Raw genomic sequence first — 144,179 nt, 5'->3', positions numbered from 1 at the left:
AGCGTAGAGGCTGTTCTTCTTCGCGCCCAGACCGGCCAGCTTCTGTCAGCAGCAAGGCTACACCTCATAAACCGCACTCATACCCAAGCTCTAAGTGCCCGGCATGCCCGGCCAGAGGTACGGCCGAACATCTTCTGTGGAGCTGCTCTGCCTTTGCCACGATCCGAGAAAGGACACTTCACTCCCTGGGCAGGAACAGACCTGGCCCCCTGCAGGAGTGGCTCGACCCGCCATCGCACACCGGGCCCAAGGACTCACTCCAACTTTGGCGTGCTTTTCTGGACTTTTTCGGGGAAAAGGAAGGGCCTGGCCGCCACTTTGCAGAGCCGATCTCGGGACCACTCCACCTCGAAGGAGAAAAGAGTCTCCCTCCCCCACCCACCTCTTTTCTGCTGCAAGGTTTCACCTAGTAAATGCAGAAATAAAGACGTTAAAAAAAATAATCTCGTTGGCATACGCTCTTTACTTGCCACGCGCACCTTCGTTCCGCAGAAGCTACGACGACACCGAATACGATCAGCCGCGGTAGTTGAGTGACTATATGCCGCTGGACATTAGGGTTAGGGTTCGATTCCTTACCGGTGGCGGCCGCATTTTGATGGTAACGGAAAGCAAAATGATTATGCATTGAGACTAGGCACACTTTAGCGAATACCAGGTAACCAAATTAATTCGAAGCCCTCTACTATATGGTTGCTTTCAAAAGCAGTATCATTTTGAACCGTTTAAGTCAATAAATCAATTAACAAATCAATCAGTCTTTGAACACCAGGATCATCCGACGATATGCGTGAAAATGTCGTTGCATTTTCTGCGGCTAGTGCGAGACCTAAGCACGAAACTCGTGGGCGTTCACCGCGGCCCCAGTCACTACCTTTAAATGACGTCGACATCAAGCGCAAGAGCAAACAAAACCCGTAAACGCTTTCTCAGCATGCCTTTTGCAGATCAGCGGTTGGCGGCCCACGCTCTGCGTGCTTCCCCTGGGGACGTATTATTTATTCGAAGGTATTATGTGCCCCATGAAGCGGAAAATCCGGCGTTAACATCCGATGATACCTAAACCCACGTAACCAAGTGACGACCTCACATTTAAATGTGAAAGAAAATCGACCTGGCCCACAGCCAAAACATTGACTTCGCCCAATTCGAAAATTGAGTTGACCCACGTTCGAAACCGACCTGGCTCACTCACAAAATTGACTTGGCCCACCCCGCAAATTTGGGTGGCCCTCCTCTAAGACTGACTTTGTATAATTCGAAAATTAAGTTGACCGACGTTCAAAACCAACCTGGCCCACCCCCAGAATTTGGGTGGCCCTCCCCCAAAATTAACTTTGCACAATTCGAAAATAAGGTTGACCCACGTTCTAAACCAACCTGGCCTGCCCCCAAAATTGACTTGGCCCACACCCAGAATTTGGGCAACCCTCCCCCAAAATGGACTTTGCCCAATTCGAAAATTAAGTTGACCCACGTGCAAAACCAACCTGTCCCACTCCCAAAATTGGCTTGGCCTATGCCCAAAATTTGGGTGGCTCACCCCCAAAATTGACTTCGCCCAATTCGAAAATTGAGCTGACCCACGGTCAAAACCGACCTGGCCCTCTCCCGAAATTCGGGTGGCCCACCCTCAAAATTGACTTTGCCCCGTTCGAGCACATGACCAAGTGATAACGTCATGTGACATAGTCACGTGACCAAGAACCTTAGGTTGCAAGGTCACATGAATAAAGTGATGACGTTATATGACAATGTCACGCGATATGGACGTCGATATAGTCGACACGTCCAAAATGCTTTCGCATTCAATGCATGTAAGGATACTTAAGTGCCTCTAACTTTTCTAGTACACCCTAGGCGAAACTAGCGAAAATGTAAAAGTTGCCAGTTGCCCAACGCCCTTCTTCTCGAAAAATCTGTACCGAAAATTCTTGTCAATTAAGCAGTAAAGCACCTTTTTCGTTCACTATATTCAAGAGTTTAAAATAAGGTTCTGTGCTTACATAACAAAGTAGTCTAACCACTTCATATTACAAGGAAATGTTTGTAGTTAAGATGAGTTGTTTTGGAAAAGTAATAGAAGCACCTTGTGTTACTGTTTTAGCTGAAACGAAAGACTACTCTATTGGTGCACGTAAACAATTCGCTCCGACAACTGTGTTTCCAGATCGTTGTCCGTCTGGTGTTGTGACTTAACATGTTCGTATCTGTCTGAATCATATGATTGTGTTGTACCGGTGGTACAAGACAAATGTCAAAGGAGAAGAGTTTCTATGTAGGCTTTCTTGAACGATTTGGTGATGATGGAATAGAAGCCATCTCTAGGAGCACGTAAAAAGCAGACTTGAAGCCCAGTAGACATCAGGAAAATTCCGGTCTTACCAAAGTTTAACGTCAAATACGCCACATCCCCGATGCGTTTCGGTGGTCGTGGGATACGCCTTCCCTTGGGGCGTTCCTTCGCCCACCGAAGTGCCACCCATCTCTGAGGGCTAGTGCGCTTCGCGTCGCGCAACACAGACTGATAAGCAGTCAATGAGTTGATAAGGAGTAGGGAGGGGTTATATGTGTCTCATCACGGTTGATAATGGTTTGACGCGGATGCATAAAGTGCTAAAGAGTGATAAGGGCTTATAACGGTCGTAACAATTCTGATAAGGTTGACAAGGACCGTTAAGGCTTGATAGGGGTCGGATTATGTCAGATAAAGTTGATAAGGATCGGATCGATTGCGATAAAGTTGATAACGACCGATAAGGGTTGATGAGGGTTTATATTAGTCGGATCAAGTTTTATAAGATTGATAATGACACCGGGCTGGTTGGAGATGAGCAAGTGGCACAATGCTTACGCACACTTAGACAACTAGAGTGGAGTTTCTGCGTAACTTTTTATTGCGATAGCAATTATATGGACACTCAAAAGATGATTTCTGCCGTCGGCGTCGCCGTCGCCGTGAGGTTCCGTATGACGTCAACGGCGATGAAATCGTCGCCGGACGCTGTATGTGCGAGTAAAAGGGCGCGAGTGACGCGCGCTTTCACGGGGAGCGAACGCACGGCGGAGAACAAAAGCGCGTTCTCCGCCGTGCTTCGTGAAGGGCTGCAGAATTAAGCGTCTCTTTCCTCCTTTACAATCACCATTATATATATATATATATATATATATTATATATATATATATATATATAGAGAGAGAGAGAGAGAGAGAGAGAGCAAACGCGACTTATTCCGTCGCGCGAAAGGCCGTGGGGGGACGGGAGGGAGGGGAGGCGACGTTTAGCTGCGGCAGTAAATGCGTATTTATATAAAAAAATGTGGTTGATCCCTCTTATATAGGAATCGGTATAGAACACGAAAGTGAAACGTGTCTTCACAGAAGTAGTGTAATGTTTATTGCACATTGATATATAATGTCTATTGGTGTTTTGTGGCTAAAGCGCCCTTAGGCGTTGATGCACCCACGCTGACGCCTGGTGGCACGTCTCCTCCATCACGACTACCAACGTCGATGACCATGAGCAACCGTCGTGCATATGGAAGCTGCACTACGCTGCACACGCTAGCACAACGCGAAAGACGAAGCACGTAACTGACACACTAATACAACGCGCAAGACAAAGCACGTAACTGAATCGTCACCGAGTCAAATCAGCGCGTACAGCGCGTCGTAATTGCAGCCTCCGCGATCAACTTCAGAAACATTTTCAGAGCTAATTGCGGAGGCCACGCTCCGCTGTGCTGAGTACGGTGAACGCCACCTAGGTGGCGTTGGTAGTGCTTCTTGATGCCAGCGTCCCTTCGACTGCTGGCATCGAGGCGTCGTAGTGCTGAGACCACCGAAGCGTTCACTGTCGGTGCGCGTTAGTGTCATAATGCAGTACTTCTCTTTTCTGCTCGTAGGCGGCGGCACCGCCCCGAGCAAGAGCGTGGGTACACGGAGGAGTGTTAGATATATAAGGCGCGTCTGTGTAGCTCTCTGCAAATGCGTTTGTGGTGCAATGGGTTAAACGCTCGGCGATCTATCGTCGCGGACCGAGAGGTCGTGGGTTCGATTTCCAAATTTTGCATGTTTGTGGAACTTTTTCTTCTGGTTTCTTTCTTTGTATTATGTTCTATGACGTATTTCCGTGACGTATTTCCGTGACGGAAATACGTCAGTGAAGTCTTGGTGGACCCCGGCATAAAACACTTTCGTGTTAAAACGTTGCGAGGCGAGAAGGTGATAAAGACTGCCGACGTTGCTCGACGAGTTTCCCGTTATGATCTCGTCGAAAACCTCCGAGCCGCCCCCAGAGGCCCTGGCAACAGTCACCAACGCCGCGCGCGTTCGGTGCGAACGCGGGCAAAACGGCGACGGCGTCGACAACAGTTCTGCACGTTGCTGGTGCTGCTGCATGTCCAAGTTTATACGGCTGATAAAACTACTATCCTTACTCCGTATAGCTCTCTACTAAGTTGCTATCGCGATTGATGCTTCGCCTTTCTGGGGAAACTTGCGACATTTTTTAGCTTAACGGTGAGGGGGCGCGGGAAGTGCGTGCCTTGCTCGTTTCACCTCGCTTCGGCTTTATCAGCTCCTGCTGTGCTCCTGTTTCTGGCTGTTCCTGCTGCAGACGATGTTTCCGAGGGCAACGATGGTCACCAAGTATTCCGAATCGTTGTCGGTTAAACTTCATTGAGAGGTCTGAAAGGTTTCGAGCAGAGCGTTGATTGTACTTCCATCTTCGCATTTTATGACGCGCAGGTGCGTTCTGCATGGCAACCTCTAACGAGTCCAAGTGGACGTTTTATCGTATAGAGATAGTCGTACCCCGCTTATGTGAGGCATCACCAACTCTTTCCACAGCCTTTAACTGGGCGAGGTGCACCCACCTCATACCCTGCCTTACACTATAGTGCCTGGAATATACTTACGTAAGTATATTCCAGGCACTATACTTACACTCGCAAATCGTGCTCTAGCTTCGTCTAATGTCCCGCATCTCCGGCTTCAAGGTGGCTAGCTCGCATTCCCTGCCACCGGAATCTTTATTACCACCGCCACTACGAAAGGCGTACACAAGACAAAGTGCGATAAAAAAGAAATTCCTTCACTCACCGAAAGTGCCCCAAGTCCTCGTTTGCTTGCTGAGCGAACCATATCGTTCAACGATGTGCCTAACTGCTATCGCGCCTCGAAATGTCGAAATCTCCTATTTGTGCCTAATCTCCAGCGTCTGCTGTTGGCTAAAGACTTGCAACGGCTTGTGAACAGGAGTGGCCGGGAATGGAGCAGGGCATAGGCTCGGGCTTACCCGAAAGCCCGGGCCCGGCCCGGCCCACGGGCCGGGCCGGGTTGGGCAGTTCTTTCACAGGCTCGGGCCGGGCTCGGGCACGGCATGTGCTTTTTGACCCGGGCCCGGGCCAGGCTCGGGTTTTTTGACGCGGGCCTGGGCCGGGCTCGGACTTTCTGGGGGTGTGCATGTAACGTGCAGCGAGTTATCCTCGCGCGTCTCGACTCTGAAAAGCATGTCTTTTTGGTCTCGGGCCGGGTTCGGGCCGGTTTCGAGCCGGGCTCGGGCCGGGCCGGGCCGGGCCGGGCGGGTAACCTAGATTATTGGCCCGTGCAGTGCTCTAGCTTAGGGCACCCAGCGGAAAGGCAACAGTACAGACTCCCGTGGAAATGCTGGCCACATTGAGTGGTGGCTCGTCGAACCAGCTAGATGAGATAGTGGGAAACGTTAAAATGTGCCGGAAACGGAACCGGAAACGGGGTGTAAGCAAGCCGCATGCTTGCGCAGCAAAACATAGTTACATATGTAACGCCCTTGTAATTGGCAGGATTGAGACATCCGCGCTTTTTTGGCACGTGTCACATCACAAAGATAGTTAATGCATTTATTCCACTTCGCATGCGCGTCGTATACCTTTAATCGTTGTATCGGTAAACGCCAGCAACTCTGGTTACAAATCAACATGGCAGCACCCACGCAGAACCGACCGCCCGCTTCGACCCGAACTTGCGATTGCTACTCGTGCACTGCGCCAACAGCAATAAATAAATGGTGAAATCAATCATGGGCCGTATTCTGAAACGTTCCACTTGGCGAAATTTCTTTTTCGCTTTCCAGGCGCGCGATGATTGGCTGTTTTAGCAAAATTGGATGAGTTGATTGGCTGGTTGAGCCCGACGTCATTCAATTCAACCAGCCAATCAGCGCGCGCCTGAAAGCGAAAAAAGAAATTTCGCCGAAGTGGAACGTTTCAGAATACGGCCCTGTTTCAGAATACGGCATCTGTTTGTTTCATCTCTCGCTGAGAACAAAGCATCAGGTACGTTTTGTCGTTATTTGCGAGATCAGGTATTTCTTTTGCCCCGCCCTGCTAAGCCCAACGCGCCTAAAATTAGGTAATGGTTCTTAGAAATAGCGAAATATAGGGTGTGTTCCAATTCTGACCAGCATCGGAGACTGTCTACGTAGACAGCTAAGGAGACAGCCCAGACAGCTTCGAGGCCATGTAATGAAACGCGTTTCGAACCTTCTGGATGACGTATGGATGACGCGTCTGCGAGGAGACGCCACCTTGCGGCGACAAGAAAAAGTTGAGAAAAGCACGCGTTATTTCTGTATTTCAAGTCCTTGCGCCTGCGAAACTATGAAAAGCACGGTGTAACTTACATTAAGGGCGTAGGAAAGCACGTCTACATTTTCTTGTGCGCAGACGACCTTCCTGCCGGCTTTCCAAGCATCCTGCTCAACCGCCATCTTGTTTGAACAGGAAAGTAGCCTGCATCGTTTCTAACTTCAATGTTGTCTTCGCGAAGCTGTCTACTTTGACGCCTTCGCGAGAATTGGAACGAGACTTAAGATGGCCGCTGTCCACTTAGCCGTCTGCTTTGCCATCTTAGGCGCGTATTGGAACACAGCCATAGTTATGAAACCATTGCTGTTGAAGCGTCAGACCACAAATCTGAAGCAAATACAAGCGTCGGTTTGGAACTTACGGGCCACACAACGCACGACGACTACTTCATAGGTTCGAGGCGGAAAGCATTTGCTTCGGGCGGTACCGCTATGCATTCGACTCCGGCGCTGTCGTTTGCTCGAATGTGCGCTCTTCGTTCGTGGTCATAATTAGTAACGTTAAAGTTGCCACACAGCACGGCGAATAGACGCCGTGGAGACGCTGAGCAGACGACGCAGCGCGGAGGAATACATATGTAGGGGCTATTCGCCCTTACTATAGTGCCTAGAATATACTTATATTCTAGGCACTATACCCTTACTATTGGGTGAGGACCCGGTAGCCTCCACAGTGCTGAAGGGAACTTCTGAGATGGAGTATAGGCACGTCATTTTGCAATCAGAGAATAGCCACAGCAATCGTATACTCCGTGCGCCCCGAACTCACGAAGGGTCTACTGGTTCTAATTCATGCTGGAAGGCGTTCGACCATGACACCTCTGATGCACTTCTGTCTGCTTGAAGCGGAAAGATTCACCTGTTTTTCACTTCGGATAAAGTCTGGCACGGATGTCACATATCCAATTCTCAGGTGGAGCTTATGTTTCTTTGAGCCTAGCTCGCAAGTGCCTGGCGAACAAATTCTCGAATTTCGGTGCTTTCGTAAGTTCGCCCTTATCTTTCTTTCTTTCTTTCTTTCTTTCTTTCTTTCTTTCTTTCTTTCTTTCTTTCTTTCTTTCTTTCTTTCTTTCTTTCTTTCTTTCTTTCTTTCTTTCTTTCTTTCTTTCTTTCTTTCTTTCTTTCTTTCTTTCATCTAGACGGTAGTTTCAGGCCAGTGTGTACATAAGCACTGAACGCTTGGGCCTGTACGGGAACGCAGACGTGCAATGTACAAGGTACTCCTCAGCTGTGTATACTAGCACTGTGGTCTTCGTTACTTCTATTTGTCCTGAGTGGCGTCCTTGCACTTTACTACACAGAGTGTGCGCAGTAACTTCATTTACGTGGACTCGAATGAGAGTGGGTCGTGCAAGAAGTCCTGCTGACCCAGTCCCTCCAGACCACACTTAAATGATTCATTTCAACCGGATTGGGTGAGTAACCTCACCCCCATGTAGGCTGGTTGAACGAAATCGCCTAAACGCCCGCTCGACCAGGAGGAGGAGGAGGAGAGAAAAACAGAAGGCAGGGATGTTAACCAGAAATGCGTCTGCTTGACCAGACCTGATAGCATTCACATGAACCCGAAAACCGGTTTTCATGCCCGAAAAGCCGACTCGATCCTCCTTTGTCGGATTCATGCAATAACAGCTAGAACGTAGTCAAGCGGGCTGCGCTGGCAATTTTAACACTCGGAGGACACTCGAAATAAAGGAATCTGGAGTCACGCAAATGAAGCGATGTAATGTCGGTGATTTTTCAAACTATCATACGCCCTTTCCCAGAACATTAATGGTTCCACGAACCCTTGTGAAAGGCCTTCCGGCCGTGCATCTAGCGACCCGTCGCAGGGTTGTGTGGATGCCAGCAGTCGGTTGGAATGAAATGGGAGATGTCGCAGCGCGACCCTCGTCACAGCCGCTGAAAACAGACGCGACGGCGAGGACGGCTTCGCTCTTCCCCGAAGGCGATAAATAGAGCGCGGATCGCTCCGATAAGGCCGTACGCGCGCGTCTATATCGTGCCCAGCGTGCAGCGCCTGAGATAGCAACGAGAAACACGCATCGGTCCGTTGCGAGACGCATTCATATTGCCGCGTAAAGTTGTTTGGGCTCAAAAAGTGATTGAAACGTACACACGGGTTTGTGCGCGCTACCGCACACGGGTCATGGAGTGCGAGCGCTCTTCGCTTCAAAACGTCCTGTCAAAGGGGGGCGGTCGCGGCAACAACGGCGAGCAACGCGCGGTACAGCTCTCCGCCATGAGTTAAGCTATCATCGGGCTGTTCAGCCGGTCTCTATTGCTTCGTTTGTGTGCTCAGGCCACGCTTCTTACTTTATATGGGTGTCTACTCTCTGAAAAGGCACTTCCGTTCGCTGACAGTACGCTGTTTCTCATTTCGTCTAGAGTGCGATCCGTGTCATCGCTTAACCATGCAAAAAGCTTAACCATGAAGAAATGCAGTTGAGTCTACGGCTGACGGTTTTTTTTTTTTGTAAAGACAAGAATTTACAGGAATTTAGGGATTTTTCGTTGGTGAAGCGACACGGGTAAATTAAAGGAAAGCATATAGAGCGGTAGAAACTGCACACGTGGCTGAGAGGACAAACGAAACAAAACTGACTGACGTGGCACAGACAAAGAGTTAAAGTTTGAAGTTAGGGAAATGTACACAAAAAGGGTTTTTCAAAGATTTTCTGTCACATCATACGTTGCTCTTAAACAAATGATTGACAAACAAATGAAACAATTGCGGCCGCATCGTTCTCTCTATGAGCAAAATTCCTGCGCGTGAACGCAAAAGCTAGGGACACACAGTCACTCGGTTAACCGATGGCCACTGCCGGGAAATGTGAATTTCCCGCATAAAAATGTTTGTGTCCAGCAGTCCAGTAGAAGCTAACGTCGACAGGCACTCCGTCACTGAACCGCGGTCAAACTACGTCTGCGACTTCTCGTGCAGTGTATACGCATTCGGCACAGCACTTCGTTTCCTTCTCGACGAAAATCGATGCTACAAAGCCTCCCATGCATGAAATTCTCCAGAATTTCTGCCGCAGCGCAGCTCAGACGAGCAGACGCCTTTCATTCACCAGCAGGGCCTCGCGTTTTGTACTGTACCCGAAACTTGTAAATGAGGCATGGAAGGACGCTGTTGACCGGCGTTTCCGTATCACACCTCCTGGGCAGCGCATCTCGCTCATACTATAACATCGAAAGCTGCTATATTTTCCGTTCGCTCGCCACTCACTTCAATCATTCACACTGCTACAGTTCCGAATACTTCGCCCAAACGAAAACTTCGTCTACAATGTAACAAATTTATGTTCTGCGCTTGTTTGCATGCATTGACTAAAGCTTTGACTAACGCTGTTACGTGCAAAACAGCGCTGCAAACCAATGATTCAGTGCGTCAGCGCATAGGGAGAGATACCGTGAGCGAACCATTTTTGATATATATATATATATATATATATATATATATATATATATCCAACTGCTTCAATAACAGGTTTAATATAGCGGGCGTTGCTCCTTCCAGAAAATAAGGCGCGCTGGTTGCTCCTGTATAATGGAGTATTGTGCTAGGTGAAAAAGACACGAACAAGTGAGGACAGGACAACACGATACACGCTCAACCACAATGCCTGCCCTGTCGACCTCTCTCCGCTTGACGGGCGCCCTCTTCCTGTAAAACTTGCTTAAAAAGCAACGTCTTTCGCGCCGAGCTTACGTATAACCAAAAGACGGCTTGGGGTCTTTCGTGCGCAATGCCCATGACGTGCGCTACGCCAACTTTTTGAGTCCGTTCTTTCTACAGCTCCTAATGTATGCACGACTTTTTGCCGAGACACCTCGACAAGCCTGCATTGACATTCGCGCCCGTCTTGTCGAAGCACGCATAAGATACGCTTCTTGCGAAACTCGGCACCCGACCCCTGCCTTCCTCCTTTCACTCTGATTTTGCCCCGCCTGCAACGCGACCCCGGGAGCCTCGTTAGCGCGCGTTCCTTCTTCCCCGGGGACTCGAGATACCCGTCGTCGACGTTCAACTATCCTCTGCCGCGGATATAGAGGTCGGACAGTAGTCGGCCGCCGGGGTGCGGGGGGTCGAACCCATCACCAGTTCCACAGCTGGTGTTCGCCAGGTCTCAAAACTTGGCTGCGTGTGCGTCCCGCCGGAGTGCGCGACGGTATGGGCCCGCGTGGGGAGGAGAGGGGGTGAGCCGCTGCGGCGGCGTCGAGCAAACAACCCGCGTTGTGTCGGCAGAAGGCCCGCGTTCGTCGTCGTGGTGGTGCGGCCGGCAGCGGGCGGCCAGGCGCACCCGTGCGTATCAGAAGCCCGCGCCGTGTGCGGCCATGTGGAGCGCCGGTCTCGTCTCCGTCTTCTGGGCCCTGGCCAACGGCCTCGGTGAGCATGTACTACACCCCTCTCGCTTCCTCGACACCGGCCGGAAGCGCCGGCCGGCGCGCGCTCTCCGCTGCATGCGACCGCCGGCGTGCTGTACCGTGCGCGCGCGCTGTCCCTCGGACCGCGCGCTTCTCGTTCCGACGTCGCCGCGCTCCGGTGGCAGTGGCTTCCTTCCTTCCTGCGATTCGGCTGCCCGGGAACGCGTCGCATTGCAGAGCTGCGCCAGTGTGACGCCGTGAGAGCGCTTGCAGCCGCGAAGCAGTTTACCCCGCCGTGGGTTAAAGTTACCACGCACAGGGGCTACGGGCGAAAACGATTCTAAGAAGCCCTGCCAAGCTATGAACGGATCAAACCAACAGTTATACGCGTTGGCGCGCGGACGATAGTTTGCGACGAAATGGCAACTTGAGCGAGTTGGTGTGGATTGATGGTTAGAAAAGCGCCAAATAACACAGGCGACTAAAGATCTCGAGGACGAGCGCCTATACTACCCAGCTTTTCAGTCGTCTATGTTATTACTTTGCGCTTTCCTAAACCCACGAACAATATGTACTATAAGCCGCTGCTCCAATTCTTGCAGGCAGGAGGAAGGCACTGCGCGCTTTCATTTAAATTCCCTTCTATGCTGCAGGGCAAACAGCTGAATAAAAGAAACGTTTCGGGCAAGTGACATGTAACTTCCCGCACATGAAGTTGTCGTTTGACAGAGGAGTGACATTTGCGCGAACCTTTTCTTTTCTTTCTCTATCTCTTCTTGCTTTTTTTTTAAATTTTGTTAATCGAGAGCTTACTGTGCAGCGACATACTGTCACTTGAGCGAAGCACGTAGGTGTAACTTTTACCCGCCGGTAAAGTTCTTAATGCCAGCGGCCGCCGAGACTTTCTCTCGCTCGATGCAAGACGTTGAGACACTTCCAACTGCTTTCTTTGCACGGATGAACGAGCTTGCGCAAGACATCGGAGGAACAAGCTGTGGGTGTGTTCGCTGTTAAGGAGAAGCGTGCTCTAGCTCTGTGTCTCGTCCACCCGTCTGCCGGTGACGTTCACCTAATTTAGCGATCGACGTTGAGAAAACAGGAGCACTTCCAAATCCAAGAAGGGTGGTCTTGGAGGTGCCGTCAAGACTAGCTCAAGCCCTTATTTTAGGGCACCTTTTGAGCGAGCGAGTCAGTGAGCGAGCGAGTGAGTGAGTGAGTGAGTGAGGGAGGGAGTGACATTTATTCCCCCCCCCCCCTCCCCACGAAACAGCTGAGGTTGAATCCTCAGACTGCGTTGTGATGTGCTGATACAAGATGCTGATAAGACACTCCGTGCATAAGCACCTAAAGGTGATCTTGTTTGTCCTCAAATTGGCCATGAGTTCAACTGCACAAGAGACGAATTGTGCCTAGACGCATCCCTGGGTCGCTTGTATAGTTCATAGCAAAGGTTGCGGTCTATGCAACTGTCGAATGGCAGCCTTCAGAGACGATTGTTCTAAGGTCCTGGCTCGCTGATTGCTGTAATAGATGTCCACACCAATCAGAACCGAGGATGATTAAATAGAAAGTGCTAGGGACTTGAAGAAAAGTACTCTTTTAGAAACGTTGGCGGCGGACTGAGGTTGCTCCTCTCGTGCTCCATCTTCCGCCTTCTGTCGGCTAACCTTGCGATGATCGTGCGAAAGCATTCGCGATGCCTCATCCTCTTGTTTCTGTATTCTTCAATGCACAATATGACAGAACCAGTCATAGCGGACCAGAGAGAACATGCTTATGTAGAACGGAACAAAGGCGGGACTCGAGGACAGAAGAGCAGTCCCATGTTTTCTCTGTTTTACCTCTGGACATCGTCTCACACCAACCAGCCAAACTTGAAACCATTCTCAAGGACTAATGGTGCAAGCAAGAGTTGATTGCTGGGCTAGGTGGTCTTGCATTGGTGATTAGAAAAATTACTGCAACAAAAAGACAATGCACACAGGCAGGGAATACAAAGGCAAGGAAGCACTTGTCTTTGTCTCTTCCCTTCCTGTGTGTGTTGTCTTGCTGTTGGGCAAATTTTCCTCATCAGCTAATGGTGCAGGGCTATAAACGTTATCAAAAGCATTATCACACGCTGACTCACTCTCACACTTATGGGGCCTAATCCCATACAAACGTTTAGGCCATCAACTATCGGTGGGAGCGTCGCAACTGGCAGAAAATTCACTCCGCGGCTATATATAGGCGCCGAAATACCTTGCAAACATTAGCTGCTGTCGGTAACTGCACTAACTTTTCCGCAGACAAGTGCCCTCACATGTTTTGACACGTCTGTAACAAACGTCAAGATGTTGAGTACAAACAAGAGGCTGTAAGTTTGGGCACGTTGGTATTTCATTTTAGCATTTTAGCGCACAGAAGGCACGGGGACAGTGTCTACGTCTGCCGCGCTGTCCCTATGTCTTCTGTGCGCTAGAAGTTTAAAATAAAAAGGCATTACGGCCGCTTATTGCTCGCCAAAGTCAGCAGTTCTTTCCATGTAGGTCTTGTAGGATATATGTGTTTGCAAAGTCGAGTCGTAACCCAAAAAAGAAAACGGGTACTTTGCTTACAGGTGACCATAAGCGAAGCCCAAACAAGCGTGATGCGCACGTTAGAAACAGCTGAACTTGCGTTTAAGACGGAAGACTGCAGTCGTGGCTGGAGATAGAACGCACACGCAGCAAACTGAGCTCACCACAAGCTGGACGTTGGCAAAGTTTATTTCAACGGTCCAGGTGTTTATATCTTAACGTTTAGGGCGCATGGTTAGCTCGTTTTTAACTCCGCGCAAGTACGTACGCACAGACACACACGCGCACGCAGACATATAGACTGCAGCCGCAACCTGAACAGCGTCTTTCGTGCACAATATTTCATGTCCCGGAGCGCCTCTTCTCCAGCCCCTCAGGCTGTGCTTTACTCCGCCGAGAGGCGAAAACTTGATGGTCTTTTAGCGAAGAGCGAAAATACTTCCTTCAGAAAGCAGGGCCCCAGTCATCGCCCTCAACGCGTTGCCTAAAATTGCCGGTGCTGCGTCTCGCCCCACGGCTATAGGGGAACAGCTGGCGCTTCTCACCTATCTCGCTCAGCCCCCCCTCCTCCCCCCGTTCAACAACACGCCACGTGCTGGTTCGGCGAGCGTACATATTTTAACGCGCAGTAAAGCGCGGTGAAATCAAATTTAGGCGAGCCATTGTTCGGGGCAACGGCGCGTGACGCACTTGGGGTGGACAGCGCGGTGAGAAATGTGGGCCGTTTCCGTCTTGAAGGAGGATAATCGTGCGGCAGAGAGCGAGAAGAAACAAGGCGATAAAAACTCCGAAATAATAATAAAAATAGTGACCGTGGCTCGTCGTCCGTACGCCGATCTTCTCGGACGTAAAATCAAGGCTTCCTCTCTCTCGTTCGTTCTTTCTTTTAATTGATTCCTACTCGGTGAAGGCCAGTAAAAAGCTCGATAGGCTTTCGTGTTCTTCACTGGTCATCGCTGCGGAAAGGCATATTATAGGTTATTCTGTCTTTTGTAAACACTCAATGCGCAGATGCCAATCACTTATTCACTGAAAGCATAGTTTTATATATATTACCTTTCTAATTGAAATTTTATTGTAACCAAGACCATCTATACTTGGTGTACTGTGAAGACTGCCGCGCGTATTGAAGAAACAACACAAATGAAAGAAGTGAATGCTGACACCACAGGGCATGTACTCACACGAATTGAGCATGCTTTATGTATTCATTTGTTTGTTTCTTTCCTTCTTTCTTTCTTCCTTTCTTTCTCTCTTGCTTTCTCTCTTTCTTTCTTTCTTTCTGTCGTTGTCGCACGCAAGCGAACGCCGACAAGAAATGCGTGCACGACGTGCACTCGTTGAAATAAACATGGCCGCGATCCTTCAGCAACGTTTTACTAGTTTTACGGAAAGCGATGTGCGCGTAAAAAGAAGCAACCAAATAAACACGAATCCGCCTACGCCTCTTCTCTTGCCACTAAGATGTTACCAGATAAGACGGAAAAAAAAAAAAAAAACTGTCTTGGGAGCGGAATTCGCATCCTGCATTCCGCGCGACAGAATCCACATCGACGGGAATAAACAGCCGCGCATGCGCACTCGCGAGACGCTCGTGAGAGGGAAAGGAGAACGGAATACGCGAGGGAAGAGGAAGGTCGAACCGTTTCCTGTGCGCGGTGGAAGTGTTTACGCCGCGCCGGTCGTCTATGCGCGATGGGTATTTGCGGCTACGGGCGATGGAACGTCGGAGAATGATTCGAAGCAGGCATTGTGGCTCCCGACTATTCCAGGCACCACTTGACCCGACTTTGCGAGCTTGGCTTCGTGTATACGAGTATAGGAAGTGTGTCGGTGCAGCCAGACTGTCGAGATGGGGACTCGGGAGCGATCATCTCTCTTCTATATGGGCGTGGTGGCGTCGTATAACTCCACTACGAGGTCCTCAGAATATAACTTGGTGTCTTCGAGCTCACCTTACAGTGTACGAAGTTTACAGTGGAAAGCAAAAAAAAAAAAAAAAATGACGCTTGAGGGGGTTTTCTATATTATACGTCTTCCTTTCTTTTGCTGCTGTAAAGTGCGCCTTCGCCTTGAGTTCTCGACTGCGCGCCATGTTTTATTACGCAGCTTTAGAACTGAGGATGCTCGAACACTGAAATCATCCCCCCTTTTCACTCTCTTCGCTCTCTCTTGTGTTACTGGACAAATGACTTTCTGCAGGAAGCATTCAGCGAGGGGCAGGAATAAAGGACTCGTCGAGTGAATTGAGATACACGGCGGTTTCAGTGACTGTGCGCGGGATGCGCACAGTGATCTACCGACTGTCTTGGAAGCAGTGACGCTCTTTTAACACAGACTGCAAAATTTCTGGCACATAGTGCACCGCGACTACAGTCGCGGAGGCCATGTCATTGTTTTCGAATATCGTGCCCGAGAAAGTCGTGGTTAGGATGGCAAAATAAATTAAATAAATATTCACCGCGTTATACCTAAGCTGGATTGCAACGTGCGCTACGCAGTTACGGTATGTCTTTGGCGAACCCACTTTAACTTGTAAATAGCAGGCATTATGCCTCTAGACAGCGAACAATTTAATTTTTTTTTTCTCGGCTGCCATGGGGTTCAGCGAACCTGCGTGGACAACGGTCGATGCAATACCCTTCTTGCGGTCTCGCGTCAAGGATTCGATTTCCAATCGTCACGTTCACGTACTTAATCGATAATGCAGGCCGGTAGCCAGGCCCCAGGATTCGGGTCCAGAGGTCCGGGTGCAGCGTAGTTCACTCTTAAAAAGGTACACTTGTTTAGAGTTCAAGCACTGACTACAGCTCAGCTACGATGCGAAGACTGATCAATAGGTGTCTGTTTAACGTGTCATATCGACCAAATCTTTCGGTAACGTTGAACAAACGTGACAATGGCTTCATTGTTAATTGGCTGTCGTCCTTAAACGAGGAATGTACAACCGCGAGCAAAATTTCTGGAGACCAAAGATGCCGCGACTTTTTTTCGTTTCTGCGCGGGGCCGCACTCAACACTCACCAACTGTGGTCCTTTGAATGAAAACACGTCCTTGGCTCATAGACTAGGCCTGCCTTTGCATCTATAAAATCAGGTGGTGCGCCTGCTTACGCGTGCGCCTGTCTGACCAATATAATGCAATGAGACATGCCACTTTTCACTGCTGTGCTAGATTTCTAAAATTTTTAGTTTAATTTTTTTTTTACTGATGCCATGGTCTCTAGACTTCGCTCCTGACAACCCTGTAAAGGTTCCCAGCATACTTGCTTAGAGCCTGATGGCGTTCTTTGCAGCGTCTAGTGGAAGTCGCTAGGTTGAGACAGTTCTTTCTTATCTTTCAGCCGTGGGTGCATTATTAGTTTGCCGCGAGCCATGTTGCTCTCTGTGCAGCGAAGACAGCCGTTGCAGAGAACCGATAAGCCTCGCGAGGTGATAAGGCACGTCATCGCTTTGCATTTCGGCAACTGTCGAGACCTGCCTAGCGTAGGGCGCTATCGTTAATATTTTTTTTTAAATGAGCAGTAGGAGCCAATTGCTTATAGCGAGTAGCACAAATAGCAACAATCAGCTCATCTGGCAAAACATGCTTAAAGCACTTTGTATGGAACCGGCGGCCTAGTACTAACAGACGTCGCAAACGCAGTTCTGAGCGCACTGCACCTGCGCTCTATATAAGATACGTGCACTGAGGGCTGTCTGCACATGTTGGTTATAAATGCTGACTAATAAAGAGCTGGAGATGTTCTCGTGGCTGAAGGCCCGGCATAAGCTATTCCAAGTTTTGGGGAAGAACTAAATATATACAATGATTACATTAAAAAAAGCAAGAAAAAAAAAGAAGAGCCTTTACAGATGTAAGACAACTCCGAGAAACTCATACGTGAAAGACAGATATACACTACAAAGAACGGCCATTATCCGCACTCAACACTCACCAACTGTGATCCTTTGAATGAAAACACGTCCTTGGCTCATGGACTAGGCCTGCCTTTGCATCTAGTGTAACAAAGGCACTTTTGTGTTCTCTTAGAGACACTGGTCTCAGTGAGACGCCATATGGATGAGTGTTAAGTGCTGTGTGTGTTGTGTATCTTTGTTCTGAACTGTGCACATCTTTTCATTTTTCATCTTTCACCCTATCCACCTGGCTAGGCAGGCTAGGCATGCCGCCAGGCAAGCATCTCTTGGAATCATTAAACAGCTCGCTCTCTGTCGATTGACCTAGTGACCGTTCAGCTGAACGGCAGCTGAAAGTTGGATTTCTCACACCTTTCGGAAGTCGTAAATATTCAACTACCGACACCCAGTTCAGTATTTGAAAACGCTTCCCTATGTTTGATGCAGATAATTCGCTTTATCCTAGTTATGTTCATGCGCTTTATACTATATCGGAGCTTAGTACCTGCATACTCTCCGCTGTATACGCAAAGCTAAATGTTACACAGTATCCGGCGCCACTTTTCGCTATACTCGAGGTGTGTTGATACGTCTCGTATATCCAGTGTACTTCTTTTCTATAGTCGAAGTCTTGTGCCCACTTTAAGAAACAGCTCTGTAATCAACCCGAGACAGAAAACGCCTCACCAATATCGACGCAATTTCTTCGCTACATACGAGTATTTTCAAACGTTTCACTTTATCCGAGATTAGCACTTCTATACCATCCGCTATATCCGATGTATGTTCCTAAATGCTACGCCTGCGTTATTGCACCGGCTCCGCTTTCTAATATGTACTGTACATGTTCCTCTTCGATACGGACCGCGCCGCCATACGTTGCCGCCGCCGCAAGACCGTTATGGGACTTCGCTATACAGCCTGGCTGTAAAGACACACACACACGGCACCATACAATCCAGATATATGCATTCACACGCTAAAGCCATTCGCAAAGTTTAATCACGCGCTGTTTCGTTACGCGTAGAAAAGCGCAGGCGGTGCTTCTCCAGAGGCCAAGGATGTCACGCAGTTTCAAGCCCGAGTCGGAGTGCAAGTGCAGAGCGGCCTTCAGAGATTGTGTGTTCGACTAGTAACGTCCGCAGTCGCACGAATAAAACGCATTGCAAGTTCTGGAAACACTGTGCACTGCAGGTGCTTGAAGCCACCCACTAAGTGCACGAGTTTCTTACGCCGAATTTGCAGCGCTTGCCCAGCGGCGCCGATCACCATGTACACACTAGATTTGACTTCATTGTCGAGAGTTCTTATATGCTTTCTAGTGGAGCACATTAGGCTTGAGTTTAACCTGCTGGGCATCTTGAGCCTAATATGCGGAGTTTACATGTTCAGGCCACAGCCACAGAACATGATGAATGTTCGCCCTAGACGCAGGGAGCCGGCGCTTAGGACTCGTTCGTGTCAGCTTTAGACACGCCTGCAGGCGCAGGTGACAGCAGGCGTCGAGGCCACCGAAGCCCGAGGCCTCCGAAAACAAGGTTTCTTCACCCTGGAAAGATCGCGGCAAAGCTAGAAGTCGAACTTGGGTTCAAGGACACGTGTGTCCCGTCGGGAGAATGGACTTCGTGGGAGTCGCACGGGAGGAATGCTGGTGATGCTCGGAGTAATTGTTTCTCCCCAAATTTAGCTCCGCTATCGAGAGTCTTTTACGTTCTCCGACGCAGCACGTCCGCTGTGTTGCGAGGTGTGTGACAATTCTCGATGACGGAGCTAAACATCTGACAGGCACTTACTCCCATAAAACGAGTTGCAAGCAAGCGCTCACTCCGTTCTGATAGTAATACTCCGGACGCGGTTTCTCGCACACGTGAATATAGTCTGTTACACGACACGCATACACTCTCTCTCTTTCTCTCTGTATAGCCGAGTGTTCGCTAGCTATTGAATTCGTATTGACGCACGTCAGAGGAACTGCAGAACGCGTTCTATGTTAAGCTGCACAGAAGGGCTGCACAAAAGGGTGGAGCGTCTCCCGTAGCAGCAGCAGCAGCAGCCCAGAAGCCGGGTTCCCCCGTTTCGGAGCGCGATTCTCCTCCTCGCTCGCTCTTTAATCGCCCGCTCCTGCGCCTCAACATGCTCGGCTGCTTCGTTTCCGCTCTGCCTGTCGCGATGAGGGCTCCTCCGGCCGCCACGGTTGCGCCGAGAATAGCCTGCACCCGGTTGCGGAGTCAGCGCGTTCCGTCTCTCCGCCTTTAACGCCGAACGCTTCACGTGCTCGCACACGCAAACGAAGAACCCTCCGGTAAACGGGGCGGGCGCATGTGCCAGGACGAAACAATTTAAAAGGGGGACCCCGCCTGCCGCGGTCGACGACGCACCAGTGCCTGTGCTGCGCTGTACACGCGTATAGCTATAGCCAATGCGGCGTGCACTTTAGCAAGAGTCTTTCGAGCTTAAACTACGTGTAAGCTGTTACTTAGCTAAGGCATCTTACTTGCAAGCTGCGCGTTTTACTCGGAGCTAACTTCTCGGAAACTATGCCTTAAACACTAAAGCAGCAACCTAACCTATCACTCTCGTATTAGCCTTTATTATCGCAGGCAAACATCATTCCTCTCTTCTTTTTACACTTCGCAGCCTCCCCCACCCTCCATTTTCTCAAAGTAAGGTGCAGAAGATGTGACGTTCATCTGGTTTACCATTAGGCCTCTTTCTTTTCTTAGCTCTCTGCTCCCATCAAAAAAATTAAGCTTGATATCCGAATTAATATTCCGGAACACACCTGCGCTTGCTCCGAAGAAAAAAAAAGATAATATTCGTGAACAAAATAAAAGCCAGACTTGCATTCAAGAACAGCGCAACCGAGCATGCGGTGCCGATTACATCGTTGTTCTGTACTTTGCGTTTATCATGCAATTTTCGCGTTTTAGACTCACGCGCTGTGAGTCTGTGTTTTTGCCTGTGTTGAAAATCTCTGCGAAAACTCGCGAGGCGTATCTTCGTTTACTTTCGCGAGCGGCGTAGTTACTGTCTAGTATACGTTAGCGTCGGTCTGGCGCTGTCGCGTGTCTCACGAGTCCTTGCGCTGACGTACTGAAACTTCAAGCAAGTGTCACCACCAGGCTTTCGACTTACCGTTTTTTTCTCGTCTTTCGAAGCACTTGAACTCAGTTTAAGTCACCTATTGGCTGTTCCAAAAGTTTGATCTTCCAGTTTAACTTGATTCAAAATTTTTGCTTTGGTAGACGTTTTTGAGGGTGCTGTTAAATGAATTAATGAATGAATGTTGAGTCAGTCGGTCGGTCGGTCGGTCGGTCGGTCGGTCGGTCGGTCGGTCGGTCGGTCGGTCGGTCGGTCGGTCGGTCGGTCGGTCGGTCGGTCGGTCGGTCGGTCGGTCGGTCGGTCGGTCGGTCGGTCGGTCGGTCGGTCGGTCGGTCGGTCGGTCGGTCAATTGAAATTACTTGCTTTACGCCGATAAAAAGTCTAATTTACAGAGCATTTAGTTCGGAAGGACGGTTCATCACGTGTAGTTAACATGATTCCTCAATGACAATTCGTTTAGAAAGGATTCTTACGTAGTACCAACGGGTTTGTCAATTCCGTCACAGCTGCCTCTCTGGGACCGTATGTACTCGATGGATTGTTTTACTGGCATACTTCTTTCTGTGCCCGTTGAATGGATTAACCGTCGACAGGATTCCGTTTCTTCATAGAGGCGTCGCGCTGGTCATAATGTCACGGATGGGCGGAAGTATCCCTGAAAGTGATCGCACTGAGAATGCGCGCCATGAAGCCGTATTCCGTAAGGATTATTTTCCTTCGATTCCATACATTTACGATCATCCTTCCCGTTTAGTGGCCGATGCCGGAGGTAGAGGGTGTGCGACTTTTTGAGCTAATGACGAAGGTAAAAAAGGAATGTAAAGAAATCGTTCCAGAATGCGGCCTCTGGTGTCGCTTTTGCGAAAATCATGCCTCACGTTCACGTGAGAAGTATAATCCCGCGGAATGTTACTACAGATCCGAAGTAACATGCGACAGTTCATTTTGGAATCTTCACGCTCTGACAGCATACAGCGATGGTCCTCACGAGCTCTATATATAAACTGTCCCTATGAGGTTGGGAAGAAATGTTAGCTCAAGCGACACTAATAGCACATTCAATTAGTCGTTTTGGAGAACCTTTGCGAAGTTTCAAAGGTCGGTTAACAAACTACCTAAGATTTATCGTGGCAGTAAGCACTCTCCACGGTGTTGCCAAAGACGCAAAAGCGCTAAAATCCTTCGTCTGGGTAATTCGGCGTCATTGTAGTACTGCGCGTCCATCGAATCACTCCGACAGAGCTCTCAAACAACCAGTTCATGTGTGCCATGTGACTCACTCTCTACTAGTGGTATCCATGACACATGTTCGCCGGCGCGCAGTCATTTACAGCACCTCACTGGAACAAACCAACGAACATTATTTTAGGAGGGAGCTACCTTTTACCCTCAGGATATCGTGGTATATTAGCTACGGAATGTCCACAGCCTATACAGCTTAAATATCATATAAATGACATGGAGCAATCAAACTTGGTCCGCCGTCAGGGCTGCAAAGCGATAGGCTACGAGAACTGATCCCTTCCTCCAATCCTGCAGGTCGTGCGGCCTAAAGATGTCTTTATTCCAAGCCCGTGATGCAAATGAGAACCAACGCCGGTCCCACATGCAGTGGGCGCATACATGTATAGATCGCACAAGCGATGGAGACCTCATTTTGTCGTACTTTCTTGCCCGACACGCAGGGGCACCTGCGGTTGCTTCTTACAACGCCTACAGCACCAAATTCTATGTGTTAACGGTTTACTACCCCCCCTCCCCCCCCGGAGGAAAAAAATAAGCAAATATATACAGCTAGCCTTCACAAGATTTAGTTCATATAGCGTTCTCAATGAGCCTGGTGATCCGCGTCGATTGAGGGGGCTTTACAAATTCGAAACTGGGGCAAAAGCATTCACAGGGAACAGCTAAAGTAATACTAACGATTCCCGAGTCGTCTGTCTGGGCGTACGTGCGTCTGTGTGCGCTTTTGTGTGTGTGCATGCGAGCGAGTCTAAGTGCACGTATACGCTGCAGTTTCTCCCGCACGCCTTCTCAGCTAACGGCCCCCCGGCTTCGCTCCCCCCACGCTTCTCATATTCATCTCGATCATCCTCGAGTGATCATTGCACGGTTTTCCGCGCCATAGCGAGCAGAGCTCTCTTGACAGTCTTTATAAGCCTGTCGAGTGCGCTGGCAGTGGCGCGGAAAACGTGCCCCGATTGCTCGCGAATGAGCGAGAGCTGTTGAGTGCGCCGAAACCGTGTTACGATCGCATCGCGCGAACGAGCGGCATGAATGTAGCATCTATACGCAAAGGAGCTTAGTAAGAGCAGTCAATGGGGAGGGACTACGGAAAGGGCTTATGAGTAAGCAATTCGAGAACGATGACTCGTAGTTACTACTTTCGTCGTTTCCGATGCGCTTTTGCTTCCGCATGCGAGAAAAAAAAAAGGACGCTTTCGTCTGTCTCAACTTAACAGAACGTACCGTAAAACTAGACCGACGCTGCGTGCCATTCAACGATCCGTACACGCTCCTTATACGCCTAGTCCGAGCCATCGAAACTCTGCACACGAGGAAAGCGTTTGCTTTTTGGTAACATTTGACGTTTTCGTAAGCAGAACGTCAGTAAGCCGTTCATCGTTTCAAAATGTGACTTCTATCTTTTGTTAACACATTGATTCCACTGGGGAAACAGCAAGGATTGCAAGTTGATTGCTGTCGGCAAGAAAAGGACGAAAAATAGTAAGATATCAATGCATTAGAAAGCATCTTATACTGCTCAGACGCGGCAATCTTGCGTGCATTCGCGGGCTTCTTTCACGCTCGGGAAAACAATTTTATCTAGCATGTATTGAGCAACAAAAAGTTGTGTCGGAAGTTTTTCTTGTTGCTCTACAATTTTCTCCTTGAAAGTTTTCATGTAATCATAATATTTGAGAAGTTGATTAATTGATTAAGACTAATTATGGAATTGCGCGGAATGTAAAAAATAATCTGGGTATCTCCCAGCGACGGCAAACAACATCACCTTGTTTCTGTCCAGCTGTGTGGCATTTGCATATTTTTAGATTTTGGTGCATGATAGTTGGGACACCCTGTACATTCCGGAACGCACGCGAGCACCAACGATTACGCTGGAATTTATGATGAGCCACGTACAAACAGACGACGCACTTGACCCGTAATTCAGATTGTGACGACCGATGACTATAGTTACTGCTATCGGTGTGCTCTGATGGTGGCGCAAGTTCGCCCAATTAAGAGTTGAATTTGCGACTATGAGTTCTGGCTCTGCCTTGTTTTCCACCGTCGCCACAACGTGACGATATACCGCTTCTTGGTGACACCCTAGTCAGTGAGATGTCTGCTGTCCACTATATGCAACGTGCGTGATGATACAAATAATGTCCCTTGCTTGACTTCGCGTAAAGATTTCGTGATAGGTGACAACAACCTACCGCAGTACTTGCTTAGTTTGCCGTCATTGACGAGACACTTGAGTTAACTACCATTGTGTGTGTGTGTGTGTGTGTGTGTGTGTGTGTGTGTGTGTGTGGTGTGCGTGTGTGTGTGTGTGTGTGTGTGTGTGTGTGTGTGTGTGTGTGTGTGTGTGTGTGTGTGTGTGTGTGTGTGTGTGTGTGTGTGTGTGTGTGTTTGCGTCAGACAAACGTCGTCAGTTACTATGCCTCTCTCGACGCCTGACGCAGAGCTGGAGCTCGCCGAGCGCTGGTACGGGAGGCCCTGCTGCCAGCGAGCCCGACTGGAGGGATGCCGCCGGGCATGCTTGCAGGTAGGAGACCTGCACTCCACACGGAATCTGGAGCTAGCTGTCTTACAGTTTCGATGCATGGCACGCTATGAGCAGGAACTGATCATTCTAGTGCTGCTGCAGTAGCAGTTGATTTCTCTAACAGATCCATTTGTTATTGTTCGATGTGAAGAACATAACCTATATAAAATAAATGTAGAAAAAAATACAGCCAGTTCCACGAAGTGAAATCTGTCGAAACAGCGGAGCTGTGGTCGTTCCGTTTCTGCGATTGTCGCGTATGCTTCTTTTTTTTTCGCTGTGGTAGTCTTCGTTTTAAACCGAAGGAACGACCACATTTCCGCTGTTTCTACACATTTCATTTCGTGGAACTGGCTGCATTTTATTAGTGAGACATGAACGTCCAATTCACTGTTTTCGACCCATCCCCCGCAAAGCGCTAGGAACGCCTTCGCCTGTGGACGCCGACGCGTCCCATCCCCCGCAACGCGCTAAGATTTTTTATACCCCGGCGCCTCTCCTCTTCCTCCCCGGCGCGCGCTCCGATTGGTCGGCTCCTCTCCTCCCGATGAGCGGGTCACGTGACCTCTCCGGCACTGCTCCTGCGTGACGGCGCCGTCATCGACAGCGCACGCTCGACTAAGAACAGCTCCGCTGTTAAAAGAAACTAGCCTACACCACACGGTGTTTACTTCAGAGCCGTCGACGTGACAGTAAAGAAATAATTCGAAGGCTACACTTTGTAACGATTATTTTATTGCGGTAGCAATTTACAGGCACTTTACTCGCCTGCCGGGCGAGTCAACCAAAAGTGGCGAGGATGACCGCGCGACAGGCGACGTGAACTGTTGTGTTGTGCTGGAAGGGTGGCCCTCTTGACAGTGCATGTTTATTTTCTCGTCGACTTCGCAATTAGCTGAGTGGTCGTTTAATTTTTGCCATAGACACCTCGAGGTCAGACATGATCGCGGGGAACGTCAATATTTCTTTTTTATATTTTTGATCTTTTTCTCGATCAAGTTTACTTATTTTTTTAACTTTTTGTCAAAAGCTCGACAGCATGGAGTTTAAATATTTATATTTTTTTACTCTTTCGAGCACTTGAATAAACTCCTCCGCTTTGCTTGCGTGCAGGCGCGTTCAGCTGACGACCTGGAACCGTGGTGCCGACGAAGCGACGAGCTTGACCTGCAGGTCTGCCTCGAGGGCCGTAGCGGTGAGTTCTTTTAACAAATGCGCCTTTTTTATGATGTGTTGTGTTGTGTTGTGTTGTGGTGAGTGAGTGAGTGAGTGAGTGAGTGAGTGAGTGAGTGAGTGAGTGAGTGAGTGAGTGAGTGAGTGAGTGAGTGAGTGAGTGAGTGAGTGAGTGAGTGAGTGAGTGAGTGAGTGAGTGAGTGAGTAGCTAGCTCACTAGACCAAATTTACACGTCAGCTCTGCAGCTCTAGCAGCTCAGACAAATTTACACGTCAGCCCATGAAATATCGCTATAAAAAAAGGAAACTGACGGCGAATGGCACCGCACAAAATGGCCGCGCTTCCAATGTATGAAGACAGAGAGGAGCTAATACAGTAATGAAAAGATGCTTGCCTAGTAGATGGCCTCGTATGCTATTCCAGGTGTTGCATGGGAAATATACATAGTGGTCATGCCTATGTACTGTCTTTAGCGCTAAAGTCTAGAGACCATGACATCAGCGAAAAATTAAAATTTCTTCTAAAACAACCGTGAAACCTGGAATAATTTCACTGCATTGCGACGGAGTCAACCAGGCGCACGTAGGTTGTACCACTTATGTCCAGGCTTTTAAGAAAAAAAAATTGAAATTCACAGCATCTGTGGTCTTGAGAGCTTTGCTCACAACTTTACATGCTTACATGCGTATACATGCCCACATGTAGACATGTATGCCTTAAATACGAAATAAATACATCAATGTCAAATGTGCACGGAAGATTAGTGGTGAACTTAAGTCTTTTGGTTGTTCCGCTACACGTTGTGCTATACCTGCTTGATTGATGTGTGGATTCCATTCATTGTAAGTTCAGCTTTCTCCCCGTTTATCAGTATTTTCTATGCCATTGTATACGTGTTTGTAACTTGTTTTGTTGTCACTTTCCTCGTACTTATGTGTAATTTCTGCACTTCAGTTCATTTGTTTTAATGATCTGTAACCCCACCCCTACACCAGGGAATGCCCAGGAGGACCCTTAGGGTAATCAAAACTATAGAACCATTTATCCGCTCCGTGGCATCAGTGTGTTCAGGACCCTAAAAAAAACTTCCTGTCCAGCATTTTTGACATTCAAATTAACCAAGAAAAATGGAAAATTTTTGTCGCATAGTATACCGTAGACAGTTGGTCTTGATGAGTTCAGATATAAAGAACGTACGCCATGCGTCTAGCTCATGTGTATGGGCTTTTTTGTACTTAATAACATTCACTTGTCAGATACTCCAACTCCGCAGCAGAACTGGTACCAGCTAGAGAGTCCTATATACTTATAGACTAAAGTAACTCGTGTTGTTCCAGAGGGCTTAACCGGAAGTCCTCCAGGAACTATGTAAGCAAAGAAAGGGTCTAGGCTGCCACTGAACGCGTGATCAGAGCTCGCACTTTGCCGGAACCTACACTACGTAATGAAATGAACTTCGCTACGAATGAAATAAAATGCACGATAAAGAGCTGCGTGGCGCGCGGCACAGGATTGGGCGCCCTGCAGCGGCCAGGCCGGCGCGGTCTCGAGAGCTGCTGCGCCCTGGCCAGCACGGCCGCCTGCCGTCGCCGGCGTGCAACAGAGCGCAGAGCGAAGAGCAGCAGCTGAAACGCGAGAACGACAACGGGAACAGGGAGCTGAGGCGGCTGCAGCAGCACAGGCAAGAAGAGGGTCAGCCGTGCGCCGAGCCCCAAGTGGTACGCTGCCTGCGGAACGTCACGTCCACCAAGCAGCCTCATAGTAAGCGCTCTCACTGTGTAGGGTCTAAACACTTCTTTGGACTTCCGCGAAGGCCTTTTCCATCTGTCGCTATTGTCCTCCTCTGCATATTGAGGAGCCGTTAGCCAACCATCAACAGAAAAAGAAAGATGAAAGAGGGAGTGGGATAGCAACCAGAAGAGGCGTCCGATTACTGACCTACGGCGGAGAAAGGATGAGAATAGCGCAATAGAAAGATGAGAGAGAGAGAGAGAGAAGGGAAGACGCAGTCATCTTTTTCAGGCGACGGAGCGGCGTCACGCAGTCAAAGGCGCTCGCACAGGTCAGTCGTCCCTAAGAAAGGCAGCCTTTATTTCATTGTAAGTCGACGAAGGAAGTTCGGTTGCATCTTCTGAACGGCGTGAGAATCGCTGTTGAGTCGTCCTAGCGCATTTAAAAAATCAAAATTTCCTCTGTAAATCAAATAAGAATCAGAAAACCCTCTTTTGCGCTATTCAGCAGGCTTTAATATCCCACGAAAGTGCTTTGTGTGTTATTTTTAATGAATGAATAAATAAAAACTTTGATAAAATTCTCGTTTGTGCAGACTTACAGGTGCTTAAAATCGAGCCGGTGTCCTCCACTATACACGGCGTAATTTCGAACATCCTATGAGACGTTAAACCTCGGAGTGATTTAATGATTTTCTTTTTAAACAAGTCTTCCTGAGCAATGTTACCTCTGTGCAGCCAGTTCATCGAAAAACATGAACGGACGAACAATTCCGCTCTCGGCACGGATACCAAGTGCGTGATAACCGTAACGTCGTTGTTGCGCGTTTGCGCAGAGCTGCACTGCTGCGCCCAAGCTCCCAGCGGACAATGTCGCGACGCTTGCCTGCGAGTGCTACGTCCGCAGGAGGTGGCAGGCGATGACGTGCACTGCTGATGAAGATGCTGTGGACGCCCTTCTGGCCGGGGGATGCGCCGCGCCAGGCCTGCACGTGAGTGATGTCAAGTCCCAAACTAACTGTGGCATCCTCTGTTGGTGCCACAAGACAATTAAAAACGTCGCAGGAAGACCTAATCTTTGTCTTTGAGGATGGTTGGTGCGGCATGGCCCCAATATGCGTTCCACTAACGACAAATGTGCTTTAGTAAGCTTCACCGTAATACAGATATGTATTGCGGTGATATAATTTAGCCATGCGAAAATAAACGTAATACCGACAAACTAATAGGCCTCAGGAGAGCACTTGATATTATACAATAAATCGGGTGGAGCAGGATATTCAGGGTACACAAGGGGCAGCGAGGGGATCAAAGCAGTAACCAGTCCGGGCTCCAGTTATTGTCTCCGTTGTCCTTTGATGTCCTGGAGGCGCGGACAAAGTAAGATAAATAATAACACGTTGTTTGCACTTTGTACTTGCGCAAATTCTCACTTTCCTCCGCCGCATTTCGTTGTGTATAATTTACCGCATTACACGACTGTACTGCGGTGAAGCCTAAATTACCACATTACACAATTGTACTGCAGTGAAGCCCATATGAAGTCTCCGTACGTATGATCCTTGTCTGTGTTGCATACCAGTATGCCCTTAATGCTGTTCATGTCAGTTTTTGACAGGAAGGAAAAAGCGGAGCTGAACAGGTCATCCAGTGCGTAGGACAGATGACGTGTTATCTATTAAAATATCATGATTAATTAGTGATTCCGAGGGAATTTAAAATCAGTCGAGGGCGGCAGAGAATTAGAGCGTTCTCTCTGCCTTTCCTCACCTTGCTTTTTCCTCGTTGAGATTTGTTGGCGTAGGATGGATTAGAGCTTTATGCAGCACAGGTGTAAACTGGACTTACAGGGAGGCTTTCGCGCTGCATTGGACTTAAAGTGCGGCTTCGGTGGCGGCTGCTGCTGCTATAGTGTCTTATAGGCCCATTGAAAATGTTTTACATTTCACGCGGAAAGCCAGTAAACGTTGCGTCTCCTTTATTTTTGTATTGGAATTGCTTGCCACGGCTATTGAAGCACACGTTCTGGCGTGATCTTTAATGTGAACAGCCGTATCACTCACTCGACATCTTCACAGCAAGTCATTCAAAACAGGTCAAAATAGGAGCGATGCTCACAAATGTAATATCCGTTAAACTTTTTCTTGCGATGATAATAGCACTGCAAAGATCAGTAAAATTTTTTGGAAGGACCAAAGTATACAGGAGCTGTCACGGCACGTGCGTGCAGGTATGTTTCACAGAATAGTGAAACATCAGAGTATACCGCATTCATGCACAAACAAGCCCTGCGACATACACTCATAAGAACCATTTGTAAGGAAAAGAAAATATATTGGTATCAAGGTCTTCAATAGGCTTTGTGTGTTGGGCCTATAGGCTGAACAAGCATGTTGGAGCGTAACAGGTGGCCACAGAGTCGGTGCCGGCCACATGTGTTAGAGCGAATAGCAAAGCTATAGGAATAGTGACAACAGTTTATTTCAGAGTACAAGATTTATAGATTCGGCGCTCAAACCCCTACTCACTTACTGATCACTAACAGAGCGCTGCCTTCAACTGGCTGCTGGTTGTTCAGCGTGGAGCACGGCGGAGACGTGAAACGCTCCGGATTCACTGGAACAGTATCGGCCACATGAGAAAAGCGTATTTCCTACTGCAGCTAGAACCACTCGCAAGCCCCTCGGACACAGGCAGCTTGAACTTCTCCTGTCCCCAACTCAAAGCTGTGAACCTAAACGCTGGCAGATATGACGACGTTACTATTCACCTATGTTACGCGCACTTGTCCGCTATACAATATCCGCTCTGCCCGTTTGCTCTCTGATCCACGCCGCTCTCTTCGTGTCTCTTAACGATGCACACTGTGCCGCACATATCGTGTATGACTTAGGCTATATAGCCCGAGCTGTTTCAAAACGCCTGTGTTACTCAGAGATGTCGCAAGCGTGTTAACTGATGCCCGGTTCTGGTGCAGGAGCGCCTGTGGCAGTGTCTGCTAGGCTGGCGCAGCGGGCCGTCTTCGCAGCTTCTGCCGGCCGACGGAGCCAAGCTCCAGTGCTGCCCTAGGGCCGCCACCATCGAGTGCCAGAGGATGTGCCTGCGGGTGAGCGCTGCACCGTGTTTTCCGGTACCGCGCTTGCCTTTGTTTAACGCGATAGCATGATCGGTCCCATGAAGCAGAAAAGCTGGCGTTGTGGGCGACGAGTGGTACCAAAAGTCATTATCATCAGTGACCTCATCAGCGTCTTTTAGGACGTCAGCAGTAATACAGAATTAAAGTTCGAACAAGGTAGAGTAAGGTGACTTAACGTGGAGTAAAGTGAATAAAGGTGAAGTAAATTGGAATACGTAGGATGTATAACCGGTGGACCATTAGGGTTACAGAATGGATACCAAGAGAAGGGAAGCGCAGTCGAGGTCGGCAGAAAACCAGATGGGATGATGAAGTTAGGAAATTTGCAGGCGCAAGTTTGAATACGCTAGCGCAAGACAGGGGTAACTGGAGATCACAGGGAGAGGCCTTCGTCCTGCACTGGACATAAAATATAGGCTGTTGATGATGATAAAATTGGAATCAAGTGAATTAAGGTAGATTAAGTTTGGTACAATTTAGAGATAGGTGGAGTAAAGTGGATTAAGGTGGATTAAGATTGGTACAATTTAGAACACGGTGAATTAAGGTGGATTAAAGTGGATTAAGGTTGGTACAAATTAGAGTAAGGTGGATTAAAGAAGATTAAGGTAGAATTGTGAAGGACTCGTGATAATGTATGACGTCACGTATCATGGACATAACCAATTAATTAGACAAGCCATAATGCTTTCGCATTGAAATCACCTAAGAATACTTAAGTGATTGTCAATTTTTGAAAGCCCTGAAACAAAGCAACTGTGTAACTTTGCGCGCATTGTTTATCTAGTACTTTTGAAACGGTCATCATATATATATATATATATATATATATATATATATATATATATAGTAGTTTTTATGTATATAGTATATATATAGAGTAGTTTTTTTCATCCACTTTCATTTTCAGTTATCTATCATTTCTTTAATTCAGTCAGGAACTTCGATAATTTCCCCTATGCTGTCTTTGGTGTGATTGTTGGCTTATTATTATACATACATACATACATACATACATACATACATACATACATACATACATACATACATACATACATACCGTACATACCGTACATACCGTACATACCGTACATACCGTACATACCGTACATACATATACTACGTGACCGGCTTTCCACACTTCACACACAAACGCACTTTTTTTCCACTTTGACACTTCTAATGCATTAAAAATAATTGAGTTCCTAAGCTTTCTATAGTCAATTCATAGACTTCAAAAAAAAACGTCTATAGATTTTATAATAGACTGCCTAAATAAACTTTCATGGCGAGAAGCCAACGGCGAGCTAACATTCACGGGCCCCGAAAATAGTTACGCTGAAAGAAACAAACAGCTCGTTGGGATATCGCAGGCGCTCGGCATAACCGTGAGTACTAGCTCCTTCCTTGCCTGCAGAGTGCATTGGAATTAACGGCATCAGTTCGAAAGGCGGCAAAGGTCAAGCCACGGAGGCAACCGCGCCGCTCTCTACAAGTTACGCAGCGTTTAGTCTGTGCCTGCGTAGCTTTCACCTGACGTTGCTGGCGCGCTCGCGTGATTGCGCAGGCATACGGCTCCGAGTGGGAGACTTCGTGGGAGACGTTCCACGGCCGCTGCCGCTACCAGCCAGCCGAAGCGGCTCTGAGACAGTGCCTCGATGATGGTGCGTATTCACCTTCTGCATTATCCGCTATGGTGTCTCAGTGCGTACTCCTGCTGAGCACGACGTTGCAGGTTCGATGCTCGGTGGCCGCACTCCGATGGGTTGCGAATGAAAAAAAAAAGAAAGACAGAACGCTCGTTCACGTACGTTCACGTAACTATAGACGTACAGTCGCGAGCGAAAGTTTGGAGACCACGGCATCAGCCAAAAATTTAAATATATTCAAGCACAGCTCCGCGGCCTCGAATTGGCTTAATACGTTGTATTGGTCAAACACGTGCACGTAGGCGCGCCGCGCTCTTGATTTCAGCCGGAATGCCCAGGCTGCGAAGAAAAAAAAAAATAAAATCGTGGCACCTTTGGTCCACAAACTTTTGCTCACGACTGTACGTTAAAGAACCCCATGTGGTCGAAATCAATCCGGAGGCTATTTGTAGCTCTAACGTTAAACCCTATACGATGAGGTGCGGACTCATCCTCTTCTGTTTTCCACCCACATGTGTGCGGTCGCAGTTAAGCCCAGTTAACAATTAACTGTAACAGAAAGGTGGGGGTATAAGCGCGCTTGAATCGCCAAACTTGACTAAGGAAGTTCAGCAGTGTAGCACGAATCACAGTAAACCGTCAATACTAAGAGAAAGAAGCTCAGTGTAGACGATCCGTTCTGTGCTTTAAGAAACCCGTATATACAAGCTACACTTTAGCGGTTGTGATGTTCACCACGAGATGCGAGTTGGATGACGCAGCTGTGAATCTTCAACGAGCTCTAATGATAATAGGGGCAACCGGAAGCATAGAGATTGCTCGAAACAGGGCATTTTTAATTTATATTCGACGTTGTAATGCTTTCGTTCCAAACGAGAAACGAGTGTTCGCAACTATATACTTGACCTGTGATCGGCGTTGTTCTGCGCTTACCTTTGTGGCCAAGCGTTTAGAGATACGTCACTGCCAGCACTCACGGAAGCTGTTCACTTTGACCCGCGCATGAAACATTCGACAATAGTGTAGGCACCGGGACGAAAACTACACATGAGCATGTTGTCAGCCAACCGGTCAGAGCTACGTCTGCATATTCCCAATCACTGGCTTGAGCACCAGAGCACGCCTCATACATAGCTTTTACTTTAGCACCATATAATAAATAATAAGTTATACGCTATGGTGATTCGACTCGCGTTTAAGAAAGAAGGAACATCCATGAGCAGGGTCCACAGAGAAATCTGCATGGCAGGCGCTCTCCTAATCCCAAACCCGGCTGGTAATGACTCAAGGCTAATAGGACCTGCGCGCAATATTTTCTTGGCTATGGAGATGTACATCTGTAATTTGTTTTTGGGCGTGGTTTTACCCGTGAGTAAGTGTAGCGTGGCTTTCCTAAGCTAGGGTCATAAGAATATGCCATAAAGAAGAAGAAAAAGGGCTAATGGAACATGGCAGACACCTAAACAGATGACTCAAAAAAAGAAAGAAGCAGCACGTGAGGACCTCACAGCAATTTGCTATATTACGTGCGATATTTAGCGCCATGGGAACATCGGGGCGCCATCGCCTTTTGTATTACAACCAATGTAGCACGAACCCGTTGGGACCACTCAGAGGACACGTTTCGTTAAAGAAAGTGGCACTGACGGAAGGGCACCCGAAACTATTATCGGTGCAACCTTCTCAACATTTTTTGTTATGTCATAAAATTATCTAAGCGTGCATACATGCGGTAAGCACCGTGTCAGCTAACTACGAGGCTCAAGACGTTAACCGTAGAGAGCGGTGGACTTCAGGCGCACACGGATAGCCCAGGAGACCCATTGCAAGTGCGCTTGAAGATTGGGTTGACGAAATGGTGCGATGCATAGCCAGACAGTTGCAACACTCCAAATTAGTGCCACGTAGCAGACTGCATAATGATTCACTTACCGAATTTTAATGTCCTAAAGCAGAACCATGGCTACGAGAGATGACGCGGTGTGGGGCTGTGGGTTATTTTCAATCACCTCAGGGTTATTTAACGTACACCTAAATCGAAGTACAGGGGCTCATTTTTTCCTGTGTATTACGGCCAGCGGAACAGGGCCACCGCAGTTGCGATTGCGGCCTGGTGCTGCTTGTGTTAGTAGATAAGCGAGATATTCTCCGTGTCATCGTGGTAAGTGCATCTTATACGAAGAACGATATATATATAAAAAATCGCACCGCGTAAAACGACATGGCCAAATTACGCGTGGTTTTCCGTTGTCGTGCCATTTGGCTATATAATAGCCTTCTAATTTTTTTTCAAGCAATGTAAGTGTTTACCATACTCGGCTAGGTAGTCTACTTTGGTTTCGGTCCACAATGTCCAAAAGGCACAGTGGAGTTAAAAGGGTTAAAGACAGGGTGTAGCACTACAATGTGTAGATACTGCGTCAGGGCCTTATAACATCGTACTCCCGATAACGTCGACAGGATTCATAATCATATCGGAAGGTCGTGAAAGCATTACTGCGCTTTTTGCAGTCCACCGCCATGTGTGAACGCCTACAACGGGAACGTCGTCCTGGTCCTCAATTTTTGTTTCTCCCTCCCTCTCTAAAGCCCTTTTCCCAACTTTTGTGCACAGTTGCAAACCGGAAACTCTCATCTAGTAAATTTCCCGGTCTTTTCTCGAGGGATGCCGGAAAGAGTAATGCCGCGCATTTTTCTCAGTCCCAAACAAAGCTAGCAGTAGAAGGCTCTATTGTTCGCATCAGTAATGCCTTCTGCGTATTTTGTCTGTGATAGCACCGTCAGTGGACCATAGGGGGCTGCTACAACGCTTGTGACTTACCCATTTTGCTTCAGCAAGACAATAGCCGTTGTCAGTCTGAGTAAAAGGAAACAACTGCTAAATATGGTTGGACGTACGGTGCTTTCGAAAATGCCATTCATAATACTGATTTAGTGTCTTCAGGCCTACATCTCATAACGCCGCTCAAGAATGCACAGCACGGAGCAAGATTTGCAGATGAGAACGTGAATCTCACAGAAAGATCATGGCGCCATGCACAGAAGGCGATCTCGTACGGAGAACGCATGTGCGACTAATTTTCACGCTGCATTAAAGGACACTATATAGATCGAGAAATAACCCGCGTGGAGAAGGAATGCTGGCTTTATTGAGAAACTGCACACTCTCCGTCGACGAGGTTCTTCACGGCAGAAGATGAAACTTCGTGGTATTGCGGCGAAATGGATCTGCTGGCCGGAATCCGGCGCTTTGCTTCCAGGCCACGGCTGATGATGGCATCCTCTTTGAAATGGGCTGACATCCCCTAATGGCGTCCCCTTCGAAACGGGGTGGCGACAAATAGTCACTTAGCCTGGCTTGAGCTACTCAGGTTTTTCTATATCTATTGCAGCCTAGAATATTGCCTATCTTTTTTTTATATTTTGAAGTTACCTATGCCTGTAACGACCCCGGCTGTACCAGTGACGACGAAGCCCTCGCACGATGCATCGCAACGTACAAGGGCAGAGCCATTTGCGGCGTGTTCCTCGCGGCGCGATGTTTCGTAAGGCTAGGGGGAGAGCAGATAGCGAGGAGAGTTTCTCAGCTTTCTTTTGGGCAACGTGAGCGTGACAAGCAGGATTGTCGTCGAATGCAACATTAATAGCTGTTCTTTGTACAAAAAAAAAAAAAAAAAGAGTAGGTTTACTCTTATTGGTAAGCCCTCCTAAATGATCATCCTTATAATCCTTATCATCCCATTTATGTCCATTGAATGCAGCACGAAAGCCTCTCCTATCGACCTCCATTTACCCCTGTCCTGCGCCAGCTGGCCTCCATTTTGTGCCTGCAAATTTCATAATTTCGTCACGTCACCTGGTTCTCTGCCTTACTCCACTGCGCTTCCATTTTTTATAGGCAGCCATTCTGTAACTATAATATAACGCAGATTATGCGCCCTACGCATTATTTGTCTTGCACAACTCAATTTCTTTCTCTTAATGTCAACTAATATAGCGGTTACCTCTAATGGCTCTTTAAACCCTACCTCTGTCTTCCTAGCGTCCCTTAACGTTACGCCTAACGTTTTACGTTCCATTTCTCGTTGCGCTGTTATTAACTCCTTCTCAAGCTTCCTTGTTAACCTTCAAGTTTCTGCTACGTATGTTAGTATCGGTTGAATGCAATGCTTGTATAATTTCCTTTAAAAAGAAGAGAGAGAGAGATAGAGAGAGAGCGAGAGAAAGAAAAAAGGATAAATGAAATGCAGGGAGGTTAACCAGGACTGAGTCCGCTTGGCTTCCTGCAGTGGGGGAAGGGAAAAGGGGAGGGAAATATTAAGAGAAGAAGAGAAAATCCGCTGTGGATATCTCCAACGTAGTAACAGTTTTCTGCTCTATATCACAGAGGGTCCTCAGTCCAGATCACAGACGGTCACTCAGTCCGGTAGCCTTCAGAAATCGCAGCAGCGCTTTCGTGGTCTTTTGTAGCTGCGACATGCGAGGCTATGGTCACAATATCTTGTTCAAGGTGATTGGTTTTCTATCTAACTGATTTAGAGTTGTGCAGAGGTCATGTCTTTCATTTTCAACAGATGGGCAATAGCACACTAGGGGTTCTATAGTCTCCTCTACACCATAGGCATTGCACTCGACGCTATCGGCCATTGCAATCAAACATGTATATGCATTGGTGAATGCAACGCCCAGGCATAAGCGGCACAGCATTGTTTCTCTTTTTCGTGGAAGCCCAGGTAACAGCCGCAGTTGCATAGACGGGTCGAGAGAATACAATCGTTGGCGAGTGAATTCAGGTATGTGCCACTTCTCCAGTGTCATGCGGTGCGCTAGCTTATTGAAGTTTTCTTTTGAAGGATATCGGTAAGCTGTCGGTCAGGAATTGGTAATGCCTGCCTTACGCGCTCAACCCCATGTTTTCTGCCCTCCTAAATACACCTACAGTGTGAAACATTTCTGCCACTCCCACTGATCGCAGTGGACGAGCCGTGCGAGCTGGGTTGTGCAGGACCTTTGAGCTTCTGCTCGCACCTGGGAGGCAGGCCTTGGTCGCTGTACCGGCGATGTGACGCCAGCGCCGACCGCGTGGCACAGGAGAACGCTCGCCTCTGGATGCGGAGCGGACCGCCGACGGCTGCGCCGGTGGGAAGCGGCGGGGGCGCCAGGCGGGAGGCAACGACGTCGGTGCTGGGCGACTGTCCCGCGGACGCGTGGAGGACGCTCGCCTGCACGCTCAACCTCAGACCCTGCCACGCCACACACCACTCGAGCACTCTCTGCAGGTACGTGCACGGTGCTGCGAACTCACGCAGGGCATGGACGGCGCGACGAAGAGTTAAACGAAGTGGCTCGTGCGCGGTGCATCGTCTGTCCGCCACTTATTGGTGCTCCCGTATGTATTTTGGAACGTGGCAGTGCCAGCTAGTTACGAGTTTATCCACACTCCAGAGAGCACATCCGTGCTCGGGGAGTAGGAAACGGTGTAATATATTCAAATGTTCGCCACAGCCAGACGAGAGCACGTGCCGAGTTGAAACTTTGTGGTAATAGAGTTGGCTTTGTGTTGATGTTGGCTAAAGCAGCAAGAGAGAGAGAGAGAGAGAGAGCGAAATGTAGGGAAGATAACCTAGGACGTGCCCAGTTGGCTGTCCTACACTTGGGGAGGGGGAAAGGGGAAGAATAGATAAAAGGAAAGAGAAGAAAAATAATGAAGGAGTCAGTCATTCACAGAGTCAGTCACACAAGGATGTCCGCTGTCACAAGCGTTCGTGCAGTCCAGTAGCCTTCAAGAACTGCAGCAGGGCGTTTGTGGCCTTTCGCATGCAAGAATGCATAGGCCATGGTCCCAGGATCTTTTCCTCCGGGAGCACTTTATTATCTAACAGGCTGAGTTCAGCTTATAGAGTACGTCGTTGAGCGTCAAAGTATGGGCGGTGACACCGAAGGTGCTCTAGGGCTTCATCGCACCCGCACAAATTGCACGCCGCACTGCTGGCCATCCCTATGACTGGAGAGTCCACGTGGCAGGCGAAGTCGCAAGTTAGGGTCGAGAGAGCTAGTGCAAGCGTGAGTTGGTGAAACCGGGTGGATTCCGCCGTAGACGTGTGCTGTGGCGAGCAAGTGATTGAAGTTGCCGCGCAGCATCCGTTCTTGAGAGTGGCATAGGCACCCGCTGATGTTTTTGATGAGCCGATCGCGCATCTTCATCTGTGCTGTCGTTGCCGACAATTCTGCAGTCGCTCGGTAACCCCTGAAATACATTGTCGTGTCCTTTCTCAAGTGCGTGGTGATGAGCGTGCATTATTTCATGCATTAGCTGATCGTGTGACCCATGAGGCAAGGCAAACTTCAGAGTTCATAGGGCTGCTATCGAATCGCAGAAAATATCCCAAAGCAGCAAGAGTGTGCGGCAAAAGATAAAGCTCGTAATTAGGTGGAAAAGTTGAAACGAGCCTTGGCAGAGCGGGCAGGTGGCTCGGCAAAAGGCCTTTCATGACTTACTATAACAGACTTCATGTAAACTACTGAAGGCTTGAGTGATCTGTGTAAAGACTTCAACATCAGCTAACGATTGCATTTACGAATCCATTCGGGCCTTTGAGATATCGCTCTCAGATGACACTGCCCGTGATTTATGCGCACATACAGTTTGAACTTGGTATTTTCTGAAGTTTTTTCAATTTATTTTTACTTGCAAGTTATAAGTCTCCGCACTTGTGCGTGAAACATCTTGCGCGTCATATGTGCCTCCGAGATGAGTGACCTGTTTGCGTTTTGTTTACGATATCAAGGTTTACTTAGTATTTGCGCTGATTCGTGTCGTCATGTCTGAAACCTCTTGTGTGCCATTTATCTAAGAATGCAAAAAAAAGAAAAATGTGTTAATAAATGTAAAGTCTGCACCGAAATCACGTAGGAAACTTCCTTCATTTGCCGAGTGCACTCGTGCTGTTGCGAGCGTTTACCGCCTGATCGAACGTCGCTTGGGTACTGAATGAAGCACTTGCTTCGCAGGGCGGACTGCCTGGCCCTGGCGGCTCGGTGCAAGGACGGACGGCAACTGGCGCCTCTCTGCGACTCCCTGGCGCCTCCTGGAGCACCATGTTTTTCGGTCCTCGGGCTCGACAAGAGTACGTTTTTTTTTTTTTGTCATTCAGCATCCTTTTTTTTTTTCAAATTATTATTCGCCTGGGGTTGTCACGGGGATAATGTGGCAAGGAAATTACACGTAAGCACGGAGTACAATTTCATGCAGATACTGCAACAGCGACGAAATGTATTGTCCACGAGTTATCGCATCAAAGCCTTCAGCCTGGTCAGTTCTTAACTTCGCATCTGTAAATACAGTTTCGAGGGCTGTCTTCGTCCCAGGACACGTCCAATGTAGATGGCGGGCATACGCTGCAGAAGCAGGGGAGAAGCACTTCGGGCATTGGGCATTGTCTTCGCGTGAATGAGTCCAAATTTACAAGTTATGGCTGGTGTAAAGCTAGTCCCGGCCCGAAGCCTCCGGAGAAAGACTTTCTTCACCCGAAAAAGATTGTGGGGAAGAAAGCAGACACGTGGAACGACGAGGACACGCGTGTCCCGCCGAAGGGTAGACTTTCGGGCAATGAAAACAGAGCGGGTTTCAAAGGGAAGCGAAAGACGAGGAGTTACAGGTGACGAGAAAGAGTGAGCCGCTCACCAGTGCAGGGGAGGGGGGGCTCGTACCGCAACCCGGAAGCGGCAACAACGTGCACTACGAGTGCCGATCTGCACGTGCTTGCACACGCCTCTGCAATGCAGTGCCAAGCTATAAACGCAGACAATCGAAAAAGAAAAAAAAATGAAAAAAGAAAAAAAAACAAGTTGCGGAATTTCGAACGACACCAAAAAAAAAAAAAAAAAAACTGTGGCATACTTGCAACGCATTAAAAAAATGTAAATCGATAGGGAAAGAAAAGTATATTTATTCCCACGCATCTCCGTGCAAAAGCTCGCAAAAGCTGGCTTCTCCGCAATAGCGCTTCTTGAAAGAAAAAGCGCGTTTCCGTAATTCCCAGGTAACCGAGGGCATTAGCGTTGAAACGATAGGCACAATTAGAAACTAGTAAACAAGCAACTATAAATAAATAAATAAATAAATAAATAAATAAATAAATAAATAAATAAATAAATAAATAAATAAATAAATAAATAAATAAATAAATAAATAAATAAATAAATAAATAAATAAATTGCGGTGAAGACGAATGACGTGCGTTGCATCCACGAAGTCATCCCTCCACTGGGAGCGAATTTAAGCTCGCGGTTCTGAAGCCTGTAGACCGGTTTTGTGATAACGCTGCCGCCGCTGCTATTCCCAGTTATTCGCTTGCCTTACAACTTAAATAAATGAAATGCCATCCTGGGCTTCTGTAGACGTTCGCTAATGCAACAATCTATCATAAGCAAGAACCTGAGGACATCGCTCGCTAGTTTGTGTAGTGTATTATAAGACACCGCGGTCAATGATCCGTCCAAATTGTGCGACATCAAATTGAAATTGGATACGCTATACTCAACTCGTGTCGTGAATCGTTTTAAAAATTCAAATAAGCGGAGCTTTGTTCGCACGCTATACTCTACAGATCAATAAAAGCGCATCTCACGGAGACAACATATTCAACCCGCCACGGAGTACGGCTCAGCGTTGCGCTGCCGAGCATGTGGTTCCATTCCCAGACGTGGCGGTAGCCATTCCCGTGACGACAGAATACAAGAACTCTCGCGTGCCCTGCTTTTAGCGACCGTTAAAGAAGAACTCCGGGCAAGTCAAGACTCATCCGGACTTCGGCGTTCCTCATAGCCCACGCACAGCGAAGTTTCGGGACGTTAACCTCCACAATATAATTATCAATGACGTTCACGGAGTTGCACTTATTCGCTATAGGTTATCATTCGCAGTGTCCTGGTTCGCTCTCATTTGTTTCCTCGGTTATGGATTCTACATATTGCAACCCTGCCTCGACTGAAGTGCGCTGCGCCTGCGCAGTCATTCACGCACGCGGACGTTAGGCGGAGACCGTGTATGGTTTCGCAAACGTGCGTGCCTTCGCATGCAAATCAGTGTAGACTGGCATTCTGGCTGCAGTGGCGGATGATATTCAGAGCCGCGAGCGAGGGCGTGTGTTTCGTGTTTGACAAATATTCGCGCGTTTTTTTTTTTTTTTTCTCCGCTTGTCGAGGGACGGCAGACTATGCCCAGAACAAATGAAGCGGCGCATGGGGGGAAAAATAGTAAAGCTCTTTCGCCCCCGCCCTTTTTTTTTTTCATTTCTCATTTCTGCAATGAAAAAAGAAGAAAAGTTGGTAATGCGAACTCGAGACTGGACTACCAGAGTCCGTTAACGGCAAACCCTCTTCTAAACCGCCTCATCGCGTATCTTTGAATGCCTACAGCTTACTCTAGGATCTGTTTCTGTTCTGCCTCGTGGATTGGAGCACAGATAAGATTCACCAAGAATACAGGGTGGCTCGCTTTTGAGTTGACATGCTTTGTTCTTGCAAACCAGGCCGCCCACTGGGGCTCGATTAAGTCTTTCAGCCGGACGTTGGGTGTAAATCACCGGATCTTGTAATAATGACACATCGAGCGTGCACGCTTTTAGGGCGGGCCTAAGTTGTTTGTCGCGCACTCTAAAGCTCATCCTTCGGGAGTTATCTGCTCCTTTAGCGCCAGCAGTCAAAACCTGCAAACCTTTAGTAGTAACTCAGGCGCAACCGAGTACGTCCTTACTGAACGTACTGCATGGCACACATTGGTGGTCCTGATGACATCTTCTACCTATATATTACTTCCGAGATAATTCCTTATAATAAACGAAAACGAACAACCACATCAGAGCAAAATAATTTGCTCTCTGCAAGAACATCTCAGGGGAACTAATCTGCCTACCGTGTCAGTGTCCTCCTGGTCCGGTATTACGCATTTCTCTCTTTCATCTCTCCTCGTCTCCCTGTCCCACTGCTAGCTACCAAGAGAAGATGCGTTACTCGTATCTTATATACCGACTAAATAACTTTCGTCCGCACTCTCGCCACCTTGCTTTCCAGAGCCAACAACAATGCCACCGGCAGCCGAGCCGGCGACGCAGCCATGCCGATCGCGGCCCTGTGGGAGCTCGTCCATCTGCGTCGTGAATCGGCATTGTGCCCCGGGACAGTCCTGCAGCATGTACCGGTGTTTGAAAAGTAAGCGTACCAATCACCACTCACAGCTCCGTCTCATCGGACGCCCGGCCCCGAGCAATGTCAAGCGTAACGTGTCAAGGCAGCAGTCCAAAAGGACTATAACTGTCGTGCTAGTGGATCTTCGACTCCAACTTAATATATACGGAAGCTTAGCGTGATGTGGCGGACGTTATTTTTTGAAACATATATATGCAATCGAAAGAGAGAAAAAAAAAGTAAGAAGCAGGCAGGCAATTGCCACTGGAAGGGACACAACACCTACCAACTCGTCAGGAAGGAAGGTAACAAGCACAGAAACGGACGATAGGAAGAAGGAAAGGAAAGAGGATGGAATGGAACCAGATGACAGCTACAGTAAACCAATGACAAAGAATTACAGATAGAAACACAAAACATATGTGGGTGAGTGCAAATCCAGAATGCTGACGTTTTGAATTGTTATCGAAATAACATTAGTTGAAGCATTATACTATAAGTAAGTCTCAAGAAACCGCCAGGAACGCACACAATATGAATCGAGCAAAATCCGATCAACTTTATTCGTGAACGAGGACAGGATACCTTTTTGAGTTTCTCCATTCACCTCATTTATGTTTCGATTATTCACTTTGACGAAATTGGAAACAATGACAACTATAAATATTGCCGCCGGCTTCTCGCTGTGAAACTTGCGCGTTGAGTAAGCATGATTTTAAATCGATGACTCAAAGGGGACACGAGCAATGACCCGTCCGCCGCCCGCCACTTACGTCGCGCATACAGCGTTAAAATATCCTTGCTCAACGTCTAATCACCGACAATTACTTTATATGCCAAGCACCGCGACGTTCCATCTTTTTTCTTTGCCTTTTACAGCGAAGCTGTTATAACCTCTATAGTTTTTTGTGACCGCGCGCGCGCTCACTCAAAAATGTGGGCCGATCCCGGAGACAGTGAAAAGAATCGGGAAGCGCACAGTGTGCTGCTCGTCCAAGAGGCATGACCTGACGTCATCACATGGCATCATCACTTGACGATGACGTCATCGCGTGAAGTCCCGCTTGACATGATAACGCCACGTTTGACGTCATCAGGCGTTATCGTATCGTGACGTGACGACACCGTTATCACGTAACGTTACGTTTGACGTGATGATGTCATCACGCGACCTTTGGTGTGATGACGTGATCACGCTTGGTCACCATGTAAAATGTGACGTCACCACCTGGTCGCATGGTTTTAGTACCATCGGATGTTAGCGGCGGATTTTCGCTTCATGGGCCATATAATGATTTCGTATTTATAAAGAATACCCCCCTAAGCAGTTGTAGTGGCGGTTTTCCACAGCTTCGCTGGACGTTGTCAGGATCGGGATGGCGAACCATGTTTTTTATTACTTTTAATGCAAAATGAGCTATTCTAACGACCAGCGGGACAATAGTATACACAGTGTGCGATGATGGATGTATACTGCGGTTCCTCGCATGCAGGTTGTCCCGTGGGCTCCGCGTCGGGGACATTGGTGCCTCAAGGCTCTCCAGCACGACTGCCACGCGTCGAAGGTGGCCGGCTCTGCTGGGCTCGTTGCCGGTGCTCGGAGACCGGTGCCCTGACCGAGTGCGTGCCCACCGGCTGCGATGACGCAACGCCAAGGAAGTGTTGGCTGGCCGGACGGTCTCGCTGTGAGCGAATTAGCCGATAATTTGTTAATTAAATTCTGGGGTATTACGTGCCAAAACCAGGATGTAATCATGAGGCACGTCGTATAGCGGGGGACTCCGGAATAATTTTGACCAATTGTAGTACTTTAACATGTACCCGCAAATGTACGGTACACGAATGTTTTTTGCATTCTGCCGCCATCGGAATGCGGCCGCCGCAGCCGCGATCAAACCCGCGACATCGAGCTCATCAGAGCAACGTCATAACCCGTGAGATGCCACTGTGGGTCTGTTTGATTGGTTTTACAATGTCATGTAAGCAAAAAAAGAAAGTCCATGCGTAATCGCTGTTGAACAAACTAGCCTGCCAGCACATCTTCGAAAAGCTATTTCAGAGCAGAATTCAACAAGGTGCTCTCACGTGAAAATACTTTCCGATTGGCCGGTGAAGCCGATTGGTTGACGCAGCTGATTGGTTGGCGGTCGGGCTTAACCGTCGTCCCTCAAGGCAGGGGCTCAATCCATTGACTGCTTATGATAAGGTGTTTAAGTTCACGCCGCATCACTTCATTAATCCCTCGTAGACCGGCAAGCACCAGACAGTGAACATGTACTCCCTTACATTTCTTAAACTACGTTCGACATTCATTCCGGTGTTGCGACTCTCTTGATTTTTATCCCCCTCCCTTTCCTGGATCACCCAGTCTACAAGGCAGGCGACGGAATTCAGTTAACACTCCCTCGATAACAGTACGCTTGACCACTCTGACAGTGACGTCATCTAGTCAGGCTGACGTGACTGTTAAGAACACTGCGTTGGAAAAGAACTATATGATCGCGTAGTAGTCACGGCCAGCCTTCCTCATTGAAAGGAGTCATCTCTCGGCCTTGTGCGACGTCAGATCTCAGAATATTCAAGCTAGAAGTTACCTAGGGGATATGAGGCCTTGGTGCAGTAATAGTTTTCGCCCGTGCTTTCTCTTTATTCTGGCGCTCTCTTATATATTTCTATTTTATTCTTATTAGACTCTCAGCATTAGGCCTAAGTATCGTCCTTGCAAATAAAGTATTCACTAACTCAATACTTCTGTAAGGACCACGACACGCTGCCATAACATTTCCAGACTTAGCGGGATCCTTGTTATTCTGCATGGGCGGCCGACCGCGAACATGCATTTGCTGCCTATCAGGACGTTGCCGTAGTGTCGTCGTTGCACAACACTGCACGAAAAGCAGGCAACGGCTCAAAATAGACAGAATTTTGATGCGGCATCGTTTTTCTCTTGCAGCGCCGGGAAGCCGCTTTCTGGTGCACGGCTGCCTACGCTGTCGTTGCGACAGCACCGGCCACATCAGCTGCACTAGGGCAGCGCATGACTGCCTTGTCCAGGACGGTAAGGCGTCTGTACAGTGTCGCAAGCACGCACTTGCCAACGGCGTACGGAACGCCTTTTTTTGCTTTGTAGAAGCTGTTTTGCATACTCACTTCATCAAACTGTTTGATGCGTCAGTGAGACCTCTTGTTACATGAAGTACCGCGTAAGCTTCGATAGAAGTCTAAGCTACAGACAATCACACATACACACACACACACGCACGCACGCACACGCACGCACGCACGCACACGCACACACGCACGCACACACACACACACACACACACACACACACACACACACGCGCGCGCGCGCGCGCTGCGTTTAAATGTGCACTGCGTGATTACGACCTTAGAAAAAAAGTGCGTCTGCATTTGTTCGACCACGGCCGCTGGATGTTTTTATCGAGCGGCCGTGGTATGAAACACAACGCGTCTCCAGCCATGGCGTGTACGCCGTGAAATCTTGCAGTGACCTGCGGCTGCAGTCCTGAAGGTGACGAGGAGGGCGAGGTTTGTGGTGCCGACGGACGCACTCACCGCAGCGCGTGCCTGGCCCGCTGCGCCGGCCTCGCCCAGGGCCAGTGGGAACCGGGTCCCTGCCACCAGACGGACCCGTGCGCCGGACGACCCTGCCCTGCTAGAGCTCCTCTGTGAGTTCTGCGCGTCAGAGAACTTCCCTAGCCTTCCTTGACTTCTGTTCGTTATCCCCTAAGTATAGGCAGCTGGCTGGAGTGCGTTATTCAAGCTTATATTGTTAGTGTGTTCCTTGTTTTATTGTGATAGCAATTATATGGACACTCCAAGCGGATTTCTGCCGTCGCCGTCGCCGTGAAGTTCCGTATGAAGTCCAAGGGCGATGAAATTGTCGCCACGCGCCATATGCTGTATGTGCGAGTGAAAGCGCGCGAGGGACGCGCGCTTTCACTGAGAGCGAACGCACGGCGGAGAGCAAACGCGCCGTCTTCCATCGTGCAAAAGGCACCGTGCGAAAGCCGCGCACCATATCTTGAAAGTGCTCTCCACACGGCTCTTACCTTTGTATGCGCTGTGCTTTCGCCGCTCAGTTTCTGTTGAAGCGATAGACTGCGCGAACCTTAGCTCGCTGCTGCTGCGCGCTTGCTCACCCCAGCGTTCTGACAGTGCTTGTCTGCGGTCATCGAGTGTGATCTATTCATGTTTGCTTGTGCGCGCTGACACCATGCTTGTTAATTCAGTTAGTAAGCATGGTAGTAGTAATGAGTAGTTAGTAAGTTAGTAAGCGAATGTGTCCAAGTTTATGCAGCCGTTAAAACTACTATCCTTACTCCGTATAGCTCTCTACGAATTTGCTATCGCAATTGATGCTTCGCCTTTCGGGAGAAACTGCGACTTTTTTGAAGCCAAACGTTATTTCCCTTGGCGCAAGTATACGCAAGCGCTTTTCATCGAATATATAGTTTACATAGTCCTGAATGTTGACCGACAATGTAGCGCCATTGAGCGCACCAGCAGTGTGTTCTGCGTCCAGTAATGGTATATAGCACTGTGACTCAAGGAGTATGGAAGCCTTAAATATACTTAGATATGTGTAGACCTTCTCTGTGCATTTCTCTCTCATCAGTATTCTTCCCTCGACAAACATCACACATCGTCCTTGTCCTAGTGCAGCGAAAACCTACCGGCGATGGCCGGGCCGTGAGCGTGTCATCTGCTACTGCTACATACCTCGATAAGTGTTCTTTTTTGTTCATTATACCCGAAGAAAGGAAGAGGCTGTGGTGCCTTACTCAAGCTTACTTTCAGTATGTTCGCGCTTTTTGCCTCTCCATGCATAACAAAGAACTAACTAACCTTGTTTGGTGAGCAAATAAAATCTGTTGTAGAGGTCCGCCCACAGTCAAGCCTGTTGAGCAATCCACAACAGTGGTAGCTGGCCCAACCACAATGACGACGACAACGACGGCACAACGTCGACAACAGCCGAAGTCGACAAGACGATAACGACAACTCCGTAGACGGCGCTATATGTATACAACGGCGACAGCCGCAGACGGCAAGCCGTTAGCAACTCCGAAGACGGCACTATACGACGTCACGACTCCGAAAACGTCACGATGGTCCACATTTCGCCCACTTAGGATCAATTCCAATGGCTCTGCCCTCGATCGATCCCTTTTCGTGGATATCCGTTTCAAATGGCGCCCACTGAAAAAGCCAGCAGACCCGTCGCTCCAACGAGGCGCCGCGCTGGACGTTACGTCACGAAAAAAAAAAATGAAAGTATCCCCGAAAGTGACAGTCAGAGAATACTACCCTCGGTCAACGACAGCTAGTATTTCCGTCTTGGCCTTTTCTTTTGCAGCGAAGCTGTATATGCCTAGGCTGAAACACTCGTGGTCCGACCACAGAAACACTCCGGCGGAAATAAACCTATCGAAAACCTATCGAAACCTCGCGTCTCGTTCACTTGGTATATGCCAAAATTGGCATGGAAGAGTACGAATGTATGACTAACATGACCGAGAGGTCATGACATCAATAATATCACAGGCTCGTCAGTTACGTCACGATTAACGATAATAAAATCACGTGTGGCGCATACCCGCATTGGATATGCAGGTATGAGCCAGGGACAAGAAGAAAGAAAGAAAGAAAGAAAGAAAGAAAGAAAGAAAGAAAGAAAGAAAGAAAGAAAGAAAGAAAGAAAGAAATCACGTGTGGCTCATACCGGGGCCGCATGCACATCTCAGCTTCGCTGGTTTACCATATGTACGGAGTGCATGGGCGGTGAATTTTTTCTCCAAAGAAAGAATTCACCGCCCAGCGTACGGTAGCAAACCGGATCCTCCCATCTGGTTAACCTACCTGCCTTTCCCCTTTCTTCTGTCTCTCTCTCCAAAGAAACATGTTGACAATACCTGCGAGACGATGACGTAGGTTGACTGAAATACTCCTTAATAGCTGTTTCTGTAAATCTTTTAAAAGTCGCAGTTTCGCCCGAAAGGTGAAGCGTCGATTGCGATAGCAAATTAGTATAGACAGCTATACTAAGTAAGGATAGTAGTTATATCGGCCGAATAAACTTGTAAACCGGGTGTATCACGGAATGTGATCGAAATTTCTTAAAAACTGTGAAGATGCGATAATCAAGATAATTCCTCCAGATTGCTTTTGCCACAAAGACGTACAATATAATACGACTAGAGGTAGAGGTAGTAATTGAAAATAAATAAATAATAAATAAATAGACAGATAAAAAATCACAGTTTCGTGCGACAGGCGAAGCATTGATTGCGATAGCAAACTATTAGACAACTATACGAAGTAAGGTTAGTCGTTTTATCGGCCATATAAACTTGTAAACATATAGGCACACTAACTAAATTACCAAGCATGGTGTCACGCGCGCACAAGCAAACATGAACACATCTCACTCGATGACCGCGCAAACTCACTGACAAAATGCTGGAGTGAGAAAGCGCGGCTGCAGCAGCATCGCGCGGATTGACCTTCGTGTTACCTCTCGTTTCAACGCTAACTAAGCAGCGGGAACACAGCGCACACTAAGCTATCAGCACTTCAACGCACTCTGCCCCATCGCAGATCACTTTCAAGATAGGGCCCACGCGGCCGCCGCTGGAGTAGAGTGCCCCTCCCTCCTCCCCCCCCCCCCCCCCTCCCCGTGCCTTGCGCGCGACGGAAGACGGCGCGCTCCCTGCGTTCTTCCCTTGCGCGCGCGAGACTGAGTCACCATCGTCGGCTCACCCTCGCACGCTTTCACTCGCACATACAGCATACGGTGCGCTCGGCGACAATGTTATCGCACTTGGACTTTATACAGAACATCATGGCGACGCCAATGGCAGAAATGCGCCTGTAGTGTCCATATAATTGCCATCGCAATAAAAATACCTTCGCCATCAAGCTAAGCACACGGCGAACCCCGTATCTCTCTCGCTGAAGAAGACCGACAGCAAGAATTACTGCTAAGTGCCGAAAGAATAATGCTACACAGAAGAGAAAAGAACAACACGCGTAGGAAGCGTACAGCGGTAGTGTGGGCTAAAAGAAGTATTGTATTGTGAGGTATACACTGCGGCGTTACAAAGAGCCTCAAGTTACGTTCGTCTGGAAGAAGCAAAGAAGGGTCCAGCGACAGACCTACACCAACCTCAATTCGCGAGCCTAGGCTGAGGGAGTGAGGGGGGGGGGGGGGGCTATCACCTTCCACGAGAGGCAGTTTCTTCCCGAATCCAGGTGAGACAGGCGGATGAGTCAAAAGAAAAGAAATGTGATGGACGACCAAGGAAGCGGAGTTACGGAACGCGCGACGCCCGCAGCCCGAGCCTCATCCGTTTCGGGAATGTCCTGCGCGGAGCGAACCGCATGGTTTTAGTGCGATCCCTTCGAGCGGCCTTTAGCTGCCGCGCGATGTCTCTCCCCAGCAGTAATGCAATCACGCCACACGGGATCTTTCCTACGTTCTTGAATGTAGTGCCTTGATTTCCCGCTCTTCCTTGGCTGCCGTGCTTCTTTCTGTACTGCTACATTGACCGAATCACAGCCTTCGTTAACAAGCTTCCTGCGGCATCTCGTCCGCATTTACATCACTCCTGACCGAGTCGGTTGATTAGAGGGGGAAAAAAAAAAGAACAGCACTGCTGGCAAATGTGGAACGGCCGGAAGTTCCGGGCGTTGATTGGTGCTTGGTTTATTCATGACAACTCCGGCTGCCCCTGTGCAAAAGTACCTTGCCGCATCACGCACTAGATAGAACATGAAGGCGATTCGTATAATCGTATTTTCTCTTATTCTTCTTTGGCGTGAGTTCATCTGCATAACTTTCGCGTTCTGTCCTTTACAAACCTACAAGGAAGTCAAGCGTTTCTGGTATAAATAAGCCGTAAGTTGTTCCTCGGTGTCACTATTTCCTTCTCCTTGGCCGTGAAATGTCGCGAGAAGCGACCGCCTCCTCTGATGATGTAAAGCCTTGAACGACTTCTCTTCTGCAATAATTGTTTCGCAGCGAAGCCCCCTTTTTTGTGACTTTACGCAACAGCTTGTAAGCAGGCTCCCACACACAGCTAGATTGTCGCTATTGATTGACTAGGCGATTCTCAACCTCTAAGCATGCGCATTGCAAGAATCGCTTGGGCACGTACTCGCGTATTATTCTGAATCGTAGATCGTGAGCTCCAGCGTGATCTAATTATCAGTCGTAGGTTTGCCTTATTACGGTAGCGGTGCTGTAGCTGCGTGGATAAGCTTGAATGTGGTATACTTCGAACAAGATTATGTCTTTATTAAGAAGCAGAAGCATTAAGGAAAACGTTGGAAAACATAAGAATTATAGCCTAATGTTAAAGCGTCGAGGTAAAGGTTAACGATATACTAGAAACTTATCCAGAAAGAAAACAAAGAAAACAAAACAAGAACACGAAATGATAGACACACACGCGTACTTTGCGTGCGTCTCTCTTTTTGTGGTAGGTAATTTTGGGGTGGCGACAGCTGACATCGTGGACATAAAGGCACGGGGCATTAACATTATCTGAAGCAGAAGGAGCTTGATGTGGGCAAGTTGGTGTAACATACTTCAAGAAAAAAAAACAGCGCAAAAGAGACGAGGACGAAAAAAAAGACAGGTAAAACAGACAGACAGACAGCGCCTGTCTGTTGTACCTGTCTTCTTTCCGTCCTCGTCTCTTTTGCGCTGTTTTTTTCTTGAGGTACGTTAACATTATATCCGCATGCTCAATTTTTTTTTTTACTCTTCGCATCTAGGTTGCAAAGAGAGAGAGAAAGAGAGAAAGCAAGGTTGCGCCTATGTTTTGAAAGTCTGAACTAGGAACACGTTCGGTGCATTACCACGCTAACACACTGACTGACAGGTTCTTTCCCCTTTCCAAAAAATGGACTGACAGTGCACTAACTATACCGTCTCGTCTCACAAGTTGTGTGCGAAAACCTGGCCTAACTACCTGTCTGCATGATCGGGGGTCCTGCGCAGATGCGTGTCAAGGAGGCGTGTCTGTCTGGGCCCGTGCAGACAGTTCATCTGCATCGGCAATGCCACAGACCGCGCCAGCGGCGGAAACTGCCGCGGCAGTGGTCCGGTCTGCGACACGGAGGGTCGAGAACATCCGAACCTCTGCGCACTGCTGTCCAGCCACGACGGTGACCCGAGCTCGTGGCTGGCGCACCACGGACCCTGCGAGCAGGGGTGCCGTGCGCGGGGCCCCGTGTGCGGTCTGGACGGCGAGATGTACGCCAGCGAATGCGCTGCCTGGGCGCAGCGGGTGCTGGTCGACTACCGCGGACCTTGCCTACGCCGATCGGGCACAGAGAGCTGCGACCAAGTGCGCTGCCCGCAACTGCCACCAGGTGGATGTCAAGCGCAGCTGACGCGGCTTCCAGGCACCTGCTGTCCTTTGTGTGGTGAGCGCCATGCAGCTTACTGCTGGTGTGTGCGTGAGCGTTGTTCCTCTTCGTGAAAGGCCGTCAGAAAGAAGTTGGCAACTTATAGCACGGTCTTGTCGGTATGCGCGCTCGAGTGCGAGTATTTTTGCGGGTGTATGCGCGAGTGGCTTGCCTGCGCATGTTCCGTTTTCCTATTCGGCTGTGCGCCAGAGCAATCCACCAAAAATCCCCGCTTTATTTAGGCAGTACATCCGAATACTGCGGACACTGCTAATGTATGCGGGAGAGGGCAATGCAGTGCATTTAGCCGATGCTTGTTACACGCTGCATACAAGATGTTTTAACGAATGAGCCCACTTAGGGAAGCCCTCAATAGAAACATAAACATAAAAAATTGCGTTTTAGATGTGCGGGGCTCTCCAAAGAGACACGTATGTGTAAACACTAATGAAAGGTACATTCACCCTGTCGCAAGAGGTGAAGGCCTTTTCTGACCATAACAGACTGGTCTTCGTTGTGATAGGCATGTATACTTACTCTTCATATATGTACTTGATGACTAATAACACAACGCGGTGACCCTGCTATAGGTTGGGGCCTGCGGTTGGTCATGGGGCGGCCCTGGCGTGACGGCGACAGCGACCAGAAAGAAGAGCGTGCGTTGTCCGAGCTGCTGTGGTGGTTACGCACGCAGCTGTCCAGCACCCAGTGCGACCTGTTCGGCCACCTGGACCCCGCGCTGCCAGACTTCCTCGTGGTGCTCGTGGTGCCGACGTCGCGGCCCGCCTCCTGGAATCTCTGTCGCGCCGAAGCGCAGCGTCTGGACGCTCTGGTGCGGGTGCGAAACCCGGCGCTCTTCAGCCTCCTGCCCATGGAAGCAGTGGCCGGTTCCGCGGGACTGCTAGACGAAATGCCGGAACCCACATCGTCGGCGCCTGGTGCCGGAAGGCTCGCCGCGCATGCGCCGCTCTTAACGCTCTTGCTGCTGCCTTTGCTGTTAGTGGCTGCTGTGTGCCCGGCACCACTGTTTGGACCACCGCTCGCAGCAGCAGCAACGGCTGCCTTTCATCGGCAGCCGTCGGTGTCTGCGCTGCGTGCCACCCCGCTTGAGGGAATTGCGGGCTACCGACGGACATTAATTGACAGAGTGCGGTAGCATGACTGATCGCTGGACGAAATGTTTGGCTGTCGAGCAACGTAACTTGTCTAAAACGTATCTTCGACAACGCGCGCGGCCGAGAGAACGCTTCCCACAGATCTCACGCCAGAGGTGCAGACTCTCGGGTCTTGTCTTCACTACGGGCTGTTCAAGTTCTCAACTGTCCAGCTCTTGCGTAAGCTTCATAAAAACCAAAGTGGTACACCAAAGATAACTTTCCGCTGAGCGAATCGCCATGGAGTTATACCCCGGCTTGTGAAGATATCTCGCACGCGGTCTCTGCCATTGTGCTGTATAGGAGATGCTGATACATCTCCCCAAGTTGTCATGGCATGTTTTACGTTCGCTGCGATGTCCCTGCTCATTAACTGCCTTGAGAGTAACAAAAGCTGACCGAAGATTTCTGTAAAATTCTGCCAGCGTGCTGGCCTGAAATGCACTGCGCACGTGCACCGCAATACACCACATCTACTGCTAGAACCTTATGAGGCACTTCATTTGGAAATGGCGCTCGGTGAAGCGCGGAAACTGCTCTCGTGTGACCATCGACTCGAGCGAGACGACAGTTTTTAATCATCTCATTGTGTTAGCATTTGAGTACCGCCGCACACTTTTTAATTCGTCTCAACTTCTAAATAAGGTACCAAGAAGGCGCGATAGAACACCGAAGGTAATTTTGATTGCATGATCTCTTGACTTCTAGTTTCTATGACAACAAGATACTCCTGTTTTGACAAAAGACATGCAACTCTGTTGCTTATTATGACGTTACCACCAGTTTTCTTGCCCGTCATAATCTTTCTCGTGATTTCACCATCATCCAGCGAATGTGCCCTGGCTGTAGTAGTAGTAGTAGTAGTAGTATGCTTTATTTCCACAAAATAAAATACAGTATTGCGGAGGGAAAGTGGGGAAAAAAAGCTGCTCATGGCAGCTTGACCAGCCCCAAATACCTATGTAGATTCGTTTTATTAAGCCACCTTGCGGCCTTTTTTTTTTCTGAAAAAGAATGTTGTTTTTTTTCTTCTTTTTTGGGGAGGCGACTTCACATGATTACTGCTACCGAAGCGTAGCACGCTGCGTACACTGCTTAGCCTTTTTTTTTTTTTTTTTTGCAGGACACAGCGACAGCTCGACATCCTGGATGTTTGAAGCTGCCGTTTTTCATGGTTAGAACTCGCCTTGCCAAATGATAATTGCGCGACATGTGAGAGCTGATACACTTGCAGCCTGTGCACATCTTCTGGCTTAGATGACTCTGAGCCCATCAGAAGGAAGAGCAAAATGCGCGTTAAACGCAATCGAGGTGACGAAACTGATTGAGACAGATAGATGATGGATGGGCTCACTGACCAGTGTCATCATAATGTTTATAAGGAGCAGTGTGCTATAGGCGTGCAAACGAACAAAGCTCTCCAGGTGTTATAGAAATTCCAAAGCAGTGGCACCAATACTCAAATGGGGCACATCGGAATGAATCCACGCAAAGAACGCATGACGCAACGTTTTTGAGGTTCCCAAAACAATATTCCGGAAGACCAAAAAGGTGACGTATATGGTATACGGTGCGTTTATAAATCGTGCGACGTGGCGTAAGCTTGGAGGCTGTTTTAGTAAAAAAAAATAAATAAATAAAATAAAATAAACAAGGCGTTGTTTCACCATGCTTGTCAGATGGGCTTGCATTGCCACACATAAACGCTGCTGCAGCTAGCCTGGCACTACAGAAACTGAAGGAAACAAATGTACAGAAGAAAAATAAAGGAAGGTAAATCTCGCTTGACCTGGGAATATCCTTCAAAGGCGCACATGCGCAGTGGCGAATGCTCTCCTACAAATGACCACTAGCCGGATAGAGGAGTGAATTCGCGCTTCCTAGAGGGACATTAATTCTTTTTTCTAAACAATGTGAGCAGCTTGCTGGAATTTCTGAAGATGCGAAGCACCTTGCATAAGTTCCGATGCGTCCGAAGCACAACGCAGGAACCTTCTACGAATGAATTTCAGCTGCCTGACGACACGGAGCGGCCATCGTTGTTGCCACGCCCTAATTAAGTTTTACCCTGGCAAACGTTATGTCATTTGCTTCTTCGATCAAATTTTTCGTTCAAAGCACCCAATAGCACGTAGTGTATTTTGGCGTAGTACGGAGGTTGTACACCGAAATACATAAGGGGGTATCCGGGCAGAGCGGTGCTCTACGCGGATACGTGGTCAGCTACAATACGTTGAGGAGGTGTGGCATGGCTCTTCTCTTGAAAAAGGGGGGAATAAAGAAAGGTACAATACCTTAGCTATTATTCGGTATTATCGACGCGGTTTCACCATGTACGATCTTCGACTGGACGTTCCCGAGGTGTAGCTTCACCACTAAAATACCATATGTGTGGAGAAGCCCACTTTCATGGTGACTTTCATATTAAAGCTCGTATCTTGCTTTTCATATACCACGCATTTAGTCAAGAACATGACAGTAGCAACAATAAGCATCACTGTAGACAGCCATGGAAGGAGCTAAGAAACTATTACAGACAAAGCAGCCGGGATCAAAATTCAGACTGCCTTGATTTCGAGATTGGCACTGCCTGTACTGATTGCGTCATCAGTCTTCTGAGTGACTTGTGCCGAGAGGGCGTAAAGCCATTATCACCACGTGCTCACTACGAAGTATGCGATACGTGCCCCGACAATGAAACGCTTATGATGCAGCGTCCTCTAACGAGCTAGTGCAGTGAGAAATGGGGACTGCTAGAGACGGGACAGGTAGAGAGAACACATGCGTGGTAATACGGAGGTTTAGGTTTTGCGCACCCGAAGTTAGGCAACGCAAACCACACGGCCTCCAAAAGAACGCAAGCAGAGCGTGGGGTTTCGGGTACGCAAAGAATTTAGGCGCACTATTTCTAAATTCCCCTCTTGCTACCTGGCGGCGGATGTGGAACATCCTTTCTGCCGCAGGCGTCACGAGTACGTGATCTTTTTGGGAGAAGGCGACTGGTCAATAAACCCACATATGTTACCTGAAGGCATCAATGTTTCCTGATTCGAGCCCTTGGCACGCCTTATGGCACACACAGAAAAATTGCCAGCTGCCTGACTGCAGCTCAGTGATACAAAGGGGAGCATTTTCGCATCGTCGAAATGGCTCCTTGGATCATGCCGCTGGTGTCAGGAAACTTCCTTCTAATTGCGGATTTCCGCAGAATTTATTTGAGTAATACCCGTCTTAGCAGTTAATGTAGATGCTTTGGGTTTAAAAAAAATTAAAGCTTAATTTTGAGCGACCTGTATAGCCCTGGAACACCCGCCGTGGTTGTTTAGCGGCTATTGTGTTGCGCTGTTAAGTACGAGGTCGCGGGATCAAATCCCGGCCGCGGCGGCCGCATTTCGATGGGGGCGAAATACAAAAGCAACCGTGTCCCGTGCATTGGGGGCACGTTAAAGATCACCTGACGGTCACGATTAATCCGGAATTCTCCACTACGGCGTTCCTCATAATCAGATCGTGGTTCTGGCACGTAAAACCACAAAAGTTATTTATCTATTTTATTATAGCCCTGGACACCTCATTTTTCTTTAACCTTTGGATTTCGAGCAATTAGTTTGATGTCTGCCAGCGGCTTTAGTGTCGAGACGCAAGTGATGTGCGCAGTCCTTGATTGCATGGACACTCATCCGGATTATCAGAAGAAGAGGCTCTAGGTCATTGCTCTCAAAGGTTATATCTGCGTTACTGAGGTTCCTGTGGTCTACGGGCCTGCATAATAGACTTTGAGAACGTTGCCTGCTACCGTTGCTACCACTGGATTGTGTAATCGGTATACTTCGCTTGAGCTACTCCCTCTTCCCCTTCATATCCCTTCCACTCGAGCAGAGTTACCAACCAGAAAAACCTCTGGTTAATTTCCTTACTTTTCTACGGCGTTCCTCATAATCAGATCGTGGTTTTGGCACGTAAAACCCCATAATTTAATTTTTTTTGCTTTTCTACACATTTTCTCTTCATCTTGGCCTTCGTTGAGTTCTGTTTTGTGTGCGAATTTGGCGACACCTGTTGCTGCGGCTGATAGCAACATTAAGGGTATGTACTACATGTCGATAATGTCGTTCAAGAAGGCCACTGTGAAGCAGCATGCCAGAATCATGCTCTTCCAGATTACATGATCACCTTTACTGTCTATAAAACTTTTCTCTAGATCTCTCTCTGTCTCTCCCCTACATGCACTTTTGGATTGCATTACCAGATTGGTGTGAGGGCAGCCTCGTCCGCTTTCGGTTACCGTGTTTACCAGCCATGAAAAAAACAAAGAAAGAAGCCGTCATTTCGCAAGCAGAAAGGATTAATTACACTAGTATCAAAGCAGACGTCAGTATCAGAAGCGAAGCTTCAATCGTGCGATTAAAGTTTGTTTCTTTTTCGCGCAGTCGATTAAAGTTCGACTGGGAAATAACCCACAAGACTCAGATTACTACAACTGCACTAAACAATCGCTTACGAACTAAACGAGCGAGGTTTGATTGATACAAAGAAACACATGCAAGGAGTTCACTAAATGACCTCGATGTCTCGTGGTCACAATACTGGTGCGATGATTAGCGCCGGTGGTGGGGAGTGTGCATGCTTGTCCCAAAGCGAACGTTTTATGCTGCCGCCCCTTTCATTATTTCAACTGTGCCGTGCCTCTAAAACTGAGCAGATCACGTGACATAGACGCTGGTCGAGCGGGAAGACAACGCGTATCAATCGTCGCCTACTGTTTCTGCTCGCCCCCCGCCCTGGCACCCGCAACAGATCCCGTGACCTCCAACACATGGCGTATGGGTCGAGTGGGCCCCATGGGCTGCGCACTCGGGACAGCACATCGGCGGCGCTGACGGCGGAAACGCGCCTCCAGTGTTCGCATAATTGCTATCGAAATTAACATGGGCTCGGCTAAACTAAGGTGAACGTTTGGCCTGGTTGGTGGGTCACCCTGAATGTAGTACTTACAGCGCAAGGCGAAACATGAACGGGCAAGATAGAACACGGACGGCTTCCAACTGATTATTTTAACGCAGTAAGCGGGTAAGTGGTAGTCACAAGGAGGGACCTTCGTTTTGCAGTGGGCTTAAATGAAAACTGGTGATAACCTGGGAATCTGGCACGAAGAGGACTCACACTCTCTATCATTCGCAACATGCACAACACCAACTTTGATGCACACATCCTTGAGGGCGCAACTTTTCACGGTTTGTCCTCAACACCAATCGCCTTCTCGCTGTCCAAGTTAGCGTCTATAATTGTGCAAGCTTTTTGCTATCTGCCTTTATTTTCGCGCGAATACGGGAGATCAGCCATGAGTATACATGCATTCTGCAATTTTAACCTATCATTGCCATCTCATTTTTCCCTGTTTTACTTTAGCAGAAGCAGTGATAGCGACAGGACGCAGGCTGCGCATGGACACAGGTTTCTGCACTTTTACAACATTTGGGGTCTTCTCAAGCCATTTGTAAGATCTGCGTTGTGAAGTACTTTGACTCTTTATTTGCTTTGTGTGTGCGTACCCTGATCTTCGATGTAGGAAACTTAATTGAGAATTGTTTTGAAAAGCTGATCTGGTCTTTCCAAGATGTACAAGACGTCCAATGGCAACAATCCAAATCATCTGCGTATGTAGGTTGTTCGAGCCGTCTGAGAGAACAACGGGGAGATTACGTAACAAAGAGGTTAAAAAGTAGCACCCTGAGTATATATGCTTCGTTGAGAAACTCGTCAGGTTACACTGTGGCTCTCTACTGCGGACACGCTGGAGTTAGTGCGATGCAGAATTAATTTATAAAAAGGATTGAACTATAAATAGCACATTGTTAATTTGCATTCCCCATTCCTCCTCAGCACAACGTTTCCTCTCAGCTGAACCGGCGCCGAGTGCCATGCCTATTATATTTTTTTTTAATGTTTTGTTCTTTCCGCGGCAGTTTGGCGTGTGACAAAGGAGCCGGAGATCGACCAAATAACGGTGACAGAACAGGCATTCCCTGCTTGTAGGTATGACAAATGCGTGAATTTTCGTTATGGAGTATCTGATGGTAATGAACGATTACCCAATGGCTGCGTTTATCGGCTGTCGCACTGGTCTATAACGACATAGGCAAGACATGATAGAGGGCATCGAAGGCCGCAGGAGAGCGCAAGTGGCCTTTTGTGCGAGATAGTGGGCTCCTTGCTGCATGCAGCAAAATATTGATCGGCTCGCATGTTCATAGCAGCATTGTCTACAGACCGCGAACTATTTATTACCATGTTCAATAAGTGTTGCAGTGTCCCTTTGAAACATTCTTATTCACTATAGGCTTTACGATTCGCACAGCAGCATATGCAGTACTTTAGTATGTGAGGTGATCATAAGGGAGCCAGATTAGAAGCATATTTGAATACCAGAGACAATCACAATCCACTAGATGCAAACACGAGGTACCATAGCAAACGAATTATCTGGGCATTGTCATCCATCTCAACTTCTTGGGCTATACATATGTCTAACGGCTCATTACGGGGCATGTTGTTGGGCCATCAGAAGTATATAGGATCAACAGTTACTCGCTTGCCACTATCCACAGTGTTGGGAGGGTGATGAAGCGGAGAGCAGAATTACATAATAAATAAATTAAGAAAAAGAAACCGTAGCAGAACTTTGAGTTGGGCGAGTTGGTTCATGGTCGAACGGTTGGGAAAACAGTGCTAAAAAACATTACATATACAGGGACAGCGCCCGTAATGTGCCCTATGTGTCTCTGTCCCTGTGTTTTTACTGCTGCTTTAACAACAATAGGCTGTTCTGCATGGGGCCACAACATTCGAGATACACGAACACTCTGAAACCGCAAGCGCATCTCGTGCGATGACATATATATGCAGGTCTGACAAAACATACATGGTAGTATCGTTTTGCTAAAATCATGGTGTCGTATGCAAAATTGACAACGCCTTGTTTCTCCTCCCCTGTATTGCGCGAACCCATGCATATGCGCGTACGTGTTTCACGCGGCACGTAAGTTTCCTCCGTCTGAATTTTGCGGTATTTCGATGTGGATGTTGAGTCAACTAGCAACGCTAGGTAGATATGAGATTTTATGAATTTACTAAATTGGCCACTTTCCCCCAACATTTTGCATTTAAAAGCACTTCAAAAGAGTTCATTTTTGAAAACACGCGCCAGAGTCCCCGATAAGCGGGTGGGAAGAGATACGGAAGAGAAAGAAAGAAAAAAGAATACCGCTCATGGGCAGCATATTAGAGATTGACAGAAAAATGTAAAGACTTGCAAACAAAATAAGGTGTTGCCCTGGCACATCTGCTTTCTTTTACTTGCTGGGACAGCCCCGTGGCTACCGTGAGGGTGCGACTGTTTTCACAACAAATCCGTGCAGGGGCGGGGCCTCGCCTCGATGACGTATGACTTTTTTTTTTTTTTTTTTTTTTTTTTTTTGCTGCGTCTCTGTTTTCTGTTTGGCAGCGTTGGAACGAAGAACACGCTGGGCTGGTGGTGACTAGGCACAACTGTGGCTGCTGTTCAGGGCTCGATGGTATTCCTAAATAAACGCATCACTGTTTTGATGATCCAAATATAATCTCACTATCAGGGAGGGAGCAGTCTACCTGACTGGAGCAGCATTTTTTTTTTTTTAATGCGAAGCGTTTCTTTGAGAACATTTGCTCCTTTGACCATATACTATCTATCTAGCCGCCTACGCTTTTGTGCTCTCATGGTCGTTTCGTTAACTTGGTATGTACCAAAATTGACATACTATGACAAGAGTATATGACGAACATAAATGATATGTCATAACATGATTATCATGACATGCGTGTCTTGTAGGTCATGAAACAGCCGATTACGTCTTGGTGCTCTCATGGTCGTTTCGCTAACTTGGTAGGTACCAAAATTGATATAATTACAGGAGTGTATGACGAACATAAGTGATAGGTCATGACAAAATGTCATGACATGCGTGTCATGTAGGTCATGACAATGACCCAGCGAAAAAATATTAACACTCAAAAGTCACTGAAATAGGTTCGGACGTGGGTACTAAGTGAAGGAAACACTACAGGATGCTGGTAGAAGTAAAAGTCATGAGCATGACTCAGCAAAATGACAATGACTCAGTGAAAAAAGTATAGCACTCAAAAAACCACTTAAATGGGTTCGGACGTGGGCACTAAGGGAAGCAAACACTAAATGATGCTGGTAGAAGTCATAGTCATGAGCATGACTCAGCAAAATGACAATGACTCAGCGAAAAAAGCATAGCACTCAAAAACCACTGAAATGGGTTCGGACGTGGTTACTAAGTGAAGGAAACACTACAGAATGCTGGTAGAAGTAATAGTCATGAGCATGACTTAGCAAAAATGGCAATGACTCAGCGAAAAAAGATTAACACTCAAAAACCACTGGAACGGGTTCGGACGTCGGTACAGATGAAGGAAACACTAAAGCCGGGTGGTGGTAGAAGTCATAGTCATGAGGATGACTCAGAAAAAAACGTCAATGACTCAGCGAAAAAATAATATAACACTCAAAAACACTGAAATGGGTTCGGACGTGGGTAATAAGTGAAGGAAACACTAAAGGATGTTGGTAGAAGTCATAGTCACGAGTATGACTAAGGCTTTCGCCCTAAGGCCTCTTGTGTAGCTAAAGAGACTCCTGAGGACTCATGACATGAATGTCGTGGCATGCGTGCCATGTAGGTCATGAAAGAGCCGCCTACGTCTTGGTGCTCTCATGGTCGTTTTGTTAACTTGTTAGGCACACTGCTTCGCATAACATCGATTCCCACAGGGCGTGGAATCTGCCGGGTTTTTTATTTGGGGTGTTGCTACGCTGCACTCCGCAACACCCCAACGATCGCCACTACGAGTCGGCGCCCGGCAACGCGGCTTCTGCCACGGCACCGGGGCACAACCAACCGCGCCGCCAAACAGAGGGGAAAAATCAAATGGTGATACCAAGAAAGAAAATAAAATAAACTTCTTGCCCAGGCGGGACTCGAACCCGCGTATCCATAGAGAAAGAAATTCAACAAGAGGGGACACTCGGCAAAAACTGGCAACAGGAAACACGTCACCATACGTCACGCTATAGTACTGATGCCGAACGTTAGCTGCCGCGAGCATCGAAAGAAGAAAGAAAGTGAAATTAAGTTAACAGACCTTGATACATTTTTTTAATTCTTTGCCGCGAAAACTAAAACGCTTTGCGTATAAATGAACTTAAACTTTGCGACTTATTTTTCTTGCCTTGCCTAGCGACAGGCCAATGACGCGCGAAATGCTTGCGTCATCCGCCAGACACTCCCCCGAAGCGACCGAGGGTGGCTGAGCGTGCGTTTGAGCGCTCTCCCGCGGCGACCTGTCTGTCTCCTTTATTATTATTTTTTTTTAATGTAGCCTGGTTTCTTGGGCTCCCGGCGTATCCTTGCGTTCCTTCTGCACTGGAACAAGACACCACTGCACTATTGGACTACGGCAAGGTGAGAAATTTTGTTTCACAATTAGGCTTACGGCACGGGACCGAGACTTTAGACGCAGTTAGCGAAAAACAGCTCGGCCGTCCTGGCGCAGCTAATTTGAGTCAATGAATCGTACTGGGGCATGTTCCCGACGCTTCCTAGGGGATTATTTCGGTTCTATTGAGGCACACTGGCCGCACCGGGCGCTGTGACGCAGTTAGCGAGAACCAACTCGGCCGTGGTGCGTAGTCTAGTGCATCTCGCTGGGAGAAGTTTGTGCCGCTTTCTCTGACGCTAGACATATACTGAAAAGTAATTTCGTTCCTTTTTGGGGTACTTTTGAGGCACGCTGGCCGCAAAGCGCGCTCTGACCCAGCAATAAGCAGCTCGGCTGTGGTGACAAAGTTTGGCGTCTAATGAATCTTAGAGGGACAAGTTTGACGTTTTTTGTGGCCCTGCAACAACATATACCTTCTTTCAGTACTCACGCCTGTCGAAAACGCGATGGGCGATTGCCAAGAGTGATAACTAGAGGTCGGATCTTTGGGCATTAAAAAAGTGCGTTTTAGGCGCCAAATATAGGCAGGCAAAAGAACGTGTTAGGCCTCCAAAGTCGTAAATATAGGCACAATAATTTCTTTACATATATGCAAATAATTTCAAACGAAGACGTGTGCGGCCTATATCTACGATAGGAAAACAAGAAATGTTATTGTCTATGATTGTACAAAGGCGCGAACAGTTGAACATAGCCGTGCAATTGTCTTATAAAACTGCTGGACTAATGACGATCAATTGGCTTCATTCAATAAGCACACTGCTCATATTTCAATGGCCACTGTACTCGAGCGTCGCATATAGTGAAACAGGCATGAAAAAGAATACTTGAAAGCTGGGAATACTGATTAAAACAACCGATACTTTGTCTGCCTGACGCAATTAAGACACAAGAAAAACAGACAAATAACAAATGCAAGAGAGACTACGATTTATTAAGAAATTAGCATGTTCTTACATGAGGACCGTTATATAGGTACAACTCTTCGCAATTTTATCATATACAGTGACATTATCCGAATTGTACAGGCCAGACGTCCCAACACTGCCAAATACACTTCCGCCCATTTGAAGTGCACATGTTTGAAGAAATCTGTTTGGAGAGCACGCGGAACGTAGTCTAAAGAATCAATGTGAATATTGTGGAAGCAAGAATCACTGTGAATATTGTGGAAACAATAGGAAACTACCAACATCTCCAGATTATTGGATTCAAAATTGTGCCTCTTGTTACTGAGAATGATCTCGTACGCTGAGAAGGACCGCCCGACGGCGGTGAACACCTTAAAAAGTAAATTACAAACAAAACAAAAGCCGCGTGCACATCACATTTTTCTTTCTTCTTTTGCCCTTCACTCTCCTTTCCCCTGACGGCTCTCCGCGGTTTCGCATTCGCCAACCGCTCGCGCAATGTCAGCGCGGTGCCGTATGCTGGCCGGCGCGTCCCATTTCAATGCTGCTAGCAGTTGTTTTCCGGGAGTTTGTTGAACTAAAGGACTAGGTTGAACCACATAGAGTTCCGAACAGTCAATGTTGCCGGGTAACATGAATAACGGTCTCTAACTGCACTCGAAAGCGAAACTTGAGGCTAAATAGTGTTCATATAGGCGCTGATATTGAAAATAGGCATTTATAGGCCTTTGTAAGCACTATAAAAGCCCTTCTTAACCTCTAATTCATGCTCATATATCAAAGTGGGGCGATAGGAGCGCAAGAAAAAAAAGGCATTTGCCTAAAATCCGGTCTCTAGTGATAACATGGGAGTGTGTTGCTGGCGCCGGCAGAACACGCAAAAGATAACGCCGAGGAACATATCAGAAACTTGTAAATCGAAAATTCCGTCTTCTAAAGGACTGAAAACAGGCTTTGCACCCACGTATTTGTCTTGAGTGCGAGTAGAAGGCATTCTGCGAACGTCTAGCATGGTCCGGCTGGGAGCCGCTGTTGCGTCCGTCTGTGTATGTAACAGCGTACCGTCACGTCGCCCGAGGCCAAGTTTTCGAAACGCGAAGTCGCCCGTGTATGTGCTGCTAGAGTGCAGGAAATAATGCCCGGAAATGGGGGAATGCTTGGAAATGAAATGTTTTCATATTTTATGATATTGTTTGGGATGAGTCGGGTATTTTCTATGCCATGTATGTAAAAGCGAATTGCTTTTGTTCGTAATGCCTCCCATTCACCGCTTTCGCTCGTTTCGCCTCTACACGCAGTATTCCTATGTCTAAATACCAAAATGACACATGCTTGTAACATGCTGTTAATATGCTTGTAAATGTAACATGCTTCTAATTTACTTTTTTTTTTTTCAGCTGATGCCGTCCGGTGGAGCTTCATACGGGAACTACTGCTTACCTGGGGTCACAACGTTGGATGAACGCACAAAAAGCGCGGAAAGAGCTTTTATATAGAGCAAAATAAATATTTCCTCATTTCACAAGGGGCGTCTACTTTGTGAAATTGCACGTGGCACAGATTCGATGGGACTTGACAAGATCGTTCGCAATCATTTTTACCAAATAATAAACCGATTCCGCACGAAGACCGTGCGCGGTCGAGCAAAAAAAGAAAGGGCGCAGCCGGCGTGCTAGCTAGCCTTCAAAATGTGCGCGCCCAAAACCGAAAACGGAAGTGATTGTTGCCGACCGCTTGCCGACCGAATTGACTGCACTGGCGCTGGGAGTGTCCGCTCTTGTTGAATTCCTTTCTCTATGGCGTATCCCCGAGCCCCAAAGCGAGCGTTGTAAACACTATAAACACTATGTATCTGGAGCATGCATTCATGCGAACCACACGATTGCGTTCGAGCGTTGTCATCTACGTCGAAAAACAAAGAAAGGCCCAGCCCCTGCACGGATTTGTTGTGAAAACAGTCGCACCCTACCGTGAATGTGAGTTGTGGCCATCCATGCTGTTTCTATGCGCGCACGCGCACATGATTGTCGAAAGTACAACTGGTGACCCTTTTGGGCTTTCTGCGTACGAATCTCCACTACAGCTTTGACCACTTTGGCACTGCTGACAAGCGCTGTTCTGACGCCGTACGCCGAAAACGCCGCGCCACTTGGGGACGTCTTGAACAGAGGTTGGCAACGCTGCTCGGAGGCTGCTTGCGGTTTACGGAGAAAAATGATCAGGTGGTAAATAGCGATATGCCCAGCCTTCGGCGAAAAGACCGGCGTACAGACAGATATCTTTCTTGGTAAGCTCCAAACAGTGTCTGATCTGGTTCTTGCAATAATAGTATTGCTTATATCTGACGGATACAGTTCTGATTGCGCCCAATCAACGGAATTGGAAGTTAGCTATCGATACCGACTCCGCGGTTTATCAATGAAGTTGTTTCGGTTTTGAGATTCCTCTGCTTGTAGGACAACGACCTCTCACAGTTCCCAGGTGAGCTTTCTTGCCAAAGTTTCAGGCAACAGGAAATAATATCGGCATGCCTGCGCGCAACAGGAAAATGCCGCAGACCCGGCTTTTCTAGTTTGCGGAAGCACGCAATTGTATTAGCATAAACACGCGCTTTCGTGACGCGCGCAAGGTGTATCCGTGTTTTTTTCCTTCATCGTCTGACAGTACGCAGTCTACGTGCAAGCTAAATTGAGCTGATACGTGCTTCTTAACTTGGCTTTTAAGTAGCCGGCACCAGCAGATTTCCATTGGTTATATGCTTCTCAGGAGGATACACAAGCTGGTGCCTCTTTGGCGTGGTTTGACGTTTGATTATTTGTACTCGGAGCTTCCGTTAGTACGCACCACGACCTCCTCTAATACACACTAAGTGATGTAACTGGGGCTTTACGAAGTTTGTGGTGCGACGCTGTCTTTCCGCATTTTGAAAATTTTAACTGCATTTGCTTTAACGTGTTTGCTGACTGCTGTTCTTTCCCTTCAGATGGGCTGAAATAAGGACTACCAAAACCTTCTGACTGCGAAGCTAGGTCGGTCAGTGGCCAAGGCAGATTTCAGCCATGGTTTCTGCAAACGAAGCTGTGCGCATCCATTTCTACACACCTCGTGAACCCGTGGTTATTCCAAACAACAGTGGAGTGCATATTGCTGAAGACTTGTGTGTCCTAGCGGCCAAAGCATGCGGCATCAGTCCCGTAACGTGCCAGCTTTTTGGTCTTTACTGCCCCGACCTGGACATTTGGTTTGCACCGTCAGCTGCTGTGAAGGACAGGGACAAAACAGTGAATGTTAATTTCCGACTGCGTTTCAAGCCTCCCAACATGGATAGGATCAAGGCAAGATATATCGTTCATTCAATACCGTATAACTATAACACGGGGATGTTTTCCAGCCTGGAACAAAAGTTAGAAAAGGGCAACATAGCTATGTTTGCACTTAGCTGCGTAACTTTTCAGAGTAGCTGAAAATTACAAGTTGTAATTTTTTTATGGAAGGAAAAATTTTGCTGGGGCTCGTGATGAATGATCTTCATGATTATATAAGAAAAGGAAGGCACTTGGTTCACCAGAGATTGACAAATGTTTCGGAAGTATTCTGTTTGTGTTCAAAATCTTGGATATCTTGTTGAACTTTGTTGGCTGTGATAGAAACAATGTAAAAAATTCCCAGTAATGTATGCACAAAATTTGCACTCTCTTCACATGCAAAGAGCATCATAAGTAAATGTTTCTTATAGTATGACAAGCACTTGCCTTGTTCTCTGAGTGGTGTAGGAAAATACTGATCTTTAGGACAGTTATCACATGCTTGGAAGAACTTGTCAGATGTCAAAGTGTTGTTCTTTGTCGCAACTTTCAGGAGGACGAAGCGGTGCTCAACTACCTGTACCATCAGATGCGACAAGACTTTGTGTGTGGTCGTGTACCTGAGCTGCACCAGAGCAAAGTGCAGAGCCGAACTTTGGGCCTGGTAATCACAGATGTGGTGCGCCACCTGATTGAGCTGGGACAGACCCCTCAGCAGGGCAGTTACAGTTTCAGGTTTGTGTGTTGTCATGTGGTTGAATTAGTTTTCATTTCTTTATCTATCACTTACTGTCAACTGCAGCATGGTCTCAGATGACACCAGCAGTACACAGGACGAGGGTGTAAAAAGCAAGGAAATCGTAAGGTGGGAAATGCGCCCTCCCCGAAAACTACTGCTAGATAGTTAACCTGTTTGGAGAAAATTCCTTGACTGTAGATCATGCCATGTCTTCGGGTCAAAAAAAAAAAAAAAAGTACAGTCTTGGGATGTTCTAGCACATGTTTGCTTTCTGCAAACGCCTGCCTCATACTGGAAAATGCATTACTGGCAAGACACTGCCCAGCAAGCATGTTGTAGGGTGTAGTATATGTGCATCTGCTTTGTGCTAGAAGGAGCAAGGGCTGCATCTACTGTTTGCCTGAACCCCAGGCTGACCCACCATGGTGAAGGATATTTATTTGCGCAGGGCACTTGGCTTGAAGCTTATGCAAAGGGTTCATAACTAAGTGCTTTTTAGTGTATGTAAGTTAGCACTCAGTAATGACTAATTTTCTCTTTAGAGGATGTGCATGTAATGAAAAGAAGCACAGTGTTTAGTCTTGGGGGAAAAAGTGTGATGCTATGTTTGGAAGCACTCTGTGCATTGAAAGGACTCGCAATAATTTGTTTATGGTGCAGGGAAAGATATGGGAGCAATGTTTTTTCCACAGTTCTGAAATTCCAGAGCTTAAAATTTTTTCCCCACAGGTGTTAAGAACAAGCACAAGTTCAGAGAGTCTGATTTCTGAAGTTTGGTATTGTTATATGGGTTATGGTGCAAAAGACACAAAACGGTCTGAAGGAATGTCAGCAGGGGAAAGAGCTTCACTTGAAACGTGTTTGTCACTTATTTACATAATTTTGTGTCTTTTACACCATAATATAGCGTGAACCAACTAGCCCAGCAACAAGTAGTGATTGTTGTCTATCACAAGCTGTGAATTACAAACGGTTTAAACTTACACCTAATGATTAGAGCTTCTTCCAAGGTGTGGGTTGGGAGCTCGATTACTTGTATTTTAGGAATATTCAGATGTTTTAAGTGCTTGTTGGGGTATTGTGATGGGGAAGCCATGCCTGCAGGAATGGTGGCAATTTGACCGCTGTTATTGTTACAGAAGCTAAAATTAATGCCGAATTCATATGCAAGAAAAGCTTCTGTTGCTGTGAGCTCTTACTTGGCAGAGTTCTTGCAATATATTGTAAAGTATGCACGACATGGTTCAGTTCGATCCCCTTTGTTTTCTAGCAACCCAGCTAATAATTCCTGAGCAAAATGCTGTGACGCACTAAATTCCTGCCTTTGGCGATAGTAGGATACCACAATCGATGTTGCATTGTGCATATGTGAAAATATTGCTTGCACAGATTGCTTCAGACTGTGGCCCTTAATTTCTTGAAGTGACGCATCTTTCATCCCGGTTTAAAGTGGTGTTTGGTGATCTGATCTTAGTTTTCTGTCTGGGGCAGTGACTTTATGCCTTCGGTTCTTGTCGGACCGTGGAAGATGCGTGTGCTCAAGACCCGAATGACCACTGCCCTCAACGAATGTTGGCAGAACAGCCGACAAAATGCTCAACGTGTCAAGGCAAGTGTCAATATTTTTCTGCTTTCTTGTCACTATCTATTCCACATCAGCGAAATGTCGTAATAGCTAATTATTTTCTCTAAATGGGGGTAACATATCACCAAAATATTCCTGGGGCATGAAAGAATGGTAGCGAATTTGATAACATCATGATTTTGATCGCTACAATCTTACATTCTTATTAAAATGAATATATATCTGAAATTCTTCTGTGCACTTTACAGAAAGCTTGAAAATTGAGAAGTCTGCTGCTGTGTTTCGTAATGCTTTTTTCTCTATGATTCTGTTTTCTTATTGTCCATCATGTATCGTGGCCTATACGGGCAACAGTGACGCTGCAGTAACATGGCAATCAGTGATAAAGAACAAAAAGAATAGATAAAGGAATAATACAGTCGAACCCACTTATAACAGTATTCAAGTGCCAAGAAAATTTCATTGTTATAACTGATAATTGTTATAACTGGTTTGCACAAATAAACAGAGGGGATTGATATTCAAACAATTTACTTTGACAGGAAGTAGTATAGTCCACCGTTTATAACGCCAGCTTCTACAATACTTGGATGTAGCAATAACCAGCAGCCACAGCAACCTAAACTTCTGTATGCATTCTATAGTAAAATAAACTGCTTACTACAATGTTCTCATGCTGCGTTATTGGTCATAACAATTAAGTATTGCTACTGAGTGTCTGCACCGAAAGGAAAAAGTACATGAAATCATGGAAAAGAAAGAAAAAAAAAAAAAAAAGAATGCAAGCTGCAGCCCTCACCACGTTGCTAGCCTCGTGCGTCTCTCTCCCGTCTCCCTTTTGAAACATGACTCGACAGCGCCGATGATGGGTGTCAGCGAGGACTGCAAATGTTTGGGCACGGTGAAAAGGCGTTAAGGGCCGTCGGGGTGCATATTGTGGCTGATTGAGGTGCCGTCGTGAAGTCGGAACAAGTGGAGCAATGGGTTGGGTTTTGCAGATCTCAGACTGTCGATGACAGAACGTAGAGCCGGTTGCTGCATTGTTCATCCCCTATATTAAAGATGTCTGAGATAGACAAGTTGCAGGTGTCATTGTCTTGCTTGACTACATCAGGGGGATCCACGAAATGCTGTGACAGGCAATCGGCATCCTGATGGAGTTGACTGAACTTGTGCACGACCGAAAACGAGTATCCTTGGTGGCAGAGAACCTAACGCCCGAGGCGGCCTGTAGGACCTTTGAGCAAAGAAAGCCAGCAGAGGGAATGATGATCAGTTACGATGGTAAAGGCGTGGAAAAATAGGTAAGGACGAAATTTAGCGACAGCCCAGACAAGGGCAAGGCATTCTCGTTTTGTGATTAAGTAATTCTTCTCCGGTGTGAACAGCAGGCAACTAGAGTAAGCAATAACACAGTTGTTTCCACACTGACGCTGAGAAAGGACAGCACCGATCCCATGGCCACTCACATCTGTGCGAACTTCTGTCAGTGTAGTCATATCAGACTGCGCCAAAATTGGAGAAGTCATGAGGGCATCAATAATTGCTGAAAAGGCAGCAGTTTGGCGGTAGCTTCATTTAAAGGCCAACTCTTTTTTGAGAAGTGCAGTGAGAGGACGCGCAATATCGGCGAAATTACAGCTGAAATGGTGGAACTGGAGCACAACCCGATTAAGTTTTCGACTTCTTCATTCGAACAGGGTATGGGTTAGAAGGATAGCATATGCAGTGTGTCCATAAAGTCATGGTGCTCTTTTGACCGGTCACAGGAAATCAACGAAACAAGATAGAAATGTGAAATCTTCACCAAATAAATGGAAAACTCTCCAAGTTTGCGTAGTATGAAGTGCAAGGGTGTGCACACACAGGTGATGATGTAGCAGCACAAACTGCACAGCAGCAGATCGGCCCACGCCCACGCTAAACCCACGTGCAAGGGTGTGTTCACACCCTTGCGCTTCATAGTACCTAAATTTGGAGAGTTTACCCTTTATTTGGTGAAGATTTCACATTTCTATCTTGTTTTGTCGCTTTCCTGTGACCGGTCAAAAGTGCACCATGACTTTACGGACACACCCTATTTAAAATTATCTATAAGGTTGCAAAAAGTACAAACAGCTGCGACGGATGCAAGACTCTCGCGTGCCTCTGGCCACTTCGTCGCTGTTGTTGTCGTTCGCCTGACAGAACCAGTCCCTGTACTGTCTTGCGACAATACATTACAATGCTGTGAATGCCACTGTCTCTGTGGTGGCGTCAGTGTGCAGATGTCATTGCTGTGCTTCCTTGCTTGCAGGAAATCTACGTAAATGAGTTCAGAAGCATAGTACCTGAGTACGTGTGTGAGCAGTTTGCTTCCCAAGTAGACACTGATGGTCGGGTATGGGAGGTGATCCTGCAGGTCAACCCATACCATTCGCAGCTACCAGGTCTGCGAATGCGCCCAAGGGCACCCAAGGAAGTAGGTCTTTATTTCATGCTGCTCATTGTAATGAATTGCTTTGCCTCTTGCTTGTTCGGTTTTAATTGATTCTCTGTGATTGGCTAACGAGGAGCCCACAAAGTTCAGCTTAAGTAAATATTGGACCCGCCGTGGTTGCTCAGTGGCTATGGTGTTGGGCTGCTGAGCACGAGGTCGCGCGATCGAATCCCGGCCACGGCGGCCGCGTTTCGATGGGGGCGAAATGCGAAAAACACCCGTGTACTTAGATTTAGGTGTACGTTAAAGAACCCCAGGTGGTTCAAATTTCCGGAAATCCCCCACTACAGCGTGCCTCATAATCAGAACTGGTTTTGGCACGTAAAACCCCATAATTTAATTTTTTTTTAAAGCAAATATTGTTTAGTTCAGTGACTTGCAGGGCTTTCTCAAGATCATTGTGAATGTATAACCAATAGTTATATTATTAGGCAAACTTTAAGAGCTACAAGCAAAAGCTCAGTGTGGTCACTTCATGGGTGGCACTGGCCTGAAGAAGGAAAGGTCTTTGCAAGCTGACTTGGGGGTTCTGTGCACACAGCCACATATGGTACCAGATGCATGAGTTTAGACCAGTGGATCCTAAATTTTTAGGTGTTGCAGAACGACATCAGTTCATCACTACTAAAGTTTTAGTATTTATGTCTCCCAGGTATACTCTATAAGCATTTTCAGGGTTTCTTTATGGGACTCTATGTCTATGATAAATCGTAAAGCTGATCTTATGTTCTGGAAGCAAAGGTGTTCATGTTGAAATGTGCTGTAAATGGTTGAGGTCTGAAGTCTTATTTGGTACTACTAGTTCTATTGATTTTTTTTTTATTGGATCTGTATAAGTTTATTCGATGTTTTTCACACAGATAGCCCATTGCAAAAGCCTCCTTAGACAATGCTTTTATGATTAAGGATAGTTACCAACAGCATGTGTCTAGAGTGCCTTGCCACATCCCTTCAATACTCTCAAGAATTCCAAGGGTCCGGCGCAACAAAGCTTGAAAAACTCTAGTTTAGACATTGTCACTGATGAAACAATTCTTGGACTTCAATGGTGCATAAAACAGCACACTGCATAATGCTACTGGATATCTGCATTTTTTTTCCATGTGCTGCCACAGCCGTATCTGTGTTGTGTTTTGCCCTTGGCACACGCATGGCTAGCCTTTCAGTTCTTAAACTTCAAGCCAAGTTGTTCAGAAATCTATACTTAATGCATGGTGACAAATTGTAGAAAGTCATTTCCTCAGAATAAGTTGCTCTTATGAAAGCAAATTGGTTTTAGGTTGCAGGGTGGTATAAACGGCTATCTTTTTTTGCATGGCAGAGTGATCGTACAGGTTTCCCTATTTTGCCAGGACACATTGTAATGAAGCTCAGGTATCTTGCTTGCTTATTACAGAAGATATCTGATATTCTTACCCTCTCTAGTTAAGTTTGTAGGAGGGTGCCACTCGCAAAAAAAAATGCCAACTCTACTGTTGCTAGGCCATGCTAGACTATGCACAATTATGGTAAGGTTGTAGCTAGGTTCCCACAAATGATGCAGTTCTTAAGAGGCCAGGGTTCTGTAAAGTTTCTTGTATTTGCCACATGCACGTTTATGTTCTTTACTGCTTTCCATGCAGTATGCAGACTTGTCCAATGCCAGGTCTGGTGTTATGCACAGTCGTAGCATAAGCATAGTCATACACTATGACTGTGCTTATAATACGACTATCTATACCTAGTCGTGGCATAAAATGCTAGAATGCAGTAGTTTGTGCTCATTTGTAAACTGCGTAGCCTTGTATCCTCTTGTTGATATCTACCGTGACTAGGTTTTAACCATCATTTACCTATCTGCAACCTGAAAAAAAAAATTTTTTTTCTTTATTTTAGAACATAACATGGACACAAATCTGCTCCATCAGTGATCTCTGCTTCGTGAACATGGTTCCATCCAATTGCACTGTTGAAATCAGCCGTCGGAATGGCATACCTCAGGTAAGAATGGCACATCAGGCTGTTAGCTAAAGCTTACAGAACTTCTAAATTTGTAAATTGGGGTAGGGGGGTGGGCTGCTAGCGTTATGTGAATGCGAGCATTATGTGAGTAAATGTGGCAGTTTATCAATATACAGTTATCACAGATTACACTGTGCTCTGAAGGAACCAAAAAGTCAACTTAGGTAGTTTTGAGGACTTTTTCTGGACATAAACGATCCACACATGCAAAAACTTGAATGAAGTATGTGACGTCATACTAATGTACTAACGCTGCGGTACAAGCATGAAGCTCAAAAAGGAAAAACATGGTCTCTTATTTTCTCCACTAATAAATATTATTTTTCTGCCAAATGTCATAATGCCATGTTTTGCTGCTCTTTATTGTCTCTTTTATAATTGATCCATTATGAGTGCTCTTTATTTCTGTGAATGTGGACTGTGAAACAAATGTTTAACACACACTGTGGGAAAGTAGGGCCACTTGAGACAATAGAATGACTGCATTTATGTATTTCTTATCTGAGTAGCTGAGTAACTTGCTGTGGGGGACAATAAAGATTACTCTTGTGAGGAAATATTAATTTACACATGTAATCACTTGACAACTACTTCAGAAATCGATTTATGATTGGTCATCGGGGTATATTGTATTAGTTTATTTTTACATGGCAAGGCATGTGGATGAGAGTGTATATAGCTAAACAGATTTGGCCAGCTGCCATAGTATGCAGTTTTCATCTGACATCTGAAGTTGTGTCGTTTTCTACACAGAACCTCAGGTTTGACAGCATCAGCCAGATGCACTCTTTTGTGTCCCTCCTCGATGGATATTATCGGCTAACGGAGAAGTGGACAGTGAATTTGTGTATCAACCTGCCAACACCATCACTGACCATGCTTCGAGCAATGAGGTGCCATGGGCCAGTGGGGTGAGTTGTTCCTTTTTTCTTTAATTATTTAGATTGAAAAGCAAATTTCATAGTTTTGTCTGAAGCACGAATAAGTGACAACAATGACTTGCACAACTACAGAGACCGACCGCTAGCAATCTTCCTTTCCCTTGGTTTTATTTTGTACATTAACATTGTTTAGAGGAGTTGGATTGTGAAGACTGTGCTTTGTAGGGCAGATAACTTATTGGCCCTTTAACCCTTTGCAGTCATTAGCATTTACCTATCTGTGGCTTTTCAGCTCAGAAACTATTTCGTGCAATTTGAACTCTGTGCAGGAAGTGCACTTGTGTGAGTGAAGTAAGTGGTTAATTTCAGAAAACGTTCTTTATTCCTACGGCTGTTCTGCAATGCACAGTCTGCAGCCAGCATCACGTTGTGGGTGATCACCACAGGAACCGTCTTCTGTATGGTCCTTATCGTCGTTCTTTTACAGTGCTCAGTGCTTTGAGGATGTTTGTCAGTCATCTGAAGGCAGAATATATTTCTCCTCAGCATTACAATAATTTTCAGATTCACCTACTACAACTCCAGGCTGTCCAGAAGGCCCACGACGCGGCGGTGAGGCTAGGCCTCCCCGTCACTACGTGGGAGCAGCCCGCGATCCTCCCCCTATAAAACGGGGGCGGATTCCTTCAGGACCTCAATAAAGTTCTTTATTTATCTATCTATCTATCTATCTAACTAAGCTCATACAATTGCTCTCAGTAAAATGCACGCAAAGAAACATTGCCATGCTTCCAGTGCTTTGTGCCATGAAAAGTGAGTATGAAAGTTATCTGTAGCTTAAAACGTTCCAGAACGGTAATTCAACAAACACCAAGAAAAAAAACCAGCTGAACGTGTGCACATCAAGTACTTCCCAACATCTGGCTGGCATGAATGTTTTCGCATGTAGGAGGAGCCTCACCCATGACTACAGCGGGTTAAGCATATACCATATTTTCCTGTGCATCAGTCACATTCTTTTTCTGAATTTTTCGACAGTGTGTCTTATAGAACGGTGCAACTTATATACATTACTTTTTTTTTTTCTTTTGAAAACTGCCATCAAAATTGAATTGGATGCTATGGCCACGCGGGAAGCGTGTTGGGTTGACCTCCTCAGGCTTTTGATACGGGTTGTGTGCGCGCTATGACGGTACTGGGTTCTTCTCGTGATCAAGTTGCCGAGCACCGTGCGAAAAGGACGGAGCAGCAACGCAAGCGGCAGCAGGCCAACCGCGAGTCGACTGACCCCGAAGTCGTCGCATCTGCAGATCGCTTTCAAGATACGGCGTGTGCCGCTGTGCAAACTACGCAGTTGCTACCAGAGTAAAAGTCACCCCCCCCCCCCCCTCCCTCCCGTACTGCCTTCCTCTTGTGCGCGATTCGGCTCACCGTAGCACGCTTTCGCTCGCACATACAGCATACGGTTTGCGGGGACAATGTTATCGCCCTTGGACTTCATACTGAACATCGTGGTGACCACGATGGCAGAAATGTGCCTGGAGGGTCCATATCTTTGCTATCGCAATTATATAGGAATGGCACCCATACGCTTGCACGTGATCCGTGTTGACGGAAATGTCAATGTAATTTTTTGAAATTGCTTACCGCATGAACAGGTGCGACTTATATACATTTTTTTTCTGGAAAAACTGACGTCTATAAGTCACGTACAAAGGTGTGACTTATAGACCGTAAGATATAGTACATGTTTTCCCTCTAAGTTCTCTTTACTAGGTGCTTCTGTGTAGTGTAGTATACTTGAAATCGGGGAAAAAAATGTCATCGGCTTCTGAAGCTTCACCAAAGGCGAATTTCATTGCTTCTTAACTGTACGGGTTTCCTCTACAATCACTGCCATGTACGTTAATTTCAGGCCACTCGCTGTGTTTGCTTAGTGGCGATGGTGTTGGGCTGCTAAGCACTAGGTCGCGGGATCAAATACCAGCCACAGCGGCCGCATTTCGATGGGGCCGAAATGCAAAAACACCCGTGTGCTTAGATTTAGGGGCACGTTAAAGAACCCCAGGTGGTCCAAATTATTCCGGAGTCCTTCACTACGGTGTGCCTCATAATCAGATCGTGGTTTTGGCATGTAAAATCGCATAATTGAATTTTTTTTGCAGTTTCAGGCCATAGGCTTAGGTTGTAAAAAGGATTGCAGTCTTTTCGCAGCTCTAGTTGTTCGTTAATTTTGTTCCTCTGTACCTGTAAGCACAGTGCACTTTGTTAGTGCTAACACCATTGGTTTTCATCATAGGGCCAAGTTTGCCTACCAGAAGTTGCAGGAGAAAGGAGGGCACGAAGCAGGCTGGTACCTGATTCGGCAGAGCTCGTCCATCTACCGAGAGTATCGACTGGATTTTCTGGGAAAGAATGCGGCACCTGAGACCCTGCGCATTGTGCAGCTTAAGGATGGACGCTTTGCACTGGATGAAGGGGCACCGGAAGAAGGCATTTATCCGACACTCGCAAAGCTGATCAGCGAGGCAATTCGCCCGACCCTCGACGTAGAGCTGGGATACTGTGTGCCTCCGTCTGAATATGGTGAGAAAGAAGTGCATCTCCTCACTGCCTCGCTGCTTATTGTTTTGACTTGCCTCTCTTTACCTCTAACCTCCAAACCTCTCTCCTGTGAACTTATTTCTTTGTAAGGCTTTCCATTAGCCAGATCACTCGGGCCTTTCACCACCCTAATCAAGGATTAGCAACAGTCATGACTTTCTGGTGCTCCTTGAAAACTTTTACCACTGAGCAAGGCCTTCTGTTCACTCATATACGCAAAAAAAACACAATATCTGTTTTCTGCAGAATATTTAAGTTTCTCTGTGCACACTGCTGTTGTGTGGATTTCTCCTCCTCACTCATACTTAGCCTTTCCCTATGTGGGTTATCTTAGCAATCTGGGCAAATCCCGGCTACGGAGGCCGCATTTCGGTGGGGGCGAAATGCGAAAGCACCCATGTACTTAAATTTAGGTGCAAGTTAAGAACCCCAGGTGGTCCAAATTATTCCGGAGCCCTCCACTACAGCGTGCCTCATAATCAAATCATGGTTTTTGCTTGTAAAACCCCATAATTTTTTTTTCTAGTAATCTGGGCAACTCTATTGCACACTGCCTTTCCATACAGAACACTTATTGTGGTTGTTGGCATTAAAGGACGGGTCAGGTTGGCCAAAGTTAATTTAATTCAATTCGAGTAAACACTGCCAGCTACTTGTGGTGCTGATTCTTTACATAGGCCATAGTTGAGAAGTCTTGCTCGAAGGCACATGTTGTGGTAAAAGGAACAGCGCGTCAACATTTCAGCTGTGTGAGGCATTTAACTGGGGTATGGGCCATCTTGGGTATTGATTTTAGCATCTGCAAAACACGAACAGTGCCCATGAGACCAGTACATTTGAAAACTCCTGACCTTTAGAATAGGCCTCAGGATCCCAAACCCCCACCATTACTAGAACATCGTCATAATGACAGCCTTGCTGCTGCAAGCTTCATTTGTGCCACTTAAGATTGCCTAAACTTTGTAAACTACTAGTATCTCGTGTATCCTCATTGGAAAATCTTGAAACATCCGCTTAATGTGATGGTACTTAAGTTTGTTTTTCTTTCCTCTTTGCAGACAAAACGCAGTTACTTTTGTGCCGCCCGCCATCCCTTGACGTGGATAAGTCTGCGTTGAAGCGAGAGCCCCGCGAGTGCATCCACTCGGGGGCGCTGGTGTTCACAGAGAATCGCAAGGATGAGCTGCCTGGCAAGTTCACCGTGGTGCGGCGTGCATTTCTGCACCGGGAACCAAACCAGTACCGAGAGGTTGCTGTCAAAGCTCTGAAGCCCCACCTTGAAGATAGCCATCTCAAGGTTGGTGGAACTGCCAGCTAGTTTTTAGTTGTCAGCTGGGTGCCTTACCGTTTTGGGCAAACAGGACAGAAATTTTCAGTACCTTCACATCACAAATGATTTGGCAATGTTTGCCTGACGTGTACAAATGAAATCAGAAATATTGATGGAAACAGCACCATTGATGGTGACATCTTGTCACATGGTGTAAAATAAAAATGTAGAGCAGAGTTTTCACCTGAGCTTGTTGGTTGTTCATCGTTACAGGGGAACAGCACAGAAATCTGATAAAGTTGAAGAGAGGCACGAAGAAGACACAGAGTGCTGTGTATGTCTTGTCTGTGCCTCTCTTAATTCATCTGTTCTTCCCCTGCGCTGTTCCCTTGTAACAATGAGAATGTGTCAACATTTTAGAATGTTCTTGTATTGGTGAAATCTTTATGAACACAAAAATAGGCAAAATTACCTGAAAACTGCGGCGCACAAACAGACAAGGACAAATAAGGGTAAAACAGGCGCAACTGCCGACGAGGACCTTCGTTTTCATTCGCTTGTGCATTGTTGTCTTCAAGTCATGTATACCTGATTGCTAGTTTGATTATGTAGTTCATTGGAAAAATTGTTTTTGCAGAGATTATGTCATTGCAAACGCCTTTACTCTAGTGGACTAGTATAACATGGTTACTTGCTGCAATAAGAGTTTGCCATGCTCTGTTAGAAAACAGTGTTACAGCATGTCAGTACCAGCGCTGGTGTTTTGGTTTGTGTTTCTAGTATCATAGTGATACTCTACCAGTAGCATGGCTAAAGGTCGACGTTTACCAACCTCGCTGCTGCCTGTATTTTCCCAGCAAGGACGTTTTCTTGGCATCCTTTTCGGGTGGCAAAGTGTCCTTTTAAAGTGTCTTTTTATGTGGCAAAGTACATTGTTTTTAACAACAGAGTGAATCTGAAAACACCTGCTGCCACTCCTTTGTACCCTGTACACAGGAGTTCATGGTGCAATGTGACCGGATGCTGTTCTGGCAGTGTGAAGCCATTGTGAACTCGCTTGGCATGGTGCACTCGGGCAGTTTTGGCCTGGTGTGCGAGTTCCTGCCTCTGGGCTCCCTGGATGCCTATCTGCGTCAGCACAGGTCCCAACTTCAAGCCGTTGATTTGGTTGAAGCGGCAAAGGGGCTTGCCCGTGCCCTCTGGTACCTGGTGAGCTATGGATTTGCCACATTGCTGAAAGGCACTGCTTGCCAGTTAAAGTTATGTAGTTTTTCCGCTTCTTGTGTCATTCTCAAAGTTGCTCAGTGGCTTTGACCTAATTAGTCATTGGTAACCATCAGCATCATTAGTTGGAGGTCATTCATCATGGTAGCTCAGTGGCTGTGGCATTCTGCTGCTGTGCGTGAGCTCACAGGATTCCCAGCCACAGTGGCTGCATTTCGATGGGGGTGGAATGCAAAGATGCTCGTGCACTTTGATTTAGGTGCACTTTAATGAAGCCCAGGGGATCAAAATTAATCGGAAGTGTGTTTATTAAAGAATTTGAAAAAAAAGCTAATAATTTTGTATTAAAAAAAAGTTATAAAAGTACATCATTGTGTGTAGGACAGAAAAAAATGTTAAAAAATTTTCAGAATGTACATTTGCAACACATTGAAGCTGTGCAATATTCTATGAAATATCATCTGTACGTGTAAAAAATTTCTTGAGATACACGAGAAAATGTTAACCCTAGTGACTAGCCCTAGCGTGATGCCGAGGTAGACTCCCGGCTGTCTTCTCACACGAAACTTGATGCGCTGCTTGGCCGCTGGCAAGTGATCCCGATCGAAGGTTGTTAACGCCCTGTAGATAGGAAATGAGACCTTCAGAACACGCAGACTGTCTTTATATCGACGCATGGCAGCTTTGAAGTGGTTCGGCGAAGAAAACGAAACTCTGTTCGGAAATCTGACAAACCGAAGTTATCTTTCGTCGCCATCTTGGAAACTAACGTATTGTAAGATACGGACCCTTTCCCGGAATCATTTAAGTTCCCCCACTACATGAACTCGTCGTCGCATTCCAATTATGTGCGCTGGGGCGCATCGACCACGTTACTGGACCCGTCAGACAGGTTGGCGACATCCCCCCCCCTCATGTGCCTCTCGTCAAGCTATTGTCTCTCATCCTGCTTGACTCTTCCCGAAAGTGCAACGGAGAAGGGGACGGTTCCAGGTAGGAGGCCTTGGTCGAGAGCAAAGCAGTTTTGCAGCTCTGGAGGATCGTTCCGAGAACATCCGGTCTCCGGCAGCTGAGCGCTTCCAGGCGAGGAGGCAATGCCGGAGGCAAATCAACCATCGGACAATGGAGCCCTCGGAGCGTCCCCATTGGCCGAATATGACGGCACCTGCACGGGCCAATACCAGGGGAGGAAAATGACGACACCTGAGCTGGCTCGACGATTGGCCGGAAAGGACGGGACCCCGAAGAGCCTCAACAGAATTCGAGGAATTCCGAGAGACTCCGAGAGACCGAAGGGGTTAAAAAGAGCGACAAATCAAGGAGAAAAAAGTTCCTCTTCTTGCCACGGGCCGCAGCGTCCGATTTGCTGTCGGCCGTCGATCACTGTATGACTGTTCCTTACTTTGTATATTTTCACTGTAAATAATGTAAATAAACCCTCCTGTTCCTCCCAAGTCCGCCTCAACGTCCCCAACTCCCGCAACCAACGTCTGCCAAGATAGATCATCGCAACCTCCTACCAGATATAATAGTATAGACTCATGTAAGGGCCACACTTTTTATGCATAATTTTGATTAAGTGCGGCCCTTACATGGGACCAAACCTTTTTAGTCCGAATGGTGCTGGTACTGCCGATGACTTGTGCACCCCCCCCGGATCCCCGGATGTACCATTGCATCAGAGGTCAACGGGCAGCTCTCGCCATCTAGTAGCAGGCATGCGGAAGTACACAGCACCCGGCATTGAGGTACCAAATGTGATCGCTTCTCCATTGGAAATTATTTTCCCCCCAAATTTTGGGCTGCCAAGTTGGAGGTGTGGCCATTACATGGGTGCAGCCCTTTTACGACCCTATACGTGGTCATCGCGCCGACCACACCTCTTCTCTGGAGGCGCTTTAAAAATCTGCATGTGGCGTACAAAGAATACCGAAAACCGAAACTGACATAAATAGTTCTTAAATAACCCACTAACTGGTTCTAGCTGTCCGAGAACAATCGGAAAGCGGCAAAATAAGAATTTGCAACCATTGATAGTGGGCTATTGATGGGAATAGGTGCAAACAGGAAAGTGTTAAAGGAACACTAAAGAGAAACCGGGAGTTAAGCTTTAATGGTAGATTATCCTTTCATGATCACAGTCATACTATTTTTACTGCGAACAGAGGTGTAACAAGCGAGAAAATAGCGAAAAACTGAAGGATAGGTGCTGACGCCCCTTCGAATTTCCCGCACTACACGTTCGTGACGTCGGAGATCATAAACTCAGCCGGTCGCATTTGGTTCGAGAGCGATTTATCGCTGTTAATAAAACGCAAAATGAAATATACCTTAAACGTACATAAACAGCATTTGCCAACTTTTTAAACCGTTTCAAGCGAGAAAGTACAAGTTTAGCACAAAATTAAATAAATAATAAGAAAGAATGGCATGGCGCTACATGCGGTTGGGATAGTTTCGTTTTTGCTCCATGCTCTACAGTGTTGCAGTGTTTGGTTGCGTGTTGCGTGTCTCTAAAAACAGACTTCAAGGGAAACAGCCAGAAAATGCCTCGTGTGTGTATAGTGTTGAGGGCTGTATAAACGGCGCAAGGCGCTTGCACAGGGGCAGCAGCAATGTTGAGCAGATTGTGTCATTTCATGTGGTGCCGCACGATGAGCCCCGGCATTCGCAATGGCTCAGTGCTCTGCCGATGATAAAACAGCAAAAGAGCCAGAGATACCGATGGTGTGCTGTCTGCATTTCTCGCCTTCGGATTATGCATATAATTCTGCCCTCGAAAAGTATCTTGGCATGCCCTAGAGGCCAGACATTTCTCGAGCAGCTGTTCCCTCAATGTCACCTTCATCAAATCCCCTACTGGTGCCCCTGCAGCAGCAAACTGGCAGCTCGGTGAGTGCTGAATGTCATTAAAAAAAGCCACGAAAGAACCATACCGAGTACGCGCACAACTTTCTACGCTTGTTCTGTCTTGAACATTGTCGCCTGGCGGACCGGACGCCTTGCCTTCCGTCGACGAAAACGAGGCTGCGCTTTCTGTCGGCGCGGCCGGCAGCTCACCGCCATCGTACGCGGATCATTTCGCGCTCCGTTTCACTGAAGTCACTGTAATGCAGTCCTGCTTCCCTGGCGAGCTCTTCGTTGCAAGGTTCAGCGTCAGCAACGGTATCCATCGCGGTCACAGAACACCTAAGCAAAATTCGCAGCGAACGCAAACGCAGCAGCCATGCAGCCTATGATTCAGCCAGTGCCTCGGCCGTTTACGCAAGTGGTGATGTATCATGGCGCCCTCTGATTCGCTGAGAGCAATGAAATCCGTGACGACACTGTTTCAGCGCCTAATCTGGGGTGAGAGAAATTGAGGAAGAGATATTCGGTCTTTGTTTACGAATTTCTCCACTAATAACTCATATTTTTGCACCCGACAAAAACTGCATGCATTTCTGAAGGTCCCTCTTTTATTCCACCTGAACTTCCTATTTCTCTTTAGTGTCCCTTTAATGTTGAGCTGCTTGAAGTGTAGTCCAGCCTTAGGTGTGTAGTCACGTTTAGTTGCCACTGTTGCTGGTATCACTGATACTAATGCATATTGCCTTGTACATGCTATTGTTTTTATGCATTTTGCCTTTTTTCCCTCCAGGTATGCAAAAACAGATTTTGCTGTACTTTTAGTCCCATCAGTTCTGGTGATCTTTTGTCTTCCTTGCATTGCATTGTTAAGTTGCAGAAGACTGCTGAGCTGCCTAGATGTTAGACAGGGTGGCTGTACAAGACATGACACATTGAAAATAGCATTTGGATAGAGCTAATTCCTACCTACTTTTGCAAAACTAGATCATCCTGAAGCTATTTGCCCCCTTCATGACTGTCAAGCATGCATGTGACAGAAAGAGTGCAGCCACCTGCAGTCAGACAAAAACTGCAATGAATACTGGCATCCTGTTCTTGGATAGATTTGCAAGGCCCACAAGAGTGGTGCTTTCGGTGTTCAATCTTGTGGAGATTGAGAGCCAGGCACTTTCTTTTCTGTGGCGGTCACTGGTCATCAGCGTCTCTGCTGTGACTGACGCTGGTGCTGCTTTTGATCCCTTTGGCGCATCAGCAATTGGCACAAACATGACATGCCTGTCGGCTCTTTTACTACTACTTCAACGTGTCTTGCATGCCAAACTACTGACAAAGCTTTATTAATAGGGAAGAACCTTAACATACTCACTAAGGGAGATGGCACAAAGACGGAGTGGTTCTAGTGGTAGTGTGGTCTTTCACCAAAGATATTTATAATTGGCTTGTTTATCCTGCAAGTGCTTGCCGATCTGTAAAATTGCATTTCAGGCCTCTTGCCCTCACTAGAAGTTTATCTTATTTGCAAATGCGCGAAGTTGTAAACAGTTCGTTGGCATTTCACTGAGAATGTTGCCACGTCCTATACTAGAAGGTTTTGGTTGAATGATTTCCAGAACATTGTGTCCTTATCTTGCACATAATGCATTTCTTTTTCTTTCTTCTCTTCGACATTCTTCCTAGGAAGAGCAAGGCTGTGTCCATGGCAAGATCAGGTGCCGAAATATCCTCGTCTCTCAGCACGAGGCCAATGCATTTTATGTCAAGCTTTCAGACCCAGGACTGCTTGTCTACATGAATGAGGAGTAAGCTGGTCCTGTGTTTGATCGGGTTTCTGGTTACAGTTGTGGTCATTTGACTGAAAGGTGAAGGCTTATCCATGGTCGTTCATTTTGCAGCATACATTGGATCCCGCCTGAGTTCTACAACAACCTTAACATGGCTAAGTCGTCCATAAAGGCTGACACGTGGGCCTTTGGAACGACCCTGTGGGAGATATTCAGTTATGGGGAGCCACCAATGGCAGGAGTCCCTATCACCGAGGTGAGGTGCCATTTTGTTAGTGTTCACAGTTGTGGTGCTGTCAAACATCATTGCAGATATGCTTTGCTGTTCAGCGTTTTAATGTTTTTCAGCAGATGGGGGTTCATTTATGAAAGCCAGTGTTGTGTGCCCAGTTATGGTTCAATCACCAAACTAATATTTTCACTATACAACTTATTGACTAACCCGTAGCGCTGGCTCAGTGGCTATGACATTTTGCTACTGAGCATGAGGTTGAGGGTCCGATTCCCAACTGTTGTGGCTGCATTCCAATGGAGGCAGAATGCAAAAAAATGCACGTGCATTTTGATGTAAATGCATCTTAAAAAACCCCAGGTGGTTAAAATTAATCGGGAGCCCCTGTATAGCTTATCTCATAGTCATTGTGCCTTTGAGACGTTAAACACCACAGTGTGACTTGATTTGATCCTGAATTGTGCATTTCTCAGAAAGACAGATTACCTAAGTGTCACCACAAATGATAGTCAATATGCATTGTTGTCATCCACAAATGGTCACCAAAAAGCATTTTGTAGTACCTACTGTCCAGAGTAGCCTGTCATCATTGAACGTGTTTGTTTAATTCACTTTTTGTTCGAAGTGTCAGGCTTTGCCACTATACCATCAAAGACAACTCAAGACATTGTTGAAAACGATGGCTTAGGTAGTCTTACACGAATATTGTTCAATCTCCATTAGTTTTAATCCAATGCGTAACAGTATCGTGTTCGTGTCAGTTGTGAAAGGTGCCTCGACATTTTGCTTCTTTGGATTTTGGATTCTGTTATTGCTTTTCTCGAGTTATAGCGATTCATTGATTCAATAAAAAGTTTAAAGAACATGCTAGAAATTGCTGTTTTTTTTTATCTGACAACAGTTAGCAACTTTACTGCAGTGTTCTTCAGAGCCTTGAGTGTCCCTACCAAGTCGCTACTGTCATAACTTCCGAATAAAAATTTTGTTTTAGTACCATGATACCGAGAGGACAATTAGTGAGGCAAGAAACACCAACTGAAGGTGGAATTTCATATTTTTGATCTGACAAAAGCATTAGACCTAATGGGCTTTGTGAACAGCAACTTTAGCATAATTACGCAGATGGAACTTTGCAACTGGGGCTGCTACTGGTCGCAGTTCAAGTATTTTATTCAAAACTAGCTGGTCTGTCCATACTAGGCTGACAGCAGTGGCTGCCAATGAACTGGCCACAGGCCTTGAAATAGTTGTTTATTGCGAGGTGTGTACAATGATGTGTAGTATGTAAACTTAATACAGTAAAACCTCGTTAATTTGACCCCCATTAATTCGGAAAATCGGATAATTCGGACTCGTCCTCTGGTCCCGGCAGGCGCATGCATTATTTAGTGCAATCAAACTCTCGTTAATTTGGACATACAGTGTAGACCGCTTATAACGTAGGTTGCCGGAGTTGTGAATATCTGCACTATAAGCGGTACCGCACTATAACCAAAACAACAATTTTCAAGCCCTGCACGTATGCAAAACATGTAGACCAAGCAGCCGCGCGTATCTGAGAATCGAAGCGTGTGACTGGGATGGGAGTTTACATCCGTTTCAATTTACGACCGTTGAAAGGTTAATGTCCAAGTACCCTAGATCTTCGCATGAAGCAGACAAAGTAATAATTAAAAAAAAAACAATGTCTCAGTTTCGCCCAAAAGGCGAAGCATGAATTGCGATAGCAAGTTAGTAGAGAGTTATAAGGAGTAGGGATAGTAGTTTTATCGGCTGCATAAACTTGACACATTCGCTTACTAACTGAATTAACAAGCGTGGTGTCAACGCGCGCACAAGCAAACATGAATAGACTCGATGACCACAGACAACCACTGTCAAAACGCAGACGTGGGGAAACGCGGCCGCCTAAGCGCCGCATCAAGCGAAGGTTTGTGCGGTCTATCGCTTCAGCAGAAACTGAGCGGCGTAAGCACAGCGCATACAAAGGTCAGAGCCGTGTGGAGGTCCCTTTCAAGATAGGGTGCGCGCGACAACACCGTCAGCCGGCACAGGCGCGAATGCATTTGTTGGCAGAGCAGAAGCCGCCTCCCTCCCTCCCGCGCTGCCTTCTTGCTTTGCTGCTTTCGCGTGGGAGATTGCGTCGCCAGTTCCCCTTGCGCCCGATTGCAAGATACGCATTTGGTGCCGTAGCATGGATTTTCCTTCCTCCATGTGCCGCAGCACAGCGTCGCCCCCCCTCCCTCCCTCCCTCTCATACCCTCACGGCCTTTCGCGCGATCGCAGTCGCATTTGCTCTCCACTGTGTGTTCGCTCTCCGTGAAGGCGTGCGTCCCCCGCGCGCTTTCACTCGAACATACGGCGCACGGCGACGATTTTATCGCCCTTGGACTCATGCTCCACGTCTCATGCTCCTCCTCCACATCGCCCTCGTTGATCTCCTCTCCCATCGGTGGGCCCACCTTGTTGAGAAACGTGCTCACTACCCCCCTTGTTGGTGAGATTTTCCTGCGGAAGCCGCATTATAACCGGTATTTTGTCATCCGCTGTTTTGCGGCAAAGGGTAGTTCCGTTTTGACTCAGTTCGTGCCTTCAAAACTGCGTAGTCGCCATTCATGATCGTGTCGGTTGTGGCCGCAGTATCGTCCACAGTTCTTGCGGCAAACGTTTTGACTCGGTGCAAAGCTGTCGAGGATGAAGAGCACTGGCTACATTGTGGTGGACAGGCGGTCTGTTGGTGACCAGCTTACTGGCAAGAAAATAATCAGGATGTGCGCGGCCGTAGTGAAAAGCGTGTCTCAAATGAAGGTGTGCGATGCGGCCGGGCAGCGAAGGAAGTCGCGAGGCCATCATCGCTACGAAAGCCAATAAGTCACGAGATGACGAGAATTGCAGCTTCCGCACTGCTTTTGCGCAAGATAGAAACAGGATTTCTTATTCATTCAGTAAATAAAAGTGTGTTGACTTAGCATCTGTTTAATTGTTTTCTTGATACCCTCGATAATTCTACATTTGGTTAATTTGGACATTTTTTTCGGTCCCGTGAAATTTAAATTAACGAGGTTTTACTGTATGTACCTCAAAATGCCTTTTTATTGGGGCCAGTAGCTATCTACTGTAACCAGTTAAAAACTAGCTCAATATCAGTTGAAGACTAGTAGCCTTCTTCTGGGACCAGTTTAAACCATTAGCAAACCAGTTTGTTTCACCTGGGACCACTTCAGAGTAGATTATTTCAGTGGAAACCACTTGAAAATTAGTGGTAGAATTTTCACCTCGAACTGGATGATCAAATGCAAGAACACCAGTCAGGTGCATGGAATGTGCATATGTTTCTTTTTTATTTTTTGAAGTCTTCGTGAAATCAAGGCATATATGGAAGTTTGTAGGGCATGTACTTGAGAAAAGTGTTCTAAATTATGATTTTCATGTGTGGTCATAATCGTTGCTTCAATTCTAGGCAACAAGGAGGTATAAGGAAGGGGACAGATTGCCGATCCCAGTTGACACACACGAGGGGATCCGGCTGCTGCTGCAAGAGTGCTGGTCGTTGGACCCAGACAGTCGGCCGCAGCCGCAGACTGTCATGCGAGACATCAATCAAATATTTTATGAGGGTAGCTACATCTCCTCACTTTTTTTTTTTTGCACGATCGTAGTTGTGGTTGAAAGCATGGAGCAAGAAACATAACTTCCCTCTGGCATACGTGTAAGCAAGCAACGAGATAACACCACACAAAGAAAAGCATTGAGGGTTTGAGTTTCACTGTCAGTTTATTATTAGTTGGAGGGATTTGTTAAGTATTCATAATTGGCATAAAGTGGCACATCTTAGTTGACGTTAAGAAGAAGGTTGGGCAAGTCATGTAATGTGTAAGGTGTAAGCTGGTGGTCAATTGGAGAATTGGTGCCAAGGGAAGAAAAATGCAGTAGTGAATGGCAGAGGCTTGTGTTGAGATTAGAAAATTTGCAGGCATAGACTGGATTGGTGGACACAATATGGGAGTAATTGGAGATCTCAGAGACACTTTCCCTGCTGAGAACATAAAAGTGGAAAATGAGTAGATGTTAAAGATGATATGGTGGTGTTAATTGCTTGCTTTATCAGTTGTTGTGGCAGCTGTAAGGATGTAGCGGGAGTGGGACAGTTGTCCTTCCAACTAAAGTATCATTTTTGGTTAGTTGCCCGTAGTGTTATGTTATATTCATCCCTGCTGAAGAGCCGAGTTTGTGATCACCAGTGGTCTTTTCGAGGACCTGAGGTTTGTCCAGGCTGCATTGGTGACCACATGAAACATATTTTCTGCATATTTTCAGTGCAGCATATGGTGCCTTTCTTTTGGCCAATATGCATACTTTGTATATCTGCTTCAACTGTTAACTGTATAAAATACATTTTTACAGAATTTACTGCTTGTTGCCCAGGGTAAGATGAACAAGCCAGATCATCCACGTAGATGGATGCCAGATTGTGCCATGCAGAAAGTGTGTTGAAAATATATTCCATTTGGTTGCTTCTTTAGCCCTTTAATGCTAATTCCAGCACTCACTAAGCCTTTGGCTGCACTAAGATGAGCAGACAAACAACCGATAACATTCAAATGACCAGTTTTCCCGGAGCCACTACTTGTTGCAATATAGAGGAATTTTTTGTATGCCGAGTGGGCGTGGCAACCTTTGCTATTTGGCTGGGCTGTATGAAATGCATTGCAGGCTAGGCAAATCTGGGGGAAAAAAAGAAAAAAAAAAGGGAAGAAAAGGGAATGAATGGAAAATTATGAGGTCGTTGCAAGTGTTTTGTTGACCCTGTCATATTTGTTAAGCCTGACAGCCCCTGTAAATTTCAATGCAGTAGCCCGTTTTATGGCTTTACCAATAGGCAGTGTAAGTTATTCCACAACCCTACAACAGTCAGCATTAGCTGCAGGTTTTCAGGAAGGGGCACTGCCTAGGCGTGCTTGTGCTGCTTCGTTCTGCACAGGGATTAGAAAGGAGGAAAGTGCCGGTTCCCTTTGTCCTCCGAGGTATGTCTCGCAAGTGGACAAAAGTACCGAAGTCCATAATGCCTACACCTCATGTTGCTTCTTTTTCTCCGTGGTTTAGAAGAGCATAACTTCTGACTGAATACCGTATTTACTCGCATAATGAACGCACTCACGTAATGAACGCACTCCCCCACATTTCCAATCAAGAAGTGTGTTTTTTCTTTTCCTCGCATAATGAATGCACCCTGAACTTGGTGCTGTAAAGTAGGAGAGGCACAGTATGGTTTGGCATCTGATATGGCATCCGGAAGGAACGATTGTATCGGACGCTGGAATCGTACCATGTGTCTCCTACTTTCATTGCGATCGCAATTATATGGACATTCCAGGCGTATTTTTGCCGTCGGTGTCAATGATCACGCTGCAGTCTCCCGTGTTCGAGGGAGGAAAGCGGGGAGGAAACGCGCTGTATTCCGTCGTGCGCATGGCGCCAGGAGGAGGGGCGGCACAGCAACTGCGCATTTCGCGGCCGCATGCGCCTTATCTTGAAAGCGATCTGCGTTGGGGGCTGAGCCTATCAGCGCGACGGCGGCTTATACCTTTGTGCATGCTTCGTTCTCACTGCTCAGTTTGCGTTGAAGCGATACACAGCATGAAGGTCACTTTACTCGCTGTTGATGCCGTGTTTCCTCACGCCAACGTTTTGAGAGCGAGAGTCCGCGGTCATTCAGCGTGATGTGTTCATGTTTGCCTGTGCGTGCTGACACCGTGCTTGTTAATTTACATAGTTAACGAATGTTTGCAAGTACAGTAAAAGCTCGATGATACGATCACGGCTAATACGAATTTCCGGATGATACGAATTTTTCTGTGGTCCCGGCCGAGCCCCAATACTTTGCAACGTGCTAGAGAACGGTTGTTACGAATCGATTTCCGGCCTGCGTCGGTTGATACGAATAAACGCCGCCCCCACCGACGACCGCGAAAGAGAACAGCGCGCAGTCACGCGCTTTCTCCGCGGAGGCGCAGTCACGCGCTTTTTGGTGCGGAGGCGCGGACGCGGCGCCGGGCAGCGCGGACTCCGCGACTGGGCGCGAAGAGTTTGAAGCGGTGGCGCTTTTGTACTTTTCCTCCTTTTCGGCGGCCGCCCATCGGACGGAGTGGCTGCTGTGCTTCGGGCCGCGTTCTTTGTGTTTGCGCCATTTTACCTAGTCGCAGCGAGCTATGTCTACCGAGATAGGATTGTCTACCAAGATAGAAGGACATTAGAGACTTTTTCTTCAAGAAATAAATGCTTTTTACCTACATGTGCCTGAGTGAGTTCACCTCTGATTCTTTAATTTAGCTACAGTCGAATCTCGTTAATTCGAACACGCTTATTTCGAACATACCGCGCACCGACAATGCTCTTAGCAGCGCGCCAAATCACGCGGCGGCGCCTCCGACCGGCATTGCTCCGACACCGCCGTAGAGCAAAAGCTCAGGAGAGACCCCTCAATGCCGCGCGCGAAGGAACGGGGAAAAAGAAAAAAAAGAGAACCCGCGGAGAAAATTTCACCCTCTCTCAAATTGCAAGTTCGCCGTTTCTGCATCGCGCTGGAACAAGCGTGTACGTGCCGACTAGTGTGTTCTAGACAACCGTATTCTAGCACACACTAGTGCCGACGTCTCAGCCACGCGGATAAAATGGCAGTGAACCCTTCTCCTCTATGCTTCCTCTATTTTCTAGTCGCATGTTGACCTTGCACGCTGCGGCAGCAGCGCAGAGGGAAGCAGCGGCAGAGGCGCAGTCGGGCCAACGAAACTGCCCACGCCCGCACACGCTCGCTTCTCGATAACGGCAGAAAATGTCACAGTTTCGCCCTAAGGGCGAAGCAATGAATGCGATAGCAACACAGCAATGTCATACGAAGTAAGGTGAGCGGCTTTGGTAGCAATATGAATTGTAGTAAACATGAGCTGATTAAGTAAGCAGGTGTGCTGCGGCGTAAGTAGACCGACATGAAGAGAGACTTGATGACCACGAGAAGGCGCGTGTGAAACGGTGGTGTTGATGAGAAGCGCTTCCCGTGGGCAGCGCGTGCGAAGGGACACACCTGTAGCGCTGCACTGCCGATCCGGGCAGCATTACATGTGTAGCGTGCGTTGGAAAATGTGGCCAGACTATTACTAACTGAATGAACAAGCGTGGTGTGAGCGCGCACAAACAAACATGAATAGATCACACTGAATGACTGCAGACGACTGTCAAAACGCTGGCAGCAAGCGCATACGCCGCAGCAACGGGCGAAGGTACGTGCGGTCTATCGCTTCAACGGAAAATGAGCGGCGAATGCACGGCGCATAAAGGTCAGAGCCGTGTGGAGATAAGCAACGGTGCGAGCGAGCGACGAACGCGGTTGTTGGCAGAGTAGACGTGCGCCCCCCCCCCCCCCCGCTCCCTCCGGCGCTGGCTTCCCGCTTCCTTGCTTGCGCGTGGGAGATTGAGTGCGTTCGCTCTCCGTGATAGCGCGCTTCCCCGCACGCTTCCGCTCGGGCATACGGCGCGCGGCGAAGATTTTATCTATAGGGAACCTCACGGCGACGCCGACGGCATAAATCCGGTTGAAGTGTCCATATAATTGCTATCGCAATAAAACGAAACTTCAGGGAGCGGCTAAAATAAGCTGGCGCCAGCACGGCGGCGGGCGCGCACGGAGATGTGCACACGGAGTCGAAGGTGAGAAAGCTACGAGGGAGTTGAGAGGGAGGGAGGGAGGGCGAGGGGAGCCACAGAAGCGGCGGAGTTGACGCGGCCGAATCCGCTTCCCTGCCGCCCTCCTCCCTCACCTTCGACGGTCTCCGCGCGCACCCGTGTGCCGGCGCCGCCCGCTCCCTGAAGGTTCGTTTTCTGCCGTTATTGGGAAGCGACCGTTAGCCGGCCTGGGCAGTTTCGTGGCCCGCGCTTGCTATGCGCTTGCTCGCCACGATATTTCACAACTCGCACCGTTCGTGCATCGTGCTATGGTGCACGAATACTTCAAAAATACGTCCTTTTAATTCGGACAAATTTTCGGGCCCCTTCGAGTTCGAATTATCGATATTCGACTGTAGTTTTAATTGTTTCGATGATACGAATTTCGGCTAATTCGAATATTTTTTGTGACCCCGTGAGATTCGTATCATCGAGCTTTCACTGTACAAGTTTATATGGCCGATAAACTATTATCCTTACTTCGTGTAGCTGCCTACGCATTTGCTATCTCAATTGATGGTTCGCCTTTCGGCCGAAGCTGTGACATTTTTGGAGCTGGCCACGGAAAAAAAAAAGAGCTCAAAATTTTACCCCGCATAATGAACGCACTCCCCAACTTTGCGCATATTTTTCGGGAAAGAAAGTGCATTCATTATGCGAGTAAATACGGTATATGTTACTTTCAAGCATGTTGCACACTGGGCATCTGTTAAGTGACAAATTAAATTTTTGATTATGGTACTATGGTTGCATTTTGATTTTCAGATGCTCTCAAGTATATGTTGAGACCCTGCTAGTCATATAAGAACACAACATACTCTAAGCTGTTTCAGGGCACACTGTTGTAATACATTGCATATTATGTGTCTCTACTTGCAATATGAGCAAGACAGAGGTTTGCAGGAAGTTGGAGACTTGGAAGTGATCAACTGCCATTGAACAGATGTCTTAGGCTGAAGCCAACATTCTAACACGATGACTCGTCTTTGTGAGGGCGCCCTGACGAAGACAAGTCCCTTTGTAGAAACGTTGGCTCCATCCTGAGGCATCTCTCTTTCATCAGTACTGATCACTCGCAACATAAGAACTTATGTAAAAATCAAATGTTTCTCGCTTTCATGAAATGCTCGTGCTCACTGTGAACGAGGGATTTCTGCAGGTTGATGTTGTTCCTTCTTTTTTCGCCCCAGTGTACAACTCTAGGCGAAGTCATTCATATGCCTCGGTCTACCCTCAAGCCTCTTCACCAACTGGGCTGTCTGCAGACCCAGTGAGCCCTATGCTGGGGAAAGCAGCATCACCGTCTTTTGCATCCATGGAGGCGAATCGGAGACTAGAAACGATTAGGCAGCACCATGCCCCTATCGGAATGTCTGCCGCCTCAGCGAACGAGGCTCTATCGCAAAGGCGCGGATTCAAGTGGGGCAAGAATCCTTTCCGCTTGCACTCATCGGAAGTTAGCTACGACAACCTTTCGAGCTGCTCGACATCAACAGTTCAGTCAGAGGTGACGCTCCAGTCAGACATAGGAACGTGCATCGATGTGGAGAGCCTGGTCAGCTTGGAGGAGAAGTAAGTTGTCAAATATGAATGAGTTCTTTAGGGGTGTGCGAATACTGAATAATAAGCTAAATAATAAACCGATGTGGATAGAGGAAACAGCAACAAAAGCAGCCCATATTTCGTAAAGTGCGAAAGCATGTGCGAAGATTGGGTTGATTGGCTGCTGATAGGCAGGCAGGTCCTGCTGGATACACGGTGACGGACTTCATGCTGCTTCAGCAGCTGTCAGTTTAACCCGCACCTGTAGTCTTAGACTGATCACTGATGCGGCAAGCATTGGGTGATGGTTTGCGGCCCATTACCACATTGGCCAGCAGCAAATTTTCATCACAGTCATACTGCTCAGGCTGTTAGGCCTAATCGGTGTTGCTTCATCGGGTGTTGGTGACTGAAGTTACGGTTTGGTGCCGAGTTGGCACAGATTTATTTTGCAGCAGCCGCGCGACACTCAGAAAGCTGACTAACTGCCTCATGAACGAAAGCAAGTGCACGGGATTAGCAGCGAAGCCAGACATTTCTTTTGGGCAGGGGGTTCTATGCCGACAATTACCACTCCTCCCCCTCCTTCACGTACTCTCTCTCTCTCTCTCTCTCTCTATATATATATATATATATATATATATATATATATGGAGCTTGTAGACCACGCAAAGACAAACTCCTAGCACTCCCCAGACAAGAATGCTTTAGCAACGAGGATGCACGTCTTTGCGTTGCCGAAACAACACCTTGCTTAACTTTTGTCAAAAGTTTCTCGTTGCTAAAGCGTGCAGCTACTTTGCATCAAATTATGCTATCATCCTTGTGCTATTTTTAAAAAATGATATTAAATTAAACTAATATTTTGTTTATGAATTGATTCGTTTATATAATGTATATCTAATGACTTGGAAAAACGAACAGCGCTAAGAATGGGGCCAAACGAACACAAGACAGCGCACTATCGTGTGTCTTCTTTGCATTTTTCCACCCAGACTTGTTGCAGCCCAGGTAACAGTGGAGATAACCGTTGTTTTCCAGCCAGATCTTGTAATGAGTAGTATATCTACGGCTACGTACGGAAGAGAGCGGGCACAATTTGCAAGTCGCCTATCAATTGTGCTTTTGGCGTTGTGGGCATGCTATATTATTCTGGATTTAAAAAATGCAGGACCGAAGCTTTGCGCTCAAATTTCAAAAATATATGATGTAAGTTTCACTCACTTTCGGTGACCTGCTGTCCGACTTGTTTGAGGAGATGTTTGGAAGTAACTTGCAATCATGGTATTGTAGTCATCACGCAACACATGTTGTTATTTGATGACACTCGGGAATTGATGAGGCAGACAGTTGAAGCAGGGCGGCTTCCTGTTTAGAAGCTTTTGTGAAAATTACGGCATCTGTAGTTCGCAGTAAAATAAGGGCCAGTAGCTCCGAGAGATTTGAAAGTGTCGTGTCTCCTGACACCCGGCTATTCTGAAAGTTGCCGAGACGTTTAGTTAGGGTGGGCTATCTGCAGCAAGCAGCACGTGTTACGACGGGGTAATTGAGCCTCAGCTAGGCGACTGGCCATGGCCGTATCGTGTTGAGCGATCGGGCATTGACGAGATGCTCTCTTTATGTCCATAATTATTTGCCAACTTCGTTCTTGACACCTTCATTCTTGACACCCCTATATGTTTTGAGGCATTAGGCAGTATATATGTCTATGTGTCAACCATATTACGTCATAGCGAGTGTACAGGGAGCAAAATTTTTTGGAAAAGAAGTTGAGTATAATGAACTGACCTCATGATAATGTCCGCATAGTTTTGGGCACGAAACTGTTACTCCGTGCATAGTGCACTCATGTGTAGCCATAGTGCACGAAAGCAAAAATGAGAGAGAGAGAGAGAGAATTAATTTAGCTGTAAGATGGACGACAATAACAGGAAAAAAAATTTGCTCGTACTGTAGCCATTGTGCCGTGAAGTTGCAATAGCACCTATTATTTTGTGCCACCCCCACGACCCCTCTCCTATTTTCCCACGTACAGTGCGGACAACATCATTTCATTTGGTAACACATCGCCCCTGGTGGAAGAGTCCGGTTCACCGTGGGTCATTGACAGTCAGCAGCTGATAAAAGGAAAGCCACTTGGCCAGGTAAGTCAGGCAGGCTTAACAAGCTGGATGCCTGAACTGCAGAGAAATTCAGACTTTTCGTGCAGCCCTCTTCTCGTAAAGTTTGGTCATTAATGGTGCATAGCATATGAAATGCAGGCAAACTGTGTTCACCTAGTTCTCTGAGGAATGTAGGTTGACTTTGTGTTAGATGTATAGTTCTGTTGTAGGTTAATATCTTTATAATAGGGCTATGCTGATTTTTAGACTAAATTGAATATGAATAGGATAGTCATGGAACTGAATCGAGTGCAGGTATGAATGGGATATCCTTCTGATACTTCTTTATAGATTTTGATGGGCAAACATGTTTGTGCAGGCTTTTCACTTGAAGTGACACAGGAGAATTATCATTGCACAATTTCTAGTGACACTTGAAGTGTGGTTTCAAACATAATGCAATATACCCTCTTGAGCGGTTATTTCATAAACACATACACCCAGAAAGAGGTCTCACATTATATCAATGCAAATAAGGTGCATATTGTGCTGCTGAGTCCATGATGTGGCCAACTTTTGTGTGCAGGGCTTTTTCGGTGAGGTGTATGCAGCTTCCCTCAAGAAATGGGCAGGCCTACAAGAGGAGATGGTGGCTGTCAAGTGCATGCGCAAGACATCTTTGCTTGAGTCCTTTCAAACCGAGTCGGGCCTGCGTGACCTGCAGCGAGAAATTGAGATCATGAAGAGCCTTAGGCACCCCAACATTGTCGAAATCAAGGGCCTTGTTGAAGGTATGCGCAATGCTTTGCTTGGGCATGCCAGGCCGGGATAATGTAACGATTCTATGCCAATGCCATTCCTTTTTATGCTTCATCAGTGGTAAAAGTGGCACACCACCCGCGTTATCAACAGGATCAGCTGGCCGTGAGCGGTGAATGATAAGAGTGGCATAGAATCGAGCAGAAGATATCGCTACATTATTCCGGCCTCTTTTTTTTTTTTGATGTTTCATGTGTTGGTTTCACTCCTTTTCTCGTGTGCCAGGCACTTAAGGCACTTGTCAGTGGATGAGATACTACATCTGTTTACTTCACATTCACCAGCTTTTTTCTGTCGCCGTTGCATGAACTGGAATCTGAAATCTGTCGACAGCAGTTTGAACGATGATGTACACTTGCAAGCCCTTTACCATAATTTCAGACTCTTTTGCTAAATTTCATAGCTGTTTCTATGCATGTTCCATTGCTTCACTACTGTTGAACCCACTTATAACTGTACTGGTTTTGACAATATATATCAGATAGAACAATGAGCAGCCAATGCACCATTAATTCTCACGTGCGTTCTATAGTAAAATAAAACGCTTACATGGTAAAGTAAAGCGCTTACAACAATGCTCCCATGTCAAGTTATCAGTTATAACAATTAAACTTGGCTACTGGGTGTCAGCGCCAAAAATAAAAGGAACATGAAATCTGGTAAAAGAAAAAGAAAAGTGAGGTGCTTCGCCGCATCCGCCTTTGTGCGGGAGAGGGAGAGGGAGGGGGCGCGCGAGGCCGGTGATGTGATGCGACGAAGGCATGCCGTGCTGGTTGAACGGCACAAAGGCAGATGTGGCGAAGCAGCTGACATTTCTTTTTCTTCTTTTTCTAGGTTTTGTGTTCCTCTTATTTTTGGTGCTGACACCCAGTAGCCACCCAGTAGCCAGATTTAATTTTTATAGCCAATAATGCGGCATGGGAACATTGTAGTAAGCAGTTTATTTTACTATAAAACACACGCATATAAACTCGCCATAAGGCGATTTGCTGCATCCGAGTAAGCTCCTCATTGTTACACCTGAGTATTCTTAAATCCAGTACTAATGCCATAAGTGGGTTCGACTGTACTTTCTGTTGAATCAAAATGTTTGAATGTTTGCACCCTCTGCTTTTTTGTGCAACCCGGTTATAACAATTATGGGTTATAACCATTGGATTTTATTGTCACTTGAATATTGTTATAAGTGGGTTCAGCTGTATATTATTAACTGACCTACTTTATGATTTCGTGCATGATCTAAATATTTTCGTAATCTATTTAAACCTGTCTGCCCTAAGCATTGAACATTGGTGGCACAGCTGTGCCAATTGCGCCAAATTGTAGCGAGAGCGGTTCTTTGTGCCATCCTGCTCCAAAATGGCATTCTAGCAGAAAATTGCGCCAAGCCTGCGCCAAAGATGCATAAGAACTGCCTCACCAGTAAAACTAGAACCAAAACTTGAAGATCTATCATCATCATCATCATCATCATCATGAAGGTAAACCGAGCAGCCAGAGTCACAGATATAGCCTATGCCATCGGTCTTCCATTTGCTGTTTTGGCTCTTTTGTTGCATTTCTCTGTGGCAGAGGTTCCAATGTTTTGCCAGTGTGCGGTCTTGTTTGTCCCATTTGTGGTGCACTTCTGGGTTCCAGTTCTGCGTGGAGCTCGCTCAAGGGGACTGTTGGATCAAAAAGACAGCTTTGGATACTGTTTAGTCGCCCATTGTTTTGCCTAGATTTTGACGGTTCCATTTGTAATATGTGTACTCAACCGCTGGATAAAAGAAACAGGAGGGAAAAAGAAAGGGAAAGGCAGGGATGTTAGCAAATGCTGGCCAATAACTCGCTATTAGTGGGCACCTTCCTTGCAATCCTGCATGATCGAAAGAGCAGATCCCGTGGTTATAATTTAAACGGCTTTCATTTGACCAAATGCACAGTTATGCAGGAGAAACTTCGCATGGTAGAAGTAACAATACCTTGAGACGTCTTGTCTTCCCTGTAACTTTGGTGTAGTTGCGCATGTCTTAAGGGGCAGATATACTCCGACGTAGCGTGCGCGGCACGGCGAGGTTACGTCGGCTGAAGCGCCACCCTCTACAGTCCGACGGCTCCCGACCACCAACGTGACCGGCGGCTCCTGACGCGCTCGGACGTCGTTTGGCTCCGAATAGAGCCGCCTGCATTTCGCGCCGACCGCACTGAACACGTCAGCACCGAGCACCCTCTGTCGTCGCTGTAGCTACTCATCGCCAGTACAAAATGGCCGCTTTACACGAAAACGCGCGTGGAATCCGCACGAAACGAGGGAGACACTCCACAGGTACAGTGCCTAGAATATACTTACTAATATTCTAGGCACTGTACCACAGGCACAGGTCCAAGTGGCGAATGGAATTGTTTCGCAGGTTCACGACAGATGGCGCGACGTTCTGCGCATTAACTGCGCATGCGCTTCTCCAGCTGCGGCCGCTGTGCCGCGTCGGAAGTGGTTGCACTGTAGAGATTCGGACTTGCGCCTGGCGCGGTGTCGCCGACGTGACGTATCCGACCTCAACCGCCGCCCGCCCGCGCGCCGAGAACGCCGGAGTATAACAGAGCCTTTATAGCACGCAGGTGTTCTTTACACGCCAATGTTCCGCAATCTTTTTCTTTTCTTGCTTGCTTGAAGTGCGGCAATGTGCCATTGTCTGTTGCAAGTCAAAATGGTATAAGCAGCTTTGTGCCATGATATGCGCACAGGAAAAGGCATTCTATAAAAATATAATAAAACTAGCCTAGTAATATTTCTCCCCAATGCCACATTGATACACATAAAGCTGGCTCTGCTATATTTGTTGACTATTTCAGTTAATATCTGGACCATATAGTGTATAGATGTACATTCGACACTGCGCCAAAAGTAATTAACGCCAAAAGTAATTAACACGACGCCAAATGAGCTTTTGCCTGCGACAAGATCTGAGCCAAAATGGTGAATGTCTGTTCAACCACTGATTGGCATTTTCAAGCAAAAAATGCTTTTAGCTCCCGTTGTCGGCGACCTTCAAGTGACCTCGAGCCAAACTCAAACGAGAACATCCGGACATTGTTGCGAGAACAAAACGAGATCATCCGGGCAACCAGTCAAAAGCTTAAAAAATGCGGTCTCTGGCCCTCAACCCTTTGTAGTGGACCGCATTACATACGCTAGATACTTACCAAACAAGTTACAAAAAAATATTGCTTCTGAGTTCTTCCTAATGTTTGTTCACAGTATCACTGAAGCTTTAACTTCTAGCACGCTGAAGTTTTATTTGTCATTTCCAATAGAGACGTTCAAAAGGCAGATACAGGGCACCATACACTTGATTGTCATCTTTTGGCTTTGAGACTTGGGTTGCCTGGGCTCTTTCCAACGCCAGCGGTCCTGCGAGTTCCATGGCACAGGTTTTGCACCACATCGAAAGGTGTCGCCACACTGTGTGACCAAGCCGGCAGTGTTCGGCGCGCCGCAGATGGCTGTTTGGCCGAGATAAGACTTGCAGTCAATGAGGTTCTGTCTGTGACAGGAAACTATTGCGTCCATATGGACCAGTGCCCAGTATGGCGTAGGTGCGGTGTGGTGTGGTGGGGTGTGCCGTTGCGGAACATGCACTACACCCATTTTAAGATTGTGGCTAGTATCATCTCCACCCAATCTGCTTTGCCAGGTAGCCATTTCATGCTTACATCTACTCTCGATTACGGGAGAGCCAGCACTTTTGTTATCTAGCTCACAGACGCTGTGATAGGCAAATAGCCTGCATTAAGGGCAGAATGATTAGTAGAGTGTGTTGCTTTGTAGCACATGTACATAAAAGAGCACTTACAGCGGTTATCTTGCTGTTTCCAATCAACTATAGAGGGTTCTGCCTCACACTGGCGCCAAACGCCAGCTATTGGACAGAATGTAATGTTGAAAAATAGATTTTAATAGTTTTATTGATTGTGCAAAGTATCCTTTGAATTCCCCTCTTCTGGTGCCTTCATTGGAAACCTGTGCTTCAAATCAAATTCCGTTGATTGCTTTTGATTTGTGTGCTTGTGTGTTTTGGTTTCTTCATTCAGAGCCTGAGATGATGCTGGTCATGGAGTTTCTGGAGATGGGCTCCCTGCTGACATACCTGCAGACGTACCGAGAGAAAGTGACTCACCCGCAGCTCATCAAATACAGCGAGGACATTGCTAATGTGAGCCACTCCTTCATGCTATCCTTAATTTCACAGGTTTTCCATTACCATCATTTTGTAAAGGCTTGCATATCATCTACTTTATATGCAGTATTGCACTGTATATTATATATCTTTATTCCTGTTAGTACCAGAGCAAAATTAACCTAGAATCTTGATCACAATCAAGAATCCACACCCTGACTTTATGCCAGAATGCAGATTATGTGCAAATTTTGCCTTGAGATGTGGCTTCATGGCAACGTGCACTGCGTCTACAGGCCAACAAAATCTGCAGGAGACCTTTTGCTGGCCTGTTGGAGGCACCACTCTTGTGTTCTGTTTTTGCAGCAATATGATTTGCATGTATGCTTATAACAAGATTCTACAGTTCTTATTTTTAAAATTTATTTTTTAATCTGTGTGTGACGCTACATATGGGAATTCAGTGGCACTTATAAAAACCTTGCTGGGTTCCTGACAGCTGAAAAGCTTGGGCATGCCTGATATATTAGTATTTTCATTGCAAGTATTTGGGTGGGCATAACACTAAGGACGTGAACAAATGCTAATGCACATTGAAAACGACATGTCTGGGTCTTTAGTGCTGTGCCCACCCAAATATGTACAATCAACTAGCTCATATCTCCACTTTACTGCAAGTATTTAGTGCAGTGTTTCCTGAAGACTGAGCCACTTCTTACAGACTCTTAAAAGAATGATGTTTTTCACACTGCTTCTAAACAGGGTATGGAGTACCTGGAGGAGAAACACATTGTGCACCGGGATTTGGCTGCACGGAACATCCTGGTGGCTTCTAAAGATCAGGTCAAGATCAGCGATTTCGGCCTTGCCCAGTTCACGGTCAATCACTACTACTACATCCGTACCCAGAACCGCAAGCTGCCAATGAAATGGTATGAGAGCCTCCTAGTGAACTTCTCCTATACTCCATTTTATAGATAGCAGGCAGCGCTGCGAAAGCTATGCAAGTATGGTGGAATCTCGTTAATACGATTCTGCATAATATGTTTTTCGGGATAATACATTTCTCTTTCATTTGTGATAATTTGGTTGGATAGTACGATTTTCGGATGATACGCTTTATTTTCCGGTTCTCTTGAAAATCGTATCAACGAGATTCAGCTGTAGTGTGGTCATAGAAGTCTCACTTTGCACATTTTTCAGTGCAATTGCTTTTTATTTACGTCTCTTTTTACGGAATAGATGCTTCGTATATGTACTACAACTACAGTGGAACCTTGATTATAGGTTCCTCCAGTCATGCGCCGACCCACAGTTTACGACGAATTGGTTTGGTTCTGGCAAAACCCCCATAGTAATAGTGTATTAAAAACTCGATTGTAGGACGCAATTTTACGCCGACTCTGCCTCGTACGACGCCTCTCTGGTGCTGTTTGGGATAAAAAAAAAAAAAAAAAGCCCTAAGCAGACTCTCTGGTACTCTTTAGGATAAAAAAAAAAAAGTCCTAAGCAGACCCAGGCTGCACTTGAGCACACTGCAGCCGGCTGATAACGGGTCTGCAATGCCGTATTTACCCGAATGTAACGCGACCGCGATTGTAATGCAAGGGGCGACGTTTCGAGTCAGGCGAAATTTAAAAAATAAGTAAAACCGCGAACATAACGCGGGATGAACGGAAAAAAGAACACAAGGAACTTTTATTCAAGGAATTGCAATTCGGAAACTAGTTCTCTTCACTCATCACCGTCGTCTGAAGAGGAGACGGAGCTTTCCTTGGGCAGTATTCTTGGGCGATCACTTTTGCGAAATTTCAGTGTGACTCGGCACTGAAAGCGTCCCCGGCAAGTCTTTCTGACGCTATCCTAAGCAAGCAAGCTATCAGTGCCAAGAGAACTGTCGGCCGTATACTTCGAGGGGTTCCATGCCGGGATGAGCCGATTCTCGCGAAAGCGAAACTGTCTTCAAAAGTGATCGCCAGAGAATCAAGTCAGTCTTCCGTGCCGTGGAGCTTGTTTGAGATTCAAGTACTTCTTAAAAGACCGCACAACCTATTTCATTCGGGGTCAGTACCAGGTCACTTCAAGTTCCACAGAGCCTTTGAGAGGGCCTGCCGCTAATCCCTGCCATCTGTAAAACGTCGACTTTCCCAGCTCCTCGGCCATCAAAATTGCTTGTCTCTCGAAGCGACCGTCATACTGAAAGCGCTGCGTTGCCATAACGTCGCGAATTAATGGAGTCGAACCACAAAAGGCCGTAGTGTATTGCAGCATCGTAACCAGCCACAAGCACAGCGAAAAGCAGCTTCGATTCCACCCCAAAACAAGTTCTGACTTCGATCGACTTGTCTATGGATTGGATCGAGACGTAAAGTTACAGGTTGCCAATGTAACGCTAGAAATTGCGGGATTTAGGTAGAATAAAAAGTGTAAGAGTGGGGTTGAAGATTAACATGCAGAAGACAAAGATAATGTTAAATAGCCTGGCAAGAGAACAAGAATTCAGGATCGCCAGTGTAAACGAGTACATTTATCTAGGTCAATTACTCTTAGGGTACCCTGATCATAAAAGGAAGTTTACAGAAGAATAAAATTGTGTTGGAGTGCATACGGCAAGCATTGCCAAATCCTCAGTAGGACCTTACTACTGAAAGTTTAAAAGAAAAGTGTACAATCATTGCATTCTACCGGTGCTAACATATAAGGAATAAACTTGGGAGGTTAACAGAGAAGCTCGAGAACAAGTTAAGGACCGCATAAAGAGCGATGGAACGAAAAATGTTAGGCCTAACACTAAGAGACAGGAAGAGAGCGGTGTGGATCAGAGAACAAACGGGGATAACCGATATTTGAGTTGACATTAAACGGAAAAAATGGAGCTGGGCAGGCTATGTAATGCGTAGGATGGATAACCGGGGGACCATTAGAGTTACAAAATGGATACCAAGAGAAGGGAAGCGCAGTCGAGGACGACAGAAAACTAGGTGGGGTGATGAAGTTTAGAAATTTGCAGGCGCAAGCTGGAATCATCTAGCACAAGACAGGGGTAATTGGAGATCACAGGGAGAGGCCTTGTCCAGCAGTGGACATAAATATAGACTGATGATGATGATTGTTTTAAAATTGTCAATTTTGCTGTTATTCCAACACAACGCGAGGGTCGAGTTCAAGCAACAAAAATCATTTTTAAAAATTCACGTTACAATTGAATAAATACGGTAATTTTTTAATAATTTAATCTACATTCCTTGGAACAGTGCAGGTTCAGGCCGCGGGCTTATTCAGGCGGTCTGTACCCGATTTTTGGGAAAGACTGAACGTCACTGCCTATATTCTTAGTTTTTCGATTATACGATACCCGGATTATACCACTGTTTTGTGTGGTCCCCGCAGAGTCGTATAATCGGGGTTCCACTGTACAGTGTCTGGACGTAACATTACGCCGAATCGTGTATTATTTGTGCCCCTTTCTGCTGAAATATTCTTTAAAATTTCTTTCCACATTATTTTGGTAGAAAAATGTTGATTGATAATGGAGGAGTCAAACGGCTAATCTTCCCCTTGAATTTCATACAGTGTTATGGATTTTACTGCAATTTCACATATTTATGACATTTTTATGCTTCAGTGATTATATAGTTGCCAGGCTTTTCTTTGGGTACTTTCAAATGCAGTGGAAAATTTCTTTGGTGCTGAGCCTTTAACCCGTCCCATGGCAAATTTTCTTTTTCTTATTTCAGAAAACAGCAGAAATTTTCCAAATATATTTCACAGCTGATTCATTGCAAATAGCTTTTGTTATTGCAATATCAGTAGTTTGTTATTTTTAATTGTCTGTTGTCATCAGTATATTTTTATTTTTAGGAAGTTTTGAGCAGCAGGTAAGCATGGCTACAGAAAAAAATGTACATGCATCTTGCAAGTTCTTGGTAAAGAAGCCAAACATGCTTGTGTTGTCCTTCATGCACTCTGCTGTTCCTGGCGCTTCAAGGAAAGGAAATCGCAGAGGTGCAGGTGGCACAGTGCTTCTGTTGCGAGAGGGAAAGCGAGAATGCGAGAGAGGCTGCCAATGGCTCAAACTCTTCCTTGTAGTACTTATCAGAACTAAGTTGAAGCTCCAAACAAGACTCACTAGTGCTTGCCAAGTGTACTTTTTCACTTGCAGTGCAAGAAAAATTCAAAAACACCCTGCTTCTGGAAGTGAGAAAGGTAGCTCTGAGAAAGGCAGTGCAAAGGTCAGAGCTTTGCGCTGCTGTATTTAAAACCCAGGGGAGCCAGACTTTCGCTGTGTTTCTGCCAATCGTGACCACAAGGAAACTGTTTTCTGCAAATCTTGCTTCATCTAGTAGCGTAGCATTTACAACAACATGTTAAAATGACTGCAACTCATCTGTGGCACTCAGTAATTGAAATACAATCCCGCTAAAATTCCCCTTTAGTGCTCCTTTCAGCATGGAGTGGTTAAAGGCAGCATCAACTTGGTTCAACACAAGTTGTTTAGAACCTCACAGAGTTTAATGCAATGTGAGGTGTCACCAGCCCTGAAATAGCAAAGCAAATGAAAGGGGGAAAAATGGATTCTACAGCATCAGTCAAGGTTGGGTATTGAACCTCAAATTCTTCACTTCCAAAGCCCACACATGTTTGACTTGGCCATATGCTTGTCGGTAGATGAACAGGGAGATGTCTAGTCTTGTTATCATTTGTGTTCTAAGTGTGTAAACAGAGTACGAGATTCCACATTGTCCTCTTCCTCCTCGCTATGCGGGCCAACATGGCGGTGAAATTGAGTGTCAGCGTCACCTTCGAAACGCTGGTCGTGATAAGCACATCTGTGCCAGCATATATTCCTGGAGGAGCTTCTCCTTCTAGAGCGCAGCTTTTATGTGCCTGTTCCTGCAGTGAGCGTTGGCGGCGTAACTGAGCGAATGAGCACAGGAAAACGTGAAAGCGAACGCGGATTGCAGCAGGGGATGAAAGACGGGAGGAGGAAAGCAGAGAGGAGGGTGCAGTGGAGACCATGAGGCGGAAATCGGAGGAGGGTATGGCAGAAGCATGAGAAGAAAAGTGTAGTGCGGCGACGATGGCTACGAGATGGCGCCAGAGTAGCACGCGTCATCTGGTAGATTTGTCGGTAGCGGCTGCTGTGAATCACGCCTACGTGCTACTCTCGCGATCTCCAGATTAGCGAGGCAGTCGCACCACACTTCGATCCATTTGCAATGTGCTGCACGAGACAGATTGTCCGCGCCAGCCAATACAGTAGAACCCGGCTGTTACGTTCCTGGGTGCTGTGTTTCCCTGGCTGTTATGTCATTTTCGGCCGGTCCCGGCATAGCTCCCATAGAACTCAATGCATCGTTGCAGCTGTTGCGTCGCAGCTGTTGTGTCGCAGCTGTTCCTGCATCATGCGTTGCCAACTACCACCCCGCGCTGGCCCGAGCGGCCATGTTGAACTTTCATGTCGCTTGGCTTGGTGGCTTGACGATGGGATTGCCCGCCCAAAGTGCCGGGTTCGACACCTGTGACGTATTTTAGGTTTCCGCAAGCAAAAGCATGGCCTTTGAGATGCGTATTTACCATCTAAAGATGGTTTGTATGACGTGTCGGGGCCCTAAAGTTGGTTTTGGCATATAGATGTTGCGTAAAAAGTCCAAGGACAATAATGCCCCCGCCGCGCTCCGTATGCTGTATGTGCGAATGAAAGCTTGTGAGGAGAGCCGCCGACCACGGCTAAATCTTGCGCTTGCAAGAAAAAAAAAACGGGCAGGAAGCGCGCCTCTTTCTGTCGCGCTCGAGACACCGGGGAAATGGGCGGTTGAGGCAGCAACTGTGTACTGCGTGACTGTGCGCGGTCGCGCGGCCCGTATCTTGAAAGCGATCTGCGTCGGCAGCAGAGTCTAGGCAGCATAGGTGCGTCAGCGGATCATACCTCTGTGTGTGCTGGGTGTTCTCGGCGCTCAGTTTGCATTGAAGTGATAGGTAGCACGAAGGTCACATCGCTCGCTGCTGCTGCCGCACTTCCTCAAGCCAGCGTTTTGACAGTGAGTGTCCGCGCTTATCGAGTGTGATGTGTTCATGTTTGCCTGTGCGCACTGACACCATGCTTGTTAATATAGTTCATAAGCGAATGTTTACAAGCTTATATGGATGATAAAAGTACTATCCTTACTTTGTATAGCTGTCTACTAATTTTCTATCGCAATCGACGCTTTGGCTTTCGGGCGAATCTGGGACTTTTTTTCAAACCTAGGAATTAAAATAAAATTGTGTGCAGTTCATCACTACTCTCATTTCTCAATTTTTCCTGTTTCTCGGCTCTCAATTTTTTTTTTTTTTTTTTACTGTCTCGTGAAAAACGCATCAGTGGAGTTCTACTGTATATTGCGAAATGCAAACACGTATACAGTGGCGCTCAAGTTTCCCGTTAGAGAGTATCGTAATCCTCAGTGAATTTTTTGTGATTTCTACCGAAAATGCTAGTTGGGGTGGAAATGTGAGGCATAATTAGTGCAATGAAGAAATTTACTGGCGGCGAGAAAGATAATGATTTATTCCAAAGGGAAACATTTCCCAACATCGCTACTACCACCTATTCATCTTTGTTTATTGACCCTTTTCGCGGAGCAGTTTGTTTTAGAGAAACGAGATGGCACTCACGGCGGCCCGCCATACCTCTCCTCAGCGACCGCGCACGAATACGAAACCATTACCGCTTCTACCTTGCTTCTGCGTGATCAGCTGTCGGAAATGCAACTGAGTTTTCCCTAACACACTGTGCTCCAATCATGCTAGATTGAATCATGTAAATTGAAGACGTGTGCAGTAGTTGGCTGCAAAAATAGTGACTGGCATGTTAAGGAATAGAATGAATCTGTGTGGCCAAGTTCGCGGACCGCTGCTGCAATTGTCCGAACGTGTTACCGGCACTTCGTGATGTACGGCTTTCCTCGAGGATACAGAAATTTGCTCCTCCGCCAGCGTTGTATCGCTAACCTTCAAAGAAAGGGCTTCATCCCCAGAACGTCGTCAAGAGTGAATACCACTCGTTAAACAGTGACAATGGTAGTAGCGCCGCTTCCTGTCATAGTAAGTTTCGCGCACGTTATCTATACACATCTGTCCCAAATGGCAGGGAAACTTACGCCCACTCTATCGCCGACGTATCAAGAATGAGTGAGTGGGCGCACACTTGAATATATGCGCACTGTATACGCACAATAAAGGACGGAATACACCTATGGCGCACCAATGGTCGAAGCTGAATGTTTCGTGACGGTCCACAAGAGTAAGCGAGTTACTAGCTGTAATATATATTTGGCTACAAGGTATTACAATGTACAAAACAGCTACGATTCAAGCCTTGTGCGCAGCAAGAACAAATCTATCGGAACTGAACACACCCGCGAGCGATTAGGCGGAAAATAATCAGATAGTGGCCGCGCCGAGGAACTTCACTGAGTCAGAAACTGACAAGCCACTGCTTCAAAATATTTGCCGAATAAAGAACAATGAGCAAAACGCACTAATCCTGACTGAATTCATAATCGGAAAGCTTGGATAGCTTGGGATACATATTTAGCCCCGCTTTTAGAACAAACACTATATACGCTTATATACGCTGCTTGCGCCGTTTGGACATAGCTTAATCAGCTCCGAAAGCGCTTTCGCATGTTCTCTGAAGCTGTGATCAAAGCTTCGTGTCGTCCACCTTGTCACCGTCTACGATATCTCCGAAAACAGAGGTTTTCTAAGCCGCGCCGGCGTCAAACGTTTCCATAGTAAACAAGGAGGCAACGGAGGCAGTTGAGTCAAGCAATGGACGCGTCACCACGTGATCAAACATGGCAGCGCCCACGGGATCGCCGCGAAAAGGGTCAATAGAACTTGTCACAGACCATTTTGTTAAATGATTATTTATCACGATGTTTGTGCGGTTTTGTAAAAACCCACCCCTTATGTAATGCCCCTGCGGGGGACTTTTAAGGTAATAAACTGAAACTGAATGGAAGGAGAACATGCGAGATGGAGGAAAAGTAGGTAGTTATGGTTGTTTCATGCACCCTTCACTGTTTGAGATATGATATTGCTGGCAGCAAACATTGTGTTTATTCCAAGTTGAGTAGGGCAGCCCTCTGTTGGTGGCATTGGGCCCAACTGACATTGCAGAATTGACATTACATCACACTGGTCTATCGAAAGTATCGATCACTAACACAACCTGTTGTATATTCTGGCAGAGTTGTAGTTGTGATATTGATAGGAACAAGAATACTATTTTAATGATGTAATAAACACGTCATGCCTACTTCTGCTTCCTGGTATGAAAAAAGTTATTTTAGTTACATCTCTGGCTTGCTTTTTAACGTAGAGTCCAATCAAATGCAGCTATTCAGCTGGCTGATGCAGCATTCAATATGCATTCAGCTGACTTCACACATGCAGTCCACACCAACTAGGAGCTGTTCTGAAATCTGGCACGGGATGACATTGAGGAGTGTTGTTACAAAAAGTTATATTGTATGTATGTTAAAAAAGTTCTCAATCCAAAATGTGATCCCCGGCTGCTCTAGCTGTTTCTCACATTGCCCACTGCCCTCACACCACGTCAATGGACTGAACTTGGGACCTGACTATGGTCTCATCTAAAAATGCAGGTATGCCCCTGAGAGCATCCTTTATGGCAAGTTCTCAACCAAGTCAGATGTGTGGAGCTACGGTGTGACACTGTGGGAAATGTTCTCCTATGGTGAGGACCCTGTCATACAGGGGGTCACACAGGAGAATTTGGGCAGCGAGCTGGTGCAGGGTAAGCGACTGGCTTGCCCCGCTGACTGCCCTGCTGACCTTTACCAGCTGATGCTCCTCTGCTGGACGACTGACGCCCACCAGCGGCCTGGATTTAGCCACATCAAAGGCATGGTGCATAACCTGTGATCTCCTCCTCCTTGTCCTCTCTCTCTCTCACTCACGCTCGTGTTTTTGCTGTTATCAAAGGACCAGGTTGATGAGCCAGGATGCTAAACAGGGCTGGTTGTCAGTACTGTCAGCATAAATTTAAATGTGAAAAATCAAAAGGCATGCCTTTTAATATGTGAAAATCTAAGGGCGCACTGTGTAATCGGGGAACATATTCTGTATCAGTCACTTTCAGGGATATCACTTTCAAGACACATCAATTGCTAAACCAGAGAAAAGGGATTTAACGAAGTGACACACCTGGAATGAGCATTACTCTCACACTGTTGAATGTATTGACAGGAAATCTGTCACTCCATCGACATGTTCCTCTAGACATTATGCCATGCAACAGTGATAATATGCCTGAGAGCGACTGACTGAGAATACAACCCTAGTTGCTAAGCATGCTGCGACTCCAAGGCTCTGTTTTTAAGCCTGAATTATGCCAAAATCACAGGCACAGGCAGACATACAAGTGCAAAGCTACCTTCAACTGTATTTCTACTTGTTTGCACTTCAGTTTATGTATGTTGGTACAAAAGCTGAGTGGCTGACCTACAAAGTTCTAGTTCAGCACCTGCACTGTCTTGCTTTTTCCTGTTCTCTCTTTGTCTGTACTGGAAGCTCTGCTCACCCTTTGAGAAGAGGAGGGATGGAACGGCAGACCATTGTTATTGATAGATGGAGTATGGAATCCCACTGTTGTACAGCTCCTTAGTGGATATTTTTGTACTTCGTGTTTCATTCTGTGTCAGGTTTATTTGAAAGTGATGCTCTTCTTGCAGCAGTCTCCTTGCACTCAAGACACGTGGGGCAAGGTGCCTTTGCCTTCCGCCTGTGAGAGGAGGTCTCTGTCCTCTGAATGTTCTTGATCTCTCTGGAAACTCTCATCCTTCACTGGGCCGCTCAGAAAGGCTTTGAGAGTTCTTTAGGTTGACAGTTGAAAAAGATATTTCTGCGCCCGTTCAGCATCCTCCCTTTATTTTGTTTTGCATTAAGTACTTTCATTTGTTCTTTAGTACAGGATTTACCCACCATTGCAACGCTGCACTGCTTTCAAGAAGTTTGTTAAATATGATTTTATAGCTGTCAGGCTGCTGTTCATTCAGCAACCCTTCACCTTTTGCTTAGCCTATGGGATCTGTCAGATGTATGGTTAAGCACCACATTTATGTCACGGTGCCAACATCTGTAGCATTCAAGCAGCCTGAATGCTTCAGTTTATTGTCCCCTTAATTTTCTTACTTCGGCTTCACATATAAAGTGACGTGCAATTTGTTGCATTGATATCACTATGCTTTTTTTTTTCTTTGCTGTTCGCCACCATTAACATGACCTGCAAATTGTTTATTATGGAACAACATTCAGCCTCTTGATAGGCAAGGTGGGATGTGTTTGCTGACATTGTGGGGTGATTCTGTTTTGCAGAAAAGTCATAGGCAGCTTGCAGTTTAGACGAGGAAGATGTTGCATTTTCTTTTCTTTTTTTTTTTTTAGTCTTTGTAGGTCCAACAGTAGGTAGCATATTGTTGGGCCAAGATAGTCATGCCAGTGTACTGTGATGTCTTGATGTCTTTGTTTGAAACCCTCTACATGTGTTCCAATACCACTATCAGGCGCAAGAAAAGTGGGTTCATGCTTCTTCATCTCCTTTGAAGGCACTTAGTACTTACTTCCATTGTCACATACATCTCAGGCTCTATCTTTCTTGTTGCACTCTGGTAACCTTGGCTTGCATCCACTGTTTTGGTAATTTATCTTTTGCTCATGTTTTCAGTGCTCCTCTTTAGTAAAACACAGTGTGCTTTTATAAAAACTGCAAAGCTTGTAAAGGGCTATCTCAAGGTGTCAGTGTTCAAGATGGGTGCATGCTTAGGATAACATTAATAGAAAACTTGTGAGCATTTCGCCATAGTTAAGCGAACACATGATGAGATGAGCAGCACTAATGGAAATGTGCTTTCAGGCTGATGGGAAGTTGAACTAGTTGGTGTTTTCATTTACAATGTGCTGTTATTCTTATGCCAAAGGTTACGTAAATTAGCTCCTAATGTTGCATCATTGAGGCAGCCTCGTATAAATGGTTGTTCAATCAAACTGCTGCCATCTTGTTCATGCTCAGTTTCTCTCAAAAATAGCATTCGATGGTGCATCCTTAATACATTGCTTTGATGCAGTACTCACCACTTTCATCCAAAAGTTAGCATTGTCTGGCAATGCCAAGCAAGAAAAGCAACACCAACTATGGTGAAAACATAATATGAAGAGGAGTATTTCCCCCCTGACAATAAATGACACTAGCATTTCTTCCACTGAGAAAATCTGTTATGTTCTTCATTTGGCATCACCAAGGACAACTTGTACATCTTATCTATCCTGAATGAAATAGGCAAGTACTGCATTCAAACATGGTGTTACACAAAATGACCTGCAGCATGCTGCCTACGTGCGAAATCTGAGCGTAAACAAACCTGCAGTTGAGCTGAAAGAGCTGTTTATACCTGTACTGCAGCATTCTGTATATGTATGTGTGTGTAGCTTACATTTGTTATTACGAGGCCCAGTGTTTGTTCTCTCTTAATCTCTCATACTGTAGCCGCAGACCATTCTTTATTGAACTTAGCTTTCTGTCTTGCATGTCATTCTATGAGTAGTTGTATTTCACGCTTGCATGTGGAGTATTTGTATATTTCTTATGTTGCTTGCTTTTACAGGCTACGTAATATTGTCAGTACAAAAGTTGTTTTAATGAAGAGTTCTTTTATGAAAAATATTACATCTCGCACTGTTTCGTGAACTGTGCCGAATATATCTTTGTGTCAATATGGGGATTACAAAATACCATCTCACCCCAATATCCTTTTCAGCACCTATCTTCTCTGCCTATACCTTGTCAACTAGGTAATATGATCATGGCTGCTATATGTCGTCTTACACTTTTCTTGCTGGTAATTTGTTTGTGAAACATTGTGTGCAATATTTTGTGCTAAACTTAAGGCAGCTTAGTTCTTGGTATTGGACCACTGTACCTAGAATATAAATTTTTGAAGTAGAGTTAATGTTAAAAGCTGATGTAGTAGCATCAGCAATCAGTAGCAATCAGTAGCATTCATTTTATGTCTTAAGTTAGGCACTAAGAAAGTATATCAAACACATCTTTATGTGGCTGGAAAGCTGGCTTTTATGGGCTGAATTGACATTGTGAAGTGCTACAGTGTGCAGTTGAAAAATTACTGCATTCTCTGACATTGCATTAACCATTGCACATACCGAGCTGGCTTCCTGCTGTTTTATCCAATTCTTCAACTTTATACTGCCCATCATGTGCTGCACGACTTGAGACCATCTTACCAATACAGCCATTTTGCTACAGTGCAAAAAAATCTCGTAATAGGAATGGTTCTTTGTCACACATTGTTGTGATTTGCTAACACCATATAAATTATTGCCCCTTTTAGGTACTGAAAGCATATCATGAGAGCAGTTGTCATCACATTGAAGAAATTTATTGATGCACATATATCCCATAGTGCCAGCACCTGACTTAGTCATTTTGTGTCAACGAGTTTGTGTCATTTGTGTCAAATGCATACAGTTTGTGTCAAACTGTTTGCATGCATTGTTTTCCTTTTTGGTATTTAAGCACAGTGGTTGAGACATTGGAATTCTTTCCAGCACAACCATAACTGTCATTAGGGGTTGCGCATTGCCTCTTAACATGAGGCATTCGTTTGTAGCATCTGGCTATTTGACTTCTAATTGCAATAGCATTTGTTCATATTGTCAGGCAAGCGTCATGTGCTTTGTGATCTTGTAAGAACAGCAGAAATTGAGTAGTAACTTATGCGAGTGTGTAAGCGAGAAAAAGAAAATTTAGGGCTCTTTTATATCTGAACCAATGTAGGTAACTGCAGAAGCTGCGGCCACTGAGTGCCGTAGGAATAGTGAAAGTAGTCACAAATATGTGTTGCAAGTATATGGCATTGAACTGTATATTAGCGCGTGGTTGCTGATTTGCATAGTTTGAGCCGCTGACCCGGTCTCAGTATTCCTTGCTTGTTTGGAAGGTCCTGCTGGATTGTCAGCCACACGCTTTGTTAAGTGGCGCAACCTAGAGCACTCCTCTTTGTCGTCAGGGCAGTCATCGCTCCTGACAGAGGCATGACAGGAGATCACACATGTCGCTAAAGCATAAAGTTAGCCATGAGAAGCTCATGCATGTAAGATGCATTAAGGATCATGAAATATTCATAAAAACTCTTTGACGTGTCTGAGCATTGATGCATGGGCTAGGGGAGCTTATATACTGGCCTATGCTGGCTGAAGCAACACCATTCCAAGGCAGTGCAACTGCATGTTGGCTCAGAAGATAGCGATTTCTCTGCTACGGAATGGTGGTGCTGTCTGTCACCACCCAGCGTGTCTTGGCATGTTTTTTGCCATAGTGATGATAAATGGCGCCACGGTTCTATTGCAGTTACATTGTGAACTGCATGTGTGTGACCATAGGCTAGGCATTCGCCCCTCGATATCGAGAACCAGTCTCAGAAGACTGCCAAATTAATGCCACAACTTTGCAGACGAGGTGAGATTAAGTGTAGCAAATATCTACAACACTGTGCATTGTGTGCATCTGTTGAGGCACTACAGCTTCTGTGAGGTTGGATAGGAGTCGAGGCTGTTAAAGGCAACTGGCTAAATGTTGTTATCAGTGTGTCTTTGTGCTTTCAGGCAAGCCATAGACGCTTGGTGCTTTGTGAAGTGAAGGTGCTCTGTGTAGTTAGGGTTTCTGATATAACTAGACGGAGATTGGTTTGCTGGGCAAAGAGAGCTCGGTTATAATGACATCGACGTGATGTTGAGAAGACCTGCTGCTTGTATCACAGTAGCAGTTGCGCGATGAATCAGAATAAATTGTAATTTTTATTTTATTAATAAGGGACATTGAGCGCCAGGGTGACAGAGCTGTAATTGAAGGCATTGTTCCACATCTCTCTAACCAACCTATAGGCATCGTGCCTGTGCTATAGTGTAAAATAGTGTTTGACAATAGCGAATTAGCCTTCACATTTGTTATTTTGATACCAGCACTGTGTGACCTTTCATCTTCTTTTATTGCTACTGGGGAGCATTATAGAAAATTTATTCTGTAGAGTTTAGTTTGCTGTCACTGGGAATTGTGTTTTTCAACATAACTGCTGTGGGACACTCCAAAGTCTATAATATACATAATTCATAGTAAAATTTTGGCTTGGTTCTTAGGGTGATGTCTGAGAGGCAGTATCTTGATATGTGTATCAGTTTTTCAGGTATTTTGTGGATAGTCTTAAATTGTGCCATAAGCTTCAACATAAAGTAGTGCAATGGGGTGGTTTCAGTGAACAATCATTGAGCAGAGTGCACATATGGTTGATATGGTGCTCACTGCATTTGCCATTGGTGATTAAGAGTTATTCAGAACATACGACTGCTATCGAATATTGCAGAAATGCGTTGCTCTACCAGCAGAAACAGCTTAGCAAAGTATCTATAATGCATATGATTACGGGAATTTACTACTCCAGCTTAAATTTTGGTAGACTTCACTTTTGCATTTTGGTGGGAACATGTTCTCCATATGGCAAATGCATTGCACAAGTGCCAAGAGAATTGAGATCAGCTGTCCAGTGTTTGCCTACTGTTGCTGTCCATGTAATGCACCACGGTGCTTAAAAAAAAAAAAATATAGCCATTTGTGATGATTCTTGCTTATTAGAGCTGGGAGCATGTTTCATGTGATGGAGCAGCTTTTCACAGATGTGCCTAACTAACACATTCCACTTCAAAACCTTAAAACCTCATTCAAGTAGGTTTGTGTAAAAATGATTGCTCTGTGATTGTGGTACAATCATTCAGGCAGTTCTGAGTACTCCTAGTTGAATACCATGACTGCAATGAATATCTTGTTCTTGCAGGCTACATTTTGCTGTTGCATACCCCTGACTAGTATAAATTATTAGTTAACACTCCTGAAACATTTGCATTATGTTATATTGCCAAGCTGTAAAATCATGTGACATAACCAATTAATTAAACAACAGATGATTTCTGTGCAGTTGGCAAGAAATTGCAACAGAAACATTTGCACGTTATGTCATTGTCAGGCTGTGTTTGCTGAAAGTCGCAAAAACGTGAAAGGGGTTTTGATTGTGCTTCATTTTTATTGAACTTTGCCCCTTACTGGAAGTACAGTGGACTCGCTCTTAGCTGAAAGCTGTCAGTGAGCTGCACACTTTAGAAGAGTTTCCTATGGAACCAGTGCACTTTTATTATTATATTACGAACTTCTTTTATTTCCTGCTGACAAAAATAATTTTGTGGTTAAAAGTAGTTGTGTGATGAGAACATTCGAAAAGGTTTCCACACCATCTGGTGCCTCATGTTGAAATCAGTGTCCCTTGTTGCAAAAAAAACAAACAAACAAACAAACAAACAAACAAAACAAAAAACAGTGATCGTCATTGAGTGAAAAACAAAGTGTTTGCATTTTCACCTAAGTCCGCTTCATCTTTTTAGTCTCAATTAAAATATCAGCTGCACTTGTCTGCTGTCATAATTTATATCGCCATATTCGTGTCTCCTCTTAATGTCAACATTAATGGTCACATAATGTGTAGAATTGATAACGACCGGTCATTTACAATAGCAGACATGGGTGCCTAAGCGACAGAAATGAGGTCAAACATGTCTGAGTACTGGGAGATGTGAAGAGAGTAAGAAATTTGCAGGCAAAGGTTTTGCTGACATGAGATAGGGATAATTGTATATCTCTGGGAGAGGCTTTCATTCTGCAGTGGAAAATTTCATGTGTTGATGATAATGATTTTCTTACAACTTTATCGCTGTGTTCGAACTAGGTTTGGAAAACACTGTTTTTTAACTTTAGGCAGCTTTGCAAACGTGAAACATTAGCACTTCTGCACGTGAATTAAGAATGCACCTGCATGGGTTTCATGGATTGTTAAGCTTCCTTGAAAATTGCGTGTGTAGGCCACAATTTCCCAAATGTGCAATTGTGACATGCTGGCACGTTGCTGCACAGCTGCGCATGATGTCAGAATCCAGCTTTCTCTTCCTTGGGTGTCCCACCCCAAGTTAGGAGTTCTGAACTAGTAAGCCATGAAATCGCGACTAGCGACTAGAAAAGACTAAGCTGCACTTCTTAAATTTCATAGCCAATGTCCACTGTACTTTGGCTCCTTGCATAAATATATGCGCTTCATACTTCTCCACACATGTGAAAGTCGTCTCTGCCCAGAAATGTGAGATTTGTGCACTTCCCCGCCTTCGCTATGCTTATACAAGCACAAGTACTTGTATAGTGGGGAAGTTGGTCGGTGTCAGTTTCGGGCTAAAGTTTAACTTTACTGTACACAAGTAGTTCATTGGATTATCACTGCTTTGCAAGCATAAAAGCAAGCAGTAAGTTAGACAAAATGCAAAGCTCTCCTTTTCTTCATCATTGGCTAACCATCACTTGAAGTACTTCTGAGTAAATCACTGTTTAGCCTGATGGGCAATAGTCTGTCAAGCAGCATTAACAAAGCATTGTTGCCATTCTATTCAAATGTCGAAAATTATTTTCTACCGCAAAAAACATGAGGGAGAGCTTCTTTAATACTTTTTTTTTTTTATTGAAGCTCTGGAATGTTGATTAACCTAAGCAGGGACACCATGCACGTGACTTATTCAAGATACCGTCAGTCTGTGTTCATGCCATATGCAGCAGAATTAGATAGAGCATTGGTTGTCTTTTGTAGCGTTAGCACAGATAACTTTCTGCCATTTTTGTAAGAGATAGATGCCATTGCAGGGTTTCACTAAAGGTGATGTTTACCACTGAACCCTTAGCTTCTCTTGAACATGTACTGTATAGTGATTTGAATTGTTTGCAACAGCAAATGATTAAAAATTATAAGTGGTGTAAAATTCTGACGTTCGCACCTAAAAGGATGATGGAACTATAAGTGCTTCGTGTCTGCTGTGACAAAATAATATCAGAAGCGATTTCTTGTGACTCACCTTGCAAACAGAAGGTATAACTTCTTTGTTGTTCTCTTTTTTTTAGACATGATGATGCCATGCTGTTTATTTGCATAGCATATTTGTATGTGTGAACGCTGTTTTTAGTTTCTTGCATCTCACATGGGTTATTTAGGGAAATTGGAGTGTAAGCACTTTGATGTTATTCCCTTGTTTTACTTAATTGGCAAGCAATGTTGTGGCTTATTTTCTGCCACCGTTTGCGAGCCACATTGTTGGGTCAGCCATTTTAGCATGTTCAGAAACTGAATATCTGCGTTTTGTGTTATAATAAATTTATTTGTATGCAATATTTGACACTGACCTGTGGAAACATTTAACCACTTGCTTTGAAGCACACATATTTTTAAATCCTTTTGTCTTTTGTTTCACATACGTAAGTACGTATATGCTCATGTGTATAGATTAATACGTTAATGTCTGTATATATTGTAGACGTGTATGCTGTGTTCAATATTTCTCAGATTTATTAATACTAAATGTGCTATTATTTGTGATCTTGTGTGTCAGCTTAGAATGACTTGAACATGTACCTGAGAAAATTGACTAAGGGGCAGATATCTGCTGTAAATTTTGAAAAGGAAGATATAGTGAAGCGAATCTTGGGCTTCACCAATTGAATCCGCATAAAAGAAAGCTTCAACGCCTTTTATTTGTCAGCACGAAAATTGTGACAGGGCTCGACTTGTGTTTAAATTTGACATTATGGTCATGCACACTCTGACAGTTTCTGCTTCTGCATAGGAATTGCGAGGCAAGTATTTTGTTAGTTTGTCACCAATTTCCTTTAGATCGACGATGATAGGACTGCAAAGGTGCATCATATTATGTATTTGTACGGATTGACTTGGACAAAAGCCAGAAAAGATTATGTGTACTCCTAGCCAACAAAGTTTGTGTTGAACGGCATTAAGGTGAATGATTATCTCTGATGTTTATTTTCACACATCAAAAGTCCTGTACTCTACCTTCAACATATCGCTAGTATGCCTTGGCATCATGTCGCACGTTCGCTCAAACTATGTACTCATAAAAGGAATTCTTTGTCATGAGAGCTTGCAAAAATTTTCAGTCGACACAGTGGCAATGCACACATTGCTCACTTGCTTGAAATGGGTAAGAGAATATGCTGCCAAGTAGGAAACAACTTTCTTTTTTGCATTCCATTGACATATTTAGGAATTGTTGGTGTTTGAATGCCTATGCTCATTCTACTAACTTGCACTGTCAAAGTGCATGACAAGTAACATGCTCAGTGTTAGTATTATTGCAGTCTCTTACCTCGTGGATAGCATAAAGCAACAAGTGATGTGAAGATCTCAACAAGGCATTCCCTAGATGTGATGTATGGTGTTGGTATTTTTACTGCTTTAAACTCAATTCCTGTAGAATGAGAAACACTTGCTGATGTGTCACTGTTTGTTGCGCTAAGATGAGTAACCAGGTTTTGAGTCATGCATGGCATCGTGTGCTCATGTGATACAACAGATGTGTGGTTTGAAAACCTTGAACTGCTGACATAAAGGGGGCGTGCTTTTTTCTCTCATGATGCTTGTAGTTGTTACTTTTACTTGCTGTTCATTTTGTTAGTTTGCTATGCTTCTCTGGTGAGGGCTCTTTACACTATTAGCCCTTTTCTTAAGCTAGACAGAAGATTGGGCTAGTTGTTATGGACTAGACACAATGTACAGTAGTGCGGAAAGAAGAAATGCATGAAGATGGTGAGACGCTGTCAAGAGTGCTGTCACTCAAAAGTATTCTGGTCTGAAGAACAAGCACTTTAATGAAGAAGAATAATAGATTGCCAACACCACAACCCAAGAAAACAGGAACATGCACAAGTAATCATTAAAGAAATGGTTAACTCGCTTATTGATAGATGAGATCTCATTTACAGGTCAGGATACATAAAGTTTGCCTCTTACATCTTGGCACATACATGTTAATCTTGGCTTATGTTGTCGATAATCTTTCGTGCTCTTTCTATATTCAAGTGCTTGTTCTTCAAAATAAGTATGGTAATTTTAAGTGTCATACTACTGTCTGTCCTTGTGCATCATCTGCTGGTGCTACTGCATCTTGCATTTAGCCCTCTTGTGTTTTGTGCATTTGAAATGCCCATTCTTTGCTGGTGTGCCTCTCTTACGGAGCTTACATGAATGCTAACACTTCCAGGTTTGGCAGTTTTTAAATGTTCAGAAAAGTGCATCAAAGCACATGAACTTTGTTTTTATTTTGCCAGGCACTATGGCACGAAATGGGTTTTGAGTGTGGAAGTGCGATTTGTAGTGGGCACTGCTGCGCGACGGTGTGAAAGCGATTCGTGACATTTCAAGTGCCTGCTGAATAAGAGCTATGCCTTCTGTACAAGTAGACATGCACATCTCGTATACAAAATGTTTACATGATTTGGAATCACTGCTGTGTAATATTACTATTAGTTGGGATGAGCAGTGCAAAGAATTCTATTATTTTCAGTTGTAACTGTTCATCAGATACACTGCTTTGACTTGCACAAGCACTAGCAGTGTGGGAAATTTCTGCTATAATAGATTCAATAATGTTTTAGAGAGCCATTTAGTTCAGCCTGTGCAGGAAATTTCTGTTATCGTGGATTAAATAATGCTTTAGAGATCCATTTAGTTCAGGCATCGCGTGAAACATTTGTTAGCAGGAATTCTGCTCATGAAATGCTTATAATAGTAGTGCTCCTTGGTCTTGCCTGCGCATTTCAATAACTTCATGGTGCTTAAGCTCTCAGTGTTTTTAGGAAGCAGGAATACTCTAATGAATTTTTGTGAATACTCTCATTAAGGTCAAACATAGTATGAAAAACTACAGAACACATGTGAGCCTCAGGGTACTTTTGCACTGTTAAAGTCGGTGTAACAAGTTTTAAGACTGCTTCACACCGTGCGACATTTAACAATGTCAATGTAAATGGTAATGGGATCTCGCACTATTTTTGTACTCTTAGGAAAAATTACCTTGCACCTTGGACACGTGCTTCAGTGCTTCACAAATGTGGAACGAATTTTTTGCTCATACACTTGTGGGAACAAGGCCACTGATGTGTAAAGCATGCCACAAGCACATGAAACTTGTGGTGCACTTTTCTATGTCCGTTGGCATAGACTTTCACAAATTAGTAGTAATTTTGTCAGGGAGCTCAAGTTTGTTATGCTGAGGTCAGAAGCTGTAAGTAGTCTTAGCATTTTTGAACTATGGCTTACCTTGCAGACCCATTGCAGTCAGTGCTAATCAGTCGCATGTTTTTGAGAGCAGCTTTACTGTTTCATGGTGCCATTAACTGCTTTTAAATATGGCACTAAAATGTGTGGTGCTTGCTGTAAGCTTGAGTACTAGTTTCATATTTACATCTAGCATATACAATTCCAGCGTTGGCCCATGGTACTGAAGAAACCTTAGAAGTTGCCTTTTATGAAGAAGACTGAGTCACTTTTAATGATGTGATAAGATGCTCCGCAATGGGTTGCTCGAAATTCGGCACATTCTCAGTCTGATCCAGGCATATTTCTTAGTTTTGTATATCAGCACAGCATGCTTGTAGCGTGTACATAGCATAGAATTTCTTGCAGTGTGGTCTAAAACATTTTTCTTATTGTGCAGTCGTATTTCTGCAGTGCTGATTCTCTTTTCCACATTAACTACGAATGTATCACATTAATCATTCCCATTTCCTCTGGTCATTTATTACATATGTGATATGTATGTGCTGTATTCAAGAGTATATAATTCTGCAGTACTGTCACTTGTGTATTGCCTTTCTATAATGTTTGTATCCTCATATGAATCACTGGAGAATACAGCACATTCGCTGAGCAGGCTCTTGAACTAAGAAGTGGGTGGGATGGAACACCATTTTGTTAACCCTTTCAGTGCCACCGACGTACCGGTATGTTCTCCACTCTCTCCATTCGAATGTGCACAGTAACACGAAATTGGCGAGCTTTGAGGTAGTTCTGCCATCTTTTGTATATTTCTATAAGCATATTTTCTCATCTCTCTGGGTTTGCTCAGTCTAGGTTTTCTTTTAGTGCACTGGCAGAACACACGTTCCGCGGTGTACTTTGTGGGCATGGTTACACCACGCAGAAGGGTGGCTTGAGGGCTTTGTGCATCGCTACCACGGCAATTCTCCAATCAAATATTCGTGCCATAGTGCAAGGAGCACTCTCGCGTGTTTCTGCCATCTAGCGTACGTCTATAGCAGCGTGCTTTATTTTTTTCTTTTTGACTCTGACATGGCAGTGGTATGTGAAGACGCATGTGCATCAAAATGTGGGTAGGAGATATGAAATGAAAATAGGAATGTGTGGACCATACTAAAAGTGCATTTGCCATTATCCGTGTCAATTTTTTTTCCTTCTGAAAAACCGAATTAAGTTGTGTTCATTTTATAACATCTGATAAAAAAATCTGGCACTGAAAGGGTTAATTCCCACTTTGGAAATACTGCAGTTCTTTCAGTTCTTAGGTTACCTGATTTTATAAGCAAGGAATTATGCTGTGGTAAGGAGAAAGTGGCCGGCAAAATATTATAAATGAAAGAGACAAGCCTGTACAGACAGCATAGCCAGTATTGCTGTCTTGGCCACTTTCTTCTTGACTGAAATATTTAACAATGAACTTATGGGGTTTTACTACCCAAGGCAACATACAGAATACAAAGAGAGGTGCGTAGTGGGGTTCCGGGTCCCCATAATTATGACCACCTGGAATTCTTTTCACGGTCACCTAAGTCTAAGCACACAAGTGTTTTCGCATTACATCCTTATCAGAATGGGGTTGCTGTAGCCGGGAATCGAACCCACAACCTCGAATTGAGCAGAAGGAAGCCGTATTCATTGAGCCACTGCAGCAGGTTTTAAATTTCTTGCTGCCGTTACACATTCTGGTTGGGTAATGTGCAGTGCTGCATTTTAGAGAGGGCAGAATGAAAAAAAAAAAAAAAAACAAGAATTGTCTGTGAAGCGAGATTTAGCCAGATTTAGGTGCATGTAAAAGAACTCCAGGTGATTTAATGTAATCTGGACACTTCCACTGTGGCATCCTTCATGGCTCATATGTTCCCTGGGACGTAAAACCCCATAAATTATCTTATTATTATTGTCATCAAAATGCATAAGGAGGCTCCTCCTACAAGCGCCTTGCTGCATACAGCATGGTGGCCTGCTTCATTCTTGATGCAATGACCAAATGTTGGTATCGGAAAAGGTCAGCTGTTATGTACCGAAGGTAACACATATGCCAGTGCTCTGCGGTGTTTGGGTGATGAGCTGTGCAGCTGTGTTATGCAGAATGTCTGTGCAACTTACCATATGGTAGGCAGCAGGATATGTGGGGAACCTACCTTAAATTCTTGAAATGAGTTCTTTTAGTTGCCGATGGGTTTACACATGAGGCATTTCTTCACAAGAAAGCCCATCTAGACGTAGTCTGGAATAGGAGGCCTGCCTTGACTTTCTATTACCAAGTATGCCTTTCTTCAATTTTTGGGTTGTCTATAAGTCACATTTGGGTGCATGAATCCTCATTGGAACACAATCTTGGCATTTTCATGAGTGAACTTTTTATTGTACTTGGCTGCTTTGCTGTGTTAGAGCAGGCTTGTGACTCCACCTGGCAAGTTGCCTGCCTTGTGTTTGAACCTAGCAGGCCACCAGCTGCGTATCTTGACTGCATAATGCATGCCAGTGCTTTGCTTGCAATATGAAGGTGCTAGCGAAAGATGGGGACAACAGTAGGAGAGTGATATAAGTTTACTTTTGAGACGGTGAAGTTGCGAAGTTCTGGTGATGTGTATGTTTACTGATGTCTGCTTGGCATGTGCAAACACCCTTTTGGTAGCTTAACAGCACTGAATGTGATCAACTAAAGTGCATTACAAAAGGCAGGCTTCAAGGTCTGCATTGTTCCAGTGTCATGTGACGTGACTGTTTTGCAATAATTGTTTACCGTTTTAAGTGTTGTGCTGAAGTGGTGTGTCCTGACCAGCAGTGTTCTGTGTTGTACCCCTGCCTCTGATTCCTACTGGAGCCTGGTGGTTAACTGCATACTCATGCTTTCTGGTCTTATGATTGTTTTGTTGCACTGTTTTGCAACTTTTCTCTAAATACTGGCCACACGTAAGGCATCTCTACTGCGATCCCATGATTGGGTTGCTTTGTCAATGTTATGTATGTGAACACTGTTGTCCCAGCCTTCCACAGCCGCATTGGTGTATGTACAGCCTTCCAAATTTTTAGCTATATCGCGCGCGAACACTAAATATAGTCGTATGTCGTTCTGAAGGGAACATTGCACTCGATGACTCTTGCACAACAGGAGAGGGCTTAGTGCACTTGAGAGTACTTCTGCCGGTCTCGCTGATTATCACCACTTTAAAGGGCCAAGATGATGTGCCATGGACGCTCGCGCGATATAGCTAAATATGCGGAAGGCTGTACATCATGTATGCTTTGCTTGAAATCATCACAGATACAGCCAGAATGTCATTAACTGTTTAAAAAGTAGTGGATATGTCTGATTCTCTCTTTTTGCTGGCATGTTATAAATGTAACTGTATGCCTCAAAGATTTCTGGTGCTAGTCGAAAGAGACAGATCATAGTTCGCCTGTTTGATTCTCCAGTTGGTGTAGTAAGTGGGCATCGGGCTTAACATTATTCGTGCACCTTGGCATGGTCTTTGATCTCAAGCAGGTCAGAGTATGCTGAGCACATCTGTGCACTTATTTTTGCGATGGATATATACTTTTTACAAACTTGTGCGGCTGCCCTTCGTGCACCGTGCAAATGATGTAATGATGTACAAATGATATACATGTAATGATGTTTGAATAAACAATATTCTATTGGTGAGTTGTCATCAAATGGAGAGAATGATTCTTCTTTCTTTTGTTTTTGCTTATATGTCTGGATTTACAGCGTAGTATCCCACTTGGCTTTTTTAAAGTAGGCCTGTGTTAGTTTAACCTGCTTTAACGTCTCATAGTTCTTCTTGAATAACAAGAATAATATATCAGAATAACTTGCCATTGCAATGTGCAAGAAGCTCATCTCTCGGAGGTTTTTCCTGCCTGAGAATTAAGGGGAATGCACCAAAGTATGTATATCTTGCCGCAAGCTTATTGAATGAAGCAAGGTGCGTGCTATACCAGGCTAGTTAATCCATGATCTGCACTCCAGCAGCAGGCAACAGACAAAGCGCTTGTGTCCGTCATGACTTTCCGTCCTTTGTCTCCTGTCGCGCTGTGCGCATCACTTATTGAATGAGCCGTCTATGTTTCCTCTTGCTTGAAAACATTTTAGAGCGCTGCTCTTAGGCGCCCGTTCCTGCGACAAGCTTCGGCGTCGCAGCCAACCGGAGATAACCTCTGGTTAACCTCCCTGTCTTTCCTTTACCTTTCTCTCTCTCTCTCTCTCTTCGGCGTCGTACATCGTAACCGAGCGAAACAGCACAACGGGCGACGAAAGACGGAGAGAGCGAAGAGTGCAAGGAAGAAGGTATGGCGAAAGCGAGAGAAGAAAAGCGTAGTGCCGCGCGAGACGGACTATGGCGACGATGGCTACCTCGATCCGCTCGGCATCGAGGCACTCTGCGCGTCGTCTGTTCACCAAAGCGCTGCGTGAGTGGAGGTCTGTCTGCGGCGGCTGCTGTGGATCGCGCCCACGCGTCAGCCGCGCGTTGCCTCTCGCGATCTCCCGATTAGCGAGGCAGTCGCACCACACTTCGCTCTGTTTGGAACGTGCCGCACGAGAGAGATTGTCCGCGCCAGCCAATATATCGCGAAATAACGTATAGAGCTGCGCCCAAATTTCGCATTAGGGAGTATCGTAATCGTCGGTGGAAATTTTTTTTTCTTCACCAGATAGAACTCGGAAGGATTTGCAACAAATGAGATGGGTTTTTAAGTGTTTGTTGTTACCATATAGTAAATTGTGTAATGTGTAAATTGTGTAATGGAATAATTTTGGAAACGTCCTGAAGCGCGTTGCCGGATCAAATTCCGGCCACGGCGGCCGCATTTCGATGGGGGCGAAATGCAGAAAACACCTGTGTACTTAGATTTAGGTGCACGTTAAAGAACCCCAGGTGGTCCAAATTATTCCTGAGTCCCCCACTACGGCGTGCCTCATAATCAAATCGTGGTTTTGGCACGTGAAACCCCATAATTGAATTGAGTCAGCCCGTTGCGGTGGTCGAAGGTGTTGAAGGCCATACAGTGGCTGTGTCGCCCCCAAACGCAGAACACGCTCTCTCCTCCGGCTCCGTCGAGTCATGGTCGAGTGCTGAATGAGCTTGGCTTTTGGCAGCACGACCATAGCGTGTGTGTACGCGTCAGCAGTATTTGGCACCACGAGACCGCCACAACAGGTTTCGATGACGTGATGAGTCTCCTTTTACACGTCCGAAGCCGCGCTGCACTTGGTGTGCGATTTTAACTTCTCGCATTGATAGGCAACATAATTATTTGTTGAGCTATTGGGTAATTGAGGCTCCGTAGCGTAGTTACTGTGTCGACGGCTATCCTATTAAAAAAAAAAAGGCAAAATTTGTGCTTGAACTAGTGCAACAGCTTGCCCTAAGTCTTTTGCCTTTTATTCACTTCGCTCTACATCACCGGCTTCATGCCACGGCGCTGTGTTATTGCCCCGAGATTAGCTAAGAGAGAGAGAAACGTTTATTCTTGAAACAGTGTCCCGAGCGAGGCCCGGTATCACCCTGAGGTGGGAAGGTTCCTTAGTCCAGGAACCCTCTGGCTTCGGCTGCCCTCTTGGCCCTGGCGACGAGTTAATTGTCGTTGGTCTTCCAGGTCCCCGAGGGCGAGCTTGGCCTCCCACGTTTTGAATAGGTGGTCTTCGTTTGCTTGTGGTGCTCGGTTAGCGTCCATTTCCGGCTGCATTTCGCTGTCTTCATGCCACGGGCATTCCAAGAGCAAGTGTGCCAGGGTGTCGGGAACGTTGCAGAGTGGGCAGAGGTAGCTGTGGAGCGTCGGGTAGAGGCGGTGCATTATAGTTCCGTGAGTGTAAGTATTACCAGGGTCCTTCAATACTGGTATTACTTTGTGAGGACCACGCTTTCTTCTTTGCCGAGGTTTGGGTGCGGTGGAGGGTGCACGCGGCGCTCGAGCCTGTAGTGTTGCAATATCGCCGAATAGTTGTTGGGTACGGCTTCCACCTCTTCTGCCGCGGGTTGCTAATAGCCTAAGAAAATAGAATCGAAGGAAGGTAGCTGCATATGACATCCTCCCACTATTAGGTCGCGAACTTTAACTCAGTGGCATTTATAGTCCTATAAATGGATATTGTAATTAAATTTACAAGCTTATCGCAATTATATATATTGTCTCCGAGTTGGTTTGAAAATATAAAGAGGTCTAAAAAGTTCTTGAACGCTTTCAGCAAGACATATCCTAGACCACTAATAGCTTGGCGTTCGCGCAGCTGTTCGCAAAAATCGTACATCTAAATAAAATTGAAACTAATACTTTGTTTAGACATTTATATTTTTCTGTAAAGATGTCTTATAAACGTTCTGCGGGGGCGCCAGCCAGCGAATGATGTCGCTATCGTAATCGCACGTTGATGATGTAGCGAGTCGGCTCGCGTATTCGCGTGTACGCTGAAAGAAGACAAAAAAAAAAAAGAGAGAGAGAGAGAGAGAAAGAAAATATGGTTGATGTGGAGCAAGAGCAGTGAGAAACCTAAGGATTGTCACGATAGAAATGCACTTCTTTTGATCGAGCGCCCGTGATAAAACTTTTCACCGCATTAAAATGACGAAGAGCCGGTTTGCGACCATGGCAGTGCGTTTAGATGTCTTGATCCTCAATTCTTCCGTTTTGAAGTGGAAAATTCGTCATCCACTCGACAGTAGCCCGAAGGTACAAAGAACACTCGTTAGAAGGAAAGCTTCGCGGTTGAGAAATTAGTTATGGTGGGATTGAATCCAATGCCTTTGCAGGGCGGTCGCTCTGCCATCGGAACTAATCAGGATGCTAGAATATCGCAGAGGAGGGGGAGGAACAAAGTTCATTCAGTAAAAAAAAAAAAGAAAAAAAAAAGAAAAAAGAACGCAAACAGATTTGTTCTTTCTGCTTACGCCAGCGGCGTCCAGGACTCTTGCGACCTCAGCCGTCTCCCGGGCCCGCTCCACCAGTTTGCGGTGGTCACGCGCAAAGCGCAGCGCAAGACCGAATAATGGACAACTCGAAACGTAGGTACACAAAACATGGCGAATAATGCAGTTCCGCGGAAATCCGCATGGTGGAGAAGAAAATTCTTGAAATAGAGAATTGTTGTTCACCCGACAGTAGCACGTAACTCTCCAGTCATACCGACGCGCTGCCTGGATCAAAGTGCAGCGGCGAAAATGGCGCCAGCCATTGAAAGTGACGCAAAAGTGTTAAGGCCCATTCACACTTGCGACTATGCGAAGTCGCGCGACCAAGTTGGTCGCAAAGCGACCAGTCTCAAATAGTCGAAAACGGTCGCTTTTCTCGAAATGCGACCATTTCGGGCCAGTCGCTCTCTGCTCGATTTTTCAGTCGCGCGACCGCAGTCGCAGAACAGCTGAACCAATCAGATGCGAAGGAACAGGACGTCCGTATACGCTGACGCTTATTTTACGCGGCGATGACATTTCAAGCAGACGTGAACGGCATATCGTGATACATTTCGGTTTAGCGACTCGTCGGTGGCATTTGTAAGTGTGAACATCATTCGTCTTGAGTAGTTTTCTGATCGCCAGTCGCAATTGGTCGCGCGGCCTCGCCTAGTCGCAAGTGTGAATGGGTCCTTATTGTGCGAAACTTGTGCGACTCCTGTGCAGCAGTCATATAAACGAGCAGAAAACATACTCACTTGTACTAATAAGCACTCCATTCGTCTTACCAGCAACAAAGCAAGGCCTGTTCGCCTTGAACCGTGGAGTCACGTGTGAAAGCAGGTAAGCTATTCTGAGAACCGTGCTTTTGAATAAAGATGACCCCCCCCCCCCCCCTAACCCCCTCCGCCTCCTACAAGCCTTATCCGCAACCTTCATTATCATGGAGGTTACGGCTATTAGTGCGCAGGTCCCTCGTTTGTTTATGAAGTGTTGGTCCTATACAGTGAGAATTATTCGACACGCTCTTAAATTCTGACAAGCCTTATTTGAGACAACCAAGAAAGATATGTGCCCAGCCAATCAGGAAAGGCAAGGTGACAGCATCCAGAGCATCACCACCGCGTTCTCGAGCGCTGTTGACCGTTGCTGCGTGACCTGAATCCAGGACTCTTGCGTCATTCGATGCGACTGAGAGCTTCATATGTGTGAATTAGCCAAACAACCATCGAGTACCGTAATGCTTTATTAGACACTTAGTTGTCGTTTTCATTGCAATGTGACGCTGACAAAAATTGACTTTTCTGGTGGTTTGTCTTTTCTCGCTGATGTTAATATATTGGCTAATAATGGGCAATCACGAAGGCCTGCTTCTCCGTGCTGTACCGCCAAGACGATGTTCATATTCTGATGTGAAAGGCGCTGCAAAAGAACAGGAAAGGAACTCATTTATCGACTTGCGTAGGCGCAGATGATAGCATTAGCGCTGTATTTATTTGAGTAGAAAGCTACAATTCAGCTTTATATCAGAGCGGGCGTGTTTATGTCAATTCATTGCTACGTACACAACGGTTCCCTCAGTAGCAAGTGATCTCTGTAGGCACGATTTGCTGCCGACATTTGTGGTAGGGGAGGAGAGGAACAGAAGGAAAGATCGGAAGGTTAGCCACTCTATTTTGTCGGAATTCTGGGGACGTCGCTAAGTTTGTCCCGAGAAATCAGCCTAGTAGTTAACAATGAGCATGAATAATACTTTGACCACCGGCAGCTGAGGGCACGGTTAAAAATTTACGTAGAAACAAGCGAAATACCGCTTGCCGCGGGATTTCAGAATATTTTATTTCTTATGGTTGCGTTTTGAACGATGCAATGATAACGCACATGGCGTCGAGTTAGGGCTTTTTTTAGAATGGGTCTCCGTGTCCTCAAGGGCTTCAGCAGTCCACTGAAAGGGATTTTAATGTAGGGAGAAATAGTTAATCTACAGTCCCATGTCCTGCCTCGCGCGCGCACTTATGTCTCCGAAAAATATAATCAACTCCTAAGCAACTATAGATCCCTGGAAGTTGCACTGTGAGCTGCTGCGTTTTATGGTCTTCAAGCACACCCTGAAGCGTTTCACGTACTTCTGCAACGTGAGCGGTACTTAAAATAAGATCAGATGAAAGTAGATTAACCCTGTAATACCCAAAGTATCGTTATACTAAGCAGTTCTCGTGCCTCAGAATTCTGAACTTAACACATACCTTACAGTAACGTTCTTGATACGCTGAATCGAGTTTTCACTTGTGGAGAGTTCAGCAAACCATTGACTAAATAATTATCATACTAATAAATTTATAACTCAAATAATATTTCGTTGTTCTTTTATGATAAAAATAAAGGTGAACAATGACCATGACCAAAAATAAAGGTGAACAACTTTTAATTTTCCTCGAGATGTAACTTATGGCATTACAGGGTTAGCCGCCTTTTCCCGTCTCGTTAGTTGTTTCCTGTAAAGCGTGCCGCACTGCTTATAAACTCTTGCTGCGGTGAAACTACTTCCACAGGCACCGTTGTCGCTACCGCAGCAGACATTGCAAAGAGCGACTTCTTTTTCTAAGGATGAAGAGAAGGCTCGTCGTTCCAAGAAAATGACGAAACTCGGTGCTTTAATCGAGCTGTATTTTTCCGTTGCTAGCACTCCTGAAAAAAAAAAAAAAAAGAAACGCGGAGCCTTGCTTGCATTTGTCTCGGTTGCGTTGACACCACATTGAATGCCGCAGGGCACGGAACGCGGTACAAAACGCGGAAGTTGAACGGCATTGCGATTCCCATCACGTGATCAAAGAGAACTTTTCAAGAATAACTAAGAAAAAGTTCAACGTGGTACTTAAAATTTCAATTGAAGAGTAATCGAAGTAGCCCAAGCATAGGACGCGGTCGCTCCCTCCTTCTGGAACTACGCCAAACACGCAAAGCCTCTGGAGGACCGTGCTTTATCTTGACTCTTTTCTGATCTTAAGTCAACATACGTGTGACAACCACTCAGAAATGGGGTTGAGTGTACACAGGCTCAACATGACTACGACGTGTAACAGGTGCGCCTGTTAAGACTTTCACGTTAACTTGTGCTTTCAACCCTACTTCAATAAAACAAGAAGCGATGCATTTATTTCCGCTTTACTCCATCACGATGAGGTCTATTGTGTCATTTGTAGCGGGACTCCGTAGATTGAGACGTAAAATGCGCAACAGGGCAGATGCTGTCGTTGGAGATAAGGGCTACAGCTTATAAGGTCACTTTAATAATGGCAGGTGGCAGGGGCCTCATAATTAGTGCAACACTCGCAGCTACGCGAAACTAAACACGGCGTGAAAAACTGGGACGCAGGACGCAAAAGGCACGTCTCAGTTCCTCATGTCCTGTACTTTGCCTCGTGTCACAACGCGATGTTTTCACGATGTCACGATCATTGGTTTCCACCTATAGGTCCGTTATATGACGCCGCATTTCACCTGATAAAATCGGGTGCGCGGGTGATGACGTGTTCGAATTCGGTAAAGGAGATCTTTCCGTCGTCGTCCATGTCGGCCTCCTCGAGCACCTTCTCGACCACGATCTGCACCTCGTCCGGTGTCAGCTCCGAGCGCGTCAGTGCTATCGTCGCCTTCTCGATATCTCCGGGGCCCAGCATCTGATCCTCGTCGTAATCTGCGGTGGGACACAGATATAGTGCATGTTTTCGCTGCGATTGAGAAACAACTGTAGCGCACTCGATGTAGATATATTCCCGGAGAATATCTCGTAATTTGATATTCTCTGTCCCTCCGCCTTGACCACAATTCTCTTGCTGCAGCTTTTTTTATGAGAAAGTTAAGTTTTTTTTTCCTGTTATTGTCTAGATTTTTACTCCTGCGTGAATATTGACTGTACTGTAATAACTGCACGCGTCCACTCTTGAAATAGCTCAACATAGGACTGACAGTGTCAATAAATCAAATGGAATGACATGAACTGCAACCTGAGTGGTCTGGAATGAAGCAAGGATAAGATGTAAGGCCCGAGTTTTGTGGAACTCATGATCTCCAGAGCTTTGGCGACGGGTGAATGAAATGATGGTATTGAGACAAAGAATCTGACCCAAATGGCGCCTTTAATTTCAGTGGCTTAATACTAGCGCATCTCTTCATGAGCTGTCCGTAAAGTTAGTTTTCACGTCACATGTTTCATGGCCAAATTAAATTATGGGGTTTTACCTGCCAAAACCACGATCTGATTATGAGGCACGCCGTAGTGAAGTTCTCCGGAATAATTTCGACCACCCGGGGTTCTTTAACGTGCACCTAAATCTAATTACCCGGGTGTTTTCGCATTTCGCCCCCGTCGAAATGTGGCCACCGGGATTTGATCCCGCGACCTCGTGCTTAGCAGCCCAACACCACAGCCATTAAGAAAACACAGCGGGTGTTTCGCGACCAAATAATGCGACAGGCGCGCTGCAGTGATCAGTGGGCCGGCACGGGCGGCGCCGAGCTGTTCTAAAGCATTGCCATCACTGTTTATCCCGGGGATCTTAGGTGTGTAGAGTGCGCTGCGGTATTGTCTTTTACCATTTTAAGGATGACTCTGGTCCATGCTATACCAGAGTCCACGTCTATACCAATACAAATGTATGTACTATACCAATGCCCAGTGACTATACCAATGTCCAATGACTATCCCAATGCCCACTTCCGAATTATTTAGATAATTCGGAAGTGGACGTAACTCGGGGGTTTTCCGCATGGCACTCCAAATAACGAAGGTTCTGTGGTCGTCGGTGGTATTTTTTGCTGTTTACGCAGCAAAACAATATGTAAAAACTCAAGACTGAATTCAAGGCATTTTAGGATATGTAGCATGTTTACACGCCCCACGGGATTGCAGTTAGCACTTTAAACGATCTAGTTTCAACAAGTTGGACCAAATGTTAACACAGAACCAAGGTCATGCATCTGACCTGTGTAATTTTGGGAAATAACTCGATGTCTGTGAATTTTGAAAGGTTTGATTAGTCTCCTGTCTGGCTCCTTCGACTCGGGCCCTGCATAGTCATCGTCGTAGTCTCGGTCTGCAAAGCCGACTGCCTTGAAAGCGTGATGTTAGCTGTGGCACTTTAGTTTTGTAGAACAGAAGTGGCTCAATTCATGCTACTGGTAAGTCATTTCGGGCCTCGCTCTGCCGCTTAAGTGGCGTTGCTTGAGTTTTAGTTGCAGTAAAACACCTCTGCCATGAGCTGAGCTACAACGAAATGTCCTATAGAACGATAAATAAACTTACTGAGTGTGGAAAGGGCACGTTCATCGGTGTCTGTAACGAAGCTATCTGTTGACGAAACACTTTCGCTACCGTGTTTGTTTTCTCATGGTGATGTTTGACAGTATGTTTAGCCGCAGTAAATAAATAAATAAATAAATAAATAAATAAATAAATAAATAAATAAATAAATAAATAAATAAGCAAACAAACACCCCCGTTGAAGCGTGAATTAGAGCACTGCACAGGCCGATTTTTGCGGCCCGGGCCCGGCCCGGGCCCGTTTTTACATTGGGCAGCCCGCCCGAGCCCGATCAAAACTTTTATGGCGAGACCCGGGCCCGGCCCGGGCCCGGAAATAATCTACGTTACCCGCCCGGCCCGGCCCGCCACCCCTTTACCTTAAGCCCGAGCCCGGCCCGAGCCCGACTCGAACCCGGCCCGAACCCGGCCCGAGACCAAAAATACATGTTTTTCAGAGTTGAGAAGCCCGAGAATAACTCGCAGAAAGCCCGAGCCCGGCCCGGGCCCGCGTCAAAAAACCCGAGCCCGGCCCGGGCCCGGGTCAAAAAGCACACGCCGTGCCCGAGCCCGGCCCGAGCCCGTAAAAAAACTCCTCTACCCGGCCCGGTCCGGCCCACGGGCCGGGCCGGGCCCGGGCTTTCGGGTAAGCCCGAGCCCGTGCAGTGCTCTAGCGTGAATATACTTATAGACAATTTTCACTGAAATTGAAACGAACAAATTCGTGTCACTTATCCATGCACATAGAAAAGAAGCCGCACAGTGACTGCGGTGCGCGATGCTCACCGTAGATGCGGAATGCATAAAAGACCTTGACGTCGCGCGGTGACGGTTCGCTGAACACGGACAGCATGTCCAGGAAGTCGTCGAAGGTCATGTTTCCGCTGCCGTCGTGCGAAAACACCTTGCAGATACGCTCTTTGAACGGGTTTTCCTGCAGCACACGTCAAAGGACGGGATTACTAATTTGCAGGCGTCAATTCTGAAACGGGCAGGTTGCTGGCTGTACGCGAGTTTATTCGTATTGTCTACTCATTGTCATTTGATCTCTGAGGTCCGGTAGTGAAGCGTAAAAAAAATGTCATGCTGGTTGGGACATAATTAAGAGGCCTTGTTGCTTTAACAGAACAATCGGACGCCTGCAGATCCCACCGCTGCCACCAGCTGTTAAGAGAGATACCAGGCTCTCATCGGTAGCATGACACGAGGGCCAAAGGTATGAGCTGGAGGAGATCCTGGCAGTGACGAGGCAAGAGATAGCCAACGAATAATGCCTTTTCGTGATCATGCTTCGTCCTCGTTAAGAAGTAAACGGCGTCCATTAACACACGCACTTCCCTGCCAATCTGTTTTTGCTGCAAAGTGAAGTGTACCTTCAGTTCGGGCATCTTCTCGATCTTCTCCATTGGCACAACGATGGTGTGCGCCTCGTTCCCGGTCATGACAATGGGAACCCGCTGGCTGTCCAGCTCTCGGAACCGCTTCTGGATCCTGCGAGAACCGTTTGTTCCGCCCGCCCAGAGCTATAAAAGCTAGGTGTAGCTCGGCGTCCGCTGCACGTACGTGCCTCACGCGATATTCGTACTTTAAATGTCTACACAGCAGCCGTAATATATGACCTCATTATATTCCTCTGTAGCGTACAATAGCTTTTGTTGCGCAGAGTATCGCGATTTTGGCATTTGCAGGCGTGTTAATGTATGTGTGTATAGCATGCCCAATTAGTTGGTGGAGTTTCCGTTTTCTTTCGCATGCAGCACAACAGTTGTTCCTCTAACTGTGGAGTGAGGTTGGTTGATCTGTTGGAATCGGACTCTTACCTTAGAATTTCTTTTCTTGTAAAGTAGGTGCAGTCCTTTATGGCGGCAGCGGGTGAAACATAAAATAAAATAATGTAAAGTTGACAGGTATTAGCAGCAGACGTTTATTTGCCAAAAGGTGCCAGTAATCCCACACGAGCGCTGTTTTTAATGTACTTGGGATTCGTTTAGGCTTCTCTTTCCTGCCAATTTTCTGTTTATCTATTTTCGGAGCAAAGCGCAAGCCTACCAACCACCACAGTGCTGGTTTAGAGATTACTACGTTCTGTACAATAATAACCGGCGTCTGTACATTTTAGTGATGTGTTTTGGTTCATACCATGCACTCGTAAGTTACACTCGAGTCTATTTTGACGTCCACACTCAATTTTGACTAGTCCAGTGCTTCTCAAACTTTTCCAGTACGTGATCACTTTAACACTTCTGGTAGTACCAAATCTACCATGACCCTCCGAAAAGTGCGTACTTGACTCCCTTTTCGAAGGCCTTTTCGGAGGCACCTGCGACCGTCCTTACCTGGTAATCCTCGAGCTGTTCGTCCGTGAAAGTGACGACCTTGTTTCCCATGCCGCCAGGCAGCACGTGCCCCCAACTTGGCGTTCTATAGCTCGTCGAAATTGCGACGTAGAATGTTCTTCGTCGATAACTGCGCAGATTCCTCTCGAAGCGCGTGTGCGTGCAGAGCAGCCTCGATCCTGAAATGAGCCCGAGCCCGGTCTGAACCCATCTCGACGTCGGCGACCGCGTACCGGGCGCGCCCATCAACCCTAGGCGTGGTCTCGTCGCCGTAGCAGGTGCTGCTCCCCCTTTCTTTCTTTTCACGTTGTCCCGCGTGAAAGGAAGCACGTTTTCCCTCCCGTTCCTCTAGTTTGTTTTCTTCCTTCCAGACACCAAGGCAAGGTCAGTTATTGCTGCGCCGCCATTTTGTGACGTTTGAGTGGTAGATACGTATGCGTCGTGTACGGTACGGCGTTGCGTAAAAATTTTGCGAATGCCAGAGCAGTCAGCCTTGAAAGATTCCCTTCTAAAACAAGAACGCCTGGGTGGAACGCATGCAGGGGACTCTAAGCAGCGAGCGCACGAACTTATTTGCTCTGTTTTTGTTTGTGTTACGAAGCGTAACTGCTTCTGTTTCACGTCGCGTAACGCGTACACTGTAATCGCAACTGAAATGCATTCGGCGTGATTTGCAGCTTAAAGCTACAACTACGCGAAACGATGTTCGGCACTGATTGGAACGTCTTGCGTAACGTAGAATAGTCATAAGAGACGTCACACTGTAAGTACGCTGGTAATTTGTTCCGCGTTCATTATTATTTATTTTTTGGGGGGCTCTGGTCATTCACTGCATATTCCTGTGGCCGAAGTGTCCATGCCCAAGTATACGACTCGTGTTGGAAGCTATGTTTTTTCGAAAGCGCATTTCACCTTTAATTGACTTGCACACCAAAAATTTCTGTTATGAAGACAACACACGAAGCCGAAGCAGACTAATATGTTCGATAAACAGCACTTGTCAACGATCATGAGGTTGTCTCACGAAAATCCTCATAAGCTGCGTCAGCGAGGTTTAAGTCAGATTCTCGCTGGATTCTCGAGTAGAATTTTACCTGTCACGCAGCATCCCGAAGGACATCGTCGGTATCTTCAAACCCGACTTATACTGTCCTTGATCGGGTAAGAAAACGTACACAAAAAAAGAACTGTAATACAACGGGCTAGTTGATACGGATCCATTGAGAACAATAAGATAGCGCGCAAACATAGAAGGCACTGAGAGCTAGGCACGTAACGGGCGGACGTCCAACGATGGGCACCCATCCCGTGTCCACCTCTCAGTTTCGTGTGTTTTTGGTGACTCTTTTCTTAATTCTAAAAAAAAAAAGCCAAGCCATCAAAACAAAGCACCTTTAATGAAGCCGGGTCTAGAATCCAGGACCTTTTGGCATGTTAACGTCAACTCCTCGTAAACTGCATGTCGCTCAGCTGAAGTAAACTATACAACAACTTCTTGAAAGTGGGGCACAAGCAAGCTAAGAAACGACGATCGAGGACAAACCTGGCTTAACGTGGCCTAACTTAATCGAAATCTGCGTCTTAGCAGCCATTCCAGTGCGCTCGTCCCCGTCGTTTCTAATCTTCTGCTGCATCCTGCTATCACGTGTCTTTACAGTGGGACGTAACTAGCCCAATCTTTCAAGCTTTGTAAGCAGGCTGGCAGACATTTATGCTGCTCTCGTTCACTCCTGAAGCTCTGCGCTCTCCATCAGTGGCGCGCGCAGCACAAAATGCGGGCCCAAACGGTTGCACGAGTTTCGAGCGTGACACGAGGGAGTGTCCCGCCGGGCCCACTGGTGAATGATGCACGTACGGGCATGCTCAGATACGCTGGCTATTTCTTTTTCTCTCTCTCTTCTTGATTCTTCTTTTTCTTTTTTCTCGTACGGGCCGCATCGATCGGCGATGCGCAGAAATCTGGCGAAAGAGGGGCGCGGTCCAGCAGCAGGTCGCACCACTATACTGCGGGGTGGCAGGGGTCGCCCGGGCCGTCGCCGGTGGGATTACAGCGGCCGTCACCACACACTCTGTTCACAACAAATCCGTGCAGTGCAGCGTAAGCTTAAGTCGCTGACAAGCTAAAAATGCAGTGGCCTAGAATGCAGTGGCAAATATACCGTTGTCCAATTCAATGACAATTTGTATAAATGCGCCAACAAATTACGCTCCCTCGTGTTCGTGACGTCATGGTAGGGGCGAACTTCGATTGGTATATCTCAGGAACTACGTTTTCGAGCGCGATGACACAGCGGGAAGGTGCAGTGCGTGTTTGTGGGCGGACCTCACACTGAATCATTAGGTAATGCGCTGATTCAGATACCGTCTCAGCAGCAGGCCTTTGCAAGAAGTTCACTGTTAAGCAGGATATGCGGGAGCGGACTTTGCTCTGGGACAACCTAAGAATCGAGCAGAAGCACCGCCCACAAAACTGCAGTAAACCTGCTCACTGTGCTACCGCACTCCAAAACGTTGTTCTCGAGAGACGTCGGTAATGAAAGAAGTTCGTCTCTGCCGTGACGTCATGGAAATGAGCGAAGGCAATTGGCTGGCGCATCTTTGAAATCCTCGTTGCCGACTACGTGTTTTAAAGAAAAGAGGATGGTTATTCTTCCATTGTGCGTCACTGATGCTTCCGTGATGCTTCCGGTGAGTCGGTGTCTCGCAGAGGGCGATCAGTGGCGGACAGACGAAGAGCGCTTCTTCTGGTTCTCTGTTCGGGTTGGATGACGCAACCCGTAGCTTTGGTTGCACTGCACGGAATAGGTGAGGCGGAATATAGGTAGATGGTGCGTGGGTTTTGCTGTATACTCATGGTTCATCCGTACCTGCTCTGCAGCTCCTCTAGCTCTCTACCGATCGAAGGAGTCACTATTATGAGGCTAAATATACACTGCACTGCGTAGCTGTATAGTCATTTATAGCTGCTTTAATACCCAGAAAATAAAATCAGTCAATACAATGGACGATCATGTATACTTGCTTTGTTGAGGAGAGTTCTTGTGACAATGAGACTGAAGAGAGATGAACAGTCTGACCTTGTCAGCCATTGAGAAAAGAGAAGAGAGAGAAAGGAATAAAAAAAAAAGAGAGAGGAACGAATGACACGTGTGGTGTACTTCGTTGTACGAGGAGTCCTTGCGAAAGGAAATGTCATTATTGATCTTCATAGACTGATGGAGTTGTCACAGCTTGAAGAAAAATGTGAAACCCATTAAGACGACAGGGGAATAACATATTTAGCCCAGTGCGTTGTCCAACGTGCGCATGCGCCGGGGCAGCTGTGCAGTTGGGGTTTTGTGATATCGTGGTTTGCTCGGTGCTTTCTGTATTCTCTTAAAGCACTTACTTTACTCTCTGAAAGTGAAAGAAACGACGAGAAATAACAGGGAATGCGCACAGAATTCAGACACAGTACGCAAGTTTTTCAGTCTTATTAGCACTTTATTCCAGCATCCGCATCACGTACACGCTGTACAACAATTATGCACATGGATGGCGAGAAAGAAGGATTGGCATGCCGTGAGCTTCGCCCTCAGCAAACTTGGGCGAAAAGTTCGCTTTATTGTCAAAGCATTTGCTGTTTGCTATCGTAAAGCGTTCCCGCATACCCATTTCGATGGTTTTTCACGTGACCAAACAAATACTCATGGTACATACGGGGCGTTATTTCAGTTTTGTCCGACCCGAAAGTCTTCTATCTACCTGGTAAACGATATATCTCTACGAAGTCCCTAGCTTGACTGTCAATGGGTCTCGGGGGAACAATCGGCTTGTCTTTGGTCACACACCGACTTGCTATCAAGGCACTATTAGATGGGAAAGGGCACTCCTTACACTTTACGTGTGCTTTCGGCGCACAGTTTATCCGGCATATCACCTAACATAAGGGAGCAGATATACGATTAATTGAATGCAGAACCAACGAGAGGAGTTTGGGACAGGAAACGAGGAGAAACTGCTGTGTCGAGTCAAAGCTACATTCACGCATTCATTTTTTTTTCGTGCTCAGGTTCGGTAACGAAAGTCTCAACGGAAGCACATTCAGAAATCCGACCTTTCGTTTTGCAAACCAGGAGGCGAAGCTCACGGGACGCCCAGCCCATTTCCCACTGTTACGGCTTCTCTTGTGTTTGCTGTCAATATACATCTCTGGCAATACGATCAACACGAGCGTTATGCACGCTACCTGCACCACCGTGCGCGGCACATCGCTGTTACCGAGGCAACGTTAACAAGCAACCAAAGCTGCGTTCTCACCTTGCTTGTCTCAAACGTGTTTATTGGTACTTCTTTCTTTGATTTTTTTTTTTCATTCATCGTTTTCATTCCCCCACAAAAGCGCGCAGGGCTATCGCATACTATTTACAAGGCTCGTTCGTTTGTATATGGTTTGACGCCACATATATGCTTTTTTTTCTGTATACATATGCCTTGTTGCTTTACATCGCGAAGTACGTCGATGAAATCGCTCGTGACACGGGTGATCCTATAGACTTTCGTAACGCGAGTGTAGTCAACACGACTGTTGAATAGTCGTACAGAGAAAGAGTTAGCTGAATGATATCTCTGAATTGGCGGTTGCTCCAAATAGAAAACAAAACGGAACAAGAACTATATTTCGTGTACGTTCACTTATTCAGCTAGGTTTTATCGAGAGGTTCCTCTTTCGCATCCGAGGCCGACACATTCGCGAGGGATTTCATCGGCGCGTACCTTGCGATGCGGGCTACACGCAACAACACGGCAAGTGTCTCACTATAGCAGCTACCTACGTCAGCACATGGGCTAGAAAAGACACGGACGACGCGAAAGGCGATATCTTGAAATGAAAACGTATCTATATGTTACTACCGCTGTGTACCTTTCTGATTCCACTTTACTGTCTAATAGATAGATGGTATGGTACACTACACGTGTGTATGGTACAGGAGACAGTGAAAGAGAACGAAATTTTATTACCGTGTTCATTGTAGCGACGTCGATTGGTTGCGCAATGTCACTGTCGCACGGGTCACGTCTCTCGTATGAAACGTTGGTGATAATCCAGCGCTACTCATCCCGTGCTCTCTCTCGTCTTATGCGTATAGTACACGACACTTAATTCCTTCGTTAACACTGTGGGTTCTACTTTCGACCGTATTCAATAAGGGGTTGTCTCAACGATTGACGAAACAAACTTACCCTCTTTCAGCACCATGAGTGTCGGTATATATTCTCTCAACAACCAACGGCGGAAGTGAATAATCACTCTGGCGAACAATTCGAAATAGGGTTGCGGCTATATATAAAAAAAAGGCTCGATAACATCACTCAACTTGTCTCGCGCGCACTTTAACTAATTGTACAATACGTCAATCAGAAGACCCAAAACATCGGGTGCGGCGAGACACATATACGTCAACATTTTGTCGACGAAGTACAAGGTAGATAACAACAAGAAATGGCACATGCAGAGCGACAAGAAGAAATGTTTGTCAAGGAAAAGGAAACGTCGGGGGTGTACTGATAAGTGCTGCGTAACAGCGTGAAGAGGCGTCAGTCAACTGTTAGCATCGTCGGTCTTCGACTATCATTGTCTTACACACTGAGGCTTGCATCAATTCTGGAGGCAAATTTTCAACATCATTCCACTGCTAGTGCCTTTTCGTTAACTTTTACATCCAGCAAGCAACTACTAAACTTTTGACATCGCTCACGGGAGCCATGCAGATAACAATCGGGAGAAACAAACAACCGTATGGGAGTACACATAATAAAGCGCGCACAACTTTTTTCGTGGAAGCTCGCATTACCGACAGACGCAACTTCGGTGTCTTTTGTACGTGTTTTGGATGGAACATAACAATTTAAAAACACTTTGGCTAAAGTTGCACTGACGTCTGAGCGTTTCCACGCTCAGTGCAACTCTATTTCGTTCGCGCTCGCGGAGACACAGCAATAAGAAATTGTAACGACAACTCGAAGCATCAGCTTGAAGCCCAATGCGACTGATTAGGCATTTGTACCTCGAAGTTTCATGTTCACCAATCGCTCATGACTTATTAGCTTTTGCTTTTTATTGAAATTGATCAATGGATCTATGTAAATGTCATTCTACATTAGTGCTATTTCCACGTCTTGCTACGTCCGTTTAATCAAGCGGTTAACAATTGGTGATGAGCATTCGATTTGACCAACAACGAGTACGATGCAGACACGATGCAATAGAAGCGCTCCCTTTGACAGATCTAGTATAACGCCTCGGATGTCTGTTTGCCGGTGGCTTCTGCTTCTCATACCAGTTCACCAGAGAACCCTTTGCTTCGAGGTACAAATAAAATATTCTGCTGTTATGCGCGCACAGTCTTGTAGCTTCAGACTAGAAGTGGAGCCGCTTGTGCGTTTGCTAGATTCAAGCAACGCACCCCGAAGACATCCTAAACCCTTTCGAATCAAGCAGAAAGGGCGAGAAGACCACTTGACAGCCTTCGCATTGACGAACTCGAGTGGAGACGGCGGCCTGTAGGCTGCACCGTCAATAGTACAAGTTAAGAGAAGGAGAGTTTTCACGCGAGGGACGCTACCTCGATGTATACTGCACGGTTTGTCCCTACCACGGACGTACGCACACGTGTTCAGGGGGACAAGATCGAACTCACACTTGAGGGATACATTCAACGGTCACAGTACGTATGTACAGACTATATAGACTTTCTTACCAATATGTACGCGCGGTATTGAGGCACCAACTTCAGTGAGTTCAATCAAGGCTCAGCCACAGCTACGGGCATCTACGAGAGAATGTCGTGCAATCACACGCGTGAATTCGCTTCGTTTCTATATAGCGACGGCACCGCGTCTCTGTCGTTAGGTTGGCAACCTATTGGCAGAGTATCGAAGAACTCTGGTATTGGCCTGCCCTCTCGTTTTACTGACGAAAGCGAGCTTTAGAAACACGGCCTCCTATAGCGAGAAAGCCGTGTTGGTGACTTGGATTATACTCCCCAAAGAAGGGATTGTTTTCAGCGACCGTCAACGACCGTCAGCGACCAACAGCAGCGCTGGAAGTAGTGCCAATGTAAGACAAACGTTAGGTCACATTGGCTACACACAATGACACGTTGGCGCAACATTGGAATTAGATTGGTCCTGTTTACAGTGCTGTGTGAGCCACGATTAAGTGCATTAGGAATTCGTCACCAGTGCGACATGCCCGGTGCTGGTCTAGATGCACCGCGTGCATCCGGACCATGTCCGGATCTTCGAAGCCTCCACCAGCTAGATAACACAGCGCCTTTGCTGTCAGAGCGCTGACGTCACACAAGTGGCCAGACGTGCCGCACGATCAAGCGGTGACGCGACAAACAACAACTCCTGGATAACAGAACGCCTGCGTGTTTTGAGTCACGACGTCATGCGGGAGGGCCATCCGCTGGCACATTTAATTGGAGGTCACGCTTAGCGCGATATTATTATTATTTTTTTTTCAGAGCATGGTTCTCAATGGACTTTCGGCATTCGCACGTGACCTTTCCGGTCAATGTGCGCAGGACTTCTGTTGTCTCGAAGTGTGTTGTCGCAGGCGACGCTGATCACGTTCACGTCAACCTCAGTCCGCTTGAGTGACTCTCCCGCTCCAAGCACGCAGACATTGTGTTATCTACGTGGGCTTTGAGTTTGGTGTTCGCCGCCACTGTAGGCACCGCATTCAAAATCTCATAATACCCCTGTTCGAATCGTTGGTTCCTCGCCGTAGAGGAAGAGATAAAAAAAAGAGAGATACATAGAAACGACTATTTGCATCTAACCGCATTTTACGACTTTCAGATTCGAGACAAGCGTTGCAAATGCCGTGTCGTTCTTTCGACGAGTCGTTGCGTGTTTTAGTTATGCGGGCGCTACATTGTTTCCTGGCAGATTCTCGTTACAATCGACTCCGAAGATAATTATAACAGCGCGGAAACCTGTTCGCAGATGTTGTCCTTCGCTTGTGTCTACTTTCGCTTTGCCGAGCTCCTGAGTGTGTTGTGTTCGGCGTCGCCGAAGGGCTGATATCGACGCAGGGGCGCTAGACATTGTTCGATGATATGTTCACTCATGCGCGTGTTTCTCTTGAGCGTATTTTGAAGCGAGTGCAAGACTCGCCTCCGTCACTCGGGCTTAAATGTCTACAGCGCGTATACTCCTAGTTTTCGCAGTCAAGCCGCCATGGCCATTACGTAAGCGGCACACAAAGACAGTTGTGACCTCGCAATGTTCGTCTGTCCGCAGTGAACCAACCGTTCCAAGTGAAAGCTTTGAGTCTCTTACAACTTTAGTTTAGTGATGTTAACGTAGGCGAGCGTTATGTAACACGAGCAGAAAAAAACAAAAAAAAAAACAATAGAGTCGTCGAAGTATGTGGTCTTGTGTAGTATGTTCACGACTAGGTGTGGAAGCGGTACTTGTTTTCCATCTCGTTCGTGGTACGGCAAGAAAGCGCGCTACTGTGTACTTCTGATTTGTCTGTGCAGATCATGGAAACGGAGTCGCGTACGATGTAATTAAAACAGCGTTAAATTTGTCATTAAGGCTCTACCTTTCTTGTGTCAGTGTTATTTCGTTTGATAGGTGTCGTGAACCGATAATGAGACGTTTAAGTAACCAGAATTTTCGAAAACATGACAGGCAATGAAATTTGTAACATAATGCAACTGAAAATTGAGTTACTTCAGACCTCCCGATGGCTTTACTGGATAAAAAAAAAGTGTATATATAGTTTTCTTCTTTTTTCTTATC

The 144,179-nt window shown here is 46.3% G+C and overlaps 3 protein-coding genes and 1 long non-coding RNA gene across 5 annotated transcripts; 3 read left to right on the top strand and 1 right to left on the bottom strand.

Moving 5' to 3' along the window:
* Positions 1-10,669: 10,669 nt before the first annotated feature.
* Positions 10,670-54,579, top strand: LOC119442721 (reversion-inducing cysteine-rich protein with Kazal motifs). Its single transcript, XM_037707700.2, has 15 exons — positions 10,670-11,021; positions 24,252-24,334; positions 25,448-25,529; positions 27,019-27,269; positions 28,075-28,230; positions 30,216-30,344; positions 31,942-32,038; positions 36,999-37,302; positions 39,035-39,150; positions 42,098-42,235; positions 43,705-43,896; positions 45,165-45,269; positions 45,722-45,902; positions 51,242-51,669; positions 52,242-54,579. Exons 5-15 carry the CDS (start codon positions 28,159-28,161, stop codon positions 52,805-52,807), a joined length of 2,328 nt encoding a protein of 775 aa, XP_037563628.1. The 5' UTR covers positions 10,670-11,021; positions 24,252-24,334; positions 25,448-25,529; positions 27,019-27,269; positions 28,075-28,158; the 3' UTR covers positions 52,808-54,579.
* Positions 54,580-62,239: 7,660 nt separating this feature from the next.
* LOC125943686 (uncharacterized) lies at positions 62,240-64,935 on the top strand. Its single transcript, XR_007465835.1, has 2 exons — positions 62,240-62,332; positions 64,678-64,935. It is a non-coding gene; the product is annotated as an uncharacterized LOC125943686 (long non-coding RNA).
* A 368-nt stretch (positions 64,936-65,303) lies between these two features.
* LOC119442720 (tyrosine-protein kinase hopscotch) lies at positions 65,304-124,505 on the top strand. Of its 2 annotated transcripts, none has more exons than XM_037707699.2 (19): positions 65,304-65,567; positions 66,264-66,615; positions 67,139-67,320; positions 68,816-68,933; positions 71,206-71,370; positions 73,264-73,368; positions 74,143-74,300; positions 76,570-76,856; positions 77,933-78,171; positions 79,141-79,353; positions 83,896-84,017; positions 84,111-84,255; positions 87,692-87,848; positions 93,141-93,522; positions 95,528-95,636; positions 96,181-96,385; positions 100,488-100,609; positions 101,336-101,505; positions 109,228-124,505. In XM_037707699.2, exons 2-19 carry the CDS (start codon positions 66,340-66,342, stop codon positions 109,505-109,507), a joined length of 3,435 nt encoding a protein of 1,144 aa, XP_037563627.1. In that variant the 5' UTR covers positions 65,304-65,567; positions 66,264-66,339; the 3' UTR covers positions 109,508-124,505. The 2 variants fall into 2 exon arrangements, with proteins under 2 accessions (XP_037563627.1, XP_049518292.1); XM_049662335.1 differs by lacking the exon at positions 65,304-65,567 and adding an exon at positions 65,579-65,761.
* A 4,453-nt stretch (positions 124,506-128,958) lies between these two features.
* LOC119441235 (calcium and integrin-binding family member 3) lies at positions 128,959-135,574 on the bottom strand. Its single transcript, XM_037705877.2, has 6 exons — positions 135,381-135,574; positions 134,865-134,899; positions 134,418-134,535; positions 133,831-133,978; positions 131,244-131,439; positions 128,959-129,164 (listed from the first exon to the last, which is right to left on the bottom strand). The coding sequence occupies exons 1-6, from the start codon at positions 135,429-135,431 to the stop codon at positions 129,143-129,145; spliced, it is 570 nt and encodes a 189-aa protein (XP_037561805.1). The 5' UTR covers positions 135,432-135,574; the 3' UTR covers positions 128,959-129,142.
* Between the last annotated feature and the right edge of the window lie 8,605 nt (positions 135,575-144,179).

Source organism: Dermacentor silvarum, chromosome 2 (genome assembly GCF_013339745.2).
Source record: "Dermacentor silvarum isolate Dsil-2018 chromosome 2, BIME_Dsil_1.4, whole genome shotgun sequence".
Taxonomy (NCBI): domain Eukaryota; kingdom Metazoa; phylum Arthropoda; class Arachnida; order Ixodida; family Ixodidae; genus Dermacentor; species Dermacentor silvarum.
Note: the sequence above shows the minus strand (reverse complement) of the source record. Positions and strands in the feature narration are given on the sequence as shown.

Coding starts and splice junctions, on each gene's coding strand:
- LOC119442721 (XM_037707700.2), top strand. CDS start 28,159: ATGACGTGCACTGCTGATGAAGATGCTGTGGACGCCCTTCTGGCCGGG. Junction 42,236..43,704: donor CATGTACCGGTGTTTGAAAA/GTAAGCGTACCA, acceptor CCTCGCATGCAG/GTTGTCCCGTGGGCTCCGCG. Junction 45,270..45,721: donor TGACTGCCTTGTCCAGGACG/GTAAGGCGTCTG, acceptor GAAATCTTGCAG/TGACCTGCGGCTGCAGTCCT.
- LOC119442720 (XM_037707699.2), top strand. CDS start 66,340: ATGGTTTCTGCAAACGAAGCTGTGCGCATCCATTTCTACACACCTCGT. Junction 74,301..76,569: donor AGGTGCCATGGGCCAGTGGG/GTGAGTTGTTCC, acceptor TTTTCATCATAG/GGCCAAGTTTGCCTACCAGA. Junction 95,637..96,180: donor AAGGAAAGCCACTTGGCCAG/GTAAGTCAGGCA, acceptor TTTTGTGTGCAG/GGCTTTTTCGGTGAGGTGTA.
- LOC119441235 (XM_037705877.2), bottom strand. CDS start 135,431: ATGGGAAACAAGGTCGTCACTTTCACGGACGAACAGCTCGAGGATTAC. Junction 134,536..134,864: donor ACAAGAAAAGAAATTCTAAG/GTAAGAGTCCGA, acceptor CGGTTCTCGCAG/GATCCAGAAGCGGTTCCGAG. Junction 131,440..133,830: donor TTATGCATTCCGCATCTACG/GTGAGCATCGCG, acceptor GTCCCACCGCAG/ATTACGACGAGGATCAGATG.